The 144,179-nt window shown below is 35.1% G+C and overlaps 5 protein-coding genes and 2 pseudogenes across 5 annotated transcripts; 2 read left to right on the forward strand and 5 right to left on the reverse strand.

Annotated features, from left to right (window-relative positions):
• Positions 1–10,561: 10,561 nt before the first annotated feature.
• LOC125813536 (uncharacterized) lies at positions 10,562–11,907 on the reverse strand (annotated as a pseudogene).
• Positions 11,908–13,969: 2,062 nt separating this feature from the next.
• On the reverse strand, positions 13,970–17,460 carry LOC125813537 (uncharacterized). Its single transcript, XM_049493023.1, has 3 exons — positions 14,891–17,460; positions 14,347–14,776; positions 13,970–14,266 (listed from the first exon to the last, which is right to left on the reverse strand). The coding sequence occupies exons 1-3, from the start codon at positions 17,458–17,460 to the stop codon at positions 13,970–13,972; spliced, it is 3,297 nt and encodes a 1,098-aa protein (XP_049348980.1).
• Positions 17,461–45,898: 28,438 nt separating this feature from the next.
• On the reverse strand, positions 45,899–47,245 carry LOC125813538 (uncharacterized; annotated as a pseudogene).
• Positions 47,246–49,307: 2,062 nt separating this feature from the next.
• LOC125813539 (uncharacterized) lies at positions 49,308–52,797 on the reverse strand. The gene is made up of 4 exons (XM_049493024.1): positions 51,483–52,797; positions 50,229–51,327; positions 49,685–50,114; positions 49,308–49,604 (listed from the first exon to the last, which is right to left on the reverse strand). The coding sequence occupies exons 1-4, from the start codon at positions 52,795–52,797 to the stop codon at positions 49,308–49,310; spliced, it is 3,141 nt and encodes a 1,046-aa protein (XP_049348981.1).
• A 28,223-nt stretch (positions 52,798–81,020) lies between these two features.
• LOC125813540 (uncharacterized) lies at positions 81,021–81,677 on the reverse strand. Its single transcript, XM_049493025.1, has one exon. The coding sequence runs from the start codon at positions 81,675–81,677 to the stop codon at positions 81,021–81,023; it is 657 nt and encodes a 218-aa protein (XP_049348982.1).
• Positions 81,678–120,418: 38,741 nt separating this feature from the next.
• On the forward strand, positions 120,419–124,847 carry LOC125813541 (uncharacterized). Its single transcript, XM_049493026.1, has 8 exons — positions 120,419–120,524; positions 121,036–121,210; positions 121,317–121,389; positions 121,433–121,940; positions 122,099–122,314; positions 122,429–122,656; positions 123,270–124,115; positions 124,606–124,847. Exons 1-8 carry the CDS (start codon positions 120,419–120,421, stop codon positions 124,845–124,847), a joined length of 2,394 nt encoding a protein of 797 aa, XP_049348983.1.
• A 14,114-nt stretch (positions 124,848–138,961) lies between these two features.
• On the forward strand, positions 138,962–139,420 carry LOC125813542 (uncharacterized). The gene has a single exon (XM_049493027.1). It carries the CDS (start codon positions 138,962–138,964, stop codon positions 139,418–139,420), a length of 459 nt encoding a protein of 152 aa, XP_049348984.1.
• The last annotated feature ends 4,759 nt before the right edge of the window (positions 139,421–144,179 follow it).

Here is a 144,179-nt window from a genome sequence, read left to right on the forward strand (position 1 = left end):
ACAAACCTAAATCCTAAACCACAGAAAAACCCTAAACCTAAACACTAAACCCTACACCCTAAATGACCTAAAAAAAACCTAGGAGACCTTAAATGTTAAACTCAAACCCTAAGAAACCCAAACCCTAAACCTTAGGGATAAATCCCCAACCCTAAGCCTTATGAAACTCTAAGAAGCCCTAAATCCTAAGAAAAGCTAAACACTTAAAACCTTAAAAACCTAAACACTAAACCCTAAATGACCCAAAAAAAACCTAGGAGGACTTAAATGTTAAACTCAAATCCTATGAAACTCAAACCCTAAACCTTAGGGATAAACCCCCAACCCTAAGCCTTATAAAACTCTAAGAAGCCCTAAACCCTAAGAAACACTAAACACTAAAAACCTTTAAAACCCTAAAACTAAAAATCCCGAAACAAATCTTAAAAACCCTAAAAAAATTCCTTAATCTTAAACCCCAAGTCCTAAGCCCTTAGAGCTCATATATTGTAGAAACAATAATGATCCTAAAAAAACTTTAACAATCCTAAATTGAAAAAAACTCTTGACCGAATTTTTTTTAGAAAAACTTAAGCTCTTATCCCTAACCTAAAAACCCTTAACCAAATACCTAAACTCTTCTTAATCATGTTCAGATTATATCATTGTTCAATATGCTCTATTCAGTTATATATATTTGTTCAGCTTTATCATGTCATGCATGCTCAGAATCGTTCAACTACTGATACATAGTCTATGCTACATCTTCTCTTGATGTAGGTTCAGGTCCTTAGCATTCAGATCAAGCGGAGATCGGTTCCCGATCCGTATTTAGCAATATCAGTAGTGAGTCCTCATTTTTCGAGGATGATTTACATGTTTTATATTAAGTCTTTCATTTTAGTTTCACTTTTGCTAGAGTTCGCTGAGGGCATGTCCCAACATCTCTAGTCAGTTAGAGGCTTTTATTCATACATTGTTTTTGTCACTCCCCGAGGTTACCAACTTGAAGTAACACGAGACCTAGAATCACGAGTGACCCCAAACTAACCTTGAGTTGACATACCATAAGCATATTAGATCAACACCTTTAAAAGCCTAAACCTAAGAAATCTGAAATCCCTAAGAAACCCTATCCCATGAAACACTAAATCCTAAACCTTAGGGAAACCCCAAGACTTATGAAACACCATCAAACCGTAAAGCCTAAAAACACCTTCAAAAACACTAAACCTAAAAACACCCTTAAAATCCCTAACCCCTAAAAACGCTAAATTTAAAATCCTAAGGCCTAAACCCAAAGAAACCCTAAGCCGTATGAACCCCTAAACAGTAAAAAATCATAACAATCAAGAAAACCCCTTTAGAAATCCGAAACCTTAAAGAACTCTGAACCTAAAAAATTTAGTAAAAACTTAAACCCTAAACTTTAAAAACCCTTGAATAAAAACTTAGACCTTATACCCAAATAATCCTTAAACCCTTCCGCCTAAACCTTAGGACTAAACCCTAAGAAACCCTAAACTTTAAGAAATAGAAAAAACCCTAAAAAACTTTTGAAGCCCTAAACTTTTAAAAACCCAAAACCCTATAAATCCCCTAAGATCTAAGAACCCCTTAATCGTTAAAAAATCATAGAAATCCTAAACACCTTCAAACCCTAAATCTAAAAATTCCTCTAAACTTAATAAAAAACTAGAAAATCTTAAGCCCAAAACCCTTAAAAAAACCAAACCCTAAGAAATCCTAAACGCTAAATAATATACCCTTAGAAACTCTAAATCCTTAACTCTAAATCATAGGGCTAAACCTTAAACCCCAAACCATATGGAATCCTAAGAAACCCTAAACCCTAAAATCCATTTAAACACCTACAACTATAATACTCGGGAAAAAAAAACTCCTTTAAAACCAAAACACTATAAATCCCCTAAGAACTAAGAACCCCTTAATCGTTAAAAAATCATAGAAATCCTAAACACCTTCAAACCGTAAATCTAAAAATTCCTCTAAACTTAATGAAACACTAGAAAATCTTAAGCCCAAAACCCTTAAAAAAACCAAACCCGAAGAAATCCTAAACGCTAAATAATATACCCTAAGAAACTCTAAATCATAGGGCTAAACCTTAAACCCTAAACCATATGGAATCCTAAGAAACCCTAAACCCTAAAATCCTTTTAAACACCTACAACTATAATAGTCGGAAAAAAAAAACTCCTTTAAAACTATAAGCCCTACAAAAAACCCTAAACATAAAATCCTATGCCCTATAGTAGGCCTACGTAACACTAAATCTTAAGAAATCCAAATTCTTAAAAAAACCTAAGAAACCCTAAAACATTTAAAAACATTAATCATAAAAAAAAACCATAAACTCTAAAAAACTCTTAACCTAAAATCCGAAGCCCTAAATCCTAAACCAAGAAACCCTAAGAAACTCTAAATCTTAAACCCTAATACCCTAAAACCTATGATCCTAAACCCTAAATCCTTAAAAATCACTAAGAAAACCTAAACCCGTAAAAATCACTAAGAAAACCTAAACCCTAAAAAACCTAAAAAAAAAACTTTAAAACCCCTCAACCTAAAGAACCATAAATCCCAAACTCTAAACCTTGAACCCTAAACCCTTAAATATCATAAGCCCACAATCCAAAGCCAAAACCCAAAAAAGCACTAAGAAACCCAAAACCCTAAAAAATAACAAAGAAAAACTTAAAAAACATTAAAACCTAGAAAACCTCTAAAAAATCTTAAACCTAACAAACCTAAATCCTAAACCATAGAAAAACCCTAAACCTAAACACTAAACCCTACACCCTAAATGACCCAAAAAAAACCTAGGAGGCCTTAAATGTTAAACTGAAACCCTAAGAAATCCAAACCCTAAACCTTAGGGACAAACCCCCAACCCTAAGGCTTATGAAACTCTAAGAAGCCCTAAATCCTAAAAAAAGCTAAACACTTAAAACCTTTAAAACCTAAACACTAAACCCTAAATGACCCAAAAAAAACCTAGGAGGACTTAAATGTTAAACTCAAATCCTATGAAACTCAAACCCTAAACCTTAGGGATAAACCCCCAACCCTAAGCCTTATAAAACTCTAAGAAGCCCTAAACCCTAAGAAATGCTAAACACTAAAAACCTTTAAAACCCTAAAACTAAAAATCCCGAAAACAAATCTTAAAAACCCTAAAAAAATTCCTTAATCTAAAACCCCAAGTCCTAAGCCCCAAACCATATGGAATCCTAAGAACACCTAAACCCTAAAAAGCCTAAAAAAAAAAACTTTAAAACCCCTAAACCTAAAGAACCATAAATCCCAAACTCTAAACCTTGAACCCTAAACCATTAAATATCATAAGCCCACAATCCAAACCCAAAACCCAAAAAAGCACTAAGAAACCCAAAACCCTAAAAAACAACAAAGAAAAACTTAAAAAACCTCTAAAAAATCTTAAACCTAACAAACCTAAATCCTAAACCACAGAAACACCCTAAACCTAAACACTAAACCCTACACCCTAAATGACCCAAAAAAAACCTAGGAGACCTTAAATGTTAAACTCAAACCCTAAGAAACCCAAACCCTAAACCTTAGGGATAAATCCCCAACCCTAAGCCTTATGAAACTCTAAGAAGCCCTAAATCCTAAGAAAAGCTAAACACTTAAAACCTTAAAAACGTAAACACTAAACCTTAAATAACCCAAAAAAAACCTAGGAGGCCTTAAATGTTAAACCCAAATACTAGAAACTTAAACCCAAAACCTTAGGGATAAACCCTCAACCCTAAGCCTTATGAAACTCTAAGAAGCCCTAAACCCTAAGAAACACTAAACACTAAAAACCTTTAAAACCCTAAAACTAAAAATCCCGAAACAAATCTTAAAAACACTAAAAAAATTCCTTAATCTTAAACCCCAAGTCCTAAGCCCTTAGAGCTCATATATTGTAGAAACAGTAATGATCCAAAAAAAACTTTAACAATCCTAAATTGAAAAAAACTCTTGACCGAATTTTTTTTAGAAAAACTTAAGCTCTTATCCCTAACCTAAAAACCCTTAACCAAATACCTAAACTCTTCTTAATCATGTTCAGATTATATCATTGTTCAATATCCTCTATTCAGTTATATATATTTGTTCAGCTTTATCATGTCATGCATGCTCAGAATCGTTCAACTACTGATAAATGGTCTACGCTACATCTTCTCTTGATGTAGGTTCAGGTCCTTAGCATTCAGATCAAGTGGAGATCGGTTCCCGATCCGTATTTAGCAATATCAGTAGTGAGTCCTCGTTTTTCGAGGATGATTTACATGTTTTATATTCAGTCTTTCATTTTAGTTTCACTTTTGCTAGAGTTCGCTGAGGGCATGTCCCAACATCTCTAGTCAGTTAGAGGCTTTTATTACAACATTGTTTTTGTCACTCCCCGAGGTTACCAACTTGACGTAACACGAGACCTAGAATCACGAGTGACCCCAAACTAACCTTGAGTTGACATACCATAAGTATATTAGATCAACACCTTTAAAAGCCTAAACCTAAGAAATCTGAAATCCCTAAGAAACCCTACCCCAAGAAACACTAAATCCTAAACCTTAGGGAAACCCCAAGACTTATGAAACACCATCAAACCCTAAAGCCTTAAAACACCTTTAAAAACACTAAACCTAAAAACACCCTTAAAATCCCTAACCCCTAAAAACGCTAAATTTAAAATCCTAAGGCCTAAACCAAAAGAAACCCTAAGCCGTAAGAACCCTTAAAGAGTAAAAAATCATAACAATCAAGAAAACCCCTTTTAAAATCCGAAACCTTAAAGAACTCTGAACCTAAAAAATTCAATAAAAACTTAAGCCCTAAACCTTGAAAACCCTTGAATAAAAACTTAGACTTTATACCCAAAGAATCCCTAAATTCTTTCGCCTAAACCTTAGGACTAAACCCTAAAAAACTTTTGAAGCCCTAAACTTTTAAAAACCCAAAACCCTATAAATCCCCTAAGATCTAAGAACCCCTTAATCGTTAAAAAACCATAGATATCCTAAACACCTTCAAACCCTAAATCTAAAAATTCCTCTAAACTTAATAAAACACTAGAAAATCTTAAGCCCAAAACCCTTAAAAAAACCAAACCCTAAGAAATCCTAAACGCTAAATAATATACCCTAAGAAACTCTAAATCCTTAACTCTAAATCATAGGGATAAACCTTAAACCCCAAACCATATGGAATCCTAAGAAACCCTAAACCCTAAAATCCATTTAAATAGCTACAACAATAATACCCGGAAAAAAAAAACTTCTTTAAAACCATAAGCCCTAGAAAAAACCTTAAACTTAAAATCCTATGCCCTATATTAGGCCTACGTAACCCAAAATCTTAAGAAATCCAAATTCTTAAAAATACCTAAGAAACCCTAAAACATTTAAAAACCTTAATCATAAAAAAAAACCATAAACTCTAAAAAACTCTTAACCTAAAATACGAAGCCCTAAATCCTAAACCAAGAAACCCTAAAAAACACTAAATCTTAAACCCTAATACCCTAAAACCTATGATCCTTAAACCCTATATCCTAAAAATTCACTAAGAAAACCTAAACCCCTAAAAATCACTAAGAAAACCTAAACCCCAAAAAACCTAAAAAAAAAAACTTTAAAACCCCTCAACCTAAAGAACCATAAATCCCAAACTCTAAACCTTGAACCCTAAACCCTTAAATATCATAAACACACAATCCAAACCCAAAACCCAAAAAAGCACTAAGAAACCCAAAACCCTAAAAAACAACAAAGAAAAACTTAAAAAACATTAAACCCTAGAAAACCTCTAAAAAATCTTAAACCTAACAAACCTAAATCCTAAACCATAGAAAAACCCTAAACCTAAACACTAAACCCTACACCCTAAATGACCCAAAAAAAACCTAGGAGACCTTAAATGTTAAACTCAAACCCTAAGAAACCCAAACCCTAAACCTTAGGGATAAATCCCCAACCCTAAGCCTTATGAAACTCTAAGAAGCCCTAAATCCTAAGAAAAGGTAAACACTTAAAACCTTTTAAACCTAAACACTAAACCCTAAATGACCCAAAAAAAACCTAGGAGGCCTTAATTGTTAAACCCAAATCCCAAGAAACTTAAACCCTAAACCTTAGGGATAAACCCTCAACCCTAAACCCTAAGAAACGCTATACACTAAAAACCTTTAAAACCCTAAATCTAAAAATCCCGAAAACAAATCTTAAAAACCCTAAAAAAATTCCTTAATCTAAAACCCCAAGTCCTAAGCCCTTAGAGCTCATATATCGTAGAAACAATAATGATCTTAAAAAAACTTTAACAATCCTAAATTGAAAATAACTCTTGACCGAATTTTTTTTAGAAAAACTTAAGCTCTAAACCCAAACCTAAAAACCCTTAACCAAATACCCAAACTCTTCTTAATCATGTTCAGATTATATCATTGTTCAATATGCTCTATTCAGTTATATATATTTGTTCAGCTTTGTCATGTCATGCATGCTCAGAATCGTTCAACTACTGATACATAGTTTACGCTACATCTTCTCTTGATGTAGGTTCAGGTACTTAGCATTCAGATCAAGCGTAGATCGGTTCCCGATCCGTATTCAGCAATAGCAGTGGTGAGTCCTCCTTTTTCGAGGATGATTTACATGTTTTATATTCAGTCTTTAATTTTAGTTTCAGTTTTGCTAGAGTTCGCTGAGGGCATGTCCCAACATCTCTAGTCAGTTAGAGGCTTTTATTACAACATTGTTTTTGTCACTCCCCGAGGTTACCAACTTGACGTAACACGAGACCTAGAATCACGAGTGACCCCAAACTAACCTTGAGTTGACATACCATAAGTATATTAGATCAACACCTTTAAAAGCCTAAACCTAAGAAATCTGAAATCCCTAAGAAACCCTACCCCAAGAAACACTAAATCCTAAACCTTAGGGAAACCCCAAGACTTATGAAACACCATCAAACCCTAAAGCCTTAAAACACCTTTAAAAACACTAAACCTAAAAACACCCTTAAAATCCCTAACCCCTAAAAACGCTAAATTTAAAATCCTAAGGCCTAAACCAAAAGAAACCCTAAGCCGTAAGAACCCTTAAAGAGTAAAAAATCATAACAATCAAGAAAACCCCTTTTAAAATCCGAAACCTTAAAGAACTCTGAACCTAAAAAATTCAATAAAAACTTAAGCCCTAAACCTTGAAAACCCTTGAATAAAAACTTAGACTTTATACCCAAAGAATCCCTAAATTCTTTCGCCTAAACCTTAGGACTAAACCCTAAAAAACTTTTGAAGCCCTAAACTTTTAAAAACCCAAAACCCTATAAATCCCCTAAGATCTAAGAACCCCTTAATCGTTAAGAAATCATAGAAATCCTAAACACCTTCAAACCCTAAATCTAAAAATTCCTCTAAATTTAATAAAACACTAGAAAATCTTAAGCCCAAAACCCTTAATAAAACCAAACCCTAAGAAATCCTAAACGCTAAATAATATACCCTGAGAAACTCTAAATCCTTAACTCTAAACCATAGGGCTAAACCTTAAACCCCAAACCATATGGAATCTTAAGAAACCCTAAACCCTAAAATCCATTTAAACACCTATAACTATAATAGTCGGGAAAAAAAAACTCCTTTAAAACCATAAGTCCTAGAATAAAAACTAAACTTAAAATCCTATGCCCTATATTAGGCCTACGTAACCCTAAATCTTAAGAAATCCAAATTCTTAAAAATACCTAATAAACCCTAAATCATTTAAAAACCTTAATCATAAAAAAAAACCATAAACTCTTAAAAACTCTTAACCTAAAATCCGAAGCCCTAAACCTTAAAAACCCTTGGATAAAAACTTAGACCTTATACCCAAAGAATCCCTAAACCCTTCCGCCTAAACCTTAGGACTAAACCCTAAGAAACCCTAAACTTTAAGAAATAAAAAAAACCCTAAAAAGCTTTTGAAGCCCTAAACTTTTAAAAACCCAAAACCCTATAAATCCCCTAAGATCTAAGAACCCCTTAATCGTTAAAAAATCATAGAAATCCTAAACACCTTCAAACCGTAAATCTAAAAATTCCTCTAAACTTAATAAAACACTAGAAAATCTCAAGACCAAAACTCTTAAAAAAACCAAACCCTAAGAAATCCTAAACGCTAAATAATATACCCTAAGAAACTCTAAATCATAGGGCTAAACCTTAAACCCCAAACCATATGGAATCCTAAGAAACCCTAAACCCTAAAATCCATTTAAACACCTACAACTACAATACTTGGGGAAAAAAAACTATTTTAAAACCATAAGCCTTAGAAAAAACCCTAAACTTAAAATCCTATGCCCTATATTAGGGCTACGTAACCCTAAATCTTAAGAAATCCAAATTCTTAAAAATACCTAAGAAACCCTAAAACATTTAAAAAGCTTAATTAAAAAAAAAACCATAAACTCCAAAAAACTCTTAACCTAAAATCCGAAGCCCTAAATCCTAAACCAAGAAACCCAAAGAAACTCTAAATCTTAAACCCTAATACCCTAAAACCTATGATCCTAAACCCTAAATCCTAAAAAATCACTAAGAAAACCTAAACCCCTAAAAATCACTAAGAAAACCTAAACCCTAAAAAACCTAAAAAAAAACATTAAAACCGCTAAACCTAAAGAACCATAAATCCCAAACTCTAAACCTTGAACCCTAAACCCTTAAATATCATAATCCCAAAACCCAAACCCAAAACCCAAAAAAGCACTAAGAAATCCTAAACGCTAAATAATATACCCTAAGAAACTCTAAATCCTTAACTCTAAATCATAGGGCTAAACCTTAAACCCCAAACCAAATGGAATCCTCAGAAACCCTAAACCCTAAAATCCATTTAAACACCTACAACTATAATACCAGGAAAAAAAAAACTCCTTTAAAACCATAAGCCCTAGAAAAAACCCTAAACTTAAAATCATATGCCCTATATTAGGCCTACGTAACCCTAAATCTTAAGAAATCCAAATTCTTAAAAATACCTAACATACCCTAAAAATTTAAAAACCTTAATCATAAAAAAAAACCATAAACTCTAAAAAACCCTTAACCTAAAATACGAAGCACTAAATCCTAAACCAAAAAACCCTAAGAAACTCTAAGTCTTAAACCCTAATACCCTAAAACCTATGATCCTAAACCCTAAATCCTAAAAAATCACTAAGAAAACCTAAACCCTAAAAAACCTAAAAAAAAAAACTTTAAAACCCCTAAACCTAAAGAACCATAAATCCCAAACTCTAAACCTTGAACCCTAAACCCTTAAATATCATAAGCCCAAAATCCAAACCCAAAACCCAAAAAAGCACTAAGAAACCCAAAACCCTAAAAAACAACAAAGAAAAACTTATAAAACATTAAAACCTAGAAAACCTCTAAAAAATCTTAAACCTAACAAACCTAAATCCTAAACCATAGAAAAACCCTAAACCTAAACACTAAACCCTACACCCTAAATGACACATAAAAATCCTAGGAGACCTTAAATGTTAAACTCAAACCCTAAGAAAACCAAACCCTAAACCTTAGGGATAAACCCCCAACCCTAAGCCTTATGAAACTCTAAGAAGCCCTAAATCCTAAAAAAAGCTAAACACTTAAAACCTTTAAAACCTAAACACTAAACCCTAAATGACCCAAAAAAAACCTAGGAGGCCTTAACTGTTAAACTCAAATCCTAAGAAACTTAAACCCTAAACCTTAGGGATAAACCCCAAAACCTAAGCCTTATGAAACTCTAAGAAGCCCTAAATCCTAAGAAACGCTAAACACTAAAAACCTTTAAAACCCTAAAACTAAAAATCCCGAAAACAAATCTGAAAAACCCTAAAAAAATTCCTTCATCTAAAACCCCAAATCCTAAGCCCTTAGAGCTCATATATCGTAGAAACAATAATGATCCTAAAAAAACTTTAACAATCCTAAATTGAAAAAAACTCTTGACCGAATTTTTTTTAGAAAAACTTAAGCTCTAAACCCTAACATAAAAACCCTTAACCAAATACATAAACTCTTCTTAATCATGTTCAGATTATATCATTGTTCAATATGCTCTATTCAGTTATATATATTTGTTCAGCTTTATGATGTCATGCATGCTCAGAATCATTCAACTACTGATACATAGTCTACGCTACATCTTCTCTTGATGTAGGTTCAGGTCTTTAGCATTCAGATCAAGCGGAGATCGGTTCCCGATCCGTATTCAGCAATATCAGTGGTGAGTCCTCATTTTTCAAGGATGATTTACATGTTTTATATTTAGTCTTTCATTTTAGTTTCAGTTTTGCTAGAGTTAGTTGGGGGCATGTCCCAGCATCTCTAGTCAGTTATAGGCTTTTATTCATACATTATTTTTGTCACTCCCCAAGGTTACCCGCTTGACGTAACACGAGACCTAGTATCACGAGTGACCCCAAGCTAACCTTGAGTTGACATATCATAAGCATATTAGATCAACACCTTTAAAAGCCTAAACCTAAGAATGACAATCTTTTACTGGTGATGAAAACATAGAAGGTACAAGTGAACAAGCTCAGTTCTTGGGAAATCTGAAAGAGTTTCTGAAAGATGGAATTGAAAAAAGTCATTCAAGCAGACTATTCTATGCGTAAAATTCTTTTTGGATAGGTTTAAGTTGTGTTGTTTCAGCACAATTTCACCACAAATAAGCTCCACAATTTAGTACATGACACTTAAAATAAAAATGCAGTTTTCAGCACATTCACATTTTCAGCGCACATTCAAAAAATTCTACAGATTTTGGCAAGCACTCTAAAAACTTCACAATAATAATCTGTACAATACATCATAATCTACACAAAAATAATATGCACAATGCTCACATCTGCATTGAGCAGGCAAAGAAAGTCACCAACTGAACCTCCAACGTAAATTGTACTAAACTATAGTAACTCATGGAAGGTCTTTGGTTTAACCCTCCATATCACCATCAATAGGAAAATGAAGAAGAAGAGCAAAAAAAAGAGTCGCAATAGAAAAATAAACAAAGTCGCAACAGAGAAAGGAAATAGAGTTGCAAGAGAAACATAAAGAAGAAGAAGAAACACTCAAAACATAGAATTAGCGACACCAACCTTGCTCAGCTCCTTGAACAGAAGTAGGTTCACTTGGTGAAGGAATGGACAATGCTGCCAGTATGTTAGGATCAATTAATCCCGCATGCTTGAGTTGTGCAATTACATCTGCAATAACTTCTTGTCGCACAGTTTTCTTTTGTTCCTCCATTTGTTTCTCCATTTTCTGCATCATTTCTTGCATTTGCTGCATTCCATCAGTTGTTGCATTTAAAGTTGATTCTGAATTGCCAACTTTTTTTTCAAAGTAGTCTTTGTAACTCCTACTCCATATAGTCTTAGGCGTCCCGGATGTTCAGGACCCATGACGGTTGAAAATGCATCAACATACTAGTCATTTGTGCTCATTTGTTTTTCAATTTCCTCCATTTCAGCCTACAAAAGCATATCCAACAAACACAATCTTATAAATTAAAATTTAAAATAAATAACTTATCTCAATTTAAAAATTGAAAATAGACAGTACTCATACAATTTTACTAGTAGTATTTTCATTCGAAGCCTTGTACAAACGCCGGGTTTTCTTGTTCTTGTAACCACAAAGAGATCCTTAGATGATACTGTCTCCTTTTCTTTCTCCTAGTCATATTGCAATGTGTATCAGAAATTGTTTAAATGTCATGTTAATACTAGACAGTAAATAAGAGAACACACCAGCTTATTACGGACTAAAGCGAAACTCTTTTTGCCAGCAGTGTGTGGATTCATCAGCTTTTTTCGATTCTTAGTATTTGTTTCAGACATTTTCTACAAAGAAGTGAATCAATAATGTTAATCGAAAGAATATTAGTGCTATATAGTGTACTAGACGAGGTCATTTTCTCAATATTTCTTTTTCAACAAGTCCAACTGAATAAAAAGAGTGAGTAGACAGATTTGGAAGACTGCAACAATTTTCAAACTCACAACATGAGCGAATCAATAATGTGTCTTGTAAACAAGTTGTTTTAATTGTGACTTCCACACCAATGAAGAAAGAAGCTGTAACATATTACAACATAAAAGAGAAAGTAAAAGAAAAAATAAAGCAGAAGCAGCAACGATATCACAAAAGAGACCACGAAATGAGTAAGCTGAAAATTTGATATTCTAAACTACATTTTTACCTTGAATTTTTCAGACTTCCAATATTTGAGGAGCTCTCTAAATTGACATTCTGGAATATGACCAGGCCTGTTTTCCATTCGAACTTCATCATTATCATATGGATCGTAATAAGTCATTTTCAAATCACTTCTATGTCTTCTCCAAGCTTCTCGAATTGTTACCATAGTCCAATTGTACGCAGGTTCAGGAATAATGTATTTCTCCTATAATTTTGTGTCATTCGCTTAGCCAATAGAAGTAAAATACTTTTACAAATAATTTAATATTGTAAACTACAAACCTTGGTATAATCCCATAAATCTTGTTTAGTGTCCATGCTCCTCCAATCTAATATATCAAATGGGCAAAGAGTCGCATTTCTAGCCAATGTTCCTAGGAAGCTGCTTAATTCTATGACAACATCATCAGTAGGACCAACAGGCTGATTTTCCCTATTAAGTAGGATCAATTTACGCTCTTTTCGGGCATGTACATTATGCATTTGAGTTCTACCTCTTTTATTTTGAGTGGAAACGTCTTCAGCTATAAGAAAATGCAAGAAATATAATTAGAAATCATGGATACATTTAATAAGTTTCTAAGCTTATATGCTACCTTGTTCTTCAGGTTGATCATCTGTTTGAGGAGTGACATAATTCATTTGCACTTGATCCACAGAAGGCAGCTCCTCGACAGGCTGATCCTCGACAGGCTGCTCCTCGACAGGCTGCACCTCTACAGATTGTCTATTTGCTTCAGATTGTGGTGCTATTGGTTGTTGCACTTCAAGTAATTTAAGCAAATGTCCTTTCTCGCACTCTATAGCTTGAACAATTTCATTTGTTGTCAATAACCGCCGTTTCTTATTTGCCAAGAATGATAACGATCCTGGTTTAGCGAATGTCTTATTTTTTGGTTTTTTGTTTTTTTTTTAAGGTTCTTGTTGACTCATGACTATTCAAACCTGTGTAAAAATAGGACTACAGAAGTTATAGAAGTTGTACTATTCACCAAGGTCTTACCAATAACATTTTTTATCTGTAAAATTTGAAACCAAATATTTAACTCTATTTAATAATCATATCAATTTTATGAAACAAAGAGCTGAAAACAAAATGTACCCTTAAGTAGCAGCAGTAGCAACAACATATTATCAAGAGCTTAGAAGAAAATAAATATAAAACTAGTTTGAACTAGTTTGAAATCCAACTTTTGAAAGTCTGCTACTTAATGACCTCAATGGGATTTCAAAGAAATGACAGAAGATGTAAAGAAGTATTAGCAAAGAAATATTCAAAGAATCATAATAAAGAGATAAGAACCTGGTGTTTTGGACCTTAATAAAGAGATAAGAACCTGGTGCTTTGCTGGTATACTGTGATGTTGAAGATTGCTCAGAGAAACTGCAGAAAGAAGAATAATAAAAATGAATAAGAGAGAAAAAAGACTTAGCAAAAGTACTAATCCCAAAACAAGAAATGAAGGACCACAAAGAAAGATTTCATAACATATCCAACAATTTTTAGCACATGTGCATTATTGAAGTTGCAGTAATTTAGAGATAACTTGAAAATGAAACACATTAATAGAAACAAAAAGAAGAGATAGCAAGTCCAATCATTCATAATTTATATGATGCAACTCAAAAGGATATTCATTACTTACAACAACAAAAAAAACAAGAAGAGCATGTATTTGAACAAGTTCACAAGATCTTTTGTCAATCATCAGCTTCCATCCAATCCCAATCAGTATCATCAAAGTCATCCTCCTCTTCCGATGTTTCCATTGCTACATCTTGTGAATGTTGTGCAATGGAAGGAACATCGATGATATCAACAGGGAGATCTTCTCTCGACCATCTAACATCTACATCAAGTAATCTTTCTGATGAACCAATATCATCATTAGGCTCTCTCCAAAATGTTTCTTCAATATTAGGACAACTCTCTTCCTCCAAATCATACAAATCCACTGGGACTTTGTCTTGCATAATAAACATTTTTCTCAATTGGGTCTTCCACATAAAAAACTTGATGCACTTGAGATGCTAGTACAAAAGGATCATCTGTACTACATTTTTTTTTTGAAGTATACCCGAGTCAATCCATATTCATCGACTTCATTATGAAACCAATCACATTTAAAAAGTACAACACTAAAGCAACCCCAATTATCAATCTCAATGATATCCTGAATAATTCCATAATAGATAACCATTCCATCGACGGGATTTTGGTCCCTAGCACTAGCAAAACTATCTGTTGTTGCTGACAAAGTCACTCCATTATTTTGAGTTTTGCAAGGGGCATCCCGTGTCTTCGTATGAAATTGATATCCATTAATGAAATATCTAGTATATCTTTTTGCCACAAAGTTAGGCCCTTTAGCTAGCCATCTTATATGATTGGACACTTCAATATTTTTAACTTTGTTCCTAAACCAATCACCAAATTCTCTACTATGGACCCGTGCTTTTACCCATGCATTTCCTCTAGTACGATTATCAATTAAACTCTTATGTTCCCTGTAAGCATGTAATGTAATTTCATCAATGTGTATTTATAAATGAAATGAAATCTGAAATACATTATCATAACATCTAAATGATGTTTAAAAACAAACTACTATTTTATCTTACTTGATGAATGTCTCTACTTGTTCATCTCCGGTATTGAACAAAGTATATCGATGTGCTTCAAACCACTCATGTTGCTCCATGATAATAGATTTGCCTTTCCTTATATTCTCACTTCCGATTGGATGACCTGTCTTAGGAAATAAAGGTGAAACATCACCTTCCTCTGTTTGAATGTCCTCATCATCCTCCGTTTGATACCTACTTAATCTTGTCTTCACCGTATTAGGTAGGTGTATCGAACAGAAGTTCAAACAATCTACAGCTGAAAAACCTTCTACTATTGATCCTTCTGGATTTTTTCGATTACGAACAAGCTCCTTGAAATTACACATAGTTCTTTCAGTAGAATACATCCAACGCAAATGAGTTGGGCCTCCAAGCTTAATTTCATCTACTAGATGGATAGGCAAATGTGTCATTATATCAAAAAAAGACGGAGGAAAAATCTTTTCAAGCTCGCATTCAATATCTATGTTTTCTGTTTTCATCTTATCAAGATCGTTTCTTCTTATAACCTTGCTACATATGGCTCTAAAAAAATTCCCCAACCTAATCAAGACCATAGATACATTCTTGGGTAACACTTTTCTGACTGCAACCTGGAGCAAGTAATGCATTATGAAATGAGCATCATGACTTTTGTATCCTGATACTTTCATCTCTTCAATTTGAACATGACTTGATATATTAGAGGCACACCCTTTTGGTAATTTGGCATCTTTTAAGACGGTGCAAAATAACTTTTTCTCTGATGGTTTCATAGAGAAACAAGCTTTAGCTAGATGGATATTTCCAGTAGCACAATCTTTTACAGGTTGAAGCTCTTTACATATCCCCATTTCATACAAGTCATAGCGAGAATTTATATGATCTTTGGACTTTCCAAGTATATCCAATAAAGTCCCAAGTAAACTGTCACAAATATTCTTCTCTATGTGCATCACGTCAAGATTGTGCCTCAATTTGTTGGTTGCCCAATACGGCAACTCAAAAAATATGGATTTGTTTTTCCATGGACCATCATTCTTTCGTTTTCTTTTCTTGTTGTTCTTTCCAAAAACATTATTGAATTCACGAAGCTCTTCAAGAACTTGTACCCCTGATAATGGAGTAGGTGCAACTTTATGCTCCTCTTTACCATTAAATGATTTTTTATCTCTTCTAAATGGATGATCGGAAGGTAAAAATGCCCGATGACCCAAGTAACACATCTTACGACTATGTTTGAGATATTGGGAACAAGTATTATGATTACAAGTGGGGCATGCCCATCTCCCCTTGGTGCTCCATCCAGAAAGCATTGTTAGAGCTGGAAAATCACTAATTGTCCACAATAAAGCTGCACGCATTTGAAATGTTTGATTAGTTACAACATCATATGTTTCAAGTCCGACTTCCCATAGTTCCTTCAACTCCGCAATCAGTGGTTGCAAGTATACATCTATATCATTTCCTGGAGATGATGGACCTGGAATAATCATTGACAACATAATATTCTCCGACTTCATGCAACTCCATGGTGATAAATTATAGTTCATTAACATAACTGGCCATGTGCTATGGGAAATGCTCATAGTTCTGAATGGATTGAAACCATCACTTGAAAGACCCAATCTAACATTACGAGCATCATTAGCAAATTCAGGATGCAAGGAATCGAAATCCTTCCAAGCTTCACCATCTGCAGGATGTCTTAAATTTCCATCTTTAGGTCGTTCAGTATCATGCCATCTCATAGCTACAGATGTTTCAGAACACATGAATATCCTCTGAAGCCTAGGCTTTAAAGGAAAGTACCTTAAAACCTTCACTGGGATTTTAGTGACCTTATTAGTTAAGTCATTACGAACATTCTTCCATCTTGAAGCTCCACACACAGAGCAATTATCTAACTTAGCATTGTCATTCCAAAATAACATGCAATCGTTAGTGCAAGCATGGATTTTCTCATAATGAAGACCCAAATCTTTTATGACCTTTTTTGCCTTGTAAAAAGACTCGGGTATCTGAGCAAGTGGAAATGCCTCTCTTATCAAGTCCAACAAATCTGAAAAGGCCACATCAGTCAACTTGTGAATGCATTTGAACAAGTATAACCGGATGGTAAAACTCAACTTAGAAAAATTCTTACACCCCGGATACAACTCTTCTTTCCCTTCCTCCACTAATTTAGAAAATCTCTTTGCATATTTAGATGGTCCCTCTCTCACTCCTTCATGCCTCTGGTCATCTTCTACATTTCTAAAAGTATTATGAAGTAGTCTGTCAATATCATCATTCATGTTGGAAGTTTCTTCATCATTGGTTGGATGTGGCGTATTTCTTGAGGAAAATCCTTCTCCATGAAAAACCCATTTGGTATATCCATGAACAAATCCATGACAAATTAAGTGACCCTCTACCATATCTCGACAATGCCAATTACGATTAAAGCACTTCTTACAAGGACATAATATTTCATTTCCTTGGGAAGCTCGTTCAAATGCTTTATCAAGAAAATCATTAACTCCATGAATATATTCATTGGTGGATCTTCGGAGATTCATCCAACTTTTATCTCCAAAATCCATTGAATATATATATCTTACATGACATGTGCAAATCATCAAAGCCAATAAATTCATGAGTACAAGAAATATCAAGAGAACTTAACCTTTCAAAGTTTTAGATTAATCGAATCTCAAACCTCCGCATCAATTCAACACCAAACAATGGCAGTATTAATAGTAGAATCCAAAAAATATTGATAAGTTAAGTTATTACCAGCTTCTACCATTTAAGAAACTTTATACAAATGAATGAAAAAAAATCAGAAGAAAAACTAATTATAGAAAAAAGTATTCCAATATTCAGTGTACACCTTAACATTTTTGTAATTCTAATTACCTTCCTATGCTTGGCTACTAAGATACAATAATAGTAGACCAAATACTTCAAATTGTGTATTATTTTTTTGGCCAAATGTCTAATGTTTGTTGTATAAGCTAAACTTTTTTATATGATTCTCTTTAGAGTTTAGACTGTTAAAGAAATCGGACAGTTGACGATTGCACCAATACATACACACTGTTAATTAGAAGAGTTTCACCTATCCTATGCATGCTACTCTCACAATCAAAAATTGCAACAGAATCATAAATAAATAGTGTAATCAGAATCTTCATTTACATAGCTGCCCCTGAAATGGATATTAGCATCAAAAGGTAGAGGGAATAAACTCAAACGCATACAAGAAGTAAATTCAGTGAAATTCTCTTAGACTCTAGCATGAAAATTCTTCCTGAAATTTTCAAATCTGATCAGTCCAGCATATTCAGTTTATTGTATAGAAAAAGATGACAAGTATCTTAGACTTCTTTTTACCTGAAATATGTCCTGTGCGTGATTTTTAGGGGAAAAAGTCAACTACAAATCTAAATTTCTCTCATAAAACTAAAATTCACTCTTCCTGTGCGTGATTTTAGGGGAAAAAGTCAACTACAAATCGAAATTTCTCTCATAAAACAAAAATTCACTCTCTCAAAGACTTTTGCTTGAGAGTTCTCAAATCTCCACCAAACACGAAATACAAACTATAACCCTAGATTATATGGCAGACCTAGATTAGAACAAATAACATAGATTTAAGACAAACCCATATATTATTCTTTACGATTTTTCAAAAATCATTCAATGGGGACTTAGAAATCATTAACTAGCAGAGAAAACATAAAATTTACTCACCTTTACATCCAAGAATTTGTTGTCGAAAGACCAGTGGAGCTTCAACTAAAGTAAAAGATATCAATGCCCAAGAAATTTGCTATCGAAAGACCAACGAGCTTCACCAGAGAGATTTCTTCACCAAGAACTTCGCTGTTGTTTTCTTCACCAAGAATTTCGCTGAGATTTTGTAGAACAGAACAACATTAGGGAAAAAGTGTGCTTTAATTTGGTTGAAAAAGGGTTTTATGGGAAAGGCCTTTTTTCTTTTAGATTTTTTTAATGACATAAAAACAATTGGCGCTTTGCAAATTTAGTGGAGGGAAATATATATTTTTGGGGAGGGAAATATATTTTAGGGATAAAAATCAGAACCACAATATTTTTCCTAAAATAACCGTTGCCATAGAGTCATCTATTGCAACGATTCTAAAATCGGTAGCCATAGAAACTCTATAGGGACGGCTATAGGGATGATGCCACGGTTCATTTTAAGAATTGTTCTATTAAATCCAATGATATACTGCAACAGTTATAACCGTTGTAATAGGCAATCTATTGCTACGATTGTGTAACCGTTGCTACATAAGCGTTGCAGTAAGTCAAATTTTTAGTAGTGCCCCAACCCTAAGCCTTATGAAACTCTAAGAAGCCCTAAACCCTAAGAAACGCTAAACACTAAAAACCTTTAAAACCCTAAAACTAAAAATCTCGAAAACAAATCTTAAAAACCCTAAAAAAATTCCTTAATCTAAAACACCAAGTCCTAAGCCCTTAGAGCTCATATATCGTAGAAACAATAATGATCCTAAAAAAAATTTAACAATCCTAAATTGAAAAAACTCTTGACCGAATTTTTTTTAGAAAAACTTAAGCTCTAAACCCTAACCTAAAAACCCTTAACCAAATACACAAACTCTTCTTAATCATGTTTAGATTATATCATTGTTCAATATGCTATATTCAGTTATATATATTTGTTCAGCTTTATCATGTCATGCATGCTCATAATCGTTCAAGTACTGATACATAGTCTACTCTAAATCTTCTCTTGATGTAGGTTCAGGTGCTTAGCATTCAGATCAAGCGGAGATCGGTTCCCGATCCGTATTCAGCAATATCAGTGGTGAGACCTCATTTTTCGAGGATGATTTACATGTTTTATATTCAGTCTTTCATTTTAGTTTCAGTTTTGCTAGAGTTAGCTGGGGGCATGTCCCAGCATCTCTAGTCAGTTAGAGGCTTTTATTCATACATTGTTTTTGTCACTCCCCGAGGTTACCCACTTGACGTAACACGAGACCTAGGATCACGAGTGACCCCAAGCTAACCTTGAGTTGACATATCATAAGCATATTAGATCAACACCTTTAAAAGCCTAAACCTAAGAAATCTGAAATCCCTAAGAAACCCTACCCCAAGAAACACTAAATCCTAAACCTTAGGGAAACCCCAAGACTTATGAAACACCATCAAACCCTAAAGCCTAAAAATACCTTTAAAAACACTAAACCTAAAAACACCCTTAAAATCCCTAACCCCTAAAAATGCTAAATTTAAAATCCTAAGGCCTAAACCCAAAGAAACCCTAAGCCGTAAGAACCCCTAAACAGTAAAAAATCATAACAATCAAGAAAACCCCTTTTAAAATCCGAAACCTTAAAGAACTCTGAACCTAAAAAATTCAATAAAAACTTAAGCCCTAAACCTTAAAAACCCTTGAATAAAAACATACACCTTATACCCAAAGAATCCCTAAACCCTTCTGCCTAAACATTAGGACTAAACCCTAAGAAACCCTAAACATTAAGAAATAAAAAAAACCCTAAAAAGCTTTTGAAGCCCTAAACTTTTAAAAACCCAAAACCCTATAAATCCCCTAAGGTCTAAGAACCCCTTAATCGTTAAAAAACCATAGAAATCCTAAACACCTTCAAACCGTAAATCTAAAAATTCCTCTAAACTTAATAAAACACTAGAAAATCTTAAGCCCAAAACCCTTAAAAAAACCAAACCCTAAGAAATCCTAAACGCTAAATAATATACCCTAAGAAACTCTAAATCCTTAACTCTAAATCATAGGGCTAAACATTAAACCCCAAACCATATGGAATCCTAAGAAACCCTAAACCCTAAAATCCATTTAAACACCTAAAACTATAATACCCGGAAAAAAAAAACTTCTTTAAAACCATAAGCCCTAGAAAAAACCCTAAACTTAAAATCCTATGCCCTATATTAGGCCTACGTAACCCTAAATCTTAAGAAATCCAAATTCTTAAAAATACCTAAGAAACCCTAAAACATTTAAAAACCTTAATCATAAAAAAAAACCATAAACTCTAAAAAACTCTTAACCTAAAATACGAAGCCCTAAATCCTAAACCAAGAAACCCTAAGAAACTCTAAATCGTAAACCCTAATACCCTAAAACCTATGATCCTAAACCCTAAATCCTAAAAAATCACTAAGAAAACCTAAACCCCTAAAAATCACTAAGAAAACCTAAACCTCAAGAACCATAAATCCCAAACTCTAAACCCTAAAAAACCTAAAAAAAAAATTTTAAAACCCCTAAACCTAAAGAACCATAAATCCAAAACTCTAAACCTTGAACCCTAAACCCTTAAATATCATAAGCCCAAAATCCAAACCCAAAACCCAAAAAAGCATTAAAAACCCAAAACCCTAAAAAACAACAAAGAAAAACTTAAAGAACATTAAAACCTAGAAAATCTCTAAAAATCTTAAACCTAACAAACCTAAATCGTAAACCATAGAAAAACCCTAAACCTAAACACTAAACCCTACACCCTAAATGACCCAAAAAAAACCTAGGAGACCTTAAATGTTAAACTCAAACCCTAAGAAACCCAAACCCTAAACCTTAGGGATAAACCCCCAACCCTAAGCCTTATGAAACTCTAAGAAGCCCTAAATCCTAAAAAAAAGCTAAACACTTAAAACCTTTAAAACCTAAACACTAAACCCTAAATGACCCAAAAAAAACCTAGGAGCCCTTATATGTTAAACTCAAATCCTAAGAAACTTAAACCCTAAACCTTAGGGATAAACCCCCAAACCTAATGCTTATGAAACTCTAAGAAGCCCTAAACCATAAGAAACGCTAAATAATAAAAACCTTTAAAACCCTAAATCTAAAAATCCCGAAAACAAATCTTAAAAACCCTAAAAAAATTCCTTAATCTAAAACCCCAAGTCCTAAGCCCTTAGAACTCATATATCGTAGAAACAATAATGATCCTAAAAAAACTTGAACAATCCAAAATTGAAAAAAATCTCTTGACCGAATTTTTTTAAGAAAAACTTAAGCTCTAAACCCTAACCTAAAAACCCTTAATCAAATACCTAAACTCTTCTTAATCATGTTCAGATTATATCATTGTTCAATATGCTCTATTCAGTTATATGTATTTGTTCAGCTTTATCATGTCATGCATGCTCAGAATCGTTCAACTACTGATACATAGTCTACGCTACATCTTCTTTTGATGTAGGTTCAGGTCCTTAACATTCAGATCAAGCGGAGATCGGTTCCCGATCCGTATTCAAAAATATCAGTGGTGAGTCCTCATTTTTCGAGGATAATTTACATGTTTTATATTCAGTCTTTCATTTTAGTTTCAGTTTTGCTAGAGTTAGCTGGGGGAATGTCCCAGCATCTCTAGTCAGTAAGAGGCTTTTATTCATACATTATTTTTGTCACTCCCCGAGGTTAACCACTTGACGTAACACGAGACCTAGGATCACGAGTGACCCCAAGCTAACCTTGAGTTGACATATCATAAGCATATTATATCAACACCTTTAAAAGCCTAAACCTAAGAAATCTGAAATCCCTAAGAAACCCTACCCCAAGAAACACTAAATCCTAAACCTTAGGGAAACCCCAAGACTTATGAAACACCATCAAACCCTAAAGCCTAAAAACACCTTTAAAAACACTAAACCTAAAAACACCCTTAAAATCCCTAACCCCTAATAACGCTAAATTTAAAATCCTAAGGCGTAAACCCAAAGAAACCCTAAAGCCGTAAGAACCCCTAAACAGTAAAAAATCATAACAATCAAGAAAACCCATTTTAAAATCCGATACCTTAAAGAACTCTGAACCTAAAAAATTCAATAAAAACTTAAGCCCTAAACCTTAAAAACCCTAAAAAACTTTTGAAGCCCTAAACTTTTAAAAACCCAAAACCCTATAAATCCCCTAAGATCTAAGAACCCCTTAATCGTTAAAAAATCATAGAAATCCTAAACACCTTCAAACCGTAAGTCTAAAAATTCCTCTAAACTTAATAAAACACTAGAAAATCTTAAGCCCAAAACCCTTAAAAAAACCAAACCCTAAGAAATCCTAAACGCTAAATAATATACCCTAAGAAACTCTAAATCCTTAACTCTAAATCATAGGGCTAAACCTTAAACCCCAAACCATATGGAATCCTAAGAAACCCTAAACCCTAAAATCCTTTTAACCACCTACAACTATAATAGTCGGAAAAAAAAAACTCCTTTAAAACCATAATCCCTAGAAAAAACCCTAAACTTAAAATCCTATGCCCTATATTAGGCCTACGTAACCCTAAATCTTAAGAAATCCAAATTCTTAAAAATACTTAAGAAACACTAAAACATTTAAAAACCTTAATCATAAAAAAAAACCATAAACTCTAAAAAACTCTTAACCTAAAATCCGAAGCCCTAAATCCTAAACCAAGAAACCCTTAGAAACTCTAAATCTTAAACCCTAATACCCTAAAACCTATGATCCTAAACCCTAAATCCTAAAAAATCATTAAGAAAACCTAAACCCCTAAAAATCACTAAGAAAACCTAAACCCTAAAAAACCTAAAAAAAAAACTTTAAAACCCCTAAACCTAAAGAACCATAAATCCCAAACTCTAAACCATGAACGCTAAACCCTTAAATATCATAAGCCCACAATCCACACCCAAAACCCAACTATAATACTCGGAAAAAAAAACTCCTTTAAAATACCAAAGAAACCCTAAAACATTTAAAAATCTTAATCATAAAACAAAACCATAAACTCTAAAAAACTCTCAACCTAAAATCCGAAGCCCTAAATCCTAAACCAAGAAACCCTAAGATACTCTAAATCTTAAACCCTAATACCCTAAAACCTATGATCCTAAATTCTAAAGCCTAAAAAATCACTAAGAAAACCTAAACCCTAAAAAACGTACAAAAAAACATTAAAACCCCTAAACCTAAAGAACCATAAATCCCAAACTCTATACCTTGAACCCTAAACCCTTAAATATCATAAGCCCAAAATCCAAACCCAAAACCCAAAAAAGCATTAAAAACCCAAAACCCTAAAAAACAACAAAGAAAAACTTAAAGAACATTAAAACCTAGAAAATCTCTAAAAATCTTAAACCTAACAAACCTAAATCGTAAACCATAGAAAAACCCTAAACCTAAACACTAAACCCTACACCCTACACCCTAAATGACCCAAAAAAAACCTAGGAGACCTTAAATGTTAAACTCCAACCCTAAGAAAACCAAATCCTAAACCTAAGGGATAAACCCCCAACCCTAAGCGTTATGAAACTCTAAGAAGCCCTAAATCCTAAAAAAAGCTAAACACTTAAAACCTTTAAAACCTAAACACTAAACCCTAAATGACCCAAAAAAACCTAGGAGGCCTTAAATGTTAAACTCAAATCCTAAGAAACTTAAACCCTAAACCTTAGGGATAAACCCCCAACCCTAAGCCTTATGAAACTCTAAGAAGCCCTAAACCCTAAGAAACGCTAAACACTAAAAACCTTTAAAACCCTAAAACTAAAAATCCAGAAAACAGATCTTAAAAATCCTAAAAAAATTCCATAATCTAAAACCCCAAGTCCTAAGCGCTTAGAGCTCATATCTCGTAGAAACAATAATGACCCTAAAAAAACTTTAACAATCCTAAATTGAGAAAAATTCTTGACCGAATTTTTTTTAGAAAAACTTAAGCTCTAAACCCTAACCTAAAAACCCTTAACCATATACACAAACTCTTCTTAATCATGTTCAGATTATATCATTGTTCAATATGCTCTATTCAGTTATATATATTTGTTCAGCTTTATCATGTCATGAATGCTCAGAATCGTTCAACTACTGATACATAGTCTACGCTACATCTTTTCTTGATGTAGGTTCAGGTCCTTAGCATTCAGATCAATTGGAGATCGGTTCCCGATCCGTATTCAGCAATATCAGTGGTGAGTCCTCCTTTTTCGAGGATGATTTACATGTTTTATATTCAGTCTTTCATTTTAGTTTCAGTTTTGCTAGAGTTAGCTGGGGGCATGTCCCAGCATCTCTAGTCAGTTAGAGGCTTTTATTTAAACATTGTTTTTGTCACTCCCCGAGGTACCCACTTGACGTAACACGAGACCTAGGATCACGAGTGACCCCAAGCTAACCTTGAGTTGAAATATCATAAGCATATTAGATCAACACCTTTAAAAGCCTAAACCTAAGAAATCTAAAATCCCTAAGAAACCCTACCCCAAGAAACACTAAATCCTAAACTTTAGGGAAACCCCAAGACTTATGAAACACCATCAAACCCTAAAGCCTAAAAACACCTTTAAAAACACTAAACCTAAAAACACCCTTAAAATCCCTAAGCCCTAAAAACGCTAAATTTAAAATCCTAAGGCCTAAACCCAAAGAAACCCTAAGCCGTAAGAACCCCTACACAGTAAAAAATCATAACAATCAAGAAAACCCCTTTTAAAATCCGAAACCTTAAAGAACTCTTAACCTAAAAAATTCAATAAAAACTTAAGCCCTAAACCTTAAAAACCCTTGAATAAAAACTTAGACCTTATACCCAAAGAATCCCTAAACCCTTCTGCCTAAACCTTAGGACTAAACCCTAAGAAACCCTAAACTTTAAGAAGTAAAAAAAAACCCTAAAAAACTTTTGAAGCCCTAAAGTTTTGAAAACCCAAAACCCTATAAATCCCCTAAGATCTAAGAACCCCTTAATCGTTAAAAAACCATAGAAATCCTAAACACTAGAAAATCTTAAGCCCAAAACCGTTAAAAAAACCAAACCCTAAGAAATCCTAAACGCTAAATAATATACCCTAAGAAAATCTAAATCCTTAACTCTAAATCGTAGGGCTAAACCTTAAACCCCAAACCATATGGAATCCTAAGAAACCCTAAACCCTAAAATCCATTTAAACACCTACAACTATAATACCCGGAAAAAAAAAACTCCTGTAAAACCATAAGCCCTAGAAAAAACCCTAAACTTAAAATCCTATGCCCTATACTAGGACTACGTAACCCTAAATCTTAAGAAATCCAAATTCTTAAAAATACCTAAGAAACCCAAAAACATTTAAAAACCTTAATCATAAAAAAAAACCATAAACTATAAAAAACTCTTAACCTAAAATACGAAGCCCTAAATCCTAAACCAAGAAACCCTAAGAAACTCTAAATCTTAAACCCTAATACCCTAAAACCTATGATCCTAAACCCTAAAGCCTAAAAAATCACTAAGAAAACCTAAACCCCTAAAAATCACTAAGAAAACCTAAACCCTAAATAACCTGAAAAAAAACTTTAAAACCCCTAAACCTAAAGAACCATAAATCCCAAACTCTAAACCTTGAACCCTAAACCCTTAAATATCATAAGCCCAAAATCCAAACCCAAAACCCAAAAAAGTACTAAGAAACCCAAAACCCTAAAAAACAACAAAGAAAAACTTAAAAAACATTAAAACCTAGAAAACCTCTAAAATATCTTAAACCTAACAAACCTAAATCCTAAACCATAGAAAAACCCTAAATCTAAACAGTAAACCCTACACCCTAAATGACCCAAAAAAAAACCTAGGAGACCTTAAATGTTAAACTCAAACCTAAGAAAACCAAACCCTAAACCTTAGAGATAAACACCCAATCCTAAGCCTTATGAAACTCTAAGAACCCCTAAATCCTAAAAAAAGCTAAACACTTAAAACCTTTAAAACCTAAACACTAAACCCTAAATGACCCAAAAAAAACCTAGGAGGCCTTAAATGTTAAACTCAAATCCTAAGAAACTTAAACCCTAAACCTTAGGGATAAACCCCCAACCCTAACCCTTATGAAACTCTAAGAAGCCCTGAACCCTAAGAAACGCTAAACACTAAAAACCTTTAAAACCCTAAAACTAAAAATCCTGAAAACAAATCTTAGAAACCCTAAAAAAATTCCTTAATCTAAAACCGCAAGTCCTAAGCCCTTAGAGCTCATATATCGTAGAAACAATAATGATGCTAAAAAAACTTTAACAATCCTAAATTGAAAAAAACTCTTGACCGAATTTTTTTTAGAAAAACTTAAGCTCTAAACACTAACGTAAAAACCCTTAACCAAAGACATATACTCTTATTAATCATGTTCAGATTACATCATTGTTCAATATGCTCTATTCAGTTATATATATTTGTTCAACTTTATCATGTCATGCATGCTCAGAATCGTTCAACTACTGATACATAGTCTACTCTACATATTCTCTTGATGTAGGTTCAGGTCCTTAGTATTCAGATCAAGCGGAGATCGGTTCCCAATCCGTATTCAGCAATATCAGTGGTGAGTCCTCCTTTTTCGAGGATGATTTACATGTTTTATATTCAGTCTTTCATTTTAGTTACAGTTTTGCTAGAGTTAGCTGGGGGAATGTCCCAGCATCTCTAGTCAGTTAGAGGCTTTTATTCATACATTGTTTTTGTCACTCCCCGAGGTTACCCACTTGACGTAACACGAGACCTAGGATCACGAGTGATCCCAAGCTAACCTTGAGTTGACATATCATAAGCATATTAGATCAACACCTTTAAAGGCCTAAACCTAAGAAATCTGAAATACCTGATAAACCCAACCCCAAGAATCACTAAATCCTAAACCTAAGGGAAACCCCAAGACTTATGAAACACCATCAAACCCTAAAGCTTAAAAACACCTTTAAAAACACTAAACCTAAAAACACCCTTAAAATCCCTAACCCCTAAAAATGCTAAATTTAAAATCCTAAGGCCTAAACCCAAAGAAACCCTAAGCCGTAAGAACCCCTAAACAGTAAAAAATCATAACAATCAAGAAAACCCCTTTTAAAATCCGAAACCTTAAAGAACTCTGAACCTAAAAAATTCAATAAAAACTTAAGCCCTAAACCTTAAAAACCCTTGGATAAAAACTTAGACCTTATACCCAAAGAATCCCTAAACCCTTCCGCCTAAACATTAGGACTAAACCCTAAGAAACCCTAAACTTTAAGAAATAAAAAAAACCCTAAAAAACTTTTGAAGCCCTAAACTTTTAAAAACCCAAAACCCTATAACTCCCCTAAGATCTAAGAACCCCTTAATCGTTAAGAAATCATAGAAATCCTAAACACCTTCAAACCCTAAATCTAAAAATTCCTCTAAACTTAATAAAACACTAGAAAATCTTAAGCCCAAAACCCTTAAAAAAACCAAACCCTAAGAAATCCTAAACGCTAAATAATATACCCTAAGAAACTCTAAATCCTTAACTCTAAATCATAGGGCTAAACCTTAAACCCCAAACCATATGGAATCCTAAGAAACCCTAAACCCTAAAATCCATTTAAATACATACAACTATAATAGTCGGAAAAAAAAAAACAACTTTAAAACCATAAGCCCTAGAAAAAGCCCTGAATTTAAAATCCTATGCCCTATATTAGGCCTACGTAACCCTAAATCTTAAGAAATCCAAATTTTTAAAAATACCTAAGAAACCCTAAAAAATTTAAAAACCTTAATCATAAAAAAAAACCATAAACTCTTAAAAACTCTTAACCTAAAATCCGAAACCCTAAATCCTAACCCAAGAAACCCTAAGAAACTCTAAATCTTAAACCCTAATACCCTAAAACCTATGATCCTAAACCCTAAATCCTAAAAATCACTAAGAAAAGCTAAACCCCTAAAAATCAGTAAGAAAACCAAAACCCTAAAAAACCTAACAAAAAAACATTAAAACCCCTAAACCTAAAGAACCATAAATCCCAAACTCTAAACCTTGAACCCTAAACCCTTAAATATCATAAGCCCAAAACCCAAAAAAGCACTAAGAAACCCAAAACCCTAAAAAACAACAAAGAAAAACTTAAAAAACATTAAAACCTAGAAAACCTCTGAAAAATCTTAAACCTAACAAACCTAAATCCTAAACCATAGAAAAACCCTAAACCTAAACATTAAACCCTACACCCCAAATGACCCAAAAAAAACCTAGGAGACCTTAAATGATAAACTCAAACCCTAAGAAACCCAAACCCTAAACCATAGGGATAAACACCCAACCCTAAGCCTTATGAAACTCTAAGAAGCCCTAAATCCTAAGAAAAGCTAAACACTTAAAACCTTTAAAACCTAAGCACTAAACCCTAAATGACCCAAAAAAAAACCTAGGAGGCCTTAAATGTTAAACCCAAATCCTAAGAAACTTAAACCCTAAACCTTAGGGATAAACCCCCAACCTTAAGCCTTATGAAACTCTATGAAGCCCTAAACCCTAAGAAACGCTAAACACTAAAAACCTTTAAAACCCTAAAACTAAAAATCCCGAAAACAGATCTTAAATACCCTAAAAAAATTCCTTAATCTAAAACCCCAAGTCCTAAGCCCGTAGAGCTCATATATCGTAGAAACAAAAATGTTCCTAAAAAAACTTTAACAATCCTAAATTGAAAAAAACTCTTGACCGAATTTTTTTTAGAAAAACCTAAGCTCTAAACATTAGGACTAAACCCTAAGAAACCCTAAACTTTAAGAAATAAAAAAAACCCTAAAAAGCTTTTGAAGCCCTAAACTTTTAAAAACCCAAAACCCTATAAATATCCTAAGATCTAAGAACCCCTTAATCATTAAAAAATCATAGAAATCCTAAACACCTTCAAACCATAAATCTAAAAATTCCTCTAAACTTAATAAAACACTAGAAAATCTTAAGCCCAAAACCCTTAAAAAACCAAACCCTAAGAAATCCTAAACGCTAAATAATATACCCTTAGAAACTCTAAATCCTTAACTATAAATCATAGGGCTAAACCTTAAACCCCAAACCATATGGAATCCTAAGAAACCCTAAACCCTAAAATCCATTTAAACACCTACAACTATAATACTCGGAAAAAAAAAAACTCTTTTAAAACCATAAGCCCTAGAAAAAACCCTAAACTTAAAATCCTATGCCCTATATTAGGGCTACGTAACCCTAAATATTAAGAAATCCAAATTCTTAAAAATACCTAAGAAACCCTAAAACATTTAAAAAGTTTAATCATAAAAAAAAACCATAAACTCCAAAAAACTCTTAATCTAAAATCCGAAGCCCTAAATCCTAAACCAAGAAACCTTAAGAAACTCTAAATCTTAAACCCTAATACCCTAAAACATATGATCCTAAACCCTAAATCCTAAAAAATCACTAAGAAAACCAAAACCCCTAAAAATCACTAAGAAAACCTAAACCCTAAAAAACCTAAAAAAAAAACTTTAAAACCGCTAATCCTAAAGAACCATAAATCCCAAACTCTAAACCTTGAACCCTAAACCCGTAAATATCATAATCCCAAAACCCAACCCCAAAACCCAAAAAAGCACTAAGAAACCCAAAACCCTAAAAAATAACAAATAAAAACTTATAAAACATTAAAACCTAGAAAACCTCTAAAAAATCTTAAACCTAACAAACCTAAATCCTAAACCATAGAAAAACCCTAAACCTAAACACTAAACCCTACACCCTAAATGACCCAAAAAAAACCTAGGAGACCTTAAATGTTAAACTCAAACCCTAAGAAACCCAAACCCTAAACCTTAGGGATAAACCCCCAACCCTAAGCCTTATGAAACTCTAAGAAGCCCTAAACCCTAAGAAACGCTAAACACTAAAAACCTTTAAAACCCTAAAACTAAAAATCCCGAAAACAAATCTTTAAAACCCTAAAAAAATTCCTTAATCTAAAACCCCAAGTCCTAAGCCCTTAGAGCTCATATATCGTAGAAACAATAATGATCCTAAAAAAACTTTAACAATCCTAAATTGAAAAAAACTCTTGACCGAATTTTTTTTAGAAAAACTTAAACTCAATAACCCTAACCTAAAAACCCTTAACCAAATACCTAAACTCTTCTTAATCATGTTAAGATTATATAATTTTTCAATATGCTCTATTCAGTTATATATATTTCTTCAGCTTTATCATGTCATGCATGCTCAGAATCATTCAACTACAGATACATAGTCTACGCTACATCTTCTCTTGATGTAGGTTCAAGTCATTAGCATTCAGATCAAGCGGAGATCGGTTCCCGATCCGTATTCAGCAATATCAGTGGTGAGTCCTCATTTTTCGAGGATAATTTACATGTTTTATATTCAGTCTTTCATTTTAGTTTCAGTTTTGCTAGAGTTAGCTGGGGGAATGTCTCAGCATTTCTAGTCAGATAGAGGCTTTTATTCATACATTGTTTTTGTCACTCCCCGAGGTTACCCACCTTACGTAACACGAGACCTAATATCACGAGTGACCCCAAGCTAACCTTGAGTTGACATATAATAAGCATATTAGATAAACACCTTTAAAAGCCTAAACCTAAGAAATCTGAAATCCCTAAGAAACCCTACCCCAAGAAACACTAAATCCTAAACCTTAGGGAAACCCCAAGACTTATGAAACACCATCAAACCCTAAAGCCTAAAAACACCTTTAAAAACAGTAAAGCTAAAAACACCCTTAAAATCCCTAACCCCAAAAAACGCTAAATTTAAAATCCTAAGGCCTAAACCCAAAGAAACCCTAAGCCGTAAGAACCCCTTAACAGTAAAAAATCATAACAATCAAGAAAACCCCTTTTAAAATCCGAAACCTTAAAGAAATCTGAACCTAAAAAATTCAATAAAAACTTAAGCCCTAAACCTTAAAAACCCTTGAATAAAAACTTAGACCTTATACCCAAAGAATCCCTAAACCCTTCTGCCTAAACCTTAGGACTAAACCCTAAGAAACCCTAAACTTTAAGAAATAAAAAAAACCCTAAAAAACTTTTGAAGCCCTAAACTTTTAAAAACCCAAAACCCTATAAATCCCCTAAGATCTAAGAACCCCTTAATCGTTAAAAAACCATAGAAATCCTAAACACCTTCAAACCGTAAATCTAAAAATTCCTCTAAACTTAATAAAACACTAGAAAATCTTAAGCCCAAAACCCTTAAAAAAACCAAACCCGAAGAAATCCTAAACGCTAAATAATATACCCTAAGAAACTCTAATTCCTTAAATCTTAATCATAGGGCTAAACCTTAAACCCCAAACCATATGGAATCATAAGAAACCCTCAACCCTAAAATCCATTAAAACACCTATAACTATAATACCCGGAAAAAAAAAACTCCTTTAAAACCATAAACCCTAGAAAAAACCCTAAACTTAAAATCCTATGCCCTATATTAGGCCTACGTAACCCTAAATCTTAAGAAATCCAAATTCTTAAAAATACCTAAGAAACCCTAAAACATTTAAAAACCTTAATCATAACAAAAAACCATAAACTCTAAAAAACTCTTAACCTAAAATACGAAGCCCTAAATCCTAAACCAAGAAACCCTAAGAAATTCTAAATCTTAAACCCTAATACCCTAAAACCTATGATCCTAAACCGTTAAGCCTAAAAAATCACTAAGAAAACCTAAACCCCTAAAAATCAATAAGAAAACCTAAACCTAAAGAACCATAAATCCCAAACTCTAAACCATAAGACACCTAAAAAAAAACCCTAAAACCCCTAAACCTAAAGAACCATAAATCCCAAACTCTAAACCTTGAACCCTAACCCCTTAAATATCATAAGCCCAAAATACCAACCCAAAACCCAAAAAAGCACTAAGAAACCCAAAACCCTAAAAAACAACAAAGAAAAACTAAAAAAACATTAAAACCTAGAAAACCTCTAAAAAATGTTAAACCTAACAAACCTAAATCTTAAACCATAGAAAAACCCTAAACCTAAACACTAAACCCTACACCCTAAATGACCCAAAAAAAAACTAGGAGACCTTAAATGTTAAACTCAAACCCTAAGAAAACCAAACCCTAAACCTTAGGGATAAAACCCCAACCCTAAGCCTTATGAAACTCTAAGTAGCCCTAAATCCTAAACAAAGCTAAACACTTAAAACCTTTAAAACCTAAACATTAAACCCTAAATGATCCAACAAACACCTAGGAGGCCTTAAATGTTAAACTCAAATCCTAAGAAACTTAAACCCTAAACCTTAGGGATAAACCCCCAACCCTAACCCTTATGAAACTCTAAGAAGCCCTAAAGCCTAAGAAACGCTAACCACTAAAAACCTTTAAAACCCTAAAACTAAAAATCCCGAAAACAAATCTTAAAAACCCTAAAAAAATTCCTTAATCTAAAACCCCAAGTCCTAAGCCCTTAGAGTTCATATATCGTAGAAACAATAATGATGCTAAAAAAACTTTAACAATCCTAAATTGAAAAAAACTCTTGACCAAATTTTTTTTAGAAAAACTTAAGCTCTAAACACTAACGTAAAAACCCTAAACCAAATACCTAAACTCTTCTTAATCATGTTCAGATTACATCATTGTTCAATATGCTCTATTCAGTTATATATATTTGTTCAGCTTTATCATGTCATGCATGCTCAGAATCGTTCAACTACTGATACATAGTCTACGCTACATCTTCTCTTGATGTAGGTTCAGGTCCTTAGCATTCAGATCAAGCGGAGATCGGTTCCCGATCCGTATTCAGAAATATCAGTGGTGAGTCCTCCTTTTTCGAGGATGATTTACATGTTTTATATTCAGTCTTTGATTTTAAATTCAGTTTTGCTAGAGTTAGCTGGGAGCATGTCCCAGCATCTCTAGTCAGTTAGAAGCTTTTATTCATACATTGTTTTTGTCACTCCCCGAGGTTACCCACTTGACGTAACACAAGACCTAGGATCACGAGTGACCCCAAGCTAATCTTGAGTTGACATATCATAAGCATATTATATCAACACCTTTAAAAGCCTAAACCTAAGAAATCTGAAATCCCTAAGAAACCCTACCCCAAGAAACACTAAATCCTAAACCTTAGGGAATCCCAAAGACTTATGAAACACCATCAAACCCTAAAGCCTAAAAACACCATTAAACACACTAAACCTAAAAACACCCTTAAAAGCCCTAACTAGTAAAAATGCTAAATTTAAAATCCTAAGGTCTAAACCCAAAGAAACCCTAAGCCGTAAGAACCCCTAAACAGTAAAAAATCATAACAATCAAGAAAACCCCTTTTAAAATCCGAAACCTTAAAGAACTCTGAACCTAAAAAATTGAATAAAAACTTAAGCCCTAAACCTTAAAAACCCTTGAATAAAAACTTAGACCTTATACCCAAAGAATCCCAAAACCCTTCCGCCTAAACCTTAGGACTAAACCCTAAGAAACCCTAACCTTTAAGAAATAAAAAAAACCCTAAAAAACTTTTGAAGCCCTAAACTTTTAAAAACCCAAAACCCTATAAATCCCCTAAGATCTAAGAACCCCTTAATCGTTAAAAAACCATAGAAATCCTAAACACCTTCAAACCCTAAATCTAAAAATTCCTCTAAACGTAATAAAACACTAGAAAATCTTAAGCCCAAAACCCTTAAAAAACCCAAACCCTAAGAAATCCTAAATGCTAAATAATATACCCTAAGAAAATCTAAATCCTTAACTCTAAATCATAGGGCTAAACCTTAAACCCCAAACCATATGGAATCCTAAGAAACCCTAAACCCTAAAATCCATTTAAACACCTACAACTATAATACCCGGAAAAAAAACTCCTTTAAAACCATAAGCCCTAGAAAAAACCCTAAATTTAAAATCCTATGCCCTATATTAGTCCTACGTAACCCTAAATCTTAAGAAATCCAAATTCTTAAAAATACCTAAGAAACCCTAAAACATTTAAAAACCTTAATCATAAAAAAAACCATAAACTCTAAAAAAACTCTTAACCTAAAATACGAAGCCCTATATCCTAAACCAAGAAACCCAAAGAAACTCTAAATCTTAAACCTAATACCCTAAAACCTATGATCCTAAACCCTAAAAAAAAAACTTTAAAACCCCTAAACCTAAAGAACCATAAATCCCAAACTCTAAACCTTGAACCCAAAACCCTTAAATATCATAAGCCCAAAATCCAAACCCAAAACCCAAAAAAGCACTAAGAAACCCAAAACCCAAAAAAGCACTAAACAACCCAAAACCCTAAAAAACAACAAAGAAAAACTTAAAAAACATTAAAATCTAGAAAACCACTAAAAAATCTTAAACCTAACAAACCTAAATCCTAAACCATAGAAAAACCCTAAACCTAAACACTAAACCCTACACCCTAAATGACCCAAAAAAAACCTAGGAGATCTTAAATGTTAAACTCAAACCCTAAGAAAACCAAACCCTAAACCTTAGGGATAAACCCCCAACCCTAAGCCTTAAGAAACTCTAAGAAACCCTAAATCCTAAAAAAAGCTAAACACTTAAAACGTTTAAAACCTAAACACTTAAAACCTAAACACTAAACCCTAAATGACCTGAAATAAACCTAGGAGGCCTTAAATGTTAAACTCATATCCTAAGAAACTTAAACCCTAAACCTTAGGGAAAAACCCCCAACCCTAAGCCTTATGAAACTCTAAGAAACCCTAAATCCTAAGAAACGCTAAACACTAAAAACCTTTAAAACCCTAGAACTAAAAATCCCGAAAACAAATCTTAAAAACGCTAAAAAAATTCCTTAATCTAAAACCCCAAATCCTAAGCCCTTAGAGCTCATATATCGTAGAAACAATAATGATCCTAAAAAAACTTTAACAATCCTAAATTGAAAAAAACTCTTGACCGAATTTTTTTTAGAAAAACTTAAGCTCTAAACCCTAACCTAAAAACCCTTAACCAAATACATAAACTCTTTTAATCATGTTCAAATTATATCATTGTTCAATATGCTCTATTCAGTTATATATATTTTTTCAGCTTTATCATGTCATGCATGCTCAGAATCATTCAACTACTGATACATAGTCTACGCTACATCTTCTTTTGATGTAGGTTCAGGTCCTTAGCATTCAGATCAAGCGGAGATCGGTTCTCGATCCGTATTCAGAAATATCAGTGGTGAGTCCTCGTTTTTCGAGGATGATTTACACGTTTTATATTCAGTCTTTCATTCTAAAATCCATTTAAACACCTACAACTATAATACCCGGAAAAAAAAAACTTCTTTAAACCCATAAGCCCTAGAAAAAACCCTAAACTTAAAATCCTATGCCCTATATTAGGCCAACGTAACCCTAAATCTTAAGAAATCCAAATTCTTAAAAATACCTAAGAAACCCTAAAACATTTAAAAACCTTAATCATAACAAAAAACCATAAACTCTAAAAAACTCTTAACCTAAAATACGAAGCCCTAAATCCCAAACCAAGAAACCCTAAGAAACTCTAAATCTTAAACCCTAATACCCTAAAACCTATGATCCTAAACCCTAAAGCCTAAAAAATCACTAAGAAAACCTAAACCCCTAAAAATCACTAAGAAAACCTAAACCTCAAGAACCATAAATCCCAAACTCTAAACCATAAAAAACCTAAAAAAAAAACTTTAAAACCCCTAAACCTAAAGAACCATAAATCCCAAACTCTAAACCTTGAACCCTAAACCCTTAAATATCATAAGCCCAAAATCCAAACCCAAAACCCAAAAAAGCACTAAGAAACCCAAAACCCAAAAAAGCACTAAGAAACCCAAAACCCTAAAAAACAACAAAGAAAAACTAAAAAAACATTAAAACCTAGAAAACCTCTAAAAAATCTTAAACCTAACAAACCTAAATCCTAAACCATAGAAAAACCCTAAACCTAAACACTAAACCCTACACCCTAAATGACCAAAAAAAAACCTAGGAGACCTTAAATATTAAACTCAAACCCTAAGAAAACCAAACCATAAACCTTAGGGATAAACCCCCAACCCTAAGCCTTATGAAACTCTAAGAAGCCCTAAATCCTAAAAAAAGCTAAACACTTAAAACCTTTAAAACCTAAACACTAAACCCTAAATAACCCAAAAAAAACCTAGGAGGCCTTAAATGTTAAACTCAAATCCTATGAAACTTAAACCCTAAACCTTAGGGATAAACCCCCAACCCTAACCCTTATGAAACTCTAAGAAGCCCTAAACCCTAAGAAACGCTAAACACTAAAAACCTTTAAAACCCTAAAACTAAAAATCCCGAAAACAAATCTTAAAAACCTTAAAAAAATTCCTTAATCTAAAACCCCAAGTCCTAAGCCCTTAGAGCTCATATATCGTAGAAACAATAATGATGCTAAAAAAACTTTAACAATCCTAAATTGAAAAAAACACCTGACCGAATTTTTTTAGAAAAACTTAAGCTCTAAACACTAACGTAAAAACCCTTAACCAAATACATAAACTCTTCTTAATCATGTTCAGATTACATCATTGTTCAATATGCTCTATTCAGTTATATATATTTGTTCAGCTTTATCATGTCATGCATGCTCAGAATCGTTCAACTACTGATACATAGTCTACGCTACATCTTCTCTTGATGTAGGTTCAGGGCCTTAGCATTCAGATCAAGCGGAGATAGGTTCCCGATCCGTATTCAGCAATATCAGTGGTGAGTCCTTGTTTTTCGAGCCTGATTTACATGTTTTATATTCAGTCTTTCATTTTAATTTCAGTTTTGCTAGAGTTAGCTGGGGGCATGTCCCAGCATCTCTAGTCAGTTAGAGGCTTTTATTCATACATTGTTTTTGTCACTCCCCGAGGTTACCCACTTGACATAACACGAGACCTAGGATCACGAGTGACCCCAAGTTAATCTTGAGTTGACATATCATAAGCATATTAGATCAACACCTTTAAAAGCCTAAACCTAAAAAATCTGAAATCCCTACGAAACCCTACCCCAAGAAACACTAAATCCTAAACCTTATGTAACGACTCGGAAAATGATAGGTTAAGCATGAGCCTATGACTTTGTGTTGACTTTATAATGAGGTTCTATGAGGGGTTTTTATGTAATTTCATTTTAATTGTGTTACATCCGACAATTTAAAATGAATATGAAGTAGCTTGAAATTGGAAGTAGTCACTTTTGGAAAAAGTTCAGAACCTGGAAATTTGGTTAAGAGTGGGAAATCAGTGAGTTTTTGGCCAACTTTGAGTAGTCATAACTTCTAGCTCAGGATGATCCAGGAGTAGTTCCAGTTATGTTTGGAAAGCCCTTGGATCGATCTTTCCAACGCCACCGAGTTTGCTCGATTCCGAGTTTGTATGAGCGAGTTATGCCCTTTGAAAGTTGGGCAGTGAGCGAGGAGTCCGTCCGGAAATTTAAGGGCATTTTGGTATTTTCACAAATCTTTTCTTTTGAGGTTATATTATTGTGTTAGGCTGATTGTGGATCATTTTTGTTCCATTTTAAAACAGTAAGAGTTAGGGTCCTTGAGTGAAGAAGAGAAGAAGAGGGGAAGAAGAAGAAGAAGATGTTGGAGCTAGGATTGAAGATTTTGAGTTCCTTCTTCTTCAATTCTCGTGGGTTTTCAACTTAGAGGTATGGGGATTCTTTATCCTTGATTATTCTTCCTTTCAAGGAGCTCAATTCAAATGATTCAAAGTTCTTCCAAAAACACAAAAATCCTAATTTCGATTCTAAGCATGGGTTCTTGCATTAAATGATTTTTTTTGATTATTTACGTTATTAATGGTGTCTATTGATGGTTTTAAGAAAGAAATTTCCATGAACCCATCTCTTGGCAAGTTTCCTAAAGTTGGCTTATGAAGTGGGTTTATTATTTATGATTGAATGATGATGGAAGTATGCTTGGATTGAGTTGAATAGTTGACTTCTATTATTATCTATGCTTATCTATTGTGAATTGTTGGAGAGTTGAGGAATGGTGATTGTGGCTTGGGAAAAAGGGTAAGTGGACCTAACTTCATTGTTAAGGTAGAATTGATATAGAATTGTGATAGATTGATGTGTGATCCACTTATGGTGGAGGTGTTTACTTATTGAATGTATTGTGTTTATGGCCTTGGAGGCATTATATGAGGAATTGAAGTGTTGACATGATATCATATATGTGAATGGGATGTGAAGGACTTGAATGAGAATCAAATGAAGTAAAGGCAATCATGTTGTGAATATAAAGGTGTTCATGTGATCTCAAGGTGATCTTGTTTAAAGTGTTATTGTATTGTGATTGAAAGTGTGTCCTCTATTATTGTTCATATGTGATGATGATGGAATGTGAAGGAACTTTATAATGTGATGTGTGTCTTGACTTGGTAGACTTAGGTGCCTCTTCTTGATACATTATAAACTTTGTTGAATATGAATCGATAGGATATGGAATTCCTTTCGGATGTAAGTGACGAAACCTGTTTTTGAGCTGGATAGTGTTTGGTATTTTAGGCATATCTCTTGCTCTAGAACTTAGTTTGCAGTGAATAAATATGATTTGGAAAGCTAACTCGTATACCTACAACTTTTATGTTTATGTAAAATTTTAATTTAACTGATATGGATACGAAATATGGGACGCAACATAGGGCAAGTTCTGCCCAGATTCCGAGAATTGAAATCCTGCATGACCAGCGGCTAGTGTCTTGACTATATCTTTTTGTACAAAATATATTTTGCGGTGATCCTTGTTTGTTTGCAACTCTAAGAGATGTATCTACATCTTTCATGAAGGTTATAAAGTCTAGTTCTGCCATTTTCCTTTTCAAATCTAAGATGCAACATGAGGTACTAGGCTGGCCAGATTCCCTGTTTTGGCAGCATAGTTGTATTTGTACATGCTAGGCTTACTTATGATGATGATCCTATTTTACGTCATCATTACTGAGCTAATAGAAGTTAAATAAGTTATGTAATTGTATTTCTAAGGTTGATATACTCGTGAACAAGTTGAGGTATGTGGGTTTGATTGTGGAAACCTTCCTTTCCACAAGTCCAACCATTTATCCTCTATTTCTACTTCAAGTTTATGGGTCCTTATGATTATTTATGAACTCTTGAATTATGGAATCACTACTACACATCCTATTATGGTCTATTTTGCATATTATCATGAAATGGAATTATTATGTGATGTTTATGGTTTTCATGCTTCCATGATCAAATTATGAAGGTTGATATATATGTATGTTGTTGGTGGGCTGATTTATATGGATTTTGGAATTGGTTGCCTAGTACGGGGGTAGTAGGCCCGTATAACCATATCGAGGGGTTGGTACCTTGGTTGCCTAGTACGGGGGGTAGTAGGCCCGTATAACCATATCGAGGGGTTGGTACCTTGGTTGCCTAGTACAGGGGGTAGTAGGCCTGTATAACCACATCGAGGGGTTTGTACCTTGGTCCCTAGCTCGGGGGGTGGTAGGCCCAGGTTACCACATTGAGGGGTTTGTACCTCTTTCGCCTCTCCAAGGGGGTGGTAGGCCTTGGAAATACTATATTGATGGTCACTCACCACACATGTACTACGCCCCACTAAATATGATTTATTTTATGTAAGCATCATTATACATATCATCTCATTAATATGCTATCTATCGGGTATGATTATGCACGTTGCCTATAAAGTCCTTATCTAAGGTAATCTTGGGGAACACTTAAGTGTGCTTGAAGAGGATCGTGTGGGCGGTCACTTCTTGTCTCACTCAAGTGTGTCTTAAGGTTATATTAGGTAGAGGTCCTATGGTAATAAAATGGCACGTGTCCTTCTAAAGTTAAGCATGGGTTGTATATGGATTTATGTTAAGTATATGTATGGTTGGCTATGGTCTTATATGTTAATGTTGACTTGTATTATGTCTCTTATACTTGTAACGGAAAGGTTTTATCAAAGGATATGAAAGCATACATTTCTTGTAAATGTCCGTTGTGCATATTTTCTTGCATGGTCTCCATACTTAGTACTTAATAGTGCTAACCCCTTTCTTTCGCTTTTTGACTAAAGTGTAGGGATTTGGAGATGGTGATATGTCATGGCTACTTGTTAGGTTTTTAAGAGTTGAAGATGAAGACTTGGTGAGTCCTCATAGATTCGAGGGCAATAACCAACATGTTCCTTTTTTTATGTCTCTCTAGTATTTGCTTAAGTTTTGAGTGGGCTTAGTCCCAATGTTATATTCAGGTATTAGATGGTTTTAAGACATATTGTATAAAGTCTAGAAAGTCTTCCGCTTGCTATTTATTGAAAGTATCTTCGTGTGTGAAGAAAGTTTTTAATTCCTTATGGTTTTGGTGTCTATGCGATGAATGAATGCTAAGAGCCTTGTATTAGACCTCTTCGAGGTCGAGTACGCCTGTTACGACTAGGGGGTGCTCCCGGGTCGTGACACCTTAGGGAAACCCCAAGACTTATGAAACACCATCAAACCCTAAAGCCTAAAAACACCTTTAAAAACACTAAAGCTAAAAACACCCTTAAAATCCCTAACCCCAAAAAACGCTAAATTTAAAATCCTAAGGCCTAAACCCAAAGAAACCCTAAGCCGTAAGAACCCCTTAACAGTAAAAAATCATAACAATCAAGAAAACCCCTTTTAAAATCCGAAACCTTAAAGAAATCTGAACCTAAAAAATTCAATAAAAACTTAAGCCCTAAACCTTAAAAACCCTTGAATAAAAACTTAGACCTTATACCCAAAGAATCCCTAAACCCTTCTGCCTAAACCTTAGGACTAAACCCTAAGAAACCCTAAACTTTAAGAAATAAAAAAAACCCTAAAAAACTTTTGAAGCCCTAAACTTTTAAAAACCCAAAACCCTATAAATCCCCTAAGATCTAAGAACCCCTTAATCGTTAAAAAAACCATAGAAATCCTAAACACCTTCAAACCGTAAATCTAAAAATTCCTCTAAACTTAATAAAACACTAGAAAATCTCAAGCCCAAAACCCTTAAAAAAACCAAACCCGAAGAAATCCTCAACGCTAAATAATATACCCTAAGAAACTCTAAATCATAGGGCTAAACCTTAAACCCCAAACCATATGGAATCCTCAGAAACCCTAAACCCTAAAATCCATTTAAACACCTACAACTATAATACCCGGCAAAAAAAAACTCCTTTAAAACCATAAGCCCTAGAAAAAACCTTAAACTTAAAATCCTATGCCCTATATTAGGCCTACGTAACCCTAAATCTTAAGAAATCCAAATTCTTAAAAATACCTAAGATACCCTGAAACATTTAAAAACCTTAATCATAAAAAAAAACCATAAACTCTAAAAAACTCTTAACCTAAAATACGAAGCACTAAATCCTAAACCAAGAAACCCTAAGAAACTCTAAGTCTTAAACCCTAATACCCTAAAACCTATGATCCTAAACCCTAAATCCTAAAAAATCACTAAGAAAACCTAAACCCCTAAAAATCACAATGAAAACCTAAACCCTAAAAAACCTAAAAAAAAAAACTTTAAAACCCCTAAACCTAAAGAACCATAAAAACTCTAAACCTTGGACCCTAAACCCTTAAATATCATAAGCCCAAAACCCAAAAAATCACTACGAAACCCAAAACCCTAAAAAACAACAAAGAAAAACTTAAAAAACATTAAAACCTAGAAAACCTCTAAAAAATCTTAAACCTAACGTTATCCTAAACCATAGAAAAACCCTAAACCTAAACACTAAACCCTACACCCCAAATGACCCATAAAAAACCTAGGAGACCTTAAATGTTAAACTCAAACCCTAAGAAACCCAAACCCTAAACCTTAGGGATAAACCCCCAACCCTAAACCTTATGAAACTCTAAGAAGCCCTAAATCCTAAGAAAAGCTAAACACTTAAAACCTTTAAAACCTAAACACTAAACCCTAAATGACCCAAAAAAAACCTAGGAGGCCTTAAATGTTAAACCCAAATCCTAAGAAACTTAAACCCTAAACCTTAGGGATAAACCCCCAACCCTAAGCCTTATGAAACTCTAAGAAGCCCTAAGCCCTAAGAAACGCTAAACACTAAAAACCTTTAAAACCCTAAAACTAAAAATCCCGAAAACAAATCTTAAAAACCCTAAAAAAATTCTTTAATCTAAAACCCAAAGTCCAAAGCCCTTAGAGCTCATATATCGTAGAAACAATAATGATCCTAAAAAAACTTTAACAATCCTAAATTGAAAAAAACTATTGACCGAATTTTTTTTAGAAAAACTTAAGTTCTTAACCCTAACGTAAAATCCCTTAACCAAATACCTAAACTCTTCTTAATCATGTTCAGATTATATCATTGTTCAATATGCTCTATTCAGTTATATATATTTGTTAAGATTTATCATGACATGCATGCTCAGAATCGTTCAACTACTGATACATAGTCTACGCTACATCTTCTCTTGATGTAGGTTCAGGTCCTTAGCATTCAGATCAAGCGGAGATCGGTTCCCGTCCGTATTCAGCAATATCAGTGGTGAGTCCTCGTTTTGCGAGGATAATTTACATGTTTTATATTCAGTCTTTCATTTTAGTTTCAGTTTTGCTAGAGTTAGCTGGGGGAATGTCCCAGCATCTCTAGTCAGTTAGAGGCTTTTATTCATACATTGTTTTTGTCACTCCCCGAGCTTACCCACTTGACGTAACACGAGACCTAGGATCACGAGTGATCCCAAGCTAACCTTGAGTTGACATATCATAAGCATATTAGATCAACACCATTAAAAGACTAAACCTAAGCAATCTAAAATCCCTAAGAAACCCTACCCCAAGAAACACTAAATCCTAAACCTTAGGGAACCCCCAAGACTTATGAAACACCGTCAAACCCTAAAGCCTAAAAACACCTTTAAAAACACTGAACCTAAAAACACCCTTAAAATCCCTAACCCCTAAAAACGCTAAATTTAAAATCCTAAGGCCTAAACCCAAAGAAACCCTAAACCGTAAGAACCCCTAAACAGTAAAAAATCATAACAATCAAGAAAACCCCTTTTAAAATCCGAAACCTTAAAGAACTCTGAACCTAAAAAATTCAATAAAAACTTAAGCCCTAAAACTTAAAAACCCTTGAATAAAAACTTAGACCTTATACCCAAAGAATCCCTAAACCCCTTCTGTCTAAACCTTAGGACTAAACCCTAAGAAACCCTAAACTTTAAGAAATAAAAAAAACCCTTAAAAGCTTTTGAAGCCCTAAAATTTTAAAAACCCAAAACCCTATAAATCCCCTAAGATCTAAGAACCCCTTAATCGTTAAAAAATCATAGAAATCCTAAACACCTTCAAACCGTAAATCTAAAAATTCCTCTAAACTTAATAAAACACTAGAAAATCTCATGCCCAAAACCCTTAAAAAAACCAAACCCTAAGAAATCCTAAACGCTAAATAATATACCCTTAGAAACTCTAAATCATAGGGCTAAACCTTAAAGCCCAAACCATATGGAATCCTAAGAAACCCTAATCCCTAAAATCCATTTAAACACCTACAACTATAATACTTGGAAAAAAAAAACTATTTTAAAACCATAAGCCCTAGAAAAAACCCTAAACTTAAAATCCTATGCCCTATATTAGGCCTACGTAACCCTAAATCTTAAGAAATCCAAATTCTTAAAAATACCTAAGAAACCCTAAAACATTTAAAAAGCTTAATAAAAAAAAAACCATAAACTCCAAAAAACTCCTAACCTAAAATCCGAAGCCCTAAATACTAAACCAAGAAACCCTAAGAAACTCTAAATCTTAAACCCCAATACCCTAAAACCTATGATCCTAAACCCTAAATCCTAAAAAATCACTAAGAAAACCTAAACCCCTAAAAATCACTAAGAAAACCTAAACCCTAAAAAACCTAAAAAAAAACATTAAAACCGCTAAACCTAAAGAACCATAAATCCCAAACTCTAAACCTTGAACCCTAAACCCTTAAATATCATAATCCCAAAACCCAAACCCAAAACCCAAAAAAGAACTAAGAAACCCAAAACCCTAAAAAACAACAAAGAAAAACTTATAAAACATTAAAACCTAGAAAACCTCTAAAAAATATTAAACCTAACAAACCTAAATCCTAAACCATAGAAAAACCCTAAACCTAAACACTAAACCCTACACCCTAAATGACACATAAAAAACCTAGGAGACCTTAAATGTTAAACTCAAACCCTAAGAAAACCAAACCCTAAACCTTAGGGATAAACCCCCAACCCTAAGCCTTATGAAACTCTAAGAAGCCCTAAATCCTAAAAAAAGCTAAACACTTAAAACCTTTAAAACCTAAACACTAAACCCTAAATGACCCAAAAAAAACCTAGGAGGCCTTAACTGTTAAACTCAAATCCTAAGAAACTTAAACCCTAAACCTTAGGGATAAACCCCCAAACCTAAGCCTTATGAAAATCTAAGAAGCCCTAAATCCCAAGAAACGCTAAACACTAAAAACCTTTAAAACCCTAAAACTAAAAATCCCGAAAACAAATCTTAAAAACCCTAAAAAAATTCCTTCATCTAAAACCCCAAATCCTAAGCCCTTAGAGCTCATATATCGTAGAAACAATAATGATCCTAAAAAAACTTTAACAATCCTAAATTGAAAAAAACTCTTGACCGAATTTTTTTTAGAAAAACTTAAGCTCTAAACCCTAACATAAAAACCCTTAACCAAATACATAAACTCTTCTTAATCATGTTCAGATTATATCATTGTTCAATATGCTCTATTCAGTTATATATATTTGTTCAGCTTTATGATGTCATGCATGCTCAGAATCATTCAACTACTGATACATAGTCTACGCTACATCTTCTCTTGATGTAGGTTCAGGTCTTTAGCATTCAGATCAAGCGGAGATCGGTTCCCGATCCGTATTCAGCAATATCAGTGGTGAGTCCTCATTTTTCGAGGATGATTTACATGTTTTATATTCAGTCTTTCATTTTAGTTTCAGTTTTGCTAGAGTTAGTTGGGGGCATGTCCCAGCATCTCTAGTCAGTTAGAGGCTTTTATTCATACATTGTTTTTGTCACTCCCCAAGGTTACCCACTTGACGTAACACGAGACCTAGTATCACGAGTGACCCCAAGCTAACCTTGAGTTGACATATCATAAGCATATTAGATCAACACCTTTAAAAGCCTAAACCTAAGAATGACAATCTTTTACTGGTGATGAAAACATAGAAGGTACAAGTGAACAAGCTCAGTTCTTGAGAAATCTGAAAGAGTTTCTGAAAGATGGAATTGAAAAAAGTCATTCAAGCAGACTATTCTATGCGTAAAATTCTTTTTGGATAGGTTTAAGTTGTGTTGTTTCAGCACAATTTTACCACAAATAAGCTCCACAATTTAGTACATGACACTTCAAAATAAAAATGCAGTTTTCAGCACATTCACATTTTCAGAGCACATTCAAAAAATTCTACAGATTTTGGCAAGCACTCTAAAAACTTCACAATAATAATCTGTACAATACAGCATAATCTGCACAAAAATAATTTGCACAATGCTCACATCTGCATTGAGCAGGCAAAGAAAGTCACCAACTGAACCTCCAACGTAAATTGTACTAAACTATAGTAACTCATGGAAGGTCTTTGGTTTAACCCTCCATATCACCATCAATAGGAAAATGAAGAAGAAGAGCAAAAAAAAGAGTCGCAATAGAAAAATAAACAAAGTGGCAACAGAGAAAGGAAATAGAGTTGCAAGAGAAACATAAAGAAGAAGAAGAAACACTCAAAACATAGAATTAGCGACACCAACCTTGCTCAGCCCCTTGAACAGAAGTAGGTTCACTTGGTGAAGGAATGGACAATGCTGCCAGTATGTTAGGATCAATTAATCCCGCATGCTTGAGTTGTGCAATTACATCTGCAATAACTTCTTGTCGCACAGTTTTCTTTTGTTCCTCCATTTGTTTCTCCATTTTTTGCATCATTTCTTGCATTTGCTGCATTCCATCAGTTGTTGCATTTAAAGTTGATTCTGAATTGCCAACTTTTTTTTCAAAGTAGTCTTTGTAACTCCTACTCCATATAGTCTTAGGCGTCCCGGATGTTCAGGACCCATGACGGTTGAAAATGCATCAACATACTAGTCATTTGTGCTCATTTGTTTTTCAATTTCCTCCATTTCAGCCTACAAAAGCATATCCAACAAACACAATCTTATAAATTAAAATTTAAAATAAATAACTTATCTCAATTTAAAAATTGAAAATAGACAGTACTCATACAATTTTACTAGTAGTATTTTCATTCGAAGCCTTGTACAAACGCCGGGTTTTCTTGTTCTTGTAACCACAAAGAGATCCTTAGATGATACTGTCTCCTTTTCTTTCTCCTAGTCATATTGCAATGTGTATCAGAAATTGTTTAAATGTCATGTTAATACTAGACAGTAAATAAGAGAACACACCAGCTTATTACGGACTAAAGCGAAACTCTTTTTGCCAGCAGTGTGTGGATTCATCAGCTTTTTTCGATTCTTAGTATTTGTTTCAGACATTTTCTACAAAGAAGTGAATCAATAATGTTAATCGAAAGAATATTAGTGCTATATAGTGTACTAGACGAGGTCATTTTCTCAATATTTCTTTTTCAACAAGTCCAACTGAATAAAAAGAGTGAGTAGACAGATTTGGAAGACTGCAACAATTTTCAAACTCACAACATGAGCGAATCAATAATGTGTCTTGTAAACAAGTTGTTTTAATTGTGACTTCCACACCAATGAAGAAAGAAGCTGTAACATATTACAACATAAAAGAGAAAGTAAAAGAAAAAATAAAGCAGAAGCAGCAACGATATCACAAAAGAGACCACGAAATGAGTAAGCTGAAAATTTGATATTCTAAACTACATTTTTACCTTGAATTTTTCAGACTTCCAATATTTGAGGAGCTCTCTAAATTGACATTCTGGAATATGACCAGGCCTGTTTTCCATTCGAACTTCATCATTATCATATGGATCGTAATAAGTCATTTTCAAATCACTTCTATGTCTTCTCCAAGCTTCTCGAATTGTTACCATAGTCCAATTGTACGCAGGTTCAGGAATAATGTATTTCTCCTATAATTTTGTGTCATTCGCTTAGCCAATAGAAGTAAAATACTTTTACAAATAATTTAATATTGTAAACTACAAACCTTGGTATAATCCCATAAATCTTGTTTAGTGTCCATGCTCCTCCAATCTAATATATCAAATGGGCAAAGAGTCGCATTTCTAGCCAATGTTCCTAGGAAGCTGCTTAATTCTATGACAACATCATCAGTAGGACCAACAGGCTGATTTTCCCTATTAAGTAGGATCAATTTACGCTCTTTTCGGGCATGTACATTATGCATTTGAGTTCTACCTCTTTTATTTTGAGTGGAAACGTCTTCAGCTATAAGAAAATGCAAGAAATATAATTAGAAATCATGGATACATTTAATAAGTTTCTAAGCTTATATGCTACCTTGTTCTTCAGGTTGATCATCTGTTTGAGGAGTGACATAATTCATTTGCACTTGATCCACAGAAGGCAGCTCCTCGACAGGCTGATCCTCGACAGGCTGCTCCTCGACAGGCTGCACCTCTACAGATTGTCTATTTGCTTCAGATTGTGGTGCTATTGGTTGTTGCACTTCAAGTAATTTAAGCAAATGTCCTTTCTCGCACTCTATAGCTTGAACAATTTCATTTGTTGTCAATAACCGCCGTTTCTTATTTGCCAAGAATGATAACGATCCTGGTTTAGCGAATGTCTTATTTTTTGGTTTTTTGTTTTTTTTTTAAGGTTCTTGTTGACTCATGACTATTCAAACCTGTGTAAAAATAGGACTACAGAAGTTATAGAAGTTGTACTATTCACCAAGGTCTTACCAATAACATTTTTTATCTGTAAAATTTGAAACCAAATATTTAACTCTATTTAATAATCATATCAATTTTATGAAACAAAGAGCTGAAAACAAAATGTACCCTTAAGTAGCAGCAGTAGCAACAACATATTATCAAGAGCTTAGAAGAAAATAAATATAAAACTAGTTTGAACTAGTTTGAAATCCAACTTTTGAAAGTCTGCTACTTAATGACCTCAATGGGATTTCAAAGAAATGACAGAAGATGTAAAGAAGTATTAGCAAAGAAATATTCAAAGAATCATAATAAAGAGATAAGAACCTGGTGTTTTGGACCTTAATAAAGAGATAAGAACCTGGTGCTTTGCTGGTATACTGTGATGTTGAAGATTGCTCAGAGAAACTGCAGAAAGAAGAATAATAAAAATGAATAAGAGAGAAAAAAGACTTAGCAAAAGTACTAATCCCAAAACAAGAAATGAAGGACCACAAAGAAAGATTTCATAACATATCCAACAATTTTTAGCACATGTGCATTATTGAAGTTGCAGTAATTTAGAGATAACTTGAAAATGAAACACATTAATAGAAACAAAAAGAAGAGATAGCAAGTCCAATCATTCATAATTTATATGATGCAACTCAAAAGGATATTCATTACTTACAACAACAAAAAAAACAAGAAGAGCATGTATTTGAACAAGTTCACAAGATCTTTTGTCAATCATCAGCTTCCATCCAATCCCAATCAGTATCATCAAAGTCATCCTCCTCTTCCGATGTTTCCATTGCTACATCTTGTGAATGTTGTGCAATGGAAGGAACATCGATGATATCAACAGGGAGATCTTCTCTCGACCATCTAACATCTACATCAAGTAATCTTTCTGATGAACCAATATCATCATTAGGCTCTCTCCAAAATGTTTCTTCAATATTAGGACAACTCTCTTCCTCCAAATCATACAAATCCACTGGGACTTTGTCTTGCATAATAAACATTTTTCTCAATTGGGTCTTCCACATAAAAAACTTGATGCACTTGAGATGCTAGTACAAAAGGATCATCTGTACTACTTTTTTTTTTTGAAGTATACCCGAGTCAATCCATATTCATCGACTTCATTATGAAACCAATCACATTTAAAAAGTACAACACTAAAGCAACCCCAATTATCAATCTCAATGATATCCTGAATAATTCCATAATAGATAACCATTCCATCGACGGGATTTTGGTCCCTAGCACTAGCAAAACTATCTGTTGTTGCTGACAAAGTCACTCCATTATTTTGAGTTTTGCAAGGGGCATCCCGTGTCTTCGTATGAAATTGATATCCATTAATGAAATATCTAGTATATCTTTTTGCCACAAAGTTAGGCCCTTTAGCTAGCCATCTTATATGATTGGACACTTCAATATTTTTAACTTTGTTCCTAAACCAATCACCAAATTCTCTACTATGGACCCGTGCTTTTACCCATGCATTTCCTCTAGTACGATTATCAATTAAACTCTTATGTTCCCTGTAAGCATGTAATGTAATTTCATCAATGTGTATTTATAAATGAAATGAAATCTGAAATACATTATCATAACATCTAAATGATGTTTAAAAACAAACTACTATTTTATCTTACTTGATGAATGTCTCTACTTGTTCATCTCCGGTATTGAACAAAGTATATCGATGTGCTTCAAACCACTCATGTTGCTCCATGATAATAGATTTGCCTTTCCTTATATTCTCACTTCCGATTGGATGACCTGTCTTAGGAAATAAAGGTGAAACATCACCTTCCTCTGTTTGAATGTCCTCATCATCCTCCGTTTGATACCTACTTAATCTTGTCTTCACCGTATTAGGTAGGTGTATCGAACAGAAGTTCAAACAATCTACAGCTGAAAAACCTTCTACTATTGATCCTTCTGGATTTTTTCGATTACGAACAAGCTCCTTGAAATTACACATAGTTCTTTCAGTAGAATACATCAAACGCAAATGAGTTGGGCCTCCAAGCTTAATTTCATCTACTAGATGGATAGGCAAATGTGTCATTATATCAAAAAAAGACGGAGGAAAAATCTTTTCAAGCTCGCATTCAATATCTATGTTTTCTGTTTTCATCTTATCAAGATCGCTTCTTCTTATAACCTTGCTACATATGGCTCTAAAAAAATTCCCCAACCTAATCAAGACCATAGATACATTCTTGGGTAACACTTTTCTGACTGCAACCTGGAGCAAGTAATGCATTATGAAATGAGCATCATGACTTTTGTATCCTGATACTTTCATCTCTTCAATTTGAACATGACTTGATATATTAGAGGCACACCCTTTTGGTAATTTGGCATCTTTTAAGACGGTGCAAAATAACTTTTTCTCTGATGGTTTCATAGAGAAACAAGCTTTAGCTAGATGGATATTTCCAGTAGCACAATCTTTTACAGGTTGAAGCTCTTTACATATCCCCATTTCATACAAGTCATAGCGAGAATTTATATGATCTTTGGACTTTCCAAGTATATCCAATAAAGTCCCAAGTAAACTGTCACAAATATTCTTCTCTATGTGCATCACGTCAAGATTGTGCCTCAATTTGTTGGTTGCCCAATACGGCAACTCAAAAAATATGGATTTGTTTTTCCATGGACCATCATTCTTTCGTTTTCTTTTCTTGTTGTTCTTTCCAAAAACATTATTGAATTCACGAAGCTCTTCAAGAATTTGTACCCCTGATAATGGAGTAGGTGCAACTTTATGCTCCTCTTTACCATTAAATGATTTTTATCTCTTCTAAATGGATGATCGGAAGGTAAAAATGCCCGATGACCCAAGTAACACATCTTACGACTATGTTTGAGATATTGGGAACAAGTATTATGATTACAAGTGGGGCATGCCCATCTCCCCTTGGTGCTCCATCCAGAAAGCATTGCTAGAGCTGGAAAATCACTAATTGTCCACAATAAAGCTGCACGCATTTGAAATGTTTGATTAGTTACAACATCATATGTTTCAAGTCCGACTTCCCATAGTTCCTTCAACTCCGCAATCAGTGGTTGCAAGTATACATCTATATCATTTCCTGGAGATGATGGACCTGGAATAATCATTGACAACATAATATTCTCTGACTTCATGCAACTCCATGGTGATAAATTATAGTTCATTAACATAACTGGCCATGTGCTATGGGAAATGCTCATAGTTCTGAATGGATTGAAACCATCACTTGAAAGACCCAATCTAACATTACGAGCATCATTAGCAAATTCAGGATGCAAGGAATCGAAATCCTTCCAAGCTTCACCATCTGCAGGATGTCTTAAATTTCCATCTTTAGGTTGTTCAGTATCATGCCATCTCATAGCTACAGATGTTTCAGAACACATGAATATCCTCTGAAGCCTAGGCTTTAAAGGAAAGTACCTTAAAACCTTCACTGGGATTTTAGTGACCTTATTAGTTAAGTCATTACGAACATTCTTCCATCTTGAAGCTCCACACACAGAGCAATTATCTAACTTAGCATTGTCATTCCAAAATAACATGCAATCGTTAGTGCAAGCATGGATTTTCTCATAATGAAGACCCAAATCTTTTATGACCTTTTTTGCCTTGTAAAAAGACTCGGGTATCTGAGCAAGTGGAAATGCCTCTCTTATCAAGTCCAACAAATCTGAAAAGGCCACATCAGTCAACTTGTGAATGCATTTGAACAAGTATAACCGGATGGTAAAACTCAACTTAGAAAAATTCTTACACCCCGGATACAACTCTTCTTTCCTTTCCTCCACTAATTTAGAAAATCTCTTTGCATATTTAGATGGTCCCTCTCTCACTCCTTCATGCCTCTGGTCATCTTCTACATTTCTAAAAGTATTATGAAGTAGTCTGTCAATATCATCATTCATGTTGGAAGTTTCTTCATCATTGGTTGGATGTGGCGTATTTCTTGAGGAAAATCCTTCTCCATGAAAAACCCATTTGGTATATCCATGAACAAATCCATGACAAAGTAAGTGACCCTCTACCATATCTCGACAATGCCAATTACGATTAAAGCACTTCTTACAAGGACATAATATTTCATTTCCTTGGGAAGCTCGTTCAAATGCTTTATCAAGAAAATCATTAACTCCATGAATATATTCATTGGTGGATCTTCGGAGATTCATCCAACTTTTATCTCCAAAATCCATTGAATATATATATCTTACATGACATGTGCAAATCATCAAAGCCAATAAATTCATGAGTACAAGAAATATCAAGAGAACTTAACCTTTCAAAGTTTTAGATTAATCGAATCTCAAACCTCCGCATCAATTCAACACCAAACAATGGCAGTATTAATAGTAGAATCCAAAAAATATTGATAAGTTAAGTTATTACCAGCTTCTACCATTTAAGAAACTTTATACAAATGAATGAAAAAAAATCAGAAGAAAAACTAATTATAGAAAAAAGTATTCCAATATTCAGTGTACACCTTAACATTTTTGTAATTCTAATTACCTTCCTATGCTTGGCTACTAAGATACAATAATAGTAGACCAAATACTTCAAATTGTGTATTATTTTTTTGGCCAAATGTCTAATGTTTGTTGTATAAGCTAAACTTTTTTATATGATTCTCTTTAGAGTTTAGACTGTTAAAGAAATCGGACAGTTGACGATTGCACCAATACATACACACTGTTAATTAGAAGAGTTTCACCTATCCTATGCATGCTACTCTCACAATCAAAAATTGCAACAGAATCATAAATAAATAGTGTAATCAGAATCTTCATTTACATAGCTGCCCCTGAAATGGATATTAGCATCAAAAGGTAGAGGGAATAAACTCAAACGCATACAAGAAGTAAATTCAGTGAAATTCTCTTAGACTCTAGCATGAAAATTCTTCCTGAAATTTTCAAATCTGATCAGTCCAGCATATTCAGTTTATTGTATAGAAAAAGATGACAAGTATCTTAGACTTCTTTTTACCTGAAATATGTCCTGTGCGTGATTTTTAGGGGAAAAAGTCAACTACAAATCTAAATTTCTCTCATAAAACTAAAATTCACTCTTCCTGTGCGTGATTTTAGGGGAAAAAGTCAACTACAAATCGAAATTTCTCTCATAAAACAAAAATTCACTCTCTCAAAGACTTTTGCTTGAGAGTTCTCAAATCTCCACCAAACACGAAATACAAACTATAACCCTAGATTATATGGCAGACCTAGATTAGAACAAATAACATAGATTTAAGACAAACCCATATATTATTCTTTACGATTTTTCAAAAATCATTCAATGGGGACTTAGAAATCATTAACTAGCAGAGAAAACATAAAATTTACTCACCTTTACATCCAAGAATTTGTTGTCGAAAGACCAGTGGAGCTTCAACTAAAGTAAAAGATATCAATGCCCAAGAAATTTGCTATCGAAAGACCAACGAGCTTCACCAGAGAGATTTCTTCACCAAGAACTTCGCTGTTGTTTTCTTCACCAAGAATTTCGCTGAGATTTTGTAGAACAGAACAACATTAGGGAAAAAGTGTGCTTTAATTTGGTTGAAAAAGGGTTTTATGGGAAAGGCCTTTTTTCTTTTAGATTTTTTTAATGACATAAAAACAATTGGCGCTTTGCAAAATTAGTGGAGGGAAATATATATTTTTGGGGAGGGAAATATATTTTAGGGATAAAAATCAGAACCACAATATTTTTCCTAAAATAACTGTTGCCATAGAGTCATCTATTGCAACGATTCTAAAATCGGTAGCCATAGAAACTCTATAGGGACGGTTATAGGGATGATGCCACGGTTCATTTTAACAATTGTTCTATTAAATCCAATGATATATTGCAACAGTTATAACCGTTGTAATAGGCAATCTATTGCTACGATTGTGTAACCGTTGCTACATAAGCGTTGCAGTAAGTCAAATTTCTAGTAGTGCCCCAACCCTAAGCCTTATGAAACTCTAAGAAGCCCTAAACCCTAAGAAACGCTAAACACTAAAAACCTTTAAAACCCTAAAACTAAAAATCTCGAAAACAAATCTTAAAAACCCTAAAAAAATTCCTTAATCTAAAACCCCAAGTCCTAAGCCCTTAGAGCTCATATATCGTAGAAACAATAATGATCCTAAAAAAACTTTAACAATCCAAAATTGAAAAAAAACTCTTGACCGATTTTTTTATAGAAAAACTTAAGTTCTAAACCCTAACCTAAAAACCCTTAACCAAATACCTAAACTCTTCTTAATCATGTTCAGATTATATCATTGTTCAATATGCTCTATTCAATTATATATATTTGTTCAGCTTTATCATGTCATGCATGCTCAGAATCATTCAACTACTGATACATAGTCTACGCTACATCTTCTCTTGATGTAGGTTCAGGTCCTTAGCATTCAGATCAAGCGGAGATCGGTTCCCTATTCGTATTCAGCAATATCGGTGGTGAGTCCTCGTTTTTCGAGGATAATTTACATGTTTTATATTTTCAGTCTTTCATTTTAGTTTCAGTTTTGCTAGAGTTAGCTGGGGGAATGTCCCAGCATCTCTAGTCAGTAAGATGCTTTTATTCATACATTATTTTTGTCACTCCCCGAGGTTACCCACTTGACGTAACACGAGACCTAGGATCACGAGTGACCCCAAGCTAACCTTGAGTTGACATATCATAAGCATATTAGATCAACACCTTTAAAATCCTAAACCTAAGAAATCTGAAATCCCTAAGAAACCCTACCCCAAGAAACACTAAATCCTAAACCTTAGGGAAACCCCAAGACTTATGAAACACCATCAAACCCTAAAGCCTAAAAACACCTTTAAAAACACTAAACCTAAAAACACCCTTAAAATCCCTAACCCCTAGAAACGCTAAATTTAAAATCCTAAGGCGTAAACCCAAAGAAACCCTAAGCCGTAAGAACCCCTAAACAGTAAAAAATCATAACAATCAAGAAAACCCATTTTAAAATCCGAAACCTTAAAGAACTCTGAACCTAAAAAATTCAATAAAAACATAAGCCCTAAACCTTAAAAACCCTAAAAAACTTTTGAAGCCCTAAACTTTTAAAAACCCAAAACCCTATAAATCCCCTAAGATCTAAGAACCCCTTAATCGTTAAAAAATCATAGAAATCCTAAACACCTTCAAACCGTAATTCTAAAAATTCCTCTAAACTTAATAAAACACTAGAAAATCTTAAGCCCAAAACCCTTAAAAAAACCAAACCCTAAGAAATCCTAAACGCTAAATAATATACCCTTAGAAACTCTAAATCAATAACTCTAAATCATAGGGCTAAACCTTAAACGCAAAACCATATGGAATCCTAAGAAACCCTAAACCCTAAAATCCCTTTAAACACCTACAACTATAATACCCGGAAAAAAAAACTCCTTTAAAACCATAAGCCCTAGAAAAAACCTTAAACTTAAAATCCTATGCCCTATATTAGGCCTACGTAACCCTAAATCTTAAGAAATCCAAATTCTTAAAAATACCTAAGAAACCCTAAAACATTTAAAAACCTTAATCATAAAAAAAAACCATAAACTCTAGAAAACTCTTAACCCAAAATCCGATGCCCTAAATCCTAAACCAAGAAACCCTAAGAAACTCTAAATCTTAAACCCTAAAACCTATGATCCTAAACCCTAAATCCTAAAAAATCACTAAGAAAACCTAAACCCCTAAAAATCAATAAGAAAACCTAAACCCTAAAAAACCTTAAAAAAAAACTTTAAAACCCCTAAACCTAAAGAACCATAAATCCCAAACTCTAAACCTTGAACCCTAAACCCTTCAATATCATAATCCCAAAACCCAAAAAAGCACTAAGAAACCCAAAACCCTAAAAAACAACAAAGAAAAACTTAAAAAACAATAAAACCTAGAAAACCTCTAAAAAATCTTAAACCTAACAAACCTAAACCCTAAACCATAGAAAAACCCTAAACCTAAACACTCCCTACACCCTAAATGACCCAAAAAAAACCTAGGAAACCTTAAATGTTAGACTCAAACCCTAAGAAACCCAAACGCTAAACCTTAGGGATAAACCCCCAACCCTAAGCCTTATGAAACTATAAGAAGCCCTAAATCCTAAGAAAAGCTAAACACTTAAAATCTTTAAAACCTAAACACTCAACCCTAAATGACCCAAAAAAACCTAGGACGCCTTAAATGTTAAACCCAAATCCTAAGAAACTTAAACCCTAAACCTTAGGGATAAACCCCCAACCCAAAGCCTTATGAAACTCTAAGAAGCCCTAAACCCTAAGAAACGCTAAACACTAAAAACCTTTAAAACCCTAAAATTAAAAATGCCGAAAACAAATCTTAAAAACCCTAAAAAAATTCCTTAATCTAAAACCCCAAATCCTAAGCCCTTAGAGCTCATATATCGTAGAAACGATAATGATCCTAAAAAAACTTTAACATTGTTTTTGTCCCAGCTGGGGGAATGTCCCAGCATCTCTAGTCAGTTAGAGGCTTTTATTCATACATTGTTTTTGTCACTCCTCGAGGTTACCCACTTGACGTAACACGAGACCTAGGATCACGAGTGACCCCAAGCTAACCTTGAGTTGACATATCATAAGAATATTAGATCAACACCTTTAAAAGCCTAAACCTAAGAAATCTGAAATCCCTAAGAAACCCTACCCCAAGAAACACTAAATCCTAAACCTTAGGGAAACCCCAAGACTTATGAAACAATATCAAACCCTAAAGCCTAAAAACACCTTTAAAAACACTAAACCTAAAAACACCCTTAAAATCCCTAACCCCTAAAAACGCTAAATTTAAAATCCTAAGGCCTAAACCCAAAGAAACCCTAAGCCGTAAGAACCCCTAAGCAGTAAAAAATCATAACAATCAAGAAAACCCCTTTTAAAATCCGAAACCTTAAAGAACTCTGAACCTAAAAAATTCAACAAAAACTTAAGCCCTAAACCTTAAAAACCCTTGAATAAAAACTTAGACCTTATACCCAAAGAATCCCTAAACCCTTCCGCCTAAATCTTAGGACTAAACCCTAAGAAACCCTAAACTTTAAGAAATAAAAAAAACCCTAAAAAACTTTTGAAGCCCTAAACATTTTAAAACCCAAAACCCTATAAATCCCCTAAGATCTAAGAACCCCTTAATCGTTAAAAACTCATAGAAATCCTAAACACCTTCAAACCCTAAATCTAAAAATTCCTCTAAACTTAATAAAACACTAGAAAATCTTAAGCCCAAAACCCTTAAAAAAACCAAACCCTAAGAAATCCTAAACGCTAAATAATATACCCTTAGAAACTCTAAATCCTTAACTCTAAATCATAGGGCTAAAACTTAAACCCCAAACCATATGGAATCCTAAGAAACCCTAAACCCTAAAATCCATTTAAACACCTACAATTATAATAGTCGGGAAAAAAAAACTCCTTTAAAACCATAAGCCCTAGAAAAAACCCTAAACTTAAAATCCTATGCCCTATATTAGGCCTACGTAACCCTAAATATTAAGAAATCCAAATTCTTAAAAATACCAAAGAAACCCTAAAACATTTAAAAACCTTAATCATAAAAAAAAACCATAAACTCTAAAAAACTCTTAACCTAAAATCCGAAGACCTTAATTTTAAACCAAGAAACCCTAAGAAACTCTAAATCTTAAACCCTAATACCCTAAAACCTATGATCCTAAACCCTAAATCCTAAAAAATCACTAAGAAAACCTAAACCCCTAAAAATCACTAAGAAAACCTAAACCCTAAAAAACCTAAAAAAAAAACTTTAAAACCCCTAAACCTAAAGAACCATAAATCCCAAACTCTAAACCTTGAACCCTAAACCCTTAAATATCATAAGCCCAAAATCCAAACCCAAAAAATCTTAAACCTAACAAACCTATATCCTAAACCATAGAAAAACCCTAAACCTAAACACTAAACCCTACACCCTAAATGACCCAAAAAAAACCTAGGAGACCTTAAATGTTAAACTCAAACCCTAAGAAACCCAAACCCTACACCTTAGGGATAAACCCCCAACCCTAAGCCTTATGAAACTCTAAGAAGCCCTAAATCCTAAGAAAAGCTAAACAGTTAAAACCTTTAAAACCTAAACCCCAAACCCTAAACCCAAAAAAGCACTAAGAAACCCAAAACCCTAAAAAACAACAAAGAAAAATTTAAAAAACAATAAAACCTAGAAAACTTCTAAAAAATCTTAAACCTAACAAACCTAAATCCTAAACCATAGAAAAACCCTAAACCTAAACACTAAATCCTACACCCTAAATGACCCAAAAAAAACCTACGAGACCTTAAATGTTAAACTCAAACCCTAAGAAACCCAAACCCTAAACCTTAGGGATAAACCCCCAACCCTAGGCCTTATGAAACTCTAAGAAGGCCTAAACCCTAAGAAAAGCTAAACACGAAAAACCTTTAAATCCCTAAAACTAAAAATCCCGAAAACAAATCTTAAAAACCCTAAAAAAATACCTTAATCTAAAACCCCAAGTCCTAAGCCCTAAGAGCTCATATATCGTAGAAACAATAATGATCCTAAAAAAACTTTAACAATCCTAAATTGAAAAAAACTCTTGACCGATTTTTTTTTAGAAAAACTTAAGCTCTAAACCCTAACCTAAAAACCCTTAACCAAATACATAAACTCTTCTTAATCATGTTCAGATTATATCATTGTTCAATATGCTCTATTCAATTATACGTATTTGTTCAGCATGATCATAATCGTTCAACTACTGATACATAGTCTACGCTACATCTTCTCTTGATGTAGGTACAGGTCCTTAGCATTCAGATCAAGCAGAGATTGGTTCTCGATCCGTATTCAGCAATATGAGTGATGAGTCCTCGTTTTTCGAGGATGATTTACATGTTTTATATTCAGTCTTTCATTTTAGTTTCAATTTTGCTAGAGTTAGCTGGGGGCATGTCCCAGTATCTCTAGTCAGTTAGAGGCTTATATTCATACATTGTTTTTGTCACTCCACGAGGTTACCCACTTGACATAACACGAGACCTAGGATCACGAATGACCCCAAGCTAACCTTGAGTTAACATATCATAAGCATATTAGATCAACACCATTAAAAGCCTACACCTAAGCAATCTAAAATCCCTAAATAACCCTACCCCAAGAAACACTAAATCCTAAACCTTAGGGAAATCTCAAGACTTATGAAACACCATCAAACCCTGAAGAATAAAAACACTTTTAAAAACACTAAACCTAAAAACATCCTTAAAATCCCTAACCCCTTAAAACGCTAAATTTAAAATCCTAAGGCCTAAACCCAAAGAAACCCTAAGCCGTAAGAACCCCTAAACAGTAAAAAATCATAACAATCAAGAAAACCCCTTTTAAAATCCTAAATCTTAAAGAACTCTGAACCTAAAAAATTCAATAAAAACTTAAGCCTTAAACCTTAAAAACCCTTGAAAAAAAACATAGACTTTATACCCAAAGAAACCCTAAATGCTTCCGCCTAAACCTTAGGATTAAACCCTAAGAAACCCTAAACTTTAAGAAATAAAAATAAATCTAAAAAACTTTTGAAGCCCTAAACTTTTAAAAACCCAAAACCCTATAAATCCCCTAATATCTTAGAACCCCTTAATTGTTAAAAAACCATAGAAATCCTAATTACCGTCAAACCCTGAATCTAAAAATTCCTCTAAACTTAATAAAACACTAGAAAATCTTAAGCCCAAATCCTTTAAAAAAACCAAACCCTAAGAAATCCTAAACGCTAAATAATATACCCTAAGAAACTCTAAATCCTTAACTCTAAATCATAGGGCTAAACCTTAAACCCAAACCATATGGAATCCTAAGAAACCCTAAACCCTAAAATCCATTTATACACCTATAACTATAATACCCGGTAAAAAAAAAATCCTTTAAAACCATAAGCCCCAGAAAAATCCCTAAAGTTAAAATCCTATGCCCTATATTAGGCCTACGTAACCCTAAATCTTAAGAAATCTAAATTCTTAAAAATACCTAAGAAACCCTAAAACATTTAAAAACCTTAATCATAAAAAAAAAACCATAAACTCTGAAAAACTCTAAACCTAAAATCCGAAGCCCTAAATCCTAAGCCAAGAAACCCTAAGAAACTATAAATCTTAAACCCTACTACCCTAAAGCCTATGATCCTAAACCCTAAATCCTAAAAAATAACTAAGAAAACCTAAACCCCTAAAAATCACTAAGAAAACATAACCCTAAAAAACCTAAAAAAAAAACTTTAAAACCCCTAAACCTAAAGAACCATCAATCCCAAACTCTAAACCTTGAACCATTTACCCTTAAATATCATAAGCCCAAAACCCAAACCCTAAGAAAACCCCAAACCCTAAACCCAAAAAACCACTAAGAAACCCAAAACCCTAAAAAACAACAAAGAATAACTTAAAAAACATTAAAACCTAGAAAACCTCTAAAAAATCTTAAACCTAACAAACCTAAACCCTAAACCATAGAAAAACCCTAAACCTAAACACTAAACCCTACACCCTAAATGACCCAAAAAAAACCTACGAGACCTTAAATGTTAAACTCAAACCCTAAGAAACCCAAACCCTAAACCTTCAGGATAAACCGCCAACCCTAAGCCTTATGAAACTCTAAGAAGCCCTAAATCCTAAGAAAAGCTAAATACTCAAAACCTTTAAAACCTAAACACTAAACCCTAAATGACCCAAAAAAAGCCTAGGAGGCGTTAAATGTTAAACTCAAATACTAAGAAACTTAAACCCTAAACCTTAGGGATAAACCCCCAACCCTAAGCCTTATGAAACTCTAAGAAGCCCTAAACCTTAAGAAAAGTTAAACACTAAAAACCTTGATAACCCTAAAACTAAAAATCCCGAAAACAAATCTTAAATACCATAAAAAAATTCCTTAATCTAAACCTAAAAACACCATTAAAATCCCTAACCCCTAAAAACGCTAAATTTAAAATCCTAAGCCCTAAATCCAAAGAAACCATAAGCCATAAGAACCCCTAAACAGTAAAAAATCATAACAGTCAAGAAAACCCCTTTTAAAATCCTAAACCTTAAAGAACTCTGAACCTAAAAAAATCAATAAAAACTTAATCCCTAAACCTTAAAAACCCTAGAGTAAAAACTTTGACCTTATATCCAAAGAATCCCTAAACCCTTCCGCCTAAACCTTAGGAGTAAACCCTAATAAACTCTAAACTTTAAGAAATTAAAAAAACCTTTAAAAACTTTTAAAGCCCTAAACTTTTAAAAACCCAAAACCCTATAAATCCCCTAAGATCTAAGAACCCCTTAATCGTTAAAAACCCATAGAAATCCTAAAGACCTTCAAACCCTAAATCTAAAAATTCCTCTAAACTTAATAAAACACTAGAAAATCTAAAGCCCAAAAGCCTTAAAAAACCAAACCCTAAGAAATCCTAAACTCTAAATAATATACCCTAAGAAACTCTAAATCCTTATATCTAAATCATAAGGCTAAACCTTAAACCCCAAACCATATGGAATCCTAAGAAATCCTAAACCCTAAAATCCATTTAAACACCTACAACCATAATACCCGGTAAGAAAAAACCCCTTTAAAACCATAAGCCCTAGAAAAAACCCTAAACTTAAAATCCTATGCCCTATATTAGTCCTACATAACCCTAAATCTTAAGAAATCCAAATTCTTAAAAATACCTAAGAAACCCTAAAACATTTAAAAACCATAATCATAAAAAAACCATAAACTCTAAAAACCTCTTAACCTAAAATCTGAAGCCCTAAATCCTAAACCAAGAAACCCTAAGAAACTCTAAATCTTAAACCCTAATACCCTAAAACCTATGATCCTAAACCCTAAATTCTAAAAAATAACTAAGAAAACATAACCCTAAAAAACCTTAAAAAAAAAAACTTTAAAACCCGTAAACCTAAACAACCATAAATCCCAAACTCTAAACCTTGAACCATAAACCCTTAAATATCATAAGCCCAAAACCCAAACCCTAAGAAAACCCCAAACCCAAAACCCAAAAAAGCACTAAGAAACCCAAAACCCTAAAAAACAACAAAGAAAAACTTAAAAAACATTAAAACCTAGAAAACCTCTAAAAAATCTTAAACATAACAAACCTAAATCCTAAACCATAGAAAAACCCTAAACCTAAACACTAAATCCTACACCCTAAATGACCCCAAAAAAACCTAGGAGACCTTAAATGTTAAACTCAAACCCTAAAAAACCCAAACCCTAAACCTTAGGGATAAACCCCCAACCCTAAGCCTTATGAAACTATAAGAAGCCCTAAATCCTAAGAAAAGCTAAACACTTAAAACCTTTAAAACCTAAACACTAAACCCTAAATGACCGAAAAAAAACCAAGGAGGCCTTAAATGTTAAACCCAAATCCTAAGAAACTTAAACCCTAAACCTTAGGGATAAACCCCTAACCCTAAGCCTTATGAAACTCTAAGAAGCCCTACACCCTAAGAAACGCTAAACACTAAAAACCTTTAAAACCCTAAAACTAAAAATCCCGAAAACAAATCTTAAAAAACCCTAAAAAAATTCCTTAATCAAAAACCCCAAGTCCTAAGCCCTTAGAGCTCATATATCGTAGAAACAATAATGATCCTAAAAAAACACTAACAATCCAAAATTGAAAAAAAACTCTTGACCGATTTTTTTTTAGAAAAACTTAAGTTCTAAACCCTAACCTAAAAACCCTTAACCAAATACCTAAACTCTTCTTAATCATGTTCAGATTATATCATTGTTCAATATGCTCTATTCAATTATATATATTTGTTCAGCTTTATCATGTCATGCATGCTCAGAATCATTCAACTACTGATACATAGTCTACGCTACATCTTCTCTTGATGTAGGTTCAGGTCCTTAGCATTCAGATCAAGCGGAGATCGGTTCCCTATTCGTATTCAGCAATATCGGTGATGAGACCTCATTTTTCGAGGATGATTTACATGTTTTATATTCAGTCTTTCATTTTAGTTTCAGTTTTGCTAGAGTTAGCTGGGGGCATGTCCCAGCATCTCTAGTCAGTTAGAGGATTTTATTCATACATTGTTTTTGTCACTCCCCGAGGTTACCCACTTGACGTAACACGAGACCTAGGATCACGAGTGACCCCAAGCTAACCTTGAGTTGACATATCATAAGCATATTAGATCAACACCTTTAAAAGCCTAAACCTAAGAAATCTGAAATCCCTAAGAAACCCTACCCCAAGAAACACTAAATCCTAAACCTTAGGGAAACCCCAAGACTTATGAAACACCATCAAACCCTAAAGCCTAAAAACACCTTTAAAAACACTAAACCTAAAAACACCCTTAAAATCCCTAACCCCTAAAAACGCTAAATTTAAAATCCTAAGGCCTAAACCCAAAGAAACCCTAAGCCGTAAGAACCCCTAAACAGTAAAAAATCATAACAATCAAGAAAACCCCTTTTAAAATCCGAAACCTTAAAGAACTCTGAACCTAAAAAATTCAATAAAAACTTAAGCCCTAAACCTTAAAAACCCTTGAATAAAACTTACACCTTATACCCAAAGAATCCCTAAACCCTTCCGCCTAAACATTAGGACTAAACCCTAAGAAACCCTAAACTTTAAGAAATAAAAAAAATCCTAAAAAGCTTTTGAAGCCCTAAACTTTTAAAAACCCAAAACCCTATAAATCCCCTAAGATCTAAGAACCCCTTAATCGTTAAAAAACCATAGAAATCCTAAACACCTTCAAACCGTAAATCTAAAAATTCCTCTAAACTTAATAAAACACTAGAAAATCTTAAGCCCAAAACCCTTAAAAAAACCAAACCCTAAGAAATCCTAAACGCTAAATAATATACCCTAAGAAACTCTAAATCCTTAACTCTAAATCATAGGGCTAAACATTAAACCCCAAACCAAATGGAATCCTAAGAAACCCTAAACCCTAAAATCCATTTAAACAACTACAACTATAATACCCGGAAAAAAAAAACTCCTTTAAAACCATAAGCCCTAGAAAAAACCCTAAACTTAAAATCCTATGCCCTATATTAGGCCTACGTAACCCTAAATCTTAAGAAATCCAAATTCTTAAAAATACCTAAGAAACCCTAAAACATTTAAAAACCTTAATCATAAAAAAAAACCATAAACTCTAAAAAACTCTTAACCTAAAATACGAAGCCCTAAATCCTAAACCAAGAAACCCTAAGAAACTCTAAATCTTAAACCCTAATACCCTAAAACCTATGATCCTAAACCCTAAATCCTAAAAAATCACTAAGAAAACCTAAACCCCTAAATATCACTAAGAAAACCTAAACCCTAAAAAACCTAAAAAAAAAATTTTAAAACCCCTAAACTTAAAGAACCATAAATCCAAAACTCTAAACCTTGAACCCTAAACCCTTAAATATCATAAGCCCAAAATCCAAACCCAAAACCCAAAAAAGCACTAAGAAACCCAAAACCCTAAAAAACAACAAAGAAAAACTTAAAAAACATTAAAACCTATAAAACCACTAAAAAATCTTAAACCTAACAATACTAAATCCTAAACCATAGAAAAACCCTAAACCTAAACACTAAACCCTACACCCTAAATGACCCAAAAAAAACCTAGGAGACCTTAAATGTTAAACTCAAACCCTAAGAAACCCAAACCCTAAACCTTAGGGATAAACCCGCAACCCTAAGCCTTATGAAACTCTAAGAAGCCCTAAATCCTAAAAAAAAGCTAAACACTTAAAACCTTTAAAACCTAAACACTAAACCCTAAATGACCCAAAAAAAACCTAGGAGCCCTTAAATGTTAAACTCAAATCCTAAGAAACTTAAACCCTAAACCTTAGGGATAAACCCCCAAACCTAAGGCTTATGAGACTCTAAGAAGCCCTAAACCATAAGAAACGCTAAATAATAAAAACCTTTAAAACCCTAAATCTAAAAATCCCGAAAACAAATCTTAAAAACCCTAAAAAAATTCCTTAATCTAAAACCCCAAGTCCTAAGCCCTTAGAACTCATATATCGTAGAAACAATAATGATCCTAAAAAAACTTTAACAATCAAAAATTGAAAAAAATCTCTTGACCGAATTATTTTTAGAAAAACTTAAGCTCTAAACCCTAACCTAAAAACCCTTAATCAAATACCTAAACTCTTCTTAATCATGTTCAGATTATATCATTGTTTAATATGCTCTATTCAGTTATATGTATTTGTTCAGCTTTATCATGTCATGCATGCTCAGAATCGTTCAACTACTGATACATAGTCTACGCTACATCTTCTTTTGATGTAGGTTCAGGTCCTTAACATTCAGATCAAGCGGAGATCGGTTCCCGATCCGTATTCAGCAATATCAGTGGTGAGTCCTCATTTTTCGAGGATAATTTACATGTTTTATATTTAGTCTTTCATTTTAGTTTCAGTTTTCAAAGAGTTAGCTGGGGGAATGTCCCAGCATCTCTAGTCAGTAAGATGCTTTTATTCAAACATTATTTTTGTCACTCCCCGAGGTTACCCACTTGACGTAACACGAGACCTAGGATCACGAGTGACCCCAAGCTAACCTTGAGCTGACATATCATAAGCATATTAGGTCAACACCTTCAAAAGCCTAAACCTAAGAAATCTGAAATCCCTAAGAAACCCTACCCCAAGAAGCACTAAATCCTAAACCTTAGGGAAACCCCAAGACTTATGAAACACCATCAAACCCTAAAGCCTAAAAACACCTTTAAAAACACTAAACCTAAAAACACCCTTAAAATCCCTAACCCCTAAAAACGCTAGCTTTAAAATCCTAAGCCCTAAACCCAAAGAAACCCTAAGCCGTAAGAACCCCTAAACAGTAAAAATCATAACAATCAAGAAAACCCCTTTTAAAATCCTAAACCTTAAAGAACTCTGAACCTAAAAATTCAATAAAAAATTAAGCCCTAAACCTTAAAAACCCTAGAATAAAAACTTAGACCTTATCCCCAAAGAATCCCTAAACCCTTCCGCCTAAACCTTAAGACTAAATCCTAAGAAACCCTAAACTTTAAGGAATAAAAAAAACCCTAAAAAACTCTTAAAAACCCAAAACCCTATAAATCCCCTAAGATCTAAGAACCCCTTAATCGTTGAAAAACCTTAGAAATCCTAAACACCTTCAAACCCTAAATCTAAAAATTTCTCTAAACTTAATAAAACACTAGAAAATCTTAAGCCCAAAACCCTTAAAAATACCAACCCTAAGAAATCCTAAACGCTAATAATATACCCTAAGAAACTCTAAATCCTTAATTCTAAATCATTGGGCTAAACCTTAAACCCCAAACCACATGGAATCCTAAGAAACCCAAAATCCTAAAATCCATTTAAACACCTACAATTATAATACCCGGAAAAAAAAAAACTCCTTTAAAACCATAAATCCAAGAAAAAACCCTAAACTTAAATCCTATGCCCTATATTAGGCCTACGTAACCCTCAATCTTAAAAAATCCAAATTCTCAAAAATACCTAAGAAACCCTAAAACATTTAAAAACCTTAATCATAAAAAAAAACCATAAACTCTAAAAACTCTTAACCTAAAATCCGAAGCCCTAAATCCTAAACCAAGAAACCCAAAGAAACTCTAAATCTGAAACCCTAATACCCTAAAACCTATGATCCTAAACCCTTAATCCTAAAAAATCACTAAGAAAAGCTAAACCCCTAAAATCACTAAGATAACCTAAACCATAAAAAACCTTAAAAAAAACTTTAAAACCCCTAAACCTAAAGAAACATAAATCCCAAACTCTAAACCTTGAACCCTAAACCCTGAAATATCATAAGCCCAAAACCCAAACCCTTAGAAAACCCCAAACCCTAAACCCAAAAAAGAACTAAGAAACCCAAACCCTAAAATCCATTTAAACACCTACAACTATAATACCCGGAAAAAAAAACTCCTTTAAAACCATAAGCCCTAGAAAAAACCCTAAACTTAAAATCCTATGCCCTATATTAGGCCTACGTAACCCTAAATCTTAAGAAATCCAAATTCTTAAAAATACCTAAGAAACCCTAAAACATTTTAAAAACCTTAATCATAAAAAAAAACCATAAACTCTAAAAAACTCTTAACCTAAAATCCGAAGCCCTAAATCCTAAACCAAGAAACCCTAAGAAACTCTAAATCTGAAACCCTAATACCCTAAAACCTATGATCCTAAACCCTAAATCCTAAAAGAATACTAAGAAAAACCTAAACACCTAAAAATCACTATGAAAACCTAAACCCTAAAAAAGCTCAAAAAAAAACTTTAAAACCCCTAAACCTAAAGAACCATAAATCCCAAACTCTAAACCTTGAACCCAAAACCCTTGAATATCATAAGCCCAAAATCCAAACCCTAAGAAAATCCCAAACCCTAAACCCAAAAGAGCACTAAGAAACCCAAAACCCTAAAAAACAACAAAGAAAAACTTAAAAAACAATAAAACCTAGAAAACCTCTAAAAAGCTTAAACCTAACAAAGCTAAATCCTAAACCATAGTAAATCCTAAACCTTAAGGAAACCCCAAGACTTATGCAACACCATCAAACCCTAAATCCTAAAAACATCTGTAAAAACACTAAACCTAAAAACACCCTTTATATCCCTAACCCCTAAAAACTCTAAATTTAAAATCCTAAGCCCTAAACCCAAAGAAACCCTACGCCGTAAGAACCCTTAAACAGTAAAAAATAATAACAATCTTGAAAACCCCTTTTAAAATCCTAAACCTTAAAGAACTCTGAACCTAAAAAATTCAATAAAAACTTAAGCCCTAAACCTTAAAAACCCTTGAATAAAAACTCAGACCTTATACCCAAAGAATCCCTAAACCCTTCCGGTTAAACCATAAGACTAAACCCTAAGAAACCCTAAACTTTAAGAAATAAAAAAAATCCCTAAAAACCTTTTGAAGCCCTAAACTTTTAAAAACCCAAAACCCTATAAATCCCCTAAGATCTAAGAACCCCTTAATCGTTAAAAAACCATAGAAATCCTAAACACCTTCAAACCCTAAATCTAAAAATTCCTCTAAACTTAATAAAACACTAGAAAATCTTCAGCCCAAAACCCTTAAAAAAACCAAACTCTAAGAAATCCTAAACGCTAAATGATATACCCTAAGAAATTCTAAATCTGTAACTCTAAATCATAGGGCTAAACCTTAAACCCCAAACCATATGGAATCCTAAGAAACCCGAAACCCTAAAATCCATTTAAACAACTACAACTATAATACCCGGAAAAAAAAAACTCTCGTTTAAACCATAAGCCCTAGAAAAAACCCTAAACTTAAAATCCTGTGCCCTATATTAGCCTAGGTAACCCTAAATCTTAAGAAATCCAAATTCTTAAAATTACCTAAGAAACCCTAAAACATTTAAAAACCTTAATCATAAAAAAAAACCATAAACTCTAAAAAACTCTTAATCTAAAATCCGAAGCCCTAAATCCTAAACCAAGAAACCCTAAGAAACTCTAAATCTTAAACCCTAATACCCTAAAACCTATGATCCTAAAACCCCTAAACCTAAAGAACCATAAATCCCAAACTCTAAACCTTGAACCCTAAACCCTTAAATATCACAAGCCCAAAACCCAAACCCTAAAAAAATCCCAAACCCTAAACCCAAAAAAGCACTAAGAAACCCAAAACCCTAAAAAACAACAAAGAAATACTTAAAAATCATTAGAACCTAGAAAACCTCTAAAAAATCTGAAATCTAACAAACATAAAACATAAACCATAGAAAAACCCTAAACCCTACGCCCTAAATGACCCAAAAAAAACCTAGGAGACCTTAAATGTTAAACTAAAACACTAAGAAACCCTAACCCTAAACCTTAGGGATAAACCCGCAACCCTAAGCCTTATGAAACTCTAAGAAGCCCTAAGTCCTAAGAAAAGCTAAACACTAAAAACCTTTAAAACCTAAACACTAAACCCTAAATGAACCCAAAAAAAACCTAGGAGACCTTAAATGTTAAACTCAAATCCTAAGAAACTTAAACCCTAAACCTTAGGGATAAACCCCCAACCCTAAGCTTTATGAAACTCAAAGAAGCCCTAAACCCTAAGAAAAGCTAAACACTAAAAACATTTAAAAACCTAAAACTAAAAATCCCGAAAACAAATCTTAAAACCCTAAAAAAATACCTTAATCTAAAACCCAAGTCCTAAGCCCTTAGAGCTCATATAACGTAGAAACAATAATGATCCTAAAAAAACTTTAACAATCCTACATTGAAAAAAACTCTTGACCGAATTTTTTTTAGAAAAACTTAAGCTCTAAACCCTAACCTAAAAACCCTTAACCAAATAGCTAAACTCTTCTTAATCATGTTCAAATTATATCATTATTCAATATGCTCTATTCAGTTATATATATTTGTTCAGCTTTATCATGTCATGCATGCTCAGAATCGTTCAACTACTGATACATGGTCTACGCTACATCTTCTCTTGATGTAGGTTCAGGTCCTTAACATTCAGATCAAGCAGAGATCGGTTCCAGATCCGTATTCAGTCATATCAGTGGTGAGTCCTCACTTTTCGAGGATGATTTACATGTTTTATATTCAATCTTTCATTTTGGTTTCAGTTTTGCTAGAGTTAGCTGGGGGCATGTCCCAGCATCTCTAGTCAGTTAGAGCCTTATATTCGTACATTGTTTTTGTCACTCCCCGAGGTTACCCACTTTACGTAACACGAGACCTAGGATCACGAGGGACCCCAAGATAACCTTGAGTTGACATACCATAATCATATTAGATCAACACCTTTAAAATCCTAAACCTAAGAAATCTGAAATCCCTAAGAAACCCTACCCTAAGAAACACTAAATCCTAAAACTTAGGGAAACCCCAAGACTTATGAAACACCATCAAACCCTAAAGCCTAAAAACACCTTTAAAAACACTAAACCTAAAAACACCCTTAAAATCCCTAACCCCTAAAAACGCTAGAATTAAAATCCTAAGCCCTAAACCCAAAGAAACCCTAAGCCGTAAGAACCCCTAAACAGTAAAAAATCATAACAATCAAGAAAACACCTTTTAAAATCCTAAATCTTAAAGAACTCTGAACCTTAAAAATTCAATAAAAACTTAAGCCCTAAACCTTAAAAACCTTTGGATAAAAACTTAGAGATTATACCCAAAGAAACCCTAAATCCTTCCGCCTAAACCTTAGGACTAAACCCTAATAAACCTAAACTTTAAGAAATAAAAAAAACCCTAAAAAACTTTTGAATCCCTAAACTTTTAAAAACCCAAAACCCTATAAATCCCCTAAGACCATAGAAATCCTAAACACGTTCAAAACCTAAATCTAAAAATTCCTCTAAAGTTAAAAAAACACTAGAAAACCTTAAGCCCAAAACCCTTAAAAAAACCAAAACCTAAGAAATCCTAAACGCTAAATAATATACCCTAAGAAACTCTAAATCCTTAACTCTAAATCATAGGATTCCTTAAACCCCAAACCATATGGAATCCTAAGAAACCCTAAACCCTAAAATCCATTTAAACAACTACAACTATAATACCCGGAAAAAAAACTCCTTTAAACCATAAGCCCTAGAAAAAACCCTAAACTTAAAATCATATACCCTATATTAGGCCTACATAACCCTAAATCTTAAGAAATGCAAATTCCTTAACCTAAAATCCGAAGCCCTAAATCCTAAACCATAAACTCTAAAAAACTCTTAACCTAAAATCCGAAGCCCTAAATCCTAAACCAAGAAACCCTAAGAAACTCTAAATCTTAAACCCTAATACCCTAAAACCTATGATCCTAAACACTAAATCCTAAATCCTAAAAAATCACTAAGAAAACCTAAACCCTAAAAAACCTAAAAAAAAAACTTTAAAACCCCTAAACCAAAAGAACCATAAATCCCAAACTCTAAACCTTGAACCCTAAACCCTTAAATATTATAAGCCCAATACCCAAACCCTAAGAAAACCCAAAACCCTAAACCCAAAAAATCACTAAGAAACCCAAAACCCTAAAAAATAACAAAGAAAAACTTAAAGAACATTAGAACCTAGATAACCCCTAAAAAATCTTAAACCTAACAAACATAAACCCTAAACTATAGAAAAACCCTAAACCTAAACACTAAACCCTACACCCTAAATGACCCAAAAAAAACCTAGGAGACCTTAAATGTTAAACTCAAACCCTAAGAAACCCAAACCTTAAAGCTTACGGATAAACCCCCAACCCTAAGCTTTATGAAACTCTAAGAAGCCCTAAATCCTAAGAAAAGCTAAACACTAAAAACCTTTAAAACCTAAACACTAAACCGTAAATGACCCAACAAAAACCCTAGGAGAGCTTAAATGTTAAACTGAAACCCTAAGAAACCCAAACCATAAATCTTAGGGATAAACCCCCAACCCTAAGCCTTATGAAACTCTAAGAAGCCCTAAACCCTAAGAAAAGCTAAACACTAAAAACCTTAAAAACCTAAACACAAAACCCTAAATGACCCAAAAAAAACCTAGGAGACCTTAAATGTTAAACTCATATCCTAAGAAACTTAAACCCTAAACCTTAGGGATAAACCCCCAAACCCTAAGCCTTATGAAACTCTAAGAAGCCCTAAACCCTAAGAAAAGCTAAACACTAAAAACCTTTAAAACCCTAAAACTAAAAATACCGAAAACAAATCTTAAAAACCATAAAAAAATTCCTTAATCTAAAACCCAAGTCCTAAGCCCTTAGAGCTCATATATCGTAGAAACAATAATGATCCTAAATATTTTTTAACATTCCTAAATTGAAAAAAACTTTTGACCGAATTTTTTTTAGAAAAACTTAAGCTCTTAACCCTAACCTAAAAACCCTTAACCAAATACCTAAACTATTCTTAATCATGTTCAGATTATATCATTGTTCAATATGCTCTATTCAGTTATATATATATTTGTTCAGCTTTATCATGTCATGCATGCTCAGAATCGTTCAACTACTAATACATGGTCTACACTATATCTTCTCTTGATGTATGTTCAATACCTTCGCATTCAGATCAAGCAGAGATCGGTTCCCGATCCGTATTCAGCAATATCAGTGGTGAGTCCTCATTTTTCGAGGATGATTTACATGTTTTATATTCAGTCTTTCATTTTAGTTTCAGTTTTGCTAGAGTTAGTTGGGGGCATGTCCCAGCATATCTAGTCAGTTAGATACTTTTATTCATACATTCTTTTTGTCACTTCTCGAGGTTACCCACTTGACGTAACACGAGACCTAGGATCACGAGTGACCCCAAACTAACCTTGAGTTGACATATCATAAGCGTATTAGATCAACACCTTCAAAAGCCTAAACCTAAGAAATCTGAAATCCTTAAGAAACCCTACCCTAAGAAACACTAAACCCTAAACCTTAGGGAAACCCCTAGACTTTTGAAACACCATCAAACCGTAAAGCCTAAAAACACCTTTAAAAACACTAAACCTAAAAACACCCTAAAAATCCCTAACCCCTAAAAACTCTAAATTTAAAATCCTAAGCCCTAAACCCAAAGAAACCCTAAGCCGTAAGAACCCTTACACAGTTAAAAATAATAACAATCTTGAAAACCCCTTTTAAAATCCTAAACCTTAAAAAACTCTGAACCTAAAATATTCAACAAAAACATAAGCCCTAAATCTTTAAAACCATTGAATAAAAACTTAGACCTTATACCCAAGGAAACCCTAAACTCTTCCGCCTAAACCTTAGGACTAAACCCTAAGAAACCATAAACTTTAAGAAATAAAAAAAACCATAAAAAACTTTTAAAAACCCAAAACCGTATAAATCGCATAAGTTCCAAGAACCCCTTAATCATTAAAAAACCATGGAAATCCTAAACACCTTCAAACCCTAAATCTAAAAATTCCGCTAAACTTAATAAAACACTAAAAAATCATAAGCCCAAAACCCTAAATCCTAAAAACGCTTAAAAAAACCAAACCCTAAGAAATCCTAAACGCTAAATAATATACCCTAAGAAACTCTAAATGCTTAATTCTAAATCATAGGGCTAAACCTTAAACCCCAAACCATATGGAATCCTAAGAAACCCTATAACCTAAAATCCATTTAAACACCTGCAAATATAATACCCGGTAAAAAAAAAACACCTTTCAAACCATAAGCCCTAGAAAAAATGCTAAACTTAAAATCCTATGCCCTATATTAGGCCTACGTAACCCTAAATCTTAAGAAATTCAAATTCTTAAAAATACCTAAGAAACCCTAAAACATTTAAAAACCTTAATCATAAAAAAAACCATAAACTCTAAAAAACTCTTTACCTAAAATCCGAAGCCCTAAATCCTAAACCAAGAAACCCAAAGAAACTCAAAATCTTAAACCCTAATACCCTAAAACCTATGATCCTAAACCCTAAATCCTAAAAAATACTAAGAAAACCTAAACCCCTAAAAATCACTAAGAAAACCTAAACCCTAAAAAACCTAAAAAAAAACTTTAAAACCACTAAACCTAAAGAACCAAAATTCCCAAACTCTAAACCTTGAACCATAAACCCTTAAATATCATAAGCCCAAAACCCAAACCCTAAGAAAATCCAAAACCCTAAACCTTAGGGATAAACCCCCAACCCTAAGCCTTATGAAACTCTAAGAAGCCCTAAATCCTAAGAAACCCTAAATGCTAAGAAAAGATAAACACTAAAAACCTTTAAAACCTAAACACTAAACCCTAAATGACCCAAAAAAAACCTAGGAGACCTTAAATGTTAAACTAAAATCCTAAGAAACTTAAACCCTAAACCTTAGGGATAAACCCCCAACCCTAAGCCTTATGAAACTCTAAGAAGCCCTAAACCCTAAGAAAAGCTAAACACTAAAAACCTTTAAAACCCTAAAACTAAAAATCCCGAAAACAAAACTTAAAAACCCTAAAAAAAATTCCTTAATCTAAAACCCCAAGTACTAAACCCTTAGAGCTCATATATCGTAAAAACAATAATGATCCTAAAAAATCTTTAACAATCCTAAATTGAAAAAAACTCTTGACCGAATTTTTTTTAGAAAAACATAAGCTCTAAACCCTAACCTAAAAACCCTTAACCAAATACCTAAACTCTTCTTAATCATGTTCAGATTATATCATTGTTCAATATGCTCTATTCAGTTATATATATTTGTTCAGCTTTATCATGTCATGCATGCTCAAAATTGTTCAACTACTGATACATAGTCTACGCTACATCTTCTCTTGATGTAGGTTCAGGTCCTTAGCATTCAGATCACGCGGAGATCGGTTCCAGATCCGTATTCAGCAATATCAGTGGTGAGTCCTCGTTTTTCGGGAACGATTTACATGTTTTATATTCAGTCTTTCATTTTAGTTTCAGTTTGGCTAGACTTAGCTGGGGGAATGTCCCAGCATCTCTAGTCAGTTAGAGGCTTTTTTTCATACATTGTTTTTGTCACTCTCCGAGGTTACCCACTTGACGTAACACGAGACCTAGGATCACGAGTGACCCCAAGCTAACGTTGAGTTGGCATATCATAAGCTTATTAGATCAACACCTTTAAAAGCCTAAACCTAAGAAATCTGAAATCCCTAAGAAACCCTACCCTAAGAAACACTAAACCCAAAACCTTAGGGAAACCCCAGGACTTATGAAACACCATCAAATCGTAAAGCCAAAAAACACCTTTAAAAACACTAAACCTAAAAACACACTTAAGATCCCTAACCCCTAAAAACTCTAAATTTAAAATCCTAAGCCCTAAACCTAAAGAAACCCTAAGCCGTAAGAACCCTTATACAGTAAAAAATAATAACAATCTTGAAAACCCCTTTTAAAATCCTAAACCTTAAAAAACTCTGAACCTAAAAAATTCAGCAAAAACTTAAGCCCTAAACCTTTAAAACCCTTGAATAATAACTTAGACCTTATACCCAAAGAAACCCTAAACCCTTCTGCCTAAATCTTAGGACTAAACCCTAAGAAACCCTAATAACCCCTTAATAGTGTAAAAACAATAGAAATCCTAAACACCTTCAAATCCTAAATCTAAAAATTCCTCTAAACTTAATAAAACACTAGAAAATCTTAAGCCCAAAACCCTAAATACTAAAAACCCTTAAAAAAACCAAACCCTAAGAAATACTAAACGCAAAATAATATACCCTAAGAAACTCTAAATCCTTAACTCTAAATCATAGGGCTAAACCTTAAACCCAACATGGATAGCATGGATCGCGTAAAAGCATTAGAGGAGATTGATGGACACAAAATCAAGAAGTACAATGTATGGAAGGTCCCCAATCTCACACCATGTAAAAGGAACAATTCTAAGCTTATTAACACATACCAAATCCCCTAACTCTTATTTTTATATATGTAGTTGCCTTACATATTCAGTACACTTTTCGTACTGACGTCCCTCGCGGGGGACGTTGCATTTCATGTTGCAGGCACAGGTACTCTCGCTAGTAGACCTCCTCAGTAGGAGCATACGACACTCAGCTACTTTTGGTGAGCTCCAGGTTGCTATGGATCTTTACTGAGCCCTTGGTAGACTCATTATGGTATTGTATCGTAGCTAGGGGTAAGGCGGGGTCTGTCCCGACCTACTCTAAGGGTTTCTATCTTTTAGAGGCTTTGTAGACTTATGTATATGATTCAGTTGCATCTTAACCAGTTCTGGCCTCAATGGCCAAGTCTTGTATATAAGTTTTGGGTCTACTTATGTCGGTTCATACCGTTGTGTCCCTGGCGAACTTGTCACAAAACTTTCATAGTTACATGCATAGTAAGCACAGGTCACATGTTGGTTCTCTCGGGCCATTAGGGCATTGAGTGCCTGTCCGTCTTAATGGGATTTGAGGCGTGACACTTACAAGTGATGGACTTCTTGTGTGATGATAATATCCTTGTTGTGAGTGATCAAGCACTAGTTGATCCTTTTAATGACCGAATTGACTCTTCTAGTAAGGTCAATTTGTGTCCACCTAGTGTTGGCACTTGTAGCTTGAATGCGGGTACATTGTCCTGTGATGAAAGTGATGCTACACTAGTTGATCCCATTGATGACCAAGTTGATTCTTCTGGAAAGATCAATTTGTGTCCACCTAGTGTTGGCATTGATGATTTGAATGAATCCTTAGACCATAGCACCATTTCTTGTTTTTCTCATGTGAATCTTGAGGTAGAATGTTTGTTAAAGCATAATCTCTTGTTTGTTGATGAAATGACTCTTGAGAGTGTGCATAGTGAAATGCCTTATAATGTTGGAAATGTAGCCACTCTCAGCGGCTATCAATTGTTTGAGAATCCACTATGGTGTGATGACACACTCTCCAAAGATGGAAATCTCTTTTGTGAAGATGATAGTACATTTATTGGAGAGGGTAGTGTTAAGATGAAAGGGGACGCTTATGTGTTAAATGTTACTTCATCCTTGTGTGTTCCAATTCTTCATATGAATTGTGTTTCTTTAGTATATAAAGTGGAGGGCAAACTTGGGAACAACTTGATTGAAGTTCATTTATGTGACACCTTTCTCTACTACTTGTTTGCATATGATGATGTTAGCACTTTTGAGTGGAGTACTATGATATTGGAAGATAAGGGTGCCAACCGAGTTAATAAAGGTGTGCTTGATCCATGTTCATGGATTTCCTTTCCATTTGACCCCGGTAATGAGTTGAATTGTGGCATTTGTTTAGTGATGCTTGGTCAAGATGACAAGAACAATTTGGAGGGATTTGTTGGCACCTTTCCCTATGATGGAAAGTTCTTCTTGAGGGTTTACAATTTACTTGAGGGGCCTACGTTGTGCATGCGGAAGGGTAGTTTTCTAACCCCCTTTCTTTACTATCTCTTTGCGTATGATCTTGTTGATTGTGCATCTTATGGGGATAAGAGTTATTTGTCAAGAGAGGGGGAAGTTTATCTTAAATTCGTCATGTTATCTTTGTGTGTTCCATCTTGTGATGTAATGAGTGCTAAGATCCTTAAACCTAGTTTTAATCTTGCATATAGGAACACCTTAGATGACCCTTATGTGCATGACACATTTCTCTACTATCTCTTTGCATATGATGAGTCTCATATTTGTGTTAAATGGGCATTGCATTTCGGTCGAGGTATCATTGAGGTCTATACTTGTTTGTATGACCCCATGGTGTGGACCTATTATCATTTTGACCCCGGTGAGCGTTTGAGCTTGTAGTAATATTATAATTTGGGTGGTATTATCCTTTTGATGTGAGGAATAGCCAATTTCCTTGTTCTTCAACTGCGGGCTTAATAGTTCTGATAATAGAGGATACTTGGTTGTTTCTTGAGATTGTGTCTCCTTGGTGTAATGCTTTTTGTGCTAACCATTATACTAACCCTCATGCTATGAGGATATATTTGTTGTTTGTCCTTTTCATGGTTTTGTAAGGTTTAGATTCGAGGACGAATCCTTTTCAAGAAGGGGAGGACGATAACAACATGGATAGCATGGATCGCGTAAAAGCATTAGAGGAGCTTGATGGACACAAAATCAAGAAGTACAATGTATGGAAGGTCCATCTAACTGTCTTCTTTATTTTATTAGTATAAATAGTAGTCTCTTTTATTTTGGAAGATTTAGACTATATGGATTTTGAATGTGAAATGAACAAACTCTTTCAAGAGTATAGTTTAAGGGTGGAATCCCTTTAGGATAGCCTAGCTTAGTGTAGCTTAATCTAGATTAGTGATGGGTGGATTCTCATTGTTGATTTAGGACTTCTTTAACCTTGATTTCACTTGAGATTGCTCATTTGTGGTTTTCAATTTGAGTTGTTTCTTTTCGAATTCAAGTTTCTCTCTTCCTTGGTTGATTGTTTATTCAATTGCCTTTCTTTCTTCTCTTCTCATCTCTTATTTCTTATCTATCTTACTTTTGTGTTGTTTCATTCCCCATTTGATTTCAATTGGTTTCATCCCCAATTGGAACCCTTATCAGGAACTCTACTAGCTGGAGTACCTGTGGCTGCAGCATGAAATGCAGCGTTCCCCGAGAGGGACGTCAGTACGAAGAATGTACTGAATATGTAAGGCAATAACATATGTAAACAAGAGCTCAATTGAAATCAAGTATCAATATGTAACTGCATAGATTAGATTAAAGACCACCCTTGTTGTTGTTGTGGGATCATGTACATTATATTCTTTTCTGTAAATTTTCTTTACATTGCGATCTCTGTAAAACATGTGATACAAATAACCAACTGATCAGTGGTAAAAGAGGATGACCCATGCTAGGCATTTTAACACCTGAGATGCTGTCCTCAAATATATAAATTTGGGATCGACCCATGCTAGGCTTTCGCCCCTAGGCTGCCACCCTTATACACAAATTGGGATCGACCCATGCTAGGCTTTTGCCCCTGGGCTGCCACCCTTACACATATACCGCTTCATATAGTTTCTTTAATCTTTGAGATTGTTATTTTGTTGGTCATAATTATTTTTGAGCATCAGAACTATGGATCAGTAGTAGGAAACATGTGAATATGCACTTAGGGCAATAACAATAACACAAGATGGAAATGTAACACTAATGAATTACATAACAGCTCAAGTGACACAATGGACCTTATCTGATTGACAGGAGGAATCACAAAGCTACTGCTGAAATTACCCTTTTCTCATATCAATACTTGGAAAAGTAAATATGCACATATATTGAAGCAATTCGACACACTAAGGAAAGGGGAACTATTGTTAGCTGTGTTTGGGATTGTACGCTGCCATTATGTGTCTTTTACTTGAAAGAGCACTTAAGAAGCTCACTTGTTGGTAGTGACACAAGCAGCGTTCATGCCAAATAATATAGAATCGAATAGCCTTACATACCTTGTTGTAGCACTCAGAGAGTACAACGAATTAACCTCCTTCCTTTCCGATTATTAATCTACAATGAAATAAGTAACACAACTAATATTAGTAGCTAACCAACAGAGTGGGTTACTTAAACTTGGCAAAAAGTAATCAGGCAGCAAACCCATACTTATCAAACCGATGGTATGCATTCCACCCCTTCTCCTTTAATAACGTCATATACAATACGACCTTCTAATAAGGTCCCGTGAAACTCCTCGGGCTTTATAACATATGCAAAACAGTATATAAAGGGGTTGCAGGCAGCAAGCTCATGCAACGCCCAATTAGATGGTACGTTACTGCACCTTTTACCGTTTTATCCCTTAACAAGTTCTCATGACTTCTGCACATGCCTCCTTATGTTACTATACACAAATCAGTTTCTAAACATCAGAATGTGGCAGTAGCAATATGAACTCACGGTTTCCGACCACTGTCCCTTGAGCATCCAACTAACATTACATTTAAAATGCTCAAATGGGCTAACAATTGAGTTAAAGGGGACTCCCCTCCATGGCTGTCCCAACATGCACAATCAACCAGAACATTCCCCAATCTCACACCATGTAAAAGGAATAATTCTAAGCTTATTAACACATACCAAATCCCCTAACCTATTCAAGCACAAAAGAGGGATGAAAAAATTAACATATGGCAGTAGCCTTACCTTAAGGTGAAATCAGTTCCTCCTCTTGAATTTCTTAAGATGGGAGATGTTACACCAACTTGTACTTGAAAAATAAAGGGTTTTCTCAGATTTTTAATGGTGAACTTGCAGGCCAGCACTTTGGAGCTTCTAGGGTTTCTTTTTGGGAGTAAATTGTTGTAGAACAAGTGAGAGATATATGAAATGAATTTCATTCTCTTAAGGGTCCTTTATGGACGTTTTTACATTAAGAAAAATGTAGAAATATCTAGTCCCTCACTTTAAGTAAGCAGGTACACCACTCCCTTAATTTCTGCCACAAGTTCTTTAAGTAGCTGCATCACCTAGTTGCCCTTTTCTTTTAAATTGCAGTCCACATATTCCCTAAGTAGGTGCATCACCTACTTACCACTTATTTAAGTAGGTCAACAGTTAATCTACCATTAAGAACCTATGTCATCCTTTCTACGTAATCTACACATGTACGTGAGTAACTTAATTACGTAAGATATCCGAATCAATAGCTTAAGCAAGTAGGTTGATTACTATGACAAATTATACTTTACTTACCCTATTTAGCCTCAAGCCTCTTTCGAATATTGTCAAACCTATTTCAAATCCTCACTACTCACATAGAACTAGTATATGCAAAATATGGGACGTTACATCCTCCCCTTCTTAGGAACATTTTTACCTCGAATGTTTGCCTAATTATTCAGCTCCAATCAAGTTCAATCAAGCCTATGTTGAATTCTACTGTTAGCCACATAATACACACAGACTTATACTTACTTGTTACTGTCTCAACTCAGCACTTTGACCCTTCTCCTCGGATTGAAATAAATGAGGATATTTGGACTTCATTGCTTCTTCCGCCTCCCATGTAACTTCTTCAACTTGTTGGTTTCTCCATAGTACTTTTACATAAGCTACTTCTTTATTTCTTAGTTTCTTAACTTGTCGATCCAAAATTGCGATGGGTACTTCTTCGTAAGTGAGATCTTCTGTAACGTGTACATCTTCCGTAGGAGTGATACGAGATGGGTCGCCTATGCATTTTCGAAGCATTGAGACATGAAATACTGGATGGATTGTTGAGAGCTCTTGAGGTAGCTCTAACTCATACGCGACTTGACCAACTCTTCGAATAATTTTATATGGCCCTATATAGCGCGGACTCAACTTCCCCTTTTTACCAAATCTCATTACCCCTTTCATTGGGGATACCTTCAAAAATACCCAATCTCCTATGAAAAATTCCAGTCCTCTCCTTCTATTATATGCATATGATTTATGTCGGCTTTGAGCTGTTGCTAATCGTTGTTGTATCACCTTAACTTTTTCCATAGCTTTATGAACAAGATCTGGCCCAAATAAGGCAGTTTCGCCCGCTTCAAACCATCCGATCGGCGACCTGCACTTTCTCCCATATAACGCTTCATAAGGTGCCATTTTGATACTTGAATGATAGTTGTTGTTGTAAGCAAACTGAATAAGCGGCAAATGATCATCCCAACTACCTTCGAAGTCTAATATACAAGCTCGCAACATATCCTCAAGTGTTTGGATTGTACGTTCTGCCTGACCATCCGTTTGAGGGTGAAAGGGTGTGCTTAAATTCACCTGCGTTCCCAAACTCTTCTGAAATGACTTCCAAAAGTTCGTGGTGAATTGAGCTCCTCTATCAGATATAATAGAGATTGGCACTCCATGTAGCCGAACTATCTCTTTAATATACAACTTTGCATACTCTTCAACTGTATAAGTAGTCTTGACCGGTAAGAAGTGCGCTGCTTTGGTGAGTCTATCAACAATCACTCATATGGAATCAAACTTCCGAAATGAGCGAGGCAAACCAGTGACAAAATTCATATTAATCATATCCCACTTCCAAATTGGAAGTTCTATACGCTGCATATAACCTCCAGGCTTGTGGTGCTCTACTTTAACTTGTTGACAGTTTGGATATTGAGCTACAAATTCTGCAATGCTCTTCTTCATGTTACCCCACCAATATACTTCTTTCAAGTCATGATACATTTTTGTTGATCCTGGATGGACAGAATATCTTGAATGATGTGCTTCCGTCATAATCCTCCTTCTTAGTCCATCTATGTTAGGTACACACAATCTGTTTTGGCTTTGAAGTACTCCCTCTTCTGTAAGCTCAAATGCCTTTGTCATACCTTGTTGTACATTCTCCTTAAGCTGTAATAGGATAGGATCCGTGTACTGCTTCTCTTTCACCTCCGCTACAAATGAGGATTTTGCAGCATTTTGCACAATAACTCCTTCATCTGGCGATTCAAGAAGGCGAACCCCCAAGCTAGCTAATTGACGTAGATCTTTAGTTATTTGCTGCCTTCCTATGGACTGCACATAAGTGCTTGCCATCATTTTACGACTTAAAGCATCAGCTACAACATTTTCCTTCCCGGGATGATACAAGATATCAATGTCATAATCTTTTAATAACTCAAGCCACCTTCGTTGCCTCAAATTCAGATCCTTTTGCTTAAAGATGTATTGCAAACTCTTGTGATCAGTATATATATCAATGTGAACACCATACAAGTAGTGGCGCCATATCTTCAAAGCAAACACAATTACTGCTAGCTCTAGATCATGGGTTGGATAGTTTTTCTCATGTGACCACAACTGCGTTGAGGCATAAGCTATCACCTTACCATGCTGCATCAAAACACATCCTAAGCCCACTCCCGATGCATCACAATACACTACGTACCCTTCCGTGCCTTCTGGAAGTACCAATACAGGTGTAGAAGTCAATTTATTCTTCAGTTCTTGGAAGCTTCTTTCACATGCATCGCTCCACTGGAACTTGAGTTCTTTTTGTGTTAGTTTTGTTAATGGTGAGGAAATAGAAGCAAATCCTTCAACAAACCTTCTATAATAACCTGCCAGCCCAAGGAAACTACGAACCTCCGTAGGTGTTGTAGGTCTTGGCCAGTTCTTCACAGCTTCTATCTTTTTGGTATCAAACCTTACTCCTTCATCAAATACAATATGACCCAAAAATGCCACAGATCTTAACCTAAACTCACATTTAGAGAACTTTGCGTACAACTTTCGATCACAAAGAATCTGTAGCACCTGCCGCAAGTGATTAGCATGGTCCTCTTCAGATCTTGAATACACCATAATGTCATCTATAAATACTATCATGAACACATCCAAAAATGGCTTGAACACCCTATTCATCAAATCCATAAAAGCTGCTGGTGCATTTGTTAGCCCGAATGACATAACTAAAAACTCGAAATGACCATACTGTGTTCGAAAAGCCGTCTTGGGTATATCTTGATCTCTGACCCTCACTTGGTGATAACCCGACCTCAAGTCAATTTTTGAAAAGCACTTAGCACCCTGTAACTGATCAAACAAATCATCAATTCTTGGGAGGGGATATTTGTTCTTAATCATTACCTTATTCAACTGTCGGTAATCAATACACATTGTCAATGAGCCATCTTTCTTGCGTACAAATAAAACTGGTGCTCCCCAAGGGGACATACTAGGCCTTATGAATCCTTTTTCTAACAAATCATTTAATTGTTCCTTCAACTCCCGTAATTCTGCCAGGCCATTCTATATAGAGGAATGGAGATAGGTTGAGTATCTGGAATTATATCAATACCAAACTCTACTTCTCGTTCTGGAGGCAAACCTGGAAGATCTTCAGGAAATACATCAGGAAATTCATTTACCACCGGAACAGATTGAAAAGTTGGTGGATCTGCATCTATATTTCTTACTCTTACTAAATGGCATATGTAGCCTTTGGACATCATCTTCTTCGCCTTAAAATAAGAAATAAACTTTCCTCTTGGCAACCCAATATTACCTTTCCATTCAAGGACTGCCTCTTTTGGAAAATGGAAATGCACCATCTTAGTTCGGCATTCTACTGTAGCATAACAAGAAGCTAACCAATCCATACCCATAATGACATCAAAATCAACCATTTCTAGTTCAACAAGGTCAGCTAATGTATTACGACCACAAATAGTTACTATGCACTTTCGATAGACTCTTCTAACTATAATAGATTCACCAATCGGTGTAGACACTTCATTTGGTTTAACCAATAATTCTGGTGTTCTTTTTAACTTTGCACCAATCAATGGAGTGACATATGATAGTGTAGACCCCGGATCAATTAATGCATATACAATATGTGAAAAGATGGATAATGTACCTGTAACCACATCCGGTGAAGCCTCCAAATTTTGTCGATTCCCTAGGGCATACGTGCGATTCTGAACTCCACTAAAACTAGCTGCCCCTCTAACACCTCTACCACGACCTGCAGGCATTTGTGCACCCCTGCCTAAAGAAGGAACTGATGAAGACGATGCAGCAATCGATCCAGCAGGTTGTGCCATACCACCCATGCCCCTTTGAGGGCAATTTCTCATCATGTGTCCCGGTGTACCACACCAAAAACAAGCATCTGTCCCAAACCTACATGTGCCTAAGTGATTTCTCCTGCATTGTATACAAAGTTATCGAGGATGTCTTGATTGGCTCATAATTCCCTGCTCGTGGTGCCCCGCTGTTCTTGAGCTTTGGCTTTCACCTCTTTGCCCAAACTGATCGCCCCTAGACCCTCGGGGTGGAGCACTAGCTGTAGAGTAGGAAAATGATGGCCTAGGTGGTCTATTAGAAAACCGAGGCTTAAACTCACCTTGAGATTGGGTAAACTGCCCCGTAGATTTGGCCCTCTTGGACTGCCCTCTTTCTGACTCTTGTGCCCTTCTTCTTTGCCTTTGATCCTCCAACTTTTGTGCAAAATCTTGCATCCTCGCTATATCCATGTCTTTATTCAAAGAAGCAATGGTACAATCTCTAACCAAATATGAATCTAATCTGTCCACATATCGATGAACTCTATCCTCCATAGTAGACACTACATTAGGACCATACCTGGATAAAGAATTAAACTTGAGACTGTACTCCCTCACGCTCATATTCCCTTGGTGGAGATTTAAAAAATGATCAGCACGGGCCTCTCGGATCTCCAATGGCAGATAATGGTCAAGAAATGCCTTTTTGAACTCTTTCCAACTAGCTAAAGGGGCATCTGTAACCCTTGGTTGCTTCCAAGCTTCCTACCATAATATAGCCATACCCCTGAGTCTATATGTTGCTAGCTCAACTGCTTCTTTACCACTTACATGCATAACATCCAAAGTTCGTTGAACCTGATCAATAAAGTCTTGCGGATCTTCTTTAGGATCTGACCCGGTGAATGATGGAGGGTCCAAATTAAGAAAATCACGTATCCGCGTACTAGCAGCCCTATCTGCACCACTCGTACCTGCAATTGGACCTTCTTGACTTTGCCCTTGGCAAGCAACTATACGAGTCAATAATTGGACTACATTCTTTAAATCTTGCTCAATAGTATTAATAGGGGGTTCTCGGTGCTGCTTCCCTCCTTAAATCATCTGGAGATGGAGAAGTCGGGGAAGTCTGTGACAGAGACTCATTTTGAGCCTCACTTTGATCAGCTTGTCTAGGTAATGATTGGCTACTCCCTTCTCCGGCAGCCACATCTATTTGCTTGCCTGTATTTCTACTCCTTCTCATAATCGGCATTTTTGATATAATAAAACAATTTAGAGGTTAGATATAATCCACCTACAATATGGCTCTATCGCACGATCTAGAAGATGAAACAAAAGAAACAACTCCTACATGTCCCGTAGCTTCCTGTTTATAGATGTGGTGCAGAACACATCCATAAGCAAGACTCTACAAAGACACGGCTTTGTAGACTCCCTAGGATGACCTGCTCGGATACCACTTTTGTCACGCCTCAGATCTGATTAAGACAGACAGGCACCCGATGTCTAAATGGCCCGGGAGAACCAACCTACAACCTGTACTTACCATACATTTAACTATGATAACTATGAAGCTATGACAAGCTTATATGCCCTGTAGTGATAAATGACCGACATAGACAGGCCCAAAACTTATGTACAACACTTGGCCGTGGAGGCCATAATTGTTAAGAGACAAGACACAACCAAACTTTATACATTAGTCTACAAAGCCTTTACAAGATAGACAACCTTAGTTTAGGTCGGGACAAGGCCCCACCTTACCTTTAACTACTGTACGATAACAAAATAGATGCGAAAGACTTGATTAAGCCCCGAATCAACTTGGAGCTCACCAATAGCAGCTGAGTGTCCTGTGCTCCTACTGGGGAGGTGATAACAACATGGATAGCATGGATCGCGTAAAAGCATTAGAGGAGCTTGATGGACACAAAATCAAGAAGTACAATGTATGGAAGGTCCATCTAACTGAAGAGAAAGAAGAAAGAGGCCATTTGTGCAAATGGTCATCTCATAATTTCAAGAATTCACAAAAGAAGACAACCAAACAAGGCCCTTACCTCATTAAGGGTAAAATTGTCAAAGAAGTGTCTTCTTTACTTTATTTTCAAGAATTCACAAAAGAAGTTAACCAAACAAGGCCCTTGACTCATTAAGGGTAAAATTGTCAAAGAACTGTCTTCTTTATTTTATTAGTATAAATAGCAGTCTCTTTTATTTTGGAAGATTTAGACTATATGGATTTTAAATGTGAAATGAACAAACTCTTTCAAGAGTGTAGTTTAAGGGTGGAATCTATTTAGGATAGTCTAGCTTAGTGTAGCTTAATCTAGATTAGTGATGGGTGGATTGTCATTGTTGATTTAGGACTTCTTTAACCTTTATTTCACTTGAGATTGCTCATTTGTGGTTTTCAATTTGAGTTGTTTCTTTTCGAATTCAAGTTTCTCTTCTTCCTTGGTTGATTGTTATTCAATTGCCTTTCTTTCTTCTCTTCTCATCTCTTATTTCTTATCTATCTTACTTTTGTGTTGTTTCATTCCCCATTTGATTTCAATGGGTTTCATCCCCAATTGGAACCCTTATCATATCAGGAGGTCTACTAGCTGGAGTAACTGTGGCTGCAGCATGAAATGCAGCGTTCCCCGAGAGGGACGTCAGTACGAAGAATGTACTGAATATGTAAGGCAATAACATATGTAAACAAGAGCTCAATTGAAATCAAGTATCAATATGTAACTGCATAGATTAGATTAAAGACCACCCTTGTTGCTGTTGTGGGATCATGTACATTATATTCTTTTATGTAAATTTTCTTTACATTGCGATCTCTGTAAATCATGTGATACAAATAACCAACTGATCAGTGGTAAAAGAGGATGACCCATGCTAGGCATTTTAACACCTTAGATACTGTCCTCAAATATATAAATTTGGGATCGACCCATGCTAGGCTTTCGCCCCTAGGCTGCCACCCTTATACACAAATTGGGATCGACCCATGCTAGGCTTTTGCCCCTGGCTGCCACCCTTACACATATACCGCTTCATATAGTTTCTTTAATCTTTGAGATTGTTATTTTGGTGGTCATAATTATTTTTGAGCATCAGAATTGTGGATCAGTAGTAGCAAACATGTGAATATGCTCTTAGGGCAATAACAATAACACAAGATGGAAGTGTAACACTAATGAATTACATAAGAGGTCAAATGACACAATGGACCTTATTTGATTGACAGGAGCAATCACAAAGCTACTGCTGAAATTACCCTTTTCTCATATCAATACTTGGAAAAGTAAAGATGTACATATATTGAAGCAATTCGACACACTAAGGAGAGGGGAACTATTGTTAGCTGTGTTTGGGATTGTACGCTGCCACTATGTATCTTTTACTTGAAAGAGCACTTAGGAAGCTCACTTGTTGGTAGTGACACAAGCAGAGTTCATGCAAAATAATATAGAATCGAATAGCCTTACATACCTTGCTGTACCACTCATAGAGTACAACGAATTAACCTCCTTCCTTTCCGATTATTAATCTACAATGAAATAAGTAACACAACTAATATTAGTAGCTAACCAACAAATTGGGTTACTTAAACTTGGCAAAGAGTAATCAGGCAGCAAACCCATACTTATCAAACCGATGGAATGCATTCCACCCCTTCTCCTTTAATAGCGTCATATACAATACTACTTTCTAATAAGGTCCCTTGAAACTCCTCGGGCTTTATAACATATGCAAAACAGTATATAAAGGGGTTGCAGGCAGCAAGTTCATGCAACGCCCAATTAGATGGTACGTTACTGTTTTATCCTTTAACAAGTTCTCATGACTTCTGCACATGCCTCCTTATGTTACTATACACAAATGAGTTTCTAAACATAAGAATGTGGCAGTAGCAATATGAACTCACGGTTTCCGACCACTGTCCCTTGAGCATCCAACTAACATTACATTTAAAATGCTCAAATGGGCTAACAATTGAGTTAAAGGGGACTCCCCTCCATGGCTGTCCCAACATGCACAATCAACCAGAACATTCCCCAATCTCACACCATGTAAAAGGAACAATTCTCAGCTTATTAACACATACCAAATCCGCTAACCGATTCAAGCACAAAAGAGGGATGAAAAAATTAACATATGGCAGTAGCCTTACCTTAAGGTGAAATCAATTCCTCCTCTTGAATTTCTTAAGATGGGAGATGTTACACCAACTTGTACTTGAAAAATAAAGGGTTTTCTCAGATATTTAATGGTGAACTTACAGGCCAGCACTTTGGAGCTTCTAGGGTTTCTTTTTGGGAGTAAATTGTTGTAGAACAAGTGAGAGATATATGAAATGAATTTCATTCTCTTAAGGGTCCTTTATGGACGTTTTTAGATTAAGAAAAATGTAGAAATATCTAGTCCCTCACTTTAAGTAAGCAGATACATCACTCCCTTAATTTCTGCCACAAGTTATTTAAGTAGCTGCATCACCTAGTTGCCCTTTTCTTTTAAATGCAGTCCACATATTTCGTAAGTAGATGCATCAACTACTTACCACTCATTTAAGTAGGTCAGCAGTTAATCTACCATTAAGAACCTATATCATCCTTTCTACGTAAGGTATACATGTACGTAAGTAACTTAATTGCGTAAGAAATCCGAATCAGTAGCTTAAGCAACTAGGTTGATTACTATGACAAATTATACTTTACTTACTCTATTTAACCTCAAACCTCTTTCGAATATTGTCAAACCTATTTCAAACCCTCATTACTCACATAGAACTAGTCTATGCAAAATATGGGACGCTACAAAACCTTAGGGATAAACCCCCAACCCTATGCCTTATGAAACTCTAAGGAGCCCTAAATCCTAAGAAATCCTAAATTCTAAGAAAAGCTAAACACTAAAAACCTTTAAAACCTAAACACTAAACCCTAAATGACCCAAAAAAAAAACCTAGGAGACCTTAAATGTTAAACTCAAATCCTAAGAAACTTAAACCTCAAACCTTAGTGATAAACCCCCAACCCTAAGCCTTATGAAACTCTAAGAAACCCTAAACCCTAAGAAAATCTAAACACTAAAAACCTTTAAAACCCTAAAACTAAAAATCCCAAAAACAATACTTAAAAACCCTAAAAAAATTCCTTAATCTAAAACCTCAAGTCCTAAGCCTTTAGAGCTCATATATCGTAAAATCAATAATGATCCTAAAAAATCTTTAACAATCCTAAATTGAAAAAAACTCGTGACCAAATTATTTTTAGAAAAACTTAAGCTCTAAACCCTAACGTAAAAACCCATAACCAATTTACCTAAACTCATCTTAATCATGTTCAGATTATATCATTGTTCAATATGCTCTATTCAGTTATATATATATTTGTTCAGCTTTATCATGTCATGCATGCTCAGAATCGTTCAACTACTTATACATAGTCTACGCTACATCTTCTCTTGATGTAGGTTCATGTCCTTAACATTCAGATCACGCGGAGATCGGCTCTCGATCCGTATTCAGCAATATCAGTGGTAAGTGCTCATTTTTCGAGGATGATTTACATGTTTTATATTCAGTCTTTCATTTTAGTTTCAGTTTTGCTAGAGTTAGCTGGGGGAATGTCCAAGCATCTCTAGTCAGTTAGAGGCTTTTATTCATATATTGTTTTTGCCACTCCCCGAGGTTATCCATTTGACGTAACACGAGACCTAGGATCACGAGTGACCCCAAGCTAACCTTGAGTTGGCATATCATAACCATATTAGATCAACACCTTTAAAAGCCTAAACCTAAGAAATATAAAATCCCTAAGAAACACTAAACCCCAAACCTTAGGAAAACCCCAAGACTTATGAAACACCATCAAACCGTAAAGCCTAAAAATACCTTTAAAAACACTAAACCTAAAATCACCTTTAAAATCCTAAACCTTAAAAAACTCTGAACCTAAAAAATTCAACAAAAACTTAAGCCCTAAACCTTTAAAACCCTTGAATAAAAACTTAGACCTAATACCCAAAGAAACCCTAAACCCTTCCGCCTAAACCTTAGGAATATAAACCCTAAGAAACCCTAAACTTTAAGAAATAAAAAAAACCCTAAAAAACTTTTAAAAACCCAAAACCCTATAAATCCCCTAAGATCTAAGATCCCCTTAATCGTTAAAAAACCATAGAAATCCTAAACACCTTCAAACCCTAAATCTAAAAATTCCTCTAAACCTAATAAACACTAGAAAATCTTAACCCCAAAACCCTAAATCCTAAAAACCCTTAAAAAAACCAAACCCTAAGAAATCCTAAACGCTAAATAATATACCCTAAGAACTCTAAATCCTTAACTCTAAATCATAGGGCTTAGACTTTAAACCCCAAACCATATGGAATCCTAAAAAACCCTAAACCCTAAAATCCATTTAAACACCTACAACTATAATACCCGGGAAAAAAAACCCCTTTAAAACAATGAGCCCTAGAAAAAACCCTAAACTTAAAATCCTATGCCCTATATTAGGCCTACGTACCCCTAAATCTTAAGAAATACAAATTCTTTAAAATACCTAAGAAACCCTAAAACATTTAAAAACATTAATCTTAAGAAAAAACCATAAACTCTAAAAAAATCTTAACCTAAAATCCGAAGCCCTAAATCCTAAACCAAGAAAACTAAGAAACTCTAAATTTTAAACCCTAATACCCTAAAACCTATGAACCTAAACCCTAAATCCTAAAAAATCACTAAGAAAACCTACACCCCTAAAAATCACTAAGAAAACCTAAACCCTAAAAAACCTAAAAAAAAACTTTAAACCCCTAAAAATCACAAAGAAAACCTAAACCCTAAAAAACCTAAAAAAAAAACTATAAAACCCCTAAACCTAAAGAACCATAAATCCCAAACTCTAAACCTTGAACCCTAAACCCTTAAATATCATATGCCAAAAATCCAAACCCTAAGAAAACCCCAAACCCTAAACCCAAAAAAGTACTAAGAAACCCAAAACCCTAAAAAACAACAAAGAAAAATTAAAAAACATTAAAACCTAGAAAACCTCTAAAAAATCTTAAACCTAACAAACCTAAACCCTAAATGACCCAAAAAAAAACCTAGGAGACTTAAATGTTAAACTCAAACCCTAAACCTTAGGGATAAACCCCCAACCCTAAGCCTTATGAAACTCTAAGAAGCCCTAAATCCTAAGAAATCCTAAATCCTAAGAAAAACTAAACACTAAAAAAGTACAAAAAAAACTTTAAAAACTCTAAAAAATCTTAAACCTAACAAACCTAAATCCTTTTCTAGAAAAACCCTAAACCTAAAACACTAAACCCTACGCCCTAAATGACCAAAAAAAAACCTAGGAGACCTTAAATATTCAATTCAAACGCTAAGAAACATAAACCTTAAACCTTAGGGACAAATCCCCAACCCTAAGCTTTATGAAACTCTAAGAAGCCCTAAATCCTAAGAAATCCTAAATCCTAAGAAAAGCTAAACACTAAAAACCTTTAAAAGCCTAAACCTAAGAAATCTGAAATCCCTAAGAAACCCTACCCTAAGAAACACTAAACCCTAAACGTTAGGGAAACCCCAAGACTTATGAAACACCATCAAACCCTAAAGTCTAAAAACAGCTTTAAAAACACTAAACCTAAAAACACCCTTAAAATCCCTAACCCCTAAAAACTCTAAATTTAAAATCATAAGCCCTAAACCCAAAGAAACCCTAAGCCGTAAGATCCCCTAAACAGTAAAAAATCATAACAATCTTGAAAACCCCTTTTAAAATACTAAACCTAAAAAATTCAACAAAAACTTAAGCCCTAAACCTTAAAAACCCTTACATAAAAATTTAAACCTTACACCCAAAGAAACCCTGAACCCTTCCGCCTAAACCTTAAGACTAAACCCTAAGAAACTCTAAACTTTAAGAAATAAAAAAACCCTAAAAAACTTTTAAAGCCCTAAACTTTTAAAAACCAAAAACCCTAAAGGCCCTATAAATCCCCTAAGATCTAAGAACCCCTTAATCGTTAAAAAACCATAGAAATGCTAAACACCTTCAAACCCTAACCATAAAAATTCCTCTAAACCAAATAAAACACTAGAAAATCTTAAGCCCAAAACCCTAAATCCTAAAAACCCATAAAAAAACCAAACCATAAGAAATCCTAAATACTAAATAATATACCCTAAGAAACTCTAAATCCTTAACTATAAATAATAGTGCTAAACCTTAAACCCCAAACCATATGGAATCCTAGGAAACCCTAAACCCTAAAAATCATTATGAAAATCAAAACCCTAAAAAACCTACAAAAAAAAACTCTAAAACCCCTAAACCTAAAGAACCATAAATCCCAAACTCTAAACCTTGAACCCTAAACCCTTAAAAATCATAAGACCAAAACCCAAACCCTAAACCCAAAAAAGCACTAAGCAACCCAAATCCCTAAAAAACAACAAAGAAAAACTTAAAAAACATTAAAACCTACAAAACCTCTAAAAAAATCTTAAACCTAACAAACCTAAACCCTATTCTAGAAAAGCCCTAAACCTAAAACACTAAAGCCTACGGCCTAAATGACCCAAAAAAACGTAGGAGACCTTAAATATTCAATTCAAATGCTAAGAAACCTAAACCCTAAGCCTTAGGGATAAACCCCCAACCCTAAGCCTTATGAAACTCTAAGAAGCCCTAAACCCTAAGAAATCCTAAATCCTAAGAAAAACTAAACACTAAAAAAGTACAAAAAAAACTTTAAAAACTCTAAACCTAAAAATTCTTAAACCTAACAAACCTAAACCCTAAACCATAGAAAAACCCTAAACCTAAACACCAAACCCTACACCCTAAATGACCCAAAAAAAACCTAGGAGACCTTAAATGTTAAACTCAAACCCTAGGAAACCCAAACCCTAAACCTTAGGGATAAACCCCCAACCCTAAGCCTTATGAAACTCCAAGAAGCCCTAAATCCTAAGAAATCCTAAATCCTAAGAAAAGCTAAACACTAAAAAACTTTAAAAATTCCTTAATCTAAAACCCCAAGTCCTAAGCCCTTAGAGCTCATATATTGTAAAATCTATAATTATCCTAAAAAATCTTTAACTATCCTAAATTGAAAAAAACTCTTGACCGATTTTTTTTTATAGAAAAACTTATGTTCTAAACCCTAACCTAAAAACCCTTAACCAAATACCTAAACTCTTCTTAATCATGTTCAGATTATATCATTGTTCAATATGCTCTATTCAGTTATATATATTTGTTCAGCTCTATCATGTCATGCATGCTCAGAATCGTTCAACTACTGATACATAGTCTACGCTACATCTTCTCTTGATGTAGGTTCAGGTCCTTAGCATTCAGATCTCGTGGAGATCGGTTTCCGATCCGTATTCAGCAATATCAGTGGTGAGTCCTCGTTTTTCGAGGATGAATTCCATATTTTATATTCAGTCTTTCATTTTAGTTTCAGTTTTACTAGAATTAGCTGGGGGAATGTCCCAGCATCTCTAGTCAGTTAGAGGCTTTTATTCATACATTGTTTTTGTCACTCCCCGAGGTTACCCACTTGAGGTAACACGAGACCTAGGATTACGAGTGACCCCAAGCTAACCTTGAGTTGGCATATCATAAGCATATTAGATCAACACCTTTAAAAGCCTAAACCTAAGAAATCTGAAATCCCTAAGAAACGCTACCCTAAGAAACACTAAACCCTAAACCTTAGGGAAACCCCAAGACTTATGAAACACCATCAATCCCTAAAGCCTAACACACCTTTAAAAACACTAAACCTAAAAACACCCTTAAAATCTAAAATCCTAAGCCCTAATCCCAAATTAACCCTAAGCCGTGAGAACCTCTAAACAGTAAAAAATCATATCAATATTGAAAACCCCTTTTAAAATCCTAAAACTAAAAAAACTCTGAACCAAAAAAATTCAACAAAAACTTAAGCCCTAAACCTTAAAAATCCTTAAATAAAAACTTAGACCTTATACCCAAAGAAACCCTAAACTCTTCCGCCTAAACCTTAGGGCTAAACCCTAAGAAACCCTTAACTTTAAGAAATAAAAAAAACCCTAAAAACCTTTTAAAGCGCTAAACACCTTAATCGTTAAAAAACCATAGAAATCCTAAACACCTTCCAACCCTAAACCTAAAAATTCCTCTAAATCTAATAAAACACTAGAAAATCTTAAGCCCCAAACCCTAAATCCTAAAAACCCTTAAAAAAACCAAACCCTAAGAAATCCTAAACACTAAATAATATACCCTAAGAAACTGTAAATCCTTAACTCTAAATCATAGGGCTAAACCTTAAACCCCAAACCAAATGGAATCCTAAGAAACCCTAAACCCTAATATCCATTTAAACACCTACAACTATAATACCAGAAAAAAAAAACCCTTTAAAACCATAACCCCAAGAAAAAATCCTAAACCCTAAAAAACCCTAAACTTTAAGAAATAAAAAAAGCCCTAAAATACTTTTAAAGCCCTTAACTTTTAAAAACTCAAAACCCTATAAATCCCCTTAGATCTAAGCACCGCTAAATCGTTAAAAAACCATAGAAATCCTAAACACCTTCAAACCCTAAATCTAAAAATTCCTCTAAACTTAATAAAACACTAGAAAATCTTAAACCGAAAACCCTAAATCCTAAAAACCCTCAAAAAAACCAAACCCTAAGAAATCCTAAACGCTAAATAATATACCCTAAGAAACTCTAAATCGTTAACTCTAAATCATAGGGCTAAACCTTAAACCCCAAACCATGTGGAATCCTAAGAAACCCTAAACCCTAAAATCCATTTAAACACCTACAACTATAATACCCGGAAAAACAACATCTTTAAAACCATAAGCCTTAGAAAAAACCCTAAACTTAAAATCCTAGGCCGTATATTAGGCCTACGTAACCCTAAATCTTAAGAAATCCAAATTCTTAAAAATACCTAAGAAACCCGAAACCATTTAAAAACCTTAATCATAAAAAAAACCATAAACTCTTAACCTAAAATCCGAAGCCCTAAATCCTAAACCAAGAAACCCTAAAAACTCTAAATCTTAAACCCTAATACACTAAAACCTATGATCCTAAACCCAAAATCCTAAAAAATCACTAAGGGAACCTAAACCCTAAAAAACCTAAAAAAAACCTTTAAAACCCCTAAACCTAAAGAACCATAAATCCCAAACTCTAAACCTTGAACCCTAAACACTTAAAAATCATAAGCCCAAAACCCAAACCCTAAGAAAACCCCAAACCCTAAACCCAAAAAAGCACTAAGAAACCGAACTAAAAAACAACAAAGAAAAACTTAAAAAACATTAAAACCTAGAAAACCTCTAAAAAATCTTAAACCTAACAAACCTAAACCCTATTCTAGAAAACCCCTAAACCTAAAACACTAAACCCTACGCCCTGAATAACCCAAAAAAAACCTAGGAGACCTTAAATGTTCAATTCAAATGCTAAGAAACCTAAGCCCTAAACCTTAGGGATAAACCCCCAACCCTAAGCCTTATGAAATTCTAAGAAACCCTAAACCCTAAGAAATCCTAAATCCTAAGTAAAACTAAACACTAAAAAACTACAAAAAAAACTTTAAAAACTCTAAACCTATAAAATCTTAAACCTAACAAACCTAAACCCTAAACCATAGAAAAACCCTAAACCTAAACATTAAACCCAACACCCTAAATGACCCAAAAAAACCTAGGAGACCTTAAATGTTAAACTCAAACCCTATGAAACCCAAACCCTAAACCTTAGGGATAAACCCCCAAACCTAAGCCTTATGAAACTCTAAGAAGCCCTAAGCCTTTAAGGGAGATCACAAATAGAGAATTGAATATTAGAATGCGGAAGCACAAAGAAAAGAAACAAAAAACTAACTAAAGATATGGGAATTTCGAAGGAAAGATCCACGAATTTCCAAGGATTAGATGTTCTAAGGCCTAGAAAAGATCCAAGTAACAACGTATAAATTTATGGAAGAAATCTAACGCCTAAATCCTTAAAAATAACTAAGAAAACCTAAACCCTAAAAAACCTAATAAAAAAACTTTAAAACCCATAAACCTATAGAACCATAAATCCCAAACTCTAAACCTTGAATCCTAAACCCTTAAAAATCATAAGCCCAAAACCCAAACCCTATGAAAACCCCAAACCCTAAACCCAAAAAAGCACTAAGAAACCCAAAACCCTAAAACACAACAAAGAAAAACTTAATAAATATTAAAACTTAGAAAAACTCTAAAAAATCTTAAACCTAACAAACCTAAACCCTATTCTAGAAAAACCCTAAACCTAAAACACTAAACCCTACGCCTTAAATGACCAAAAAAAAACCTAGGAGACCTTAACTGTTCAATTCAAATGCTAAGAAATCTAAACCCTAAACCTTAGGGATAAACCCCTAACCCTAAGCCTTTTCAAAAGGGGGAGGATGATAACAACATGGATAGCATGGATCGCGTAAAAGCATTAGAGAAGCTTGATGGACACAAAATCAAGCAGTACAATATGTGGAAGGTCCATCTAAGTGAAGAGAAAGAAGAAAGAGGCCATTTGTGCAAATGGTCATCTCATAATTTCAAGAATTCACAAAAGAAGACAACCAACAAGGCCCTTACCTCATTAAGGGTAAAATTGTCAAAGAAGTGTCTTCTTTACTTTATTTTCAAGAATTCACAAAAGAAGTCAACCAAACAAGGCCCTTGCCTCATTAAGGGTAAAATTGTTAAATAAGTGTCTTCTTTATTTTATTAGTATAAATAGTAGTCTCTTTTATTTTGGAAGATTTAGACTATATGGATTTTGAATGTGAAATGAATAAACTCTTTCAAGAGTGTAGTTTAAGGGTGGAATCCCTTTAGGATAGCCTAGCTTAGTGTAGCTTAATCTAGATTAGTGATGGGTGGATTGTCATTGTTGATTTAGGACTTCTTTAACCTTGATTTCACTTGAGAGTGCTCATTTGTGGTTTTCAATTTGAGTTGTTTCTTTTTGAATTCAAGTTTCTCTTGTTCCTTGGTTTATTGTTTATTCAATTGCCTTTCATTCTTCTCTTCTCATCTCTTATTTCTCATCTATCTTACTTTTGTGTTGTTTCATTCCACATTTGATTTCAATTGGTTTCATCCCCAATTGGAACCCTTATCATTTGGTATCAAGAGCCTAGGTTTAGATTTGTTCTTACAAATTTAGTCTTGGTTTTAAAAAAAAACAGAGTCCAAAAAAATCGTCAAAAAAAAAAATCTGATTTTTTTTTAATTTTGATTTGTTGTTTATGACACTAGATCCTTGTTCCCTAGTGTTTTTTTAAGTCTAGGTTTCATTTTTGTTCAATTTGGAGTTGTAGAAGTGAAGTTACCATTGTAGAGTTTCAAGTTTTTCAAACTTTTCAAATTTTGAAAGTGGGTCTTTTGATTGAGGTGAAATTGGAGATTAATTACTAGTGGGCTTTGTTCTCTTAGTTGAAGGGAAGAAAATCCTAAATTTTGAGCCAATTTCGAGTTGATTTGAGTATATTGGGCTTTAGTGTGTGTTCTTGGTGTTCCATGTGTTCTTGGTGTCTTCAAGTTGTTCTTGAAGAAGAAAAAAGGAGAAAGTACATTTGATCCAACTTTTGAAGTCAAAGTTGGTCAAAGGTGTTGTTTTGGGGTCCATTAGTGGAATTTCGAAGAATAAAAAAAGAAGGGAAATTGAAAAAAAAAAATTGAACTCAAAAAAAAAAATTAATTTTTTTTAAAAAATCCACGTGGACTGCCACGTCAGCAATCACCTGCCAACACAGCCGCCACTTCAGCACCAGCTCAGTGCCACAACAGCAGCTCACTACCAGGACATCCCAGACGCGCCACGTGGCGCATGTGGCTCAGATTCAGAGAGGAAAATGTGCAGGTTTTTTTTGCTTAAGACCCCAAAAATATTCTAAGTATGAAAGTTTTTTGGACCTAGAAACTTTTCTAAGTGTCCAAACTTCGTGATTCTTTTTTCTACCATTTTTCCCTTGAAGTCCTCAACTATTTAACAATTAATTAACATCTTTAATTACTTGTTAACTAGTTTTAATCATCAAATCATCCAATCAAAGTCTTACTGTAACAACATGTATTATGCGTATGCTAGTTCTATTCACGTGATACTTGACATAGCCTTATAGTATAGGTGAGGGACCATGCTTTTTATATGATTAGTGTTGGTTTAAACTAGCTAGCTTGCAAGGTGATGTAACACCTTGCACGTTTCAGCATGTGTAGTGCAAGTTAGCTCGGACGGAAGTATTTAAACTAGAGGTAGTAAAGTGGTAATTGGGCCAAATGCACTACCACTTACTTGCATTAATTTGGCCCAAGTTGAGTAGAAGGATAAGGGAAAAATGGACAGCCAAGGCCCAATAGTCTTAAGTCCAAAAAGGCCCAAGTGAAAAGTCCAAATAGGTGGACCACCTACTTGCATTAATTATGGCCCAAATTGACATGAATAGAGGGATAATTAGGAGTAGGGCCCAACAAGTGCTGAAGTTCCCAAAAGCCCAAGTTAAAAGGCCAAGTAGGTGGGGCCAAGTAGGTGGGTCACCTACTTGACAATATATGGCCAAAAATAGTCAAGAAATTCGGCCATTACACCTCCTTTTTAAAGGGATAAAGATCAGATCTTTTGCTTCATTTTTAACTTGCAAATTTTTCAGATTTCTTAAGTTTCTCTCTTGGTCTCTCTTGGCTTCATTCAGCAGCCCTAGAAAACCTTGGTTCCTTGAGTATTGCCCCATTTTCAAGTAAAAGTTTGAAGGAGAGTTTCAGTTCTTGGAGTACAAATTTAGAGGATAAATTCCTAGAAACTAAGGTAAGACTACTGCCCAATTTTGCCTCTCTTTAAATACAGATTTGGGGTGGAGAATTTTGTATATATTTATCAAGAACTAATGGATGGTGATAAATCCTTGAGTCAATATTCTCCTATTATGCTGAAAGATTTTTAGGGATTGATAGTGGCTGCCTTATGTATATTGTTGTTGGAGGCTGTTTGGGTATCTTGGAAAAGGATGTATGAAGTTGTATTAATATATAGAAGAAGGGTGTGGTGGTTCACCATTGGTGCAAGGGTTGTATGGGCCTACTTTCCGTCAAGTGTTAACTACTATTTTTAGGGCCTTGATTAGCTGCTGACATTAGCTTAATTGTGACTTATATATTAGATTAGCATCCAAGAAGGCAGGTTGAATTATGACAGTGGTATTGGTCAGAAAATAAGGTATGTAGGGCGATTCGATTCCATATTCCTTGGCATGAAATCTCATACTTGCGATTAATGTCAAAAAGTGAATTTCCTAAGTTCTATTCCTAGTAAAGGAAACATAGTGGCAACGTACGATATCCTAATATCTAACAATATCTCCCCCTCCTAAGTGTACATAATTACTTAGTTACACGTTCAGTACTCTATAGTCAATTGAAGTCAATGGTGTCATTCAAGCTCTCAAGTAATGCATTAATGTTACATAGCTCCTTATATTGTAGCTACTGTCCTAAAGTATTATTTTCATGTCTCCTACTACTGTCTCGTATTTCCAAATCTCAAAAATGATTGTGACCACCAAAACAACAATCTCAAAGATTAAAGAATCTAAGTGAAGCAATTTGTATAACTATGGGTGGCAGCTCAGGGGCGAAAGCCTAGCATGGACCGATCCCGATTTGTGCAATGTTGAGGACCGCATCCCAGGGGTTAAAATACCTAGCATGGGTCATCCTCTTCTACCACTGATCAGTTGGTCATTCGTATCACATGCCTTATAAAGATCATAACACACATAAAGGTAAAGACAAGAATGTAACATACATGACCCCACCAGAGTTAATAGAGGCAGCCTCCTATTCTGATTTATGCACTTATACGTTGATACCTGGTTTCGTTTGAACTCTTATTTTTATATATGTAGTTGCCTTACATATTCAGTACACTTTTCGTACTGACGTCCCTCGCGGGGGACGTTGCATTTCATGTTGCAGGCACAGGTACTCTCGCTAGTAGACCTCCTCAGTAGGAGCATACGACACTCAGCTACTTTTGGTGAGCTCCAGGTTGCTATGGATCTTTACTGAGCCCTTGGTAGACTCATTATGGTATTGTATCGTAGCTAGGGGTAAGGCGGGGTCTGTCCCGACCTACTCTAAGGGTTTCTATCTTTTAGAGGCTTTGTAGACTTATGTATATGATTCAGTTGCATCTTAACCAGTTCTGGCCTCAATGGCCAAGTCTTGTATATAAGTTTTGGGTCTACTTATGTCGGTTCATACCGTTGTGTCCCTGGCGAACTTGTCACAAAACTTTCATAGTTACATGCATAGTAAGCACAGGTCACATGTTGGTTCTCTCGGGCCATTAGGGCATTGAGTGCCTGTCCGTCTTAATGGGATTTGAGGCGTGACACTTACAAGTGATGGACTTCTTGTGTGATGATAATATCCTTGTTGTGAGTGATCAAGCACTAGTTGATCCTTTTAATGACCGAATTGACTCTTCTAGTAAGGTCAATTTGTGTCCACCTAGTGTTGGCACTTGTAGCTTGAATGCGGGTACATTGTCCTGTGATGAAAGTGATGCTACACTAGTTGATCCCATTGATGACCAAGTTGATTCTTCTGGAAAGATCAATTTGTGTCCACCTAGTGTTGGCATTGATGATTTGAATGAATCCTTAGACCATAGCACCATTTCTTGTTTTTCTCATGTGAATCTTGAGGTAGAATGTTTGTTAAAGCATAATCTCTTGTTTGTTGATGAAATGACTCTTGAGAGTGTGCATAGTGAAATGCCTTATAATGTTGGAAATGTAGCCACTCTCAGCGGCTATCAATTGTTTGAGAATCCACTATGGTGTGATGACACACTCTCCAAAGATGGAAATCTCTTTTGTGAAGATGATAGTACATTTATTGGAGAGGGTAGTGTTAAGATGAAAGGGGACGCTTATGTGTTAAATGTTACTTCATCCTTGTGTGTTCCAATTCTTCATATGAATTGTGTTTCTTTAGTATATAAAGTGGAGGGCAAACTTGGGAACAACTTGATTGAAGTTCATTTATGTGACACCTTTCTCTACTACTTGTTTGCATATGATGATGTTAGCACTTTTGAGTGGAGTACTATGATATTGGAAGATAAGGGTGCCAACCGAGTTAATAAAGGTGTGCTTGATCCATGTTCATGGATTTCCTTTCCATTTGACCCCGGTAATGAGTTGAATTGTGGCATTTGTTTAGTGATGCTTGGTCAAGATGACAAGAACAATTTGGAGGGATTTGTTGGCACCTTTCCCTATGATGGAAAGTTCTTCTTGAGGGTTTACAATTTACTTGAGGGGCCTACGTTGTGCATGCGGAAGGGTAGTTTTCTAACCCCCTTTCTTTACTATCTCTTTGCGTATGATCTTGTTGATTGTGCATCTTATGGGGATAAGAGTTATTTGTCAAGAGAGGGGGAAGTTTATCTTAAATTCGTCATGTTATCTTTGTGTGTTCCATCTTGTGATGTAATGAGTGCTAAGATCCTTAAACCTAGTTTTAATCTTGCATATAGGAACACCTTAGATGACCCTTATGTGCATGACACATTTCTCTACTATCTCTTTGCATATGATGAGTCTCATATTTGTGTTAAATGGGCATTGCATTTCGGTCGAGGTATCATTGAGGTCTATACTTGTTTGTATGACCCCATTGTGTGGACCTATTATCATTTTGACCCCGGTGAGCGTTTGAGCTTGTAGTAATGTTATAATTTGGGTGGTATTATCCTTTTGATGTGAGGAATAGCCAATTTCCTTGTTCTCCAACTGCGGCCTTAATAGTCCTGATAATAGAGGATACTTGGTTGCTCCTTGAGATTGTGTCTCCTTGGTGTAATCCTTTTTGTGCTAACCATTATACTAAACCCACATGCTATTAGGATATATTTGTTGTTTGTCCTTTTCATGGTTTTGCAAGGTTTGGATTCGAGGACGAATCCTTTTCAAGAAGGGGAGGATGATAACAACATGGATAGCATGGATCGCGTAAAAGCATTAGAGGAGCTTGATAGACAAAAAATCAAGCAGTACAATGTGTGGAAAGTCCATCTAAGTGAAGAGAAAGAAGAAAGAGGCCATTTGTGCAAATGGTCATATCATAATTTCAAGAATTCACAAAAGAAGACAACCAAACAAGGCCCGTACCTCATTAAGGGTAAAATTGTCAAAGAAGTGTCTTCTTTACTTTGTTTTCAAGAATTCACAAAAGAAGTCAACCAAACAAGGCCCTTGCCTCATTAAGGGTAAAATTGTCAAATAAGTGTCTTCATTATTTTATTAGTATAAATAGTAGTCTCTTTTATTTTGGAAGATTTAGACTATATGGATTTTGAATGTGAAATGAACAAACTCTTTCAAGAGTGTAGTTTAAGGGTGGAATCCCTTTAGGATTGCCTAGCTTAGTGTAGCTTAATCTAGATTAGTGATGAGTGGATTCTCATTGTTGATTTAGGACTTCTTTAACCTTGATTTCACTTGAGATTTCTCATATGTGGTTTTCAATTTGAGTTGTTTCTTTTCGAATTCAAGTTTCTCTTCTTCCTTGGTTGATTGTTTATTCAATTGTCTTTCTTTCTTCTTTTCTCATCTCTTATTTCTCATCTATCTTACCTTTGTGTTGTTTCATTCCACATTTGATTTCAATTGGTTTCATCCCCAATTGGAACCCTTATCACGCTCTATCTACACTACTAATACCCGCAACTGGACCTTCTTGCCTTTGGCCGTGGCCAGCAACTATACGAGTCAACAATTGGACTGCATTCCTCAAATCTTGCTCGGTAGCATTAATAGGGGGTTCTTGAGGTGTATCTTTCCTCCTTAGCCCTTTTGGCGATGGAGGGGTCGGGGAGGTCTTTGATAGAGACTCATCTTGAGCCTCACCTTGAACAGCTTGACTAGGTGGTTGTTGGTTGTTCCCTTCTTGGGCAGCCACATCCACTCGCTTACCTGTACTTTTACTCCTTCTCGTAGCCGGCATCTTCGCTATAATGAAACAATTCAGAAGTTAAGTACTATTCACCTACAACATTGGTTCTATCGCATAATCTAAGAAATGAAAGAAAAGAGACAACTCCTACATGTCCCGTAGATTCCTGTTTATAAATGTGGTGCACAACACATCCATAAGCAAGACTCTACATAGACACGACTTTGTAGACTCCCTAGGATGACCTGCTCTGATTCCACTTTGGCACGCCTCAAATCCCATTAAGACGGACAGGCAATCGATGCCTTAATGGCCCGAGAGAACCAACATGTGACCTGTGCTTACTATGCATGTAACTATGAAAGTTTTGTGACAAGTTCGCCAGGGACGCAGCGATACAAACCGACATAAGTAGACACAAAACTTATATACAAGACTTGTCCATTGAGGCCACAACTTGTTAAGATGCAACTAAACCATCTACATAAGTCTACAAAGCCTCTAAAAGATAGAAACCCTTAGAGTAGGTCGGGACAGACCCCGCCTTACCCCTAACTACGATACAATACCAAAATGAATCTACCAAGGGCTCAGTAAAGCTCCGAAGCAACCTGGAGCTCACCCGAAGTAGCTGAGTATCGTATGCTCCTACTGAGGAGGTCTACTAGCGAGAGTACCTGTGCCTGCAGCATGAAACACAGCGTCCCCCTCCGCGAGGGACGTCAGTACGAAAAGTGTACTGAATATGTAAGGCAACTACATATATAAAATAAGAGCTCAAAAGAAACCAGGTATCAACGTATAAGTGCATAAATCAGAATAGGAGGCCGCCTCTGTTAACACTTGTGGGGTCATGTATGTAAAAAAATTTTTGTCTTTACCTTTATGTGTGTTATGATCTTTATAAGGCATGCGATACGAATGACCAGCTGATCAGTGGTAGAAGAGGATGACCCATGCTAGGCATTTTAACCCCTGGGATGCGGTCCTCAACATTGCACAAATCGGGATCGGCCCATGCTAGGCTTTCGCCCCTGAGCTGCCACCCTTCTATACCCATTGGGATTGGCCCATTCTAGGCTTTCTCCCCTGAGCTGCCACCCATAGCTATACAAATTTCTTCACTTAGATTCTTTAATCTTTGAGATTGTTGTTTTGGTGGTCACAATCATTTTTGAGATTTGGAAATACGGAACAGTAGTAGGAGACATTAAAATAATACATTAGGACAGTAGCTACAATATAAGGAGCTATGTAGCATTAATGCATTACTTGAGAGTTTGAATGACACAATTGACTTCAATTGACTATAGAGTACTGAACGTGTAACTAAGTAATTATGTACACTTAGGAGGGGGATATTGTTAGCTATTTGGATATCGTACGTTGCCACTATGTATCCTTTACTAGGAATAGAACTTAGGAAATTCACTTATTGACATTAATCGCAAGTATCAGATTTCATTCCAAGGAATATGGAATCGAGTCTCCCTACATACCTTATTTTCTGACCAATACCACTGTCACAATTCAGCCTCTCTTCTTGGATGCTAATCTACAATATAAGTCACAATTAAGCTAATGTCAGTAACTAATCACATTAAGGCCCTAAAAACAGTAGCTAACACTTGACGGAAAGTAGGCCCATACAACCCTTGCACCAATGATGAACCACCACACCCTTCTTCTATACATTAATACAACTTCATACATCCTTTTCCAAGATACCCAAACAGCCCCCAACAACAATATACATAAGGCAGCCACTATCAATCCCTAAAAATCTTTCAGCATAATAGGAGAATATTGACTCAAGGATTTATCACCATCCATTAGTTCTTGATAAAAATATACAAAATTCTCCACCCCAAATCTGTATTTAAAGAGAGGCAAAATTGGGCAGTAGTCTTACCTTAGGTTCTAGGAATTTATCCTCTAAACTTGTACTCCAAGAACTGAAACTCTCCTTCAAACTTTTACTTGAAAATGGGGCAATATTCAAGGACCCAAGGTTTTCTAGGGCTACTGATTGAAGCCAAGAGAGACCAAGAGAGAAACTTAAGAAATCTAAAAAATTTGCAAGTTAAAAATGAAGCAAAATATCTGATCTTTATCCCTTTAAAAAGGAAGTGTAATGGCCGAATTTCTTGACTAATTTTGGCCATATATTGTCAAGTAGGTGACCCACCTACTTGGCCTTTTAACTTGGGCTTTTTTGTTTCGGACTTAAGACTATTGGGCCTTGGATGTCCATTTTTCACTTATCCTTCTACTCAACTTGGGCCAAATTAATGCAAGTAGGTGGTAGTGCATTTGGCCCAATTACCACTTTACCACTTCTAGTTTAAATACTTCCGTCGGAGCTAACTTGCAGTACACATGCTGAAACATGCAAGGTGTTACATCTCCTTGCGAGCTAGTTTAAACCAACACTAATCATATAAGAAGCACGGTCCCTCACCTATACTATAAGGTAAAGATTTTTTAGGATCATTAATGTTTTTACGATATATGAGTCATTAGGATCTGGTGGAGGGTCTAAATTAAGGAAGTCACTTATTTGCGTGCCAGCTGCTCTGTTTACACCACTAGTACCTGCAACTGGACCAAGCCTTTGGCCGTTGCCAGCAACTATACGAATCAATAATTGGACTGCATTTCTCAAATCTTGCTCGGTAGCATTAATAATGGGTTCTTGAGGTGTAGCTTCCCACCTTAGATCTTCTGGAGATGGAGAGGTCGGGGAAGTCTGTGATAGAGACTCATCTTGAGCCTCACTCAACAGCTTGATTAGGTGGTGGTTGGCTGGTCCCTTCTTGGCCAGCCACCTCTACTGGTTACCTACACTTTTACTCCTTCTCGTAACTGGCATCTTTGCCATAATAAAGCAATTCAGCAGTTAGATACGATTCACCTACAACATTGGTTCTATCGCACAATCTAAGAAATGAAAGAAAAGAAACAACTCCTAAATGTCTCATAGCCTCCTGTTTATAAATGTGGTGCACAACTTATCCATGAGCAAGACTCTACACATACACAACTTTGTAGGCTCCCTAGGATGACCTGTTCTGATACCACTTTTGTCACGCCTCACATTCCTTTAAGACGGACAGGCACACGATGCCCTAAAGGCCCGAGAGAACTAGCATGTAACCTATGCTTAACTATGCATATAACTATGACAATATTGTGAAAAGTTCACGTAGGATGCAGCGATACGAACCAACATAAGTAGACCTAAAACTTATATACATGACTTGGCCGCTGAGACCACAACTTGTTAAGATGCAATTGAACCATATACATAAGTCTATAAAGCCTCTAAAAGATAGAAAACCTTAGAGTAGGTCGGGACAGACCCCGCCTTACTCTTAACTACGATACAATACCAAAATGAAACTACCAAGGACTCAGTAAAACTCCGAATCAATCTAGAGCTCACCAAAAGTAGCCGAGTGTCGTGTGCTTCTACTGAGGAGGTCTACTAGCTGAAGTACCTGTGCCTGCAGCATGAAATGCAGCATCCACCCCACGAGGAACGTCAGTAAGAGAAAATGTATTGAATATCTAAGGCATTAACATATATAAATAAGAGTTTGAATGAAACCAACTGTCAATACATGTGTGCATAAATCAGAACAGAAGACAACCTTTGTTAACTCTTGTGGGATCATGTATGTTACATTCTTGTCTATAACTTTCTGTGTGTTACGATATTTATAAGGCCAGTGATACGATTGACCAACTGATCAGTGGTAGAAGAGGATGACCCATGCTAGGCATTTTAACCCCTGGGATGCGGTCCTCATAATTACACAAATTGGGATCGGCCCATGCTAGGCTTTCGCCCATGAGCTGCCACCCATAATTATATAAATTGCTTTATTTAGATTCTGTAATCTTTGAGATTGTTGTTTTTGTGGTCATAATCTTTTTTTATATTTGGAATTACGGACCAGTAGTAGAAGACATGAAAATAGTACTTCAAGGCAGTAACAATGACATAAGGAGTAATGTAACATCAATGCATTACTGGTGAGCTTAAATGACACAATTGACTTCAACTGACTAAGAGGAGGATTCACCAAACTTGCTTTTGCAAATACCATTTCTATACCAGCACATAGGAGGATAATTAGACAAGTATAGAGTGGTGAACATATAATGAAGTAATTCTATACACTAAGGGGAGGGGGAAATATTGTCAGTTATTTGAAGATCTTACGCTGCCACTATGTTTCCTTTACTAGGAATAGAACTTGGGAAATTCCATTATTGATATTGATTGCAAATATTAGATTTCATGCCAAAGAATATTGAATCGAATAGCCTACATACCTTATTCTCTGACCAATATAACTGTCACGATTCAACCTCCCCTTTTAGGTGTTAATATGTAAGTCATGATAAACTAATATTAGCAGCTATCACACCCGAGCCTCGTAAAACAGTAACTTACTTTGACTGGTTCATAATGAGCCCATACAGCCCTTAAATAATGTGTATCAGCTCATCCTCCTTCTCTCCCCAATACACATTACATATCATTTTCCAAGATTATCCAAGCTGCACCAACAACAATACACATAAAACAACCTCAAATATTCTTTATCATACAACCAATTGCTGAACTCACCACCCCTTGAGTTCTTTTATGACAGCACACCGATAATTCCTCACTCAAACTCATAATACATAAGGAAGAAGAAAATGGAGCAGTCACCTTACCTCAATTTCTGCAACTTCTCCTTATAACTTGAATTTCTCTAGAACTTCAACTTCCCTTCACACTTAACCCAAAGAAGAAGAGAAAAATATCTTAATAATTAAGGAAAGTAAGCAGTAGCTTGTGGAAACTTCTGCCTTCTACTTATAATTGTGCATGAATAACATGTTTTCTAGTTTCACATGGGAGAATTAAGCTAAATCCATAAGTGTTCCTCTTACCATGGTTTGCAAATATGAGGATTTCTTCAAGAACCCTAGAAGGAACTTTAAGGCTGCTGTTTTAATTCTTAAGAGAAAAGAGAGAGAGAGCTGGAGTGAATTGTGAATTTTTTATGTTAAAATGAATGAAAATATCAGCTCAAATTGGGTTTATATGAAGCCTTCTTGACCATAAAAATATAATCCTCTAGAACATCCCTTTTTGGTCCATTTTCAGCCACTAATTGGTCAAGTAGGTGATGCACCTACTTATTACATCAAGCAGCTTAAAAGGTCAAACTAGGTGATACACCTACTAGCTATCACTTGGGCTTAAATATATTGGGTTTTTTCTAGGGCTTATGGTTTTAAGGGGTATTTTTTTCCGGATATTATAGTTGTAGGTGTTTAAATGGATTTTAGGGTTTAGGGTTTCTTAGCATTCCATATGGTTTGGGGTTTACGGTTTAGCCCTATGATTTAGAGTTAAGGATTTAGAGATTCTTAGGGTATATTATTTAGCGTTTAGGATTTCTTAGGGTTTGGGTTTTTTAAGTGTTTTTAGGATTTACGGTTTTGGGCTTAAGATTTTCTAGTGTTTTATTAGATTTAGACGAATTTTTAGGTTTAGGGTCTGAAGTAGTTTAGGATTTCTATGGTTTTTTTAACGATTAAGGGGTTCTTAGATCTTAGGGAATTTACAGAGTTTTTAGGGTTTTGGGTTTTTAAAAGTTTAGGGCTTTGAAGGTTTTTTAGGGTTTCTTTGGGTATAAGGTATAAGTTTTTATTTAAGGGTTTTTAAGGTATAGGGCTTAAGTTTATGTTGAATTTTTTAGGTTCAGAGTTTTTTTAGGTTTAGGATTTTAAAAGGGGTTTTCAAGATTGTTATGATTTTTTACTGTTTAGGGGTTCTTACGGCTTAGGGTTTCTTTGGGTTAAGGGCTTAGGATTTTAAATTTAAAGATTTTAGGGGTTAGAAATTTTAAGGGTGTTTTTAGGCTTTAGGGTTTGATGGTGTTTCATAAGTCTTGTGGTTTCCCTAAGGTTTAGGGTTTAGTGTTTCTTAGGGTAGGGTTTCTTAGGGATTTCAGATTTCTTAGGTTTAGGCTTTTAAAGGTGTTGATCTAATATGCTTATGATATGCCAACTCAAGGTTAGCTTGGGGTCACTCGTGTTATGTCAAGTGGGTAACCTCGGGGAGTGACAAAAATAATGTATGAATAAAAGCATCTAACTGACTAGAGATGTTGGGATATTGCCCTATCTAACTCTAGCAAAACTGAAACTAAAATGAAAGTTTGAATATAAAACATGTAAATAGTCATCGAAAAACGAGGACTCACCACTGATATTGCTGAATACGGATCGGGAATCGATCTCCGCGTGATCTGAATGTTAAGGACCTGAACCTACATCAAGAGAAGATGGTAGCGTAGACTATGTATCTAACAATTCTGAGTATGCATGACCTGATAAAGCTGAACAAATATATATAACTGAATAGAGCATTTTGAACAATGATATAATCTGAACATGATTAAGAAGAGTTTAGGTATTTGGTTAAGGGTTTTTAGGTTAGGGTTTAGAGCTTAAGTTTTTCTAAAAAAAAATTGGTCAAGAGTTTTTTTCAATTTAGGATTGTTAAAGATTATTTAGCATCATTATTGTTTTTACGATATATGAGCTCTAAGCGCTTAGGACTTGGGGTTTTAGATTAAGGAATTTTTTTAGGGTTTTTAAGATTTGTTTTGGGATTTTTAGTTTTAAAGGTTTTTAGTGCTTAGCTTTTCTTAGGATTTAGGATTTCTTAGGGTTTAGGGCTTCTTAGAGTTTCAGAAGGCTTAGGGTTGGGGGTTTATCCCTACGGTTTAGGGTTTAAGTTTCTTAGAATTTGAGTTTTACATTTAAGGTCTCCTATGTTTTTTTGGGTCATTTAGGGTGTAGGGTAGTTGATAGCATCCAAGGAAGCTCTACTCCATTGAAGGACAAGGATGACGCTTTAGAAACTCCAAGGAGGCCCATAACAAGATCTCAAACCAAGGAGTTCAATGATAAGCTCAATGGGCTTCAATCGCTGATCCAAAGGTGTCTTATTGGGGAAGAAGAGCTCAAGCCCAAGGGAGAGGAATTGTCCAAATGCTACAATTATTTGGTGGCCCAAATTCAAGCCCAAGATGAGGAATTTTAAGGGCCATTTTCGTGCAAATAAGGTCAAGAAGAGTCCAAGAATCAGCCACAACAAGAGTTGCTTTCTGCCCAAGTTTTGAGAGAAGACTAGTCAAACTTTCCAAGATTGTCAAGATTCTTTTCCTAGTTGGGATTTACCTTATTTATTTATTTATTTATTTATATATAGGTTATTAATATTTTCCTTAGTCTATTTATGGTATCCTAAGTACCATTTAATGCTTTCCTAGAAGTACTAAATTTGTTCCTAGTTAGGTTACTTTATTTCCTTTCTAGAGTAGGATTCCTTGTAATTGTCTTTCTAGGGTCCTTGGACGTTTTTTTCCCCTTCTCCTATATATAGGAGTCCTTTTCATTCATTAAAGACAATTTACATTGATATTAATAATATTTGAGAGAGTTCTTTGAACCTTTGTGACTTGTTCTTTGAGAATTTATCTTTAAACCTTTACTAGTCATAGTTTAAGGTATAAAGTAACTTCTTCTTGTGATATCTTTGGTTTCTTTTTGGTATTCTTTAGAAGGTGATTAGTTTCTACATACTAATTATTGTCTTTAGTTACTCATAAAGCGGTCAAGATCCGAATCTATCGTTTTGATTCGTTTTCTCAAGTAAAGGCGTTAGATTTCTTCCATAAATCTATACGTTGTTACTTGGATCTTTTCAAGGCCTTAGAACATCTAATCCTTGGAAATTCGTGGATCTTTCCTTCGAATTTCCCATATCTTTAGTTAGTTTTTTTTGTTTCTTTTCTTTGTGCTTCCGCATTCTAATATTCAATTCTCTATTTGTGTTCTCCCTTAACCTTGTTGTTATCAGTAGTGTTTAGGTTTTAAAGGTTTTTAGTGTTTAGCTTTACGAGTTTAACATTTAAGGTCCCCTAGGTTTTTTTTGGGTCATTTAGGGTGTAGGGTTTAGTGTTTAGGTTTAGGGGTTTTCTATGGTTTAGGGTTTAGGTTTGTTAGGTTTAAAATTTTTTAGGTTTAGAGTTTTGAAAGATTTTTTAGTAGTTTTTTAGTGTTTACTATTTCTTAGTATTTAGGATTTCTTAGGGTTTAGTGCTTCTTATAGTTTCATAAGGCTTAGGGTTGGGGGTTTATCCCTAAGGTTTAGGGTATAGGTTTCTTAGCGTTTGAATAGAACATTTAAGGTCTCCTAGGTTTTTTTTGGGTCATTTAGGTCGTAGGGCTTAGTGTTTTAGGTTTAGGGTTTTCTAGAATAGGGTTTAGGTTTGTTAGGTTTAAGATTTTTTAGAGGTTTTCTAGGTTTTAATGTTTTTTAAGTTTTTCTTGTTTTTTAGGGTTTTGGGTTTCTTAGTGCTTTTTTGGGTTTAGGGTTTGGGGTTTTCTTAGGGTTTGGGTTTTGGGCTTATGATATTTAAGGGTTTAGGGTTTAAGATTTAGAGTTTGGGATTTGTGGTTCTTTAAGTTTAGGGGTTTTAAAGTTTTTTTTTAAAGTTTTTTACGGATTAGGTTTTCTTAGTGATTTTTAGGGGTTTAGGTTTTCTTAGTGATTTTTTAGGATTTAGGGTTTAGGATCATAGGTTTTAGGGTATTAGGGTTTAAGATTTAGAGTTTCTTAGGGTTTCTTGGTTTAGGATTTAGGGCTTCGGATTTTAGGTTAAGAGTTTTTTAGACTTTATGGTTTTTTTTTATGATTAAGGTTTTTAAGTGTTTTAGGGTTTCTTAGGTATTTTTAAGAATTTGGATGTCTTAAGATTTAGGGTCACGTAGGCCTAATATAGGGCATAGGATTTTATGTTTAGGGTTTTTTCAAGGTTTAGAGTTTGGGAGTTATGGTTCTTTAGGTTTAGGGGTTTTAAAATTTTTATTTTTAGGTTTTCTTAGTGATTTTTAGGGTTTAGGTTTTCTTAGTGATTTTTTAGGATTTAGGGTTTAGGATCATAGGTTTTAGGGTATTAGGGTTTAAGATTTAGAGTTTCTTAGGGTTTCTTGGTTTAGGATTTAGGGTTTCGGATTTTAGGTTAAGAGTTTTTTAGAGTTTATAGTTTTTTTTTTATGATTAAGGTTTTTAAATGTTTTAGGGTTTCTTAGGTATTTTTAAGAATTTGGATTTCTTAAGATTTAGGGTTACGTAGGCCTAATATAGGGCATAGGATTTTATGTTTAGGGTTTTTTCAAGGTTTAGAGTTTGGGAGTTATGGTTCTTTAGGTGTAGGGGTTTTAAAATTTTTATTTTTAGGTTTCTTAGGGTTTATGTTTTCATAGTGATTTTAAGAGTTTAGGATCATAGGTTTTAGGGTATTAGGCTAGTTTATAAGGGTTTCAGATTTAGAGTTTCTTAGGGTTTCTTGGTTTAGGATTTAGGGCTTCGGATTTTAGGTTAAGAGTTTTTTAGAGTTTATGGTGTTTTTTATGATTAAGGTTTTTAAATGTTTTAGGGTTTCTTAGGTATTTTTAAGAATTTGGATTTCTTAAGATTTAGGGTTACGTAGGCGTAATATAAGGCATATGATTTTAAGTTTAGGGTTTTTTCTAGGGCTTATGGGTTTAAAGGGGTTTAAGGTTTAGCCCTATAATTTGGAGTTAACGATCTAGAGTTTCTTAGGGTATATTATTTAGCATTTAAGATTTCTTAGGGTTTGGTTTTTTTAAGGGTTTTTAGGATTAAGGGTTTTGGGCTTAAGATTTTCTAGTGTTTTATTAAGTTTAGAGGAATTTTTAGGTTTAGGGTTTGAAGGTGTTTTGGATTCCTAAGGTTTTTTAACGATTAAGGGGTTCTTAGGTCTTACGGTTTTTAAAAGTTTAGGGCTTTAAAAGTTTTTTAGGGTTATTTCTATTTCTTAAAGTTTAGGGTTTCTTAGGGTTTAGCCCTAAGTTTTAGGCGGAAGGGATTAGGGATTCTTTAAGTATAAGGTTTAAGTTTTTATTCAAGGGTTTTAAAGGTTTAGGGCTTAAGTTTTTGTTGAATTTTTAGATTCAGAGTTTTTTTAGGTTTAGGATTTTACAAGTGGTTTTCAAGATTGTTATGATTTTTTATTCTTTAGGGGGTTCTTACGGCTTAGGGTTTCTTTGGGTTTAAAGGTTAGGATTTTGAATTTAGAGATTTTAGGGGTTAGGGATTTTAAGGGTGTTTTTAGGTTTAGTGTTTTTGAAGGTGTTTTTAGGCTTTAGGGTTTGATGGTGTTTCATTAGTCTTGGGGTTTCCCTAAGGTTTAGGGTTTAGTGTTTCTTAGGGTAGGGTTTCATAGGGATTTCAGATTTCTTAGGTTTAGGCTTTTAATGGTGTTGATCTAATATGCTTATGATATGCCAACTCAAGGTTAGCTTGGGTCACTCGTGATCCTATGTCTCGTGTTACGTTAAGTGGGTAACCTCGGGGAGTGACTAAAACAATGTATGAATAAAAGCCTCAAACTGACTAGAGATGTTAGGACATGCCCTCATCTAACTCTAGCAAAATTGAAACTAAAATGAAAGACTGAATATAAAACATGTAAATCGTCCTCGAAAAACGAGAACTCACCACTGATATTGCAGAATACGCATCGGGCCGCGTGATCTGAATGCTAAGGACCTGAACCTACATCAAGAGAACATGTAGCGTAGACTATGTATCAATAGTTTCACGATTCTGAGCATGTATGACATGATAAAGCTGAACAAATATATATAACTGAATAGAGAATATTGAATAATGATATAATCTGAACATGATTAAGAATAGTTTAGGTATTTAGTTAAGGGTTTTTAGGTTAGGGTTTAGAGCTTAAGTTTTTCTCAAAAAAAATTGATCAAGAGTTTTTATCAATATAGGATTGTTAAAGATTTTTTAGGATCATTATTGTTTTTACGATATATGACCTCTAAGGGATTAGGACTTGGGATTTTAGATTGAGGAAGTTTTTTAGGGTTTTTAAGTTTTGTTTTCGGGATTTTTAGTTTTAGGGTTTTAAAGGTTTTTCGTGTTTAGCTTTTCTTAGGATTTAGGATTTCTTAGGGTTTAGGGCTTCTTAGAGTTTCATAAGGCTTAGGGTTGGGGGTTTATCCCTAAGATTTATGGTTTAAGTTTCTTAGGATTTGAGTTTAACATTTAAGGTCTCCTAGGTTTTTTTTGGGTCATTTAGGGTTTAGTGTTTAGGATTTAAAGGTTTTTAGTGTTTAGCTTTTCTTAGGATTTAGGATTTGTTAGGATTTTGGACTTCTTAGAGTTTCATAAGGCTTAGGGTTGGGGGTTTATCCCTAAGGTTTAGGGTTTGTGTTTCTTAGGGTTTGAGTTTAACATTTAAGGTCTCCTAGGTTTTTTTTGGGTCATTTAGGGTGTAGGGTTTAGTGTTTAGGTTTAGGGTTTTTCTATGGTTTACGGTTTAGGTTTGTTAGGTTTAAGATTTTTTTAGAGGTTTTCTAGGTTTTAATGTTTTTTAAGTTTTTCTTTGTTGTTTTTTAGGGTTTTGCGTTTCTTTGTGCTTTTTGGTTTTAGGGTTTGGGGTTTTCTTAGGGTTATAGTTTTGGGCTTATGATTTTTAAGGGTTTAGGGTTCAAGGTTTAGAGTTTGGGATTTATGGTTCTTTAGGTTTAGCGGTTTTAAAGTTTTTTTTTTATAGATTTTTTAGGGTTTAGGTTTTCTTAGTGATTTTTAGGGTTTGGGTTTTCTTAGTGATTTTTTAGGATATAGGGTTTAGGATCATAGATTTTAGGGTATTAGGGTTTATAAGGGTTTAAGATTTAAAGTTTCTTAGGGTTTCTTTGTTTAGGATTTAGGGCTTCGGATTTTACGTTAATATGCTTATAATATGCCAACTCAATTTTAGCTTGGGGTCACTCGTGATCATAGGTCTCTTGTTACGTTAAATGGCTAACCTCGGGGAGTGACAAAAACAATGTATGAATAAAAGCCTCTAACTGACTAGAGATGCTGGGACATGCCCCAGTTAACTTTAGCAAAACGCAAACTAAAATGAAAGACTAAATATAAAACATGTAAATCTTCGTCAAAAAACAAGGACTCACCACTGATATTGCTGAATATGGATCGGGAACCAATCTCCGCGTGATCTGAATGCTAAGGACCTGAACCTACATCAAGAGAAGATGTAGCGTAGACTATGTATCAGTAGTTGTACGATTCTGAGCATGCATGACATGATAAAGCTAAATAAATATATATAACTGAATAAATCATATTGAACAATAATATAATCTGAACATGATTAAGAAGAGTTTAGGTATTTGGTTAAGGGTTTTTAGGTTAGGGTTTAGAGCTTAAGTTTTTCTAAAAAAATTTGGTCAATAGTTTTTTTCAATTTAGGATTGTTAAAGATTTTTTAGGATCATTATTGTTTTTACGATATATGAGCTCTAAGGGCTTAGGACTTGGGGTTTTAGATTAAGGAATTTTTTTAGGGTTTTTAAGATTTGTTTTCGGGATTTTTAGTTTTAGGATTTTAAAGGTTTTTAGTGTTTAGCTTTTCTTAGGGTTTACGATTTCTTAGGGTTTAGGGCTTCTTTGAGTTTCATAAGGCTTAGGGTTGGGGGTTTATCCCTAAGGTTTAGGGTTTGGGATTCTTAGGGTTTTAGTTTAACATTTAAGGTCTCCTAGGTTTTTTTGGGTCATTTAGGGTGTAGGGTTTTGTGTTTAGGTTTAGGGTTTTTCTATGGTTTAGGGTTAAGGTTTGTTAGGTTTAAGATTTTTTAGAGGTTTTTTAGGTTTTAATGTTTTTTAAGTTTTTCTTTGTTGTTATTTAGGGTTTTGGGTTTCTTAGTGCTTTTTTGGGGTTTTCTTAGGGTTTGGGTTTTGGGCTTATGATATTTAAGGATTTAGGTTTCAAGGTTTAGAGTTAGGGATTACTGGTTCTTTAGGTTTAGGGGTTTTAATGTTTTTTTTTAGGTGTTTTAAAGTTTAGGTTTTCTTAGTGATTTTTAGGGTTTAGGTTTTCTTAGTGATTTTTACGGTTTAGGTTTTCTTGGTGATTTATTAGGATTTAGGGTTTAGGATCATAGGTTTTCGGGTATTAGGGTTTATAAGGTTTTAAGATTTAGAGTTTCATAGGGTTTCTTGGTTTAGGATTTAGGGCTTCGGAAGTTTGGTTAAGAGTTTTTTAGAGTTTATGGTTTTTTTTATGATTAAGGTTTTTATATGATTTAGGGTTTCTTAGGTATTTTTAAGAATTTGGATTTCTTAAGATTTAGGGTTACATAGGCCTAATATAAGGCATAGGATTTTAAGTTTAGGGTTTTTTCTAGGGATTATGGTTTTAAAGTGTTTTTTTTCCGGGTATTATAGTTGTAGGTGTATAAATGGATTTTAGGGTTTAGGGTTTCTTAGGATTCCATATGGTTTGGGGTTTAAGGTTTAGCCCTATGATTTAGAGTTAAGGATTTAGAGTTTCTTAGGGTATATTATTTAGCATTTAGTATTTCTTAGGGTTTGGTTTTTTAAAGGGTTTTTAGGATTTAGGGTTTTAGGTTTACGATTTTCTAGTATTTTATTAAGTTTAGAGGAATTTTTAGGTTTAGGATTTGAAGGTGTTTTGGATTTCTATGGTTTTTTAACTATTAAGGGGTTCTTAGATCTTAGGCGATTTATAGGGTCTAGGATTTTAAAAAGTTTAGGGCTTTTAATGTTTTTTAGGGTTTTTTTTATTTCTTAAAGTTTAGGGTTTCTGAGGGTTTAGCCCTAAGGTTTAGGCGGAAGGGTTTAGGGTTTCTTTGGGTATAAGGTCAAAGTTTTTATTTAAGGGTTTTAAAGGTTTAGGGCTTAAGTTTTTGTTGAATTTTTTAGGTTCAGAGTTTTTTAAGGTTTAGGATTTTAAAAGGGGTTTTCAAGATTGTTATGGATTTTTACTGTTTAGGGGTTCTTACGGTTTAGGGTTTCTTTGGGTTTAGGGCTTAGGATTTTAAATTTTGAATTTTTAGGGGTTAGGGATTTTAAGGGTGTTTTCAGGTTTAGTGTTTTTAAAGGTTTTTTTTAGGCTTTAGGGTTTGATGGTGTTTCATAAGTCTTGCAGTTTCCCTAAGGTTTAGGGTTTAGTATTTATTAGGGTAGGGTTTCTTAGGGATTTTAGATTTCTTAGGTATAGGCTTTTAATGGTGTTGATCTAATATGCTTATGATATGCCAACTCAAGGTTAGCTTGGGGTCACTCGTGATCCTAGGTCTCGTGTTACGTCAAGTGGGTAACCTCGGGGAGTGAGAAAAACAATGTATGAATAAAAGCCTCTAACTGACTAGAGATGCTGGGACATGCCCCCAGCTAGCTCTAGTAAAACCGAAACTAAAACGAAAGACTGAATAAAAAACATGTAAATCGTCCTCGAATAACGAGGACTCACCACTGATATTGCTAAATACGGATCGGGAACCGATCTTCTCTTGATCTGAATGATAAGGACCTGAACCTATATCAAGAGAACATGTAGCGTAGACTATGTATCAGTAGTTGAACGATTCTGAGCATGCATGACATGATAAAGCTGAACAAATATATATAACTGAATAGAGCATATTGAACAATGATATAATCTGAACATGATTAAGAAGAGTTTAGGTATTTCGCTAACGGTTTTTAGGTTAGGGTTTACAGCTTAAGTTTTTCTAAAAAAAATCGGTCAAGAGTATTTTTCTATTTAGTTGTTAAAGATTTTGTAGGATCATTATTGTTTTTACGATATATGAGCTCTAAGGGCTTAGGACTTGGGGTTTTAGATTAAGAATTTTTTTTAGGGTTTTTAAGATTTGTTTTCGGGATTTTTAGTTTTAAGGTTTTTTAGTGTTTAGCGTTTCTTAGGATTTAGGATTTCTTACGGTTTTGGGCTTCTTAGAATTTCTTAAGGCTTAGGTTTGGGGGTATATCCCTAAGGTTTAGGGTTTAAGTTTCTTAGGATTTGAGTTTAACATTTAAGGTCTCCTACGTTTTTTTTGGGTCATTAAGGGATTAGTGTTTAGGTTTTAAAGGTTTTTATTGTTTAGCTTTTCTTAGGATTTAGGATTTCTTAGGATTTAGGGCTTCTTATAGTTTCATAAGGCTTAGGGTTGGGGGTCTTTCCCTAAGGTTTAGGGTTTGGGTTTCTTAGGGTTTGAGTTTAACATTTAAGGTCTCCTAGGTTTTTTTTGGGTCATTTAGGGTGTAGGGTTTAGTGTTTAGGTTTAGGGTTTTTCTATGGTTTAGGGTTTAGGTTTGTTAGGTTTAAGATTTTTTAGAGGTTTTCTAGGTTTTAATGTATTTTAAGATTTTCTTTGTTGTTTTTTAGGGTTTTGGTTTTCTTAGTGCTTTTTTGGGTTTAAGGTTTGGGGTTTTCTTAGGGTTTGGGTTTTGGGCTTATGATATTTAAGGGTTTAGGGTTCAAGGTTTATAATTTGGGATTTATGGTTCTTTAGCTTTAGGGGTTTTAAAGTTTTTTTTTAGGTTTTAGGGTATTAGGGTTTATAAGGGTTTAAGATTTAGAGTTTCTTAGGGTTTCTTTGGGTATAAGGTCTAAGTTCTTATTTAAGGGTTTTTAAGGTTTAGGGCTTATGTTTTTGTTGAATATTTTAGGTTCAGAGGTTTTTTGGGTTTAGGATTTTAAAAGGGGTTTTCAAGATTGTTATGATTTTTTACTCTTTAGGGATTCTTACGGCTTAGGGTTTCTTTGGGTTTAGGGCTTAGCATTTTAAATTTTAAGTTTTTAGGGGTTAGGGATTTTAACGGTTTTTTAGGTTTAGTGTTTTTAAAGGTGTTTTTAGGCTTTAGGGTTTGATTGTGTTTCATAAGTCTTGGGGTTTCCCTAAGGTTTAGGGTTTAGGGTTTAGTGTTTCTTAGGGTAGGGTTTCTTAGGGATTTCAGATTTCTTAGGTTTAGGCTTTTAAAGGTGTTGATCTAATATGCTTATGATATGCCAACTCAAGGTTAGCTTGGGGTCACTTGTGATCCTAGATCTCGTGTTACGTCAGGTGGGCAACCTCGGGGAATGACAAAAACAATGTATTAATAAAATCCGCTAACTGACTAGAGATGCTGGGACATGCCCCCAGCTAACTCTAGCAAAACTGAAACTAAAATGAAAGACTAAATATAAAACATGTAAATCGTCCTCGAAAAATAAGGACTCACCACTGATATTGCTGAATACGGATCGGGGATCGATCTCCGCGTGATTTGAATGCTAAGGACTTGAACCTACATCAAGAGAACATGTAGCGTAGACTATGTATCAGTAGTTGAACGATTCTGAGCATGCATGACATGATAAAGTTGAACAAATATATATAACTGAATTGAGCATATTGAACAATGATATAATCTGCACATGATTAAGAAGAGTTTAGGTATTTGGTTCAGGGTTTTTAGGTTAGGGTTTAGAGCTTAAGTTTTTCTAAAAAAATATTGGTCAAGAGTTCTTTTCAATTTAGGATTGTTAAAGATTATTTTGAATTATTATTGTTTTTACGATATATGACCTCTGAGGGCTTAGGACTTGGGGTTTTAGATTGAGGAATTTTTTTAGGGTTTTTAAGATTTGTTTTCGGGATTTTTAGTTTTAGGGTTTTAAAGGTTTTTGCTGTTTAGCTTTTCTTAGGATTTAGGATTTCTTAGGGTTTAGGGCTTCTTTGAGTTTCATAAGGCTTACGGTTGGGGGTTTATCCCTAAGGTTTAGGGTTTGGGTTTCTTACGGTTTGAGTTTAACATTTAAAGTCTCCTAGGTTTTTTTGGGTCATTTAGGGTGTAGGGTTGATAACAACATGGATAGCAAGGATCGCGTAAAAGCATTAGAGGAGCTTGATGGACACAAAATCAAGCAGTACAATGTGTGGAAGGTCCATCTAAGTGAAGAGAAAGAAGAAAGAGGTCATTTGTGCAAATGGTCATCTCATAATTTCAAGAATTCACAAAAGAAGACAACCAAACAAGGCCCTTACCTCATTTAGGGTAAAATTGTCAAAGAAGTGTCTTCTTTAACCTTGATTTCACTTGAGATTTCTCATTTGTGGTTTTCAATTAGAGTTGTTTTTTTTTCGAATTCAAGTTTCTCTTCTTCCTTGGTTGATTGTTTATATTACCTTTCTTTCTTCTTTTCTCATCTCTTATTTCTCATCTATCTTACTTTTTTGTTGTTTCATTCCACATTTGATTTCAATTGGTTTCATCCCCAATTGGAACCCTTATCAGAGCGGCTGGCACGCGGATACGTGTTTTCCTTAATTTGGACCCTCCATCATTCACCGAGATAGATCCTAATAAAAATCCACAAGACTTTATAGATCAGATCCAACGCACTTTCCATGTTATGCATGTAAGTGGTAAAGAAGTGCTCGAGCTAGCAACATATAGATTAAAGTGGTTATATTGTGGTATGAAGCTTGGAAGCAATCCAAGGGAACAGATGCACCTTCAGCTATATGGAAAGAGTTCAAAATGGCATTCCTTGACCTGCCATTGGAGATCCGAGAGGCCTGTGCGGATCAGTTCATAAATCTCCACCAAGGAAGTATGAGCGTGAGAGAGTACAGTCTCAAATTTAATTCCTTGGCCAGGTATGCTCCTAATGTAATTGCTACTATGGGGGATAAAGTTCATCGATATGTGGATAGATTAGATTCATATCTGGTTAGAGACTACCCATTGCTTCATTGAATAAAGATATGGCTATAGCAAGGATGCAAGCTTTTGCGCAAAAGTTAGAGGATCAAAGGCAAAGAAGAAGGACACAAGAGTCAGAAACAGGGCATTTTAAGATGGCCAGATCTATGGGGTAGTTTACACCATCCCAAGGTGAGTTTAGGCCTCGGTTCATTAACAGACCGTCTAGGCCATCATCTTCCTACTCTACAGCTAGTGCCCCACCTCAATTTCAAGAGTCTAGGGGCAATCAGTTTCGGCAAAGAGGTAAAAGCCAAGGTTCACGAACAGCGGGATACCAAGAGCAGGGAATTATGAGCCTATCAAGACCTCCTCGAGAGTTTTGTAAACAATGTGGAAGGAATCATTTAGGAGCATGTCGGTTTGGGACAAATGCTTGTTTTTGGTGTGGTACACCGGGTCATATGATGAGAAATTGCCCTCATAGGGGTGTGGGTGGTGTGGCACAACCTACTAGGTCAGTTGTTGCATCCTCGTCATCAACACCTTCTTTAGGTAGAGGACAGATGCCTACTGGTCATGGTAGAGGAGCTAGGGGAGCAGCTAGTTCTAGTGGAGTTCAGAATCGCACATATGCTCACGGGGATCGACAAAATTTGGAAGCCTCGTCGGATGTGGTTACAGGTACATTGTCCATCTTTTTACATATTGTATATGTATTAATTGATCTGGGGTCTACACTATCATATGTTAGTCCATTGATTGCTGAAAAGTTCAAAAGAACACCAGAATTATTAGTGAAGCCATTTGAGTGTCTACACCGATTGGTGACTCTATTATAGCTAGAAGGGTTTATCGTAATTGCATTGTAACTGTTTGTGATCGTGATACGTTGGCTGACCTTGTTGAGCTAGAAATGGTGGATTTTGATGTTATAATGGGTATGGATTTGTTAGCTTCTTGTTATGCCATGGTAGATTGCCGAACGAAGACGCTGCATTTCCATCTTCCAAAAGAGGCCGTTCTTGAATGGAAAGGTAATATTGGGACACCAAGAGGTAAATTTATTTCCTATTTTAAGGAAAAGAAGATGATGTCCAAAGGATACATATGTTATCTAGTGAGAGTGAGAAATATAGATGCGGAGCCACCAACTCTTTAATCCATTCCAGTGGTAAATCAATATCCCGATGTATTTCCTGAAGATCTTCCGGGTTTGCCTCCAGAACAAGAAATAGAGTTTGGTATTGACGTGATTCTAGATACTCAACCTATATCCATCCCTCCATATAGAATGGCCCCCACAGAATTACGGGAGTTGAAGGAGCAATTAAAAGACTTATTAGAAAAAGGATTCATAAGGCTTAAGTATGTCCCAATGGGGAGCACCAGTTTTATTTGTACGCAAGAAAGATGGCTCGTTAAGAATGTGTATCGATTACCGGCAGTTGAATAAGGTAACGATTAAGAACAAATATCCCCTCCCTAGAATTGATGATTTGTTTGATTAGTTACAAGGTGCTAGGTGTTTTTCAAAAATTGACCTGAGGTCGGGTTATCACCAAGTGAGGGTCAAAGACGAAGATATACCCAAGAAAGCTTTCCGAACACGATATGGTCATTTTGAGTTTGTAGTCATGTCATTCGGGCTAACGAATGCACCAGCAGTCTTTATGGATTTGATGAATAGGGTGTTCAAGCCATTTTTAGATGTGTTTGTGATAGTATTCATAGATGACATTTTGGTGTATTTAAGATCGTAAGTTGTATGCAAAGTTCTCTAAATGTGAGTTCTGGTTAAAATCTGTGGCATTCCTAGGTCATGTTGTATTCAATGAAGGAATAAGGGTTGATAATAAGAAGATAAAAGCGGTGAAAAACTGGCCAAGACCTACAATGCCTACGGAGAAGATGGCTGGAGCTATTAAAAGATTATGACATTGATATCTTCTATCATCCCGAGAAAGCAAATATAGTAGCTGATGCGTTAAGTCGTAAAATAATGGCAAGCAGGTTATGGGCAGTCTGTGGAAAGACAAGGAATAACTAAGGATCAATGTCAACTAGCTAGCTTGGTGGTTCGGTTTCTTGAATCTCTTGACAAAGGGGTTATTGTGCAAAATGCAGCAGAATCCTCATTAGTAGTAGAAGTGAAAGAGAAGCAGTACACTGATCCTATTCTATTAAAGCTTAAGGAGAATGTACAACAGGGTATGACAAAGGCATTTGAACTTACGCAAGAGGGAGTACTACGATGTCAAAACATATTGTGTGTACCTAATGTAGAAGAATTAAGAAAGAGGATTATGATGGAAGTGCATCATTCGATATATTTTGTCCATCCGGGGTCAACTAAAATGTATCATGACTTAAAAGGAATGTATTGGTGGGGGGACATGAAGAAGAACATTGCGATATTCGTGGCTCAATGTCCAAATTGTCGACAAGTGAAAGTAGAGCACCAAAAGCCCGGAGGTTATATGCAGTGGATAGAACTTCCAATTTGGAAGTGGGATATGATCAATATGGATTTTGTCACTAGTTTGCCTCGTTCATTTCGGAAGTTTGATTCTATATGGGTAATTGTTGATAGACTGACCAAATCAGCGCACTTCTTGCCGGTCAAGACTACTTATACAGTTGAGGAATATGCAAGGTTGTATATTAAAGAGATAGTTCGTCTACATAGAGTGCAAATCTCTATTATATCTGATAGGGGATCTCAATTCACTGCAAATTTTTGGAAGTCATTTCAGAAGAGTTTAGGAACACCAGTGAATTTAAGTAAAACCTTTCACCCTCAAACAGATGGTCAGGCAGAGCGTACAATTCAAACACTCGAGGATATGCTGCGAGCTTGTATATAGCAGACTTCAAAGGTAGTTGGGATGATCATTTGCCATTGATCTAGTTTGTATACAACAATAGCTACCATTCAAGTATTAAAATGGCACCTTATGAAGCTTTATATGGTAGAAAATGTAGATCACAATTGCTTGGTTCGAAAAAGGTGAAACCACCTTATTTGGGCCAAATCTTGTTCATCAAGCTATGGAAAAAGTCAAAGTGATATAGCAGCGGCTAGAAACAGCTCAAAGTCGAAATAAATCATATGCGGATGTTAGAAGGAGAGGACTAGAATTTTCTATAGGGGATTGGGTGTTCTTGAAGGTGTCACCAATGAAAGGGGTAATGAGGTTTGGTAAAAAAGGAAAATTGAGTCCACGCTATATAGGGCCATATAAGATTATTCGAAGAGTTGGCCAAGTAGCCTATGAGTTAGAGCTACCACAAGAGCTTTCATTAGTTCATCCGGTGTTTCATGTCTCTATGTTTCGGAAATGCATAGGTGACCCATGTCATATTACTCCTACTGAAGATGTACAGGTTACGAGAGATCTCACTTATGAAGAAGTACCCATTGCTATTCTGGATCGACAAGTTAGGAAGTTAAGAAATAAAGAAGTAGCTTATGTAAAAGTATTATGGAGGAACCAACAAGTAGAAGACGTTACATGGGAAGTGGAAGAAGCAATGAAATTGAAGTATCCTCATCTCTTTCAGATCCATGAGAAGGATGAAAATGCTTAGTCTAGACGCTCACAAGTAAGTATAAGTCTATTTGTATTATGTGATTAATAGTAGCACTAACTTAGGCTTGAACTTGTTTGGGCTGGATAACCATGCTAACTTTCGAGGACGAATGATTTTAAGGGGGAAAGAATGTAACAACCTGTATTATGCGTATGCTAGTTCTATTCACGTGATACTTGACACAGCCTTATAGTATAGGTGAGGGACCGTGATTCTTATATGATTAGTGTTGGTTTAAAGTAGCTCGCAAGGTGATGTAACACCTTGCACGTTTCAGCATGTGTAATGCAAGTTAGCTCCAACAGAAGTATTTAAACTAGAGGTAGTAAAGTGGTAATTGGGTCAAATGCACTACCACCTACTTGCATTAATTTGGCCCAAGTTGAGTAGAAGGATAAGGGAAAAATGGACAGCCAAGGCCCAATAGTCTTAAGTCCAAAAAAAAAAAAGCCCAAGTTAAAAGGCCAAGTAGGTAGGTCACCTACTTGACAATATTTGACCAAAATTAGTCAAGAAATTCGGCCATTACACTTCCTTTTTAAAGGGATAAAGATCAGATCTTTTGCTTCATTTTTAACTTGCAAAATTTTCAGATTTCTTAAGTTTTTCTCTTGGTCTCTCTTGGCTTCAATCAGCAGCCCTAGAAAATCTTGGGTCCTTGAATATTGCCCCATTTTCAAGTAAAAGTTTGAAAGAGAGTTTCAGTTCTTGGTGTACAAGTTTAGAAGATAAATTCCTAGAAACTAAGGTAAGACTACTGCCCATTTTTGCCTCTCTTTAAATACAGATTTGGGGTGGAGAATTTTGTATATATTTATCAAGAACTAATGGATGGTGATAAATCTTTGAGTCAATATTCTCCTATTATGCTGAAAGATTTTTAGGGATTGATAGTAGCTGCCTTATGTATATTGTTGTTGGGGGCTGTTTGGGTATCTTGGAAAAGGATGTATGAAGTTGTATTAATGTACAGAAGAAGGGTGTGGTGGTTCACCATTGGTGCAAGGGTTGTATGGGCCTACTTTCCGTCAAGTGTTAGCTACTGTTTTTAGGGCCTTAATGTGATTAGCTGCTGACATTAGCTTAATTGTGACTTATATTATAGATTAGCATCCAAGAAGGGAGACTGAATTGTGACAGTCGTATTAGTCAGAAAATAAGGTATGTAGGGCAATTCGATTCCATATTCCTTGGCATGAAATCTGATACTTGCGATTAATGTCAATAAGTGAATTTCCTAAGTTCTATTCCTAGTAAAGGAAACATAGTGGCAACGTACGATATCCAAATAGCTAACTATATCCCCCCTCCTAAGTGTACATAATTACTTAATTACACGTTCAATACTCTATAGTCAATTGAAGCAATTGTGTCATTCAAGCTCTCAAGTAATGCATTAATGTTACATAGCTCCTTATATTGTAGCTACTGCCCTAAAGTATTATTTTCATGTCTCCTACTACTGTTCCGTATTTCCAAATCTCAAAAATGATTGTGACCACCAAAACAACAATCTCAAAGATTAAAGAATCTAAATGAAGAAATTTGTATAACTATGGGTGGCAGCTCAAGGGAGAAAGCCTAGCATAGGCCGATCCCAATGGGTATAGAAGGGTGGCAGCTCAGGGGCGAAAGCCTAGCATGGGCCGATCCCGATTTGTGCAATGTTGAGGACCGCATCCTAGGGGTTAAAATGCCTAGCATGGCCATGCTCTTCTACCACTGATCAGCTGGTCATTCGTATCACATGCCTTATAAAGATCATAACACACATAAAGGTAAAGACAAAACAAATGTAGCATACATGACCCCACAAGAGTTCTGTCACAGAGGAAGCCTCCTATTCTGATTTATGCACTTATACGTTGATATCTGGTTTCGTTTGAGCTCTTATTTTATATATGTAGTTGCCTTATATATTCAGTACACTTTTCGTACTGACGTCTCTCGCGGGGGGACACTGTGTTTCATGCTGCAGGAAAAGGTACTTCCGCTAGTAGACCTCCTCAGTAGGAGCATACGATACTCAGCTACTTTTGGTAAGCTCCAGGTTGCTTCGGAGCTTTACTGAGCCCTTGGTAGATTCATTTTGGTATTGTATCGTAGTTAGGGGTAAGGCGGGGTCTGTCCCGACCTACTCTAAGGGTTTCTATCTTTTAGAGGCTTTGTAGACTTATATATACGGTTCAGTTGCATCTTAACAAGTTGTGGCCTCAATGGCCAACTCTTGTATATAAGTTTTGGGTCTACTTATGTCGGTTCATATCGCTGCGTCCCTGGCGAACTTGTCACAAAACTTTCATAGTTACATGCATAGTAAGCACAAGTCACATGTTGGTTCTCTCGGGCCTTTAGGGCATCGAGTGCCTGTCCGTCTTAATGGGATTTGAGGCGTGATAAGTTAAACATTTAAAACCCTAAAACTAAAAATCCCGAAAAGAAACCTTAAAAACCCTAAAAAAATTCCTTAATCTAAAACCCCAAGTCCTAAGCCCTTAGAAGCTTATATATCGTAAAAACAATAATGATCCTAAAAAATCTTTAACAATCCTAAATTGAAAAAAACTCTTGATCGAATTTTTTTTAGAAAACCTTAAGCTCTAAACCCTAACCTAAAAACCCTTAGCCAAATACCTAAACTCTTCTTAATCATGTCCAAATTATATCATTGTTCAATATGCTCTATTCAGTTATATATATTTGTTCAGCTTTATCATGTCATGCATACTTAGAATCTTTCAACTACTGATACATAGTAGACGCTACATCTTTTCTTGATATAGGTTCAGGTCCTTACCATTCAGATCACGCGGAGATCGGCTCCCGCTCCGTATTCACCAATATCAATCGTGAGTTCACATTTTTCGAGGACGATTTACATGTTTTACATTCAGTCTTTCATTTTAGTTTCAGTTTTGCTAGAGTTAGCTGGGGCATGTCCCAGCATTCTAGTCAGTTAGACGCTTTTATTCATACATTTTTTTGTCACTCCCCGAGGTTACCCACTTGACGTAACACGAGACCTAGGATCACGAGTGACCCCAAGCTAACCTTGAGTTGGCATATCATAAGCATATTAGATCAACACCTTTAAAAGCCTATTCCTATGAAATCTGAAATCCCTAAGAAGCCTTACCCTAAGAAACACTAAACCCTAAACCTTAGGGAAACCCCAAGACTTATGAAACACCATCAAACCCTAAAGCCTAAAAACACCTTTAGAAACACTAAACCTAAAAACACCCTTAAAATCCCTAACCCCTGAAAACTCTAAATTGAAAATCATAACAATCTTGAAAACCCCTTTTAAAATCCTAAACCTAAAAAAACTCTGAACCTAAAAAATTCAACAAAAACTTAAGCCCTAAACCTTAAAAACCCTTAAATAAAAACTAAGACCTTATACCAAAAGAAACCCTAAACCCTTCCGCCTAAACCTTAGGGCTAAACCCTAAGAAACCTTAAACTTTAAGAAATAAAAAAAACCCTAAAAAACTTTTAAAGCCCTAAACTTTAAAAAACCCAAAACCCTAAAAACCCTATAAATCCCCTAAGATCTAAGAACCCTTAATCGTTAAAAAACCATAGAAATCCTAAACACCTTCAAACCCTAAACCTAAAAATTCCTCCAAACCTAATAAAACACTAGAAAATCTTAAGCCCAAAACCCTAAATCCTAAAAACCCTTAAAAAAACCAAACCCTAAGAAATCCTAAACGCTAAATAATATATCCTAAGAAACTCCGAATCCTTAACTCTAAATCATAGGGCTAAACCTTAAACCCCAAACCATATGGAATCCTAAGAAACCCTAAACCCTAAAATCCATTTAAAAACCTACAACTATAATACCCGGAAAAAAAACCCTTTAAAACCGTAAGCCGTAGAAAAAACCCTAAACTTAAAATCCTATGCCCTATATTAGGCCTACGTAACCCTAAATCTTAAGAAATCCAAATTCTTACAAATACCTAAGAAACCATAAAACATTTTAAAACCTTAATCATAAAAATCATAAACATAAAAAAACCATAAACTCTTATAAACTCTTAACCTAAAATCCGAAGCCATAAATCCTAAACCAAGAAACCCTAAGAAACTCTAAATTGTAAACCCTTATAAACCCTAATACCCTAAACCTATGATCCGCAACCCTAAATCTTAAAAAATCACAAAGAAAACCTAAACCCTAAAAAACCTAAAAAAAAACTTTAAAACCCATAAACCTAAAGAATCATAAATCCCAAATTCTAAACCTTGAACCCTAAACCCTTAAAAATGATAAGCCCAAAACCCAAACTCAAAGAAAACTTAAAAAACATTAAAACCTAGAGAACCTCTAAAAAATCTTAACCTAACAAACCTAAACCCTATTCTAGAAAAACCCTAAACCTACAACACTAAACCCTACACCCAAAATGACCCAAAAAAAACCTAGGAGACCTTAAATGTTCAATTCCAACCCTAAGCCTTATGAAACTCTATGAAGCCATAAACCCTAAGAAATCCTAAGAAAAACTAAACACTAAAAAACTACAAAAAAAACTTTAAAAACACTGAACCTAAAAAATCTTAAACCTAACAAACCTAAACCCTAAACCATAGAAAAACCCTAAACCTAAAACACTAAACCCTAAACCTTACACCCTAAATGACCCAAAAAACCAAGGTGCCCTTAAATGTTATACTCAAACCCTAAGAAAACTAAACCCTAAACCGTAGGGAAAACTCCCTAACCCTATGCCTTATGAAACTCTAAGAAGCCCTAAACCCTAACAAAAGTAAACAATAAAAACCTTTAAAACCCTAAAACTAAAAATCCCGTAAACAAACATTTAAAAAAATTCCTTAATCTAAAACCCTAAGTCCTAAGTCCTAAGCCCTTAGAACTCAGGTATCGTAAAAACAATAATGATCCTAAAAAATCTTTAACAATCCTAGATTGAAAAAAACTCTTGACCTAAAATAATCCTAGAAAAACATAAGGTCTAAACCCTAACCTAAAAACCCTTAACCAAATACCTAAACTCTTACTCATCATGTTCAAATTATATCATTGTTCACTATGCTCTATTCTGTTATATATATTTGTTCAACTTTATTATGTCATGCATGCTCATTACCTTTCAAGTACTGATGCATACTCTACGCTACATCTTCTCTTGATGTAGGTTCAGGGCTTCAGCATTCAGATCACGCGGAGATCGATTTCCAATCCGTATTCAGCAATATCAGTAGTGAGTTCTCGTTTTTCGAGGATGATTTACATCTTTTATATTCAGTCTTCCAATTTAGTTTCAGTTTTGCTAGAGTTAGTTGGGGGCATGTCTTAGCATCTCAAGTTAGTTAGAGGCTTTTATTCATACATTGTTTTTGTCAGTCCCCGAGGTTACCCCCATAACGTAACACGGGACCTAGGATCACGAGGGACCCGAAGCTAACCTTGAGTTGGCATATGATAAGCATATTAGATCAACACCTTTAAAAGTCTAAACCTAAGAAACCCTAAACCCTAAAAAACACTAAACCCTAAACCTTAGGGAAACCCCTAAACCCCAAGACTTATGAACCTTTACCAACAAACCCTAAACCCTAAGAAATCCTAAACCATGAAGACACCTTTATAAATGCTAAACCTAAAAAACCGATAAAACCCCTAGAAACCCTAAATCTAAAATGCTAAGCCCTAAACCAAAGTAACCCTAAGCCCTAAGAACCCCTAAACCGTAAAAAATCATAACAATCTTGAAAAACCCTCTAAACCTAAAAAATTCTACAAAAACTCAAGTCCTAAGACCTAAACCTTAAAAACCCTTAAATAAAATCTTAGACCTTAAACCCTAAATGCTAAACTCTATACCCAAAGAAACCCTAAACCCTTCACCCTAAACCTTAGGTTTAAACCCTAAGACACCCTAAACCTTAAGAAATAAAAAAAACCCTCAAAAACATTTAAAACCCTAAACCCTAAAAACTCTATAAAACCCCTAAGCTCTTAAAACCCCTTAATCGTAAAAAAGCCATAAAAATCCTAAACACCTTAAAACCCTGAACCTAAAATTTCCAATAAACCTAATAAAACACTAGAAAATCTTAAGCTCTAAACGCTAAATCCTAAAAACCCTCAAAAAACCAAACCCTATGAAACTCTGAATCCTTAACTCTAAACCATAGGGTAAACCCCAAACCATGTGAAACCCCAAACCCTAAAATCCATTAAAATCCCTAAAACTATAATACTCGAGGAAAAAAATAAATCCCTTTAAAACTATAAGCCCTAGAAAAACCCTAAACTTAAAATCCTATGCCCTAAATTAGGCCTACGTAAGCATAAATATTAAGAAATCCAAATTCTTAAAAAAACCTAAGAAACCCTAAAACATTTAAAAACCTAATCATAAAAATCATAAACCTAAAAAAAACATAAACTCCAAAAAACTCTTAACCTATAATTCGAAACCCAATACCTTAGGGGGGGCCTAAACCCTAATCCTTTGGCCTTAACCCTAAACATAAAGAAACTCTAAAAAAAAGGGTAAAACCCTAAACCTAAAATATCCTTAAGAAATCATAAGCTCTTATCAACCCTAAAAAAACTCAAAAAAAATAATCTTTAAACCTAAAATTCTAAGCCCTATTTACCCTAAACCAAGAAACCCTAAGAAACTCTAAACCTTAAACCCTTATAAACCCTAATACCCTAAAACCTAAGATCCTAAAACCTTAACCTCAACCCTAAAAATTCACTAAGAAAACCTAAACCATAAAAATCACTAAGAAAACCTAAACCCTAAAAAACCTAAAAAAAAAACTTTAAAACCCCTAAACCTAAAGAACCGTAAATCCCAAACTCTAAACCTTGAACCCTAAACCGTAAGAAAACCCCAAAATTTAAACCCAAAAAAGCACTAAGAAACCCAAAACACTCAAAAACAACAAAAACAACTTTAAAAACTCTAAACCTAGAAAACCTCTAAAAAAAATCTTAAACCTAACTAACGTAAACCCTATTCTAGAAAAACCCTAAACCTAAAACACTAAACCCTACACCCTAAATGACCCAAAAATAACCTAGGAGACCTTAAGTGTTCAACTCAATCCCTAAGAAACCTAAGACATAAACCCCCAACCCTAAGAAATCCTAAATCCTAAGAAAAACGAACGACAAAAAAACAACAAAAAAAACTTTAAAAACTCTAAACCTAAAAAATCTTAAACCTAACAAACCTAAACCCTAAACCATAGAAAAACCCTAAACCTTACACCCTAAATGACCCAAAAAAACCAAGGTGCCCTTAAATGTTAAACTCAAACCTTATGAAACTAAACCCTAAACCTTAGGGATAAACCCCCAACCCCAACCCTAATGAAACTCTAAGAAGCCCTAAACCTAAGAAATCTTAAATCCTAAGAAAAGCTAAACACTAAAAACCTAAAACTAAATATTCCGAAAACAAACAATTAGAAAAATTCCTTAATCTAAAACCCTAAGTCCTAATCCCTTAGAACTCATATATCGTAAAAACAATAATGATCCTACAATATCTTTAACAGTCCTAAATTGAAGAAAACTCTTGACCTAAAAATATCCTAGAAAAATTTAAGCTAGAAACCCTAACCTTAAAACCCTTAACCAAATACCTAAACTCTTATTCATCATGTTCAGATTATATCATTGTGCAATATGCTCTATTCAGTTATATATATTTGTTCAGCTTTATCATGTCATGCATGCTCATTACCTTTCAACTACTGATACATACTCTACGCTACATCTTCACTTGATGTAGGTTCAGGTATTCAACATTAAGATCACGCGGAGATCGGTTTTCGATCCGTTTTCAGCAATATCAGTGGTTAGTTCTCGTTTTTCGAGGACAATTTACATGTTTTATATTCAGTCTTTCATTTTTGTTTCAGTTTTGCTAGAGTTAGCTGGGGGCCTGTCCCATTATCGAAGTCGGGGTTTGTTGCACGTATTAGCTCTAGAATTACTACGGTTATCCGAGTAGTAGATACCATCAAACAAACTATAACTGATTTAATGAGCCATTCGCAATTTCACAGTCTGAATTTGTTAATACTTACACATGCATGGCTTAATCTTGAGACAAGCATATGACTACTGGCAGGATCAACCAGGTAGCACCATGGTAGCCCACTATCCTACCATCGAAAGTTGATAGGGTAGAAATTCGAATGATGCGTCGTCGGCACGATGGTCGTGCGATTCGTCGAGTTATCATGAAATTGAAGGGGTTAGAAGACGTTTTTGGGAAAATCGGTTCGGCCAAACCGCCTTTGGCGGTTTGGGTCGCGTAGATCTCGAAAAAATAACCAAATTGGAAAAAAAAATGCCTGAAACGGACGTACGAATCAAAAGTTATGACCGTTTGAAGTTTCACAAATTTAGAGGGTTTTATTCATACATTCTTTTTGTCACTCACCAAGGTTACCCCATTGACGTAGCACGGGACCAAGGATCACGAGTGGCCCCAACTAACCTTGAGTTGGCATATCATAAGCATATTAGATTAACACCTTTAAAAGCCAAAACCTAAGAAATTTGAAACCCCTAAGAAACCTTAAACCCTAATCCATAAAAAGTCATAACAATCTTGAAAACCACTTTTAAAATCCTAAACCTTAAAAAACTCTAAACCTAAAATATTCTACAAGTACTTTAGTCGTATGCCCTTAAACCTTAAAAATCCTTAAACAAAAACACAGACCTTAAGCCCTCAATGCTAAACTCTTTACCCAAAGGAACCCTAAACCCTTCACCCTAAACCTTATGGCTAAACCCTAAGAAACCCTAAATCTTACGAAATAAAAAATACCACAAAAAACTTTTAAAACCCTAAACTTTTAAAAGCCCTATAAAACCCCTAAAGCTCTAAGAACCCCTTAATCGTAAAAAAGCCATAAAAATCCTAAACATATTAAAACCCGAAACCTAAATATTCCAATAAACATAATAAAACCCTAGAAAATCTTAAGCTCTAAACCCTAAATCCTAAAAATCCTTAAAAAAGTCAAACCCTAAGAAATCCTAAACGGTAAATCATATACCCTAAGAAACTCTAAATCCTGAACTCTAAACCTTAGAGCTAAACCCTAAACCCCAAACCATATGAAACCCTAATCATTTAAATCCATTAAAACCCCTAAAACTATAGTACCCGAGGAAAAAAAATAAATCCCTTTAAAACTATAAGTCCTAAAAAAAACCCAAAACTTAAAATCATATGCCCTAAATTAGGCCTACGTAACCCTAAATCTTAAGAAATCCAAATTCTTAAAAAAACCTAAGAAACCCTAAAACATTTAAAAACCCTACTTATAAAAATCATAAACCCTACAAAACTCTTAACCTAGAATTCGAAACCCAAAACCTTAAGCCCTATACCTTAGGGCGGGCCTAAACCCTAATCCTAAACATAAAGAAACCCTAACAAAATCCCTTAAACCCTAAACCTAGAAAATCCTTAAGAAATCATAAGCCCTCATAAACCCTAAAAAAACCCTAAGAAACTCTACACCTTAAACCCTTATAAACCCTAATACACTAAAACCAAAGATCCTAAACCCTAAACCCTAAAAAATCATTAAGAAAACCTAAACCCTAAAAATCACAAAGAAAACCTAAACCCTAAAAAACCTTAAAAAAACATTAAAACCTCTGAACCTAAAGAACCCGAAATCCCAAACTCTAAACCTTGAACCCTAAACCCTAAGAAACCCTTAAAAATCATAATCCAAAAACCCTAACCCTCAGAAAACCCCAAACGCTAACCCTAAGAAAATCCCAAACCCTAAACCCAATAAAGCACTAAGAAACACCAAAACCCTAAAAAGCAACAAAAAAAACTTTAAAAACTCTAAACTTAGAAAACCTCTAAAAATCTTAAACCTAACAAACCTAAACCCTATTCTAGAAAAACCCCAAACCTTAAACACTACACCCTACACTCTAAATGATCCAAGAACCCCTTAATCGTAAAAAAGCCATAAAAATCCTAAACATCTTAAAACCCTAGAAAATCTTAAACCCTAAACCCTAAATCCTAAAAACCTTAAAAAAATCAATCCCTAAGAAATCCTAAACACTACATCATATACCCTAAGAAACTCTGAATCCTTAACTATAAACCATAGGGCTAAACCCTAAACCCTAAAATCCATTAAAACCCCTAAAACTATAATACCCGAGGAAAAAAAATAAATCCCTTTAAAAACATAAGCCCTAAAAAAAAACCCAAAACTTAAAACATATTCCCTAAATTAGGCTTACGTATCCCTAAATCTTAAGAAATCCAAATTCATAAGAAAACCTAAGAAACCCTAAAACATTTAAAAACCCTAATCATAAAAATCATAAACGTAAAAAAAACGTTATTCATGCACAATTATAAGTAGAAGGCAGAAGTTTCCACAATTTACTGCTTACTTTCCTTAATTATTAAGATACTTTTCTCTTCTTCTTTGGGTTAAGTGTGAAGGGAAGTTGAAGTTCTACAGAAATACAAGTTATAAGGAGAAGTTGCAGAAATTGAGGTAAGGTGACTGCTCCATTTTCTACTTCCTTATGTATGAGTTTGAGTGAGGAATTATCGGTGGTGTGCTGTCACAAAAGAACTCAAGGGGTGGTGAGTTCAGCAATTGGTTGTATGATAAAGAATATTTGAGGCTGTTTTATGTGTATTGTTGTTGGTCCAGCTTGGATAATCTTGGAAAATGATATATAATGTGTATTGGGCAGAGAAGGAGGATGAGCTGACACACATTATTTAAGGGGTGTATGGGCTCATTACCAGTCAAAGTTAGTTACTGTTTTACGAGGCTCAGGTGTGATAGCTGCTAATATTAGTTTATCATGACTTACGTATTAACACCTAAAAGGGGAGGTTGAATCGTGATAGTTATATTGGTCAGAGAATAAGGTATGTAAGGCTATTCGATTCAATATTCTTCGGCATGAAATCTGATATTTGCAATCAATATCAATAATGGAATTTCCCAAGTTCTATTCCTAGTAAAGGAAACATAGTGGCAGCGTACGATCTTCAAATAGTTGACAATATTTCCCCCTCCCCTTAGTGTATAGAATTACTTCATTATATGTTCACCACTCTATACTTGTGTAAATATCCTCCTATGTGCTGGTATAAAAATGGTATTTACAAAAGCAAGTTTGGTGAATCCTCCTCTTAGTCAGTTGAAGTCAATTGTGTCATTTAAGCTCACCAGTAATGCATTGATGTTACATAACTCCTTATGTTATTGTTACTGCCTTGAAGTATTATTTTCATGTCTTCTACTATTGGTCCGTAATTCCAAATATCAAAAATGATTATGACCACCAAAACAACAATCTCAAAGATTAAAGAATCTAAATAAAGCAATTTGTATAATTATGGGTGGCAGCTCAAGGGCGAAAGCCTAGCATGGGCTGATCCCAATTTGTGTAATTATGAGGACCGCATCCCAGGGATTTAAATGCCTAGCATGGGTCATCCTCTTCTACAACTGATCAGTTGGTCATTCGTATCACATGCCTTATAAAGATCATAACACACAGAAAGTTAAAGACAAGAATGTAGCATACATGATCCCACAAGAGTTAACAAAGGTGATCTTCTATTTTGATTTATGTACACATGTATTGACACTCGGTTTCATTCAAACTCTTATTTATCAATGTTAATGTGTTACATATTCAGTAGATTTTCTCGTACTGACGTCCCTCGTGGGAGGATACGGCATTTCATGCTGTAGGCACAGGTACTTCAGCTAGTAGACCTCCTCAGTAGGAGCACACCACACTCAGCTACTTTTGGTGAGCTCCAGATTGATTCGGAGTTTTACTGAGTCCTTGGTAGTTTCATTTTGGTATTGTATAGTAGCTAAAAGCAAGGCGGAGTCTGTCCCGACCTATTCTAAGGTTTTCTATCTTTTAGAGGCTTTGTAGACTTATGTATATGGTTCAGTTGCATCTTAACAAGTGGTGGTCTCATCGGCCAAGTCATGTATATAAGTTTTAGGTCTACTTATGTTGGTTCGTATCACTGCATCCTACGTGAACTTGTCACAAGATTCTCATAGTTATATACATAGTTAAGCACAGGTTACATGCTGGTTCTCTCGGGCCTTTAGGGTATCGGGTGCCTGTCCGTCTTAAAGGAATGTGAGGCGTGACAAAAATGGTATCAGAGCAGGTCATCCTAGGGAATCTACAAAGTTGTGACTGTGTAGAGTCTTGCTTATGGATGTGTTGTGCACCACATTTATAAACAGGAGGCTATGAAACATTTAGGAGTTGTTTCTTTTCTTTCATTTCGTAGATCGTGTGATAGAACCAATGTTGTATGTGAATCGTATCTAACTTCTAAATTGCTTTATTATAGCAAAGATGCCGGTTACGAGAAGAAGTAAAAGTATAGGTAAGCGAGTAGAGGTGGCTGGCCTAGAAGGGACCAGCCAACCACCACCTAATCAAGCTATTCAAAGTGAGGCTCAAGATGAGTCTCTATCACAGACTTCCCCGACCCCTCCATCTCCAGAATATCTAAGGAGGGAAGCTACACCTCAAGAACCCACTATTAATGCTACCGAGCAAAGATTTGAGGAATGCAATCCAATTATTGATTCGTATAGTTGCTGGCTACGGCCAAAGGCAAGAAGGTCAAGTTGCAGGTACTGTGGTGTAGACAGAGAAGCTGGTATGCGGATACGTGACTTCCTTAATTTGGACCCTCCATCAGATCCTAATGAAGATCCACAGGACTTTATAGATCAAATCCAACGCACTTTGGATGTTATGCATGTAAGTGGTAAAGAAGCACTTGAGCTAGCAACATCTAGATTAAAGGGTGTGGCTATATTGTGGTATGAAGCTTGGATGCAATCTAGGGGAACAGTTACACCTTCAACTACGTGGAAAGAGTTCAAAAAGGTATTCCTTGACCATTATCTGCCATTGGAGATCCGAGAGACCCGTGCAGATCAGTTCTTAAATCTCTACCAAGGAAGTATGAGTGTGAGACAATACAGTGTCAAATTTAATTCCTTGGCCAGGTATGCTCCTAATGTAGTAGCTACTATGGAGGATAGAGTTCATCCATATGTGGATAGATTAGATTCATATCTGGTTAGAGACTACACCATTGCTTCGTTGAATAAAGATATGGTTATAGCAGGGATGCAAGCTATTGCGCAAAAGTTGGAGGATCAAAGGCAAAGAAGAAGGACACAAGAGTCAGAAATAGGGCATTCTAAGAGGGCCAGATCCATGGGGTAGTTCACACCATCCCAAGGAGAGTTAAGGCCTCGGTTCTTTAACAGACCGCCTAGGCCTTCATCTTCCTACTCTACAGCTAGTGGCCCACCTCGGTGTCAAGAGTCTAGAGGCAATCAATTTGGGCAAAGAGGTGAAGCCAAGGTTCACGAACAACGGGGTACCAAGAGCAGGGAAGTATGAGCCAATCAAGACCTCCTCGACAGTCTTGTAAATAATGTGGAAGGAATCATCTAGGTGCATGTAGGTTTGGAACAAATGTTTGTTTTGGTGTGGTATACCGGGTCATCTGATGAGAAATTGCCCTCATAGGGGTGTGGGTGGTGTTGCACAACCTACTAGATCAGTTGTTGCATCATCATCATCAGCACCTTCTTTGGGTAGGGGACAAATGCCTACTGGTCAGGGTAGAGGATCAAGGGGAGCAGCTAGTTTTAGTAGAGTTCAGAAAATCGCACATATGCTCTAGGGGATCGACAAAATTTCGAAGCCTCGCCGGATGTGGTTATAGGTCATTGTCCATCTTTTCACATATTGTATATGCATTAATTGATCCGGGGTCTACACTATCATATGTTACTCCATTGATTGCTGAAAAGTTCAGAAGAACATCAGAATTATTAGTGAAGCCATTTGAAGTGTCTACACCGATTGGTGAGTCTATTATAGCTAGAAGGGTAAATCATAATTGTATTGTAACTGTTTGTGATCGTGATACGTTGGCTGACCTTGTTGAGCTAGAAATGGTAGATTTTGATGTTAGGGTATGGATCGGTTAGCTTCTTGTTATGCCACGGTTGATTGCCGAACTAAGATGGTGCATTTTCATTTTCCAAAAGAGGCAGTCCTTGAATGGAAAAGTAATATTGGGGTACCAAGAGGTAAATTTATTTCTTATCTTAAGGCAAAGAAGATGATGTCCAAAGGATACATATGCTATCTTGTGAGAGTGAAAAATAGAGATGTGGAGTCACCAACTCTTCAATCCATTCCGCTAGTGATTGAGTTTCCTGATGTATTTCCTGAAGATCTTCCAAGTTTACCCCCAGAACAAGAAGTAGAGTTTAGCATTGATGTGATTCCAAATACTCAACCTATCTCCATCCCTCCATATAGAATGACCCCGGCAGAATTACGGGAGTTGAAGGAGCAATTAAAAGACTTACTAGAAAAAGGATTCATAAGGCCTAGTATGTCCCCATGGGGGGTACCAGTTTTGTTTGTACGCAAGAAAGATTGCTCGTTAAGAATTTGTATCGATACCGGCAGTTAAATAAGGTAACGATTAAGAACAAATATCCCCTCTCTAGAATTGATGATTTGTTTGATCAGTTACAAGGTGCAAGGTGTTTTTCAAAGATCGACCTGAGGTCGGGTTATCACCAAGTGAGGGTCAAAGACAAAGATATACCCAAGACAGCTTTCCGAACACGGTATGGTCATTTTGAATTTTTAGTCATGTCATTCGGGCTAACAAATTCACCAGCAGTGGAGTGATGAATGTGAAAGAAACTTCCAAGAGCTGAAGAATAAATTAACTTCTACACCTGTATTGGTACTTCCAGAAGGCACGGAAGGCTATGCAGTGTATTGTGATGCTTCGGGAGTGGGCTTGGGTTGTGTATTGATGCAACATGGTAAAGGCAGTTGCGGCCACATGAGAAAAATTATCCAACCCATGATCTACAGCTAGCAGCAGTTGTGTTTGCTTTGAAAATATGGTGCCACTACTTGTATGGAGTTCATGTTGACATATACATTGATCACAAGAGTTTGCAATATATATTTAAGCAAAAGGACCTAAATCTGAGGCAGCGAAGATGGCTGGAGCTATTAAATGATTATGACATTATTATCTTGAATCATCCCGGTAAAGCCAATATAGTAGCTGATGCTTTAAGCCATAAAATAATGGCAAGCACTTGTGGGCAGTCTATGGAAAGACAAGGAATAACTAAGGATCTATGCCAACTAGCTAGCTTGGGGGTTTGCCTTCTTGAATCTTCAGACGAAGGGGTTGTTGTGCAAAATGCGGCAGAATCCTCATTAGTAGTGGAAGTGAAAGAGAAGCAGTACACTGATCTTATTCTTTTACAGCTTAAGGAGAATGTACTATAAGGTATGACAAAAGCATTTGAACTTACGCAAGAGGGAGTACATCGGTGTCAAAACAAATTGTGTGTACCTAACGTAGATGAACTGAGAAAGAGGATTATGATGGAAGCACATCATTCGAGATATTCTGTCCATTCGGGGTCAACTAAAATGTGAAATTTGTAAGAAGTTTATTATGGTTGATGAGTAATTGGGCATGGATATGACTCCTCTACAAGCCCATTATATGACCTCTCCACTTAATGTCCCTCCAGATAAAAGGCTTGAAAAGTGTCAAATGAACAAAGGTCCTATAATTGATGAATATGTTGTTGACAACTCGGAGGATTAACCTGATGAGGATAATCAATCCCTAAAGGACCCTGATGATGATGATGAGACTAGTGAATTATTGATTAGAGCTTTTAGTCCTCATCCTGATAAGGGTCTTACAGATGACATTCAGCAGGTGACTAATAATCAGGGATTATCCCCCAGAGGAATACACCATGATAGATTCCAATTCAAAATTCAGGACATCCACACTGTCACTGTTGGCAGACCAAACACTAGCCTATTTACTTCCAGATCATCTCAATGATTAGTACAATTATTTGGAAGGTGAGGGGGATCAACACCCAAGGGGAACTTGAAAGACTTAAAATGCTCAAAAAGATGCACCGACTCTCCATCATTGCTATGCTTGAACCTTTTTCAGATAGTACTCATGTTGAAAATTTTAAAAACCAATTAGCTATGGAGCATGCTGTGAGTAATTGCAATGGAAAAATTTGGCTTTTCTGGAGTATGGACATTGATTGTGTAGTACTAGAGGAGGATGAGCAACACATTACTTGTGACATTGGCCATAATGAACTTCAGACCCAATTCACCACCACCTTTGTGTATGCCAAGTGTAAAGATCATCTTAGAAGACCTTTATGGGATAGAATGTTATATCAAGCTGCAGAAACTAACAGACCTTGGTGCTCTGTAGGTGACTTTAATGTTATTAGTTTTATTGAAGAGAAGCTGGGAGGGGTTCCTTACAACTTGAGAGTAAGTTTAGAGTTCATTCCTATTATTGAAGCTTGTGGTCTTATGGTTTTAGGCTTCAATGGGCAGAAATTTACCTGGTCCAACAAGAGGGGTATACAACACATAATTTGGAAAAGGCTGGACAGAGCTTTAGTTAATGATGCTTGGCTGGAAAAGATGCCCCAGACTACTATCACCCACCTGCCTTCTATAGGGTCTGATCACTGTCCTCTATTGATGGATCTGAATGCAAAAGAAGAGGAGCACATCAGATACTTTAAATTCCTAAACTGCTGGGCTGACCAAACTAATTTCCTGGGCACTGCTAAAACTTGTTGGGAAAGGACTGTAGAGGGTAACAACACGTGGAGATTTCATCAGAAGTTGAAAAGGTTGTCCAACACCCTTAGTTCTTGGTCCAGGAGGGAACTTGGTGATATTTTTAGTAAAGTCAGGGAATATGAGGAGAAGATTAGAGTGGCTGAGGAGAACCTCACTCATGATCATAAGGATACCAACAGGACAATCCTTCATGAGCTTAATGCAGATTATATCAAGTTTTTAAAGTTGGAGGATTCCATTTTGAAACAGAAAACTCAACTACAATGGTTCAAGGCGGGTGATGCCAATACTAAATACTTTCACTCCCTGATAAGAGGGAGAAGAAGAAGGTTGTTTATTCATATGCTTATTAGAGATGATGGGAAATGGTTATAGGGAGATGATACTATTGCTAAGGCTGCCTGTGATCATTTCCAGAATATTTTTACAGGGGACAATAAGTTAATTAATGAAGGGACCTTGGATTGTTTTCCTAGGATGGTCAATCAGGAGCAGAATGAAAGCCTCACTACCATGCTTAATCTGCAAGAATTAAAGGAGGTGGTGTTCTCTATGAATCCTAATTCTGCAGCTGGTCCGGATGGGACCGTGGTGTCATTCAAGCATTCTTTTGTGGTCAAATGATTCCCAAATATTTCTCTCATTCTTGCATTGTTCTTCTTCTTAAGGTGAACAACCCCAATTAAGCTCACATAATTCAGGCCCATTAGTCTTAGCAACTTCACAAGCAAGATCATATCTAAACTAGTAAGTTCTAGACCAGGTCCTATCTTACCGAATTTGGTTTCCCTCAACCAATCTGGTTTTGTCAAAAGGAGAAGTACATCATAAAACATTATGTTGGGCCAAGAGATTATTCATCAGATTAAGAAACCAAACATTGGTAGCAATGTTATTATTAAACTGGACATGTCTAAAGCATATGATCGGGTTTCTTTGTCCTATATATGCTTGGTGTTGAGAAGAATGGGGTTTGATGAAGTCTTTATTGATATGATTTGGAGGATCATGGCTAACAATTGGTATTCTATTATTGTTAATGGCAAAAGACATGGTTTCTTTCAATCCACTAGAGGTCTCAAACATGGGGATCCTTTATCTCTTGCCCTATTTATTTTAGGTGCAGAGGTCCTTTCTAGATCCCTGAATAGGCTTCACAACAATCCAGAATATCATGGTTTTTTCATGGAACTCAGAGGTCCCCAAGTGAACCATTTAAGTTTTGCAGATGATATCATCCTCTTCACTTTTGGAAGACAAAAAACTCTGAAACTCATCATGCAGACTTTGAATTCCTATGAGGAGACCTCAGGCCAACTGGTTAACACAGACAAAAGTCATTTTATGGTTCATTCATGTGCTTTCAATAGTACAAGAGACAGAATCAAGAGAATCACTGGTTTCAAACAGAAGGAAGGCCCTATCACCTACCTTGGTTGCCCTTTATTTGTTGGTAGACCTAGGATTATTTATTTTTCTGATCTTATTAACAAGGTTTTGTGCAGAATCACAGGTTGGCAAACTAAATTATTAAGTTATGGTGGTAGAGCAATATTGGTCAAGCATATGTTGCAGTCATTACCTATTCATCTCTTATCAGCAGTGACTCCTCCAGTTACTGTCCTCAAGCAGATCCAAAGCATCATGGCTGACTTTTTCTGGGGATGGAGGGATGAGAGGAAAAAATACCATTGAGATTCTTGGAAGAATTTAAGCTTTCCTTATGATGAGAGGGGTGTTGGTATGAGGAATCTCAAGGATGTGTGCAAGGCCTTTCAATATAAACAATGGTGGATTTTTAGATCCAAACAGACCCTATGGGTAGACTTTTTGAAAGCTAAATATTGTCAAAGGTCTAATCCAATTGGCAAGAAATGGGATACATGAGAGTCTTTGACCTGGAAACATCTTATGCATAACAAACATAAAGTTGAAGAACACATTCAATGGAAACTCAATTCCGGCAATTGTTCCTTTTGGTGGGACAATTGGCTAGGTGTCGGACCTCTTGCTCACTTCTCTACTGACAGACATAGATTTAACAACATCACTGTGGCAGAATTTTGGCTTGAAGGACAATGGAATTGGGACATGTTCATTCAACAGGCACCTAACAGTCAACTGGCCAACATCCTGTTCACAAAGCTTTACACCCAACAGGACTTATCTGACCAAGCAATCTGGAAACCAAACAATGATGGAAAATTCAGATGTTCATCTGCATGGAATGAGATCAGGGAGAAGAGGACCAAGACCAAGTTCAACTCATTCATTTGGCATAAGAGTATCCCTTTTTAAATTTCTTTTCTTTTGTGGAGAATTCTTCGTGGTAAGCTTCCTACTAACGAAAAACTAACCAGCTTTGGTATTGAGCCAGCAAATTGTTTTTGTTGTTGCAGCAGGCCAAGCCTAGATACTATAGAACACATATTCAACAATGGACAGTTTGCGACCTACGTGTGGAAAAGTTTTGCAGGAACTGCTGGTATCAATACAGATCACAGCTCCCTCCCCCAACTCATCATGCAATGGTGGTCAGCCAAGTACAACAATGAAGC

Source organism: Solanum verrucosum, unplaced genomic scaffold (assembly GCF_900185275.1).
Source record: "Solanum verrucosum unplaced genomic scaffold, falcon-dt-bn FXZP01000134.1, whole genome shotgun sequence".
NCBI classification, from domain to species: domain Eukaryota; kingdom Viridiplantae; phylum Streptophyta; class Magnoliopsida; order Solanales; family Solanaceae; genus Solanum; species Solanum verrucosum.

Excerpts from the sequence above, each read along its gene's own strand:
- LOC125813539 (XM_049493024.1), bottom strand. The coding sequence starts at position 52,797 with ATGGATTTTGGAGATAAAAGTTGGATGAATCTCCGAAGATCCACCAAT. Across the intron at positions 50,115-50,228 it reads CAAGTAGAGACATTCATCAA|GGAACATAAGAGTTTAATTG; the intron begins GTAAGATAAAAT and ends ACATGCTTACAG. Across the intron at positions 49,605-49,684 it reads ATGAATATGGATTGACTCGG|ACCCAATTGAGAAAAATGTT; the intron begins GTATACTTCAAA and ends TTTATGTGGAAG.
- LOC125813542 (XM_049493027.1), top strand. The coding sequence starts at position 138,962 with ATGGTGCATTTTCATTTTCCAAAAGAGGCAGTCCTTGAATGGAAAAGT.
- LOC125813537 (XM_049493023.1), bottom strand. The coding sequence starts at position 17,460 with ATGGATTTTGGAGATAAAAGTTGGATGAATCTCCGAAGATCCACCAAT. Across the intron at positions 14,777-14,890 it reads CAAGTAGAGACATTCATCAA|GGAACATAAGAGTTTAATTG; the intron begins GTAAGATAAAAT and ends ACATGCTTACAG. Across the intron at positions 14,267-14,346 it reads ATGAATATGGATTGACTCGG|ACCCAATTGAGAAAAATGTT; the intron begins GTATACTTCAAA and ends TTTATGTGGAAG.
- LOC125813540 (XM_049493025.1), bottom strand. The coding sequence starts at position 81,677 with ATGGCACCTTATGAAGCGTTATATGGGAGAAAGTGCAGGTCGCCGATC.
- LOC125813541 (XM_049493026.1), top strand. The coding sequence starts at position 120,419 with ATGGATAGCAAGGATCGCGTAAAAGCATTAGAGGAGCTTGATGGACAC. Across the intron at positions 122,657-123,269 it reads GGGGAGCACCAGTTTTATTT|GTTATGGGCAGTCTGTGGAA; the intron begins GTACGCAAGAAA and ends AATGGCAAGCAG. Across the intron at positions 124,116-124,605 it reads CGAGGATATGCTGCGAGCTT|GTGACCCATGTCATATTACT; the intron begins GTATATAGCAGA and ends GGAAATGCATAG.